Source organism: Bombyx mori, chromosome 13 (genome assembly GCF_030269925.1).
Source record: "Bombyx mori chromosome 13, ASM3026992v2".
Classification (NCBI taxonomy): Eukaryota; Metazoa; Arthropoda; class Insecta; order Lepidoptera; family Bombycidae; genus Bombyx; species Bombyx mori.
Genome location: NC_085119.1, coordinates 11895348 through 12017243, shown reverse-complemented (window position 1 = coordinate 12017243; position 121896 = coordinate 11895348). Strand labels below are relative to the sequence as shown.

At 37.9% G+C, this 121896-nt stretch overlaps 6 protein-coding genes and 1 non-coding gene across 13 annotated transcripts; 3 read left to right on the top strand and 4 right to left on the bottom strand.

The window, feature by feature from the left end:
- The first annotated feature begins 630 nt into the window (after nt 1-630).
- LOC134200037 (uncharacterized) lies at nt 631-6249 on the top strand. Its single transcript, XM_062671957.1, has 2 exons — nt 631-981; nt 6172-6249. Exons 1-2 carry the CDS (start codon nt 631-633, stop codon nt 6247-6249), a joined length of 429 nt encoding a protein of 142 aa, XP_062527941.1.
- A 2367-nt stretch (nt 6250-8616) lies between these two features.
- On the top strand, nt 8617-55767 carry LOC101745137 (monocarboxylate transporter 7). Its single transcript, XM_004927750.5, has 9 exons — nt 8617-9309; nt 37169-37292; nt 45687-45830; nt 47468-47737; nt 50434-50581; nt 51123-51270; nt 51525-51669; nt 52862-53050; nt 55556-55767. Exons 1-9 carry the CDS (start codon nt 9193-9195, stop codon nt 55681-55683), a joined length of 1413 nt encoding a protein of 470 aa, XP_004927807.1. The 5' UTR covers nt 8617-9192; the 3' UTR covers nt 55684-55767.
- A 9791-nt stretch (nt 55768-65558) lies between these two features.
- On the bottom strand, nt 65559-74771 carry LOC100127115 (cytochrome P450). Of its 2 annotated transcripts, none has more exons than XM_038014717.2 (11): nt 74600-74771; nt 73984-74195; nt 73553-73750; nt 72631-72813; nt 71680-71749; nt 70987-71113; nt 69706-69886; nt 69399-69511; nt 68436-68673; nt 66450-66635; nt 65559-65990 (listed from the first exon to the last, which is right to left on the bottom strand). In XM_038014717.2, exons 2-11 carry the CDS (start codon nt 74189-74191, stop codon nt 65806-65808), a joined length of 1689 nt encoding a protein of 562 aa, XP_037870645.1. In that variant the 5' UTR covers nt 74192-74195; nt 74600-74771; the 3' UTR covers nt 65559-65805.
- Nucleotides 74772-80441: 5670 nt separating this feature from the next.
- On the bottom strand, nt 80442-90733 carry LOC119628325 (cytochrome P450 4g15). Of its 2 annotated transcripts, XM_062671892.1 has the most exons (12): nt 90470-90689; nt 89843-90054; nt 88646-88843; nt 87742-87924; nt 87136-87205; nt 86427-86553; nt 85555-85735; nt 85239-85351; nt 84268-84505; nt 82897-83082; nt 82107-82335; nt 80442-80646 (listed from the first exon to the last, which is right to left on the bottom strand). In XM_062671892.1, exons 2-11 carry the CDS (start codon nt 90048-90050, stop codon nt 82151-82153), a joined length of 1689 nt encoding a protein of 562 aa, XP_062527876.1. In that variant the 5' UTR covers nt 90051-90054; nt 90470-90689; the 3' UTR covers nt 80442-80646; nt 82107-82150. The 2 variants fall into 2 exon arrangements, with proteins under 2 accessions (XP_062527876.1, XP_037870730.1); XM_038014802.2 differs by lacking the exon at nt 80442-80646 and having other exon boundaries at nt 81904-82335; nt 90470-90733.
- An 8594-nt stretch (nt 90734-99327) lies between these two features.
- LOC101745427 (cytochrome P450 4g15-like) lies at nt 99328-114268 on the bottom strand. Of its 2 annotated transcripts, none has more exons than XM_038014732.2 (11): nt 113833-114268; nt 106864-107069; nt 106182-106379; nt 104343-104525; nt 103874-103943; nt 102665-102791; nt 102071-102260; nt 101547-101659; nt 101098-101335; nt 100562-100747; nt 99328-99546 (listed from the first exon to the last, which is right to left on the bottom strand). In XM_038014732.2, the coding sequence occupies exons 1-11, from the start codon at nt 113886-113888 to the stop codon at nt 99365-99367; spliced, it is 1749 nt and encodes a 582-aa protein (XP_037870660.1). In that variant the 5' UTR covers nt 113889-114268; the 3' UTR covers nt 99328-99364. The 2 variants fall into 2 exon arrangements, with proteins under 2 accessions (XP_037870660.1, NP_001296467.1); NM_001309538.1 differs by lacking the exon at nt 113833-114268 and adding an exon at nt 107637-107745.
- Mir2809 (microRNA mir-2809) lies at nt 104848-104937 on the bottom strand. Its single transcript, NR_107395.1, has one exon. It is a non-coding gene; the product is annotated as a microRNA mir-2809 (primary transcript).
- LOC101742546 (facilitated trehalose transporter Tret1-like) lies at nt 112246-119822 on the top strand. 4 transcript variants are annotated; one of them, XM_004927971.5, is made up of 4 exons: nt 112246-112353; nt 112481-112941; nt 116714-116849; nt 117935-119822. In XM_004927971.5, exons 2-4 carry the CDS (start codon nt 112822-112824, stop codon nt 119188-119190), a joined length of 1512 nt encoding a protein of 503 aa, XP_004928028.2. In that variant the 5' UTR covers nt 112246-112353; nt 112481-112821; the 3' UTR covers nt 119191-119822. The 4 variants fall into 4 exon arrangements, with proteins under 4 accessions (XP_004928028.2, XP_062527878.1, XP_021204694.1 ...); XM_062671894.1 differs by lacking the exon at nt 112246-112353 and having other exon boundaries at nt 112578-112941; nt 116714-116845; XM_021349019.3 differs by lacking the exons at nt 112246-112353; nt 112481-112941 and adding an exon at nt 113256-113559.
- The last annotated feature ends 2074 nt before the right edge of the window (nt 119823-121896 follow it).

Genomic DNA, 121896 nt, shown 5'->3' with positions numbered 1-121896 from the left:
CTCTCCAAGGAAGGCCTCGCCCGCTTGTACGTAGTTGAAGAACTGCTGTACCTGCCGGGGGTGTCAATTGAGGGATGGCGACCAAACCGGGGGCCGGCGCAATGTCATCGCTGCCAGGCTTTTGGTCATGCCTCCACCAATTGCCACCGAGCGGTCCGCTGCGTTCGATGTGCGGGTGAACACATCGTGGCGGACTACCCGAGGCCTCGGGACGGGCCCTTCACCTGCGCCAACTGCGGGAAGGATCATGCCACCGTTGACAAACGGTGTGCGGTCTACCGCAGAAAGGCGCGGATGTTGGGAGTTACCGTTCCTCCCCCTGTGCCACCGGCACCGCGTGCCCAGGGACCCCAAGCTCCCGCAGTACCATCACTACGGCCAGTGCCATCATCGGCAGCCGTTAATCAAGTTCCAGCCCCGCTGGCTGTCTCAATCAAGGGTAAGGGTAAAGGGAAATCGACCCAAGCCTCAATTCTCTCCCTACCAGTTCAACGTCCAAACGTAGTAGAATCAACGCCCTAAAAACAAAAAACAAAAATAAAAAGAAAAAACAAAAAAAATAAGGAAAAAAAGCGGGCACTAATACTAGCCGCCAATCCCCCAATAGTACACCAGGAGAGAACGGCCCCTATGGTTATCCTCCTGGACGAGACCAAGCTCAAACCTCGACTGCCCAACTACTTCGTGTGGCACCCGTTCAGGGGCACTGCGGCGCTCGTCAGGAGGGACGTGGTGCACGAGGAGCTTGAGCTACTGACCTTCGCCTCTACCAGAACGGTCGGAGTGAGGGTCCACGTACCGGGGGCTGAACTGCGAATTTATGTCGCGTATCGACCCCCGGGTCCTGATTTTGTCGAGGACGATATTAGACGGGCCTTGAACCATGATCGCCATCCGGCCTTGGTGGTCGGGGACTTCAATGCAAAACATGTCGCTTGGGGCTCCCGAATCATCACGGCGCCCGGAAGGCGATTGTACGAGGTTGCCGAAAGGGGGGACTACTGCGTGGTCGGCCCCAACGAACCCACCCACGTTCCAATGTTGGCCCGGTACCAACCGGACGTCTTGGACGTGTGTGTTCACAAGGCGCTACGGTGCCTTCTAGCGATAGAGGCTCTGTACGACCTGAGTACCCCTCACCTACCGACCTTGGTCACGGTGGGTTTGGGGCTCACTTGGGTCGCGACATCCCTTTTCAGGCCTAGGGTCGACTAGCAGTCCTTTACGGGACTGCTGGCCGACCAATCCTTGTTTCAAGACCCGTCTGACCCTGATGAGGTCGACACGGCGGCTTCCCGTCTCGTCGACACCATCAGGGGAGCCCTGGACCAAGCGACGGCTCTGGTACCCAGCGGGGGGCCCAGAGCGGAACTCCCGGTGCACCTCAAGACGTTAATTCGTTGGAAGAGGGCACTGAGGAGGCTCTGGGCGACATCTAGGTGTCCCAGGATTAAGCGCGAGCTAAACCGACTTGAGGATGAGCTGGCGACTAAGATGCGGACTTACCGGGGTGACTCCTGGGAGGGGGGACGAGTTCAGGACCACGGTCCGGTATCTCGGATGCGACATCGACCGCTCCGTGAGCATGGTCGCGCACGTCAACCGAGTCATCGATCAGACTCACGCGGCCAGGTTCTTGTTGCGGCCGGTACTTGCGTCCGGGCTTCCGACCAGGACCAAACTCGCCATTTACAAGACATACGGCCGTTCCCGCCTTACATACGCTGCTGAGGCCTGGTATCACCTGTTGTCGCCGTCCCAGCGATCTAGGTTGCAGGCCCAGCAGAGTCTTTCCCTCCGTATTATCGTGGGGGCCGGGCAGTACGTCAGAAATGAAGTTATCGCCCGGGACCTAGGTGTGGAGTCGCTCGTGGAGTTTGTGACTAGGCTCGCCCGTAATATGTACAAGCGAGCCGAAAACGGACCCCATGAGCATCTCCACGGCATGGCCCCGCTGCACGCCAGACCACCGGATAGCACGGCGTTACGCGGGAGCTATTGGTACCCCCGACGATCATTCGGAGTTAAAGCTTCTCGCCGGCTGTGAGGCCGGGGAGGACCTATGAGCGCCCCTCTCGGAGCTAAGTTTCATCAGCCTCTAGTCCCACGCCTCTTGCCCGTTTGGCGGGTCCCCCGTATGGGGACCGCGGCTGCACCCCGTAGGTGCAGCCTCAGTTTCATTAGGGGCTTTGACCCCACCCCCACCCCCTTTTGGGATGGGGTATCAAAATTGTAACAATGGGGAGAGCTTGCTCTCTCCCTCATGTTAGGTTAGATTAGGTTATGTTAGGTTAAGTTAGATTAGGCTTAGGTTTAGGTGTGACGGCGCGCGCTACCCCGGCACTCCATGGAGTGCAGGAGCGGCGCGCTACCGTCACTTAGTTCTAAGTTAGACTAAGCTAGGTTTACTTTAGGTTGAGTTAGGTTAAGATGAATTCTAAAAAAGGAAAAAAAAATTGAGGAGAGCAGCAGCCGCCTCCCGAAGAAGTGAAGAAAGAAGAAAGACGAAAGGAAGATGAAGAGAAGAGGGAAGAGAAGAAAGAAGTCGTCCCACCATCACACTCCTCGAGCCTGCTACACACCATTCCGCAGTGCATCACCCCTGTCTCAATAGGTAGGGAGATCAAGTCCGGGCAGAGGGGTTTCCCCGAGGCCCGCTCCGGTCCCCCGCAAGGGGACGCGACGACCCCACGACGCTTTTATCATAACAAAAATCCGAATAGGGAGTCGTCTAATCAGTGTCATATGGAGACGAAATTAAACAGTTATTAATGGCAAAATGTATCAACAAGCGAGTGTTATTTAAATGTTGCAATATTGGCATTAGACGATTAAAACTTTTTATTCCCTGTTTTGTCTAGATACGCTTATTAATACATTTTAAAATCTACACCCGCGGTATGTCGAGCGTCGTTATTTAACAAAATCTAAAATCACAAAATTCACAGACTAATCACAGAAAAACATAATAAAATATTCTTATTTAACAACGCGAATATTCTAAATGAAACCACTAGTATTGAGTATGGACATATGTATGTGTGCTTTTTTGCCAGTCAGACAATTAAGTCGTCGTGACCTAATGGATAAGACGCTTTTTTGAATGATGTATTTTTTCAGTTTCAACAGGACAGGTGGGCGAGCAAAGGCTCAGCCAGGGGGGGTGGGATTTGCTAACATCTGCCCGAGCGTCTCCAAAGGGGACCTAGAAACTCAAGAGCAACTGCTTCGCGAATGAATCTACTACCGAATCGGAACCGCGACCCGCTGAGTAGATCCGCCGAGAAATTCAGCGGGCTGATGCATGTATTAGGTTGCAGCCTTTCAGGTTAAGTCTCAGTAACGGCTGTCCCACTATACAAACCGAAATGCATTACTGCTTCACGCTAGAAATAGGTATAGTGGTGGTCTCACTTACCTGTGAGAGCTCACAAGACGTTCCATCCACCACCAGTACCATGGTAAATGCTTCACAGCACTTATGCTAACAAAAACGACGAGTACTAATAATTATTATTTAAGTAAATGAATATAATTTATTAGCGTAGTAGTATTATCGGCATCAACATTACGTTTGGGTGAATACTTTCAGGATCTTCAGAAAATCAGAGCTATTTCTGTGGTAATTTAATAATTAACAGCAGTGTTTAATGGATACCATACCTTAGTTCACATATACATAACAAAAAAAATACAAAGTCATTCTCGTTAAAAGTATCACTAATAGTGCTAGGATATTTATGGGCATAGGTACAAATATATTTTGTACTTAACGGGGGTAATAAAAAAAAAACGTGTAATAAAAATCAAACCAGTAAAGTGTATAAATTTGCGTAATCACTCGACATGCGGCGTATTACGGTAATCCGGCATGCGTAGGATCCACCATTATGCTTTGTTTTTGTTGGATAACATTCGTGAGTCCTGTCTTAAGCAGCGGGGCAGCCATTATACAATACTATTGAGGCTTTGAGTGTCTCAAGTTGCATGATGGCTTTCGCGTTGCTATGTCTAGGTATGTGCCCTGCTAAACATTTTATAACGCGTATGCCGAGAGCGCGTTCACCAATCAAATCAATGAAAAAGCCATTAATTATTTTTTACATCACAATATTTAAAATGCGTGAATGTCTAAAATGAGACTTCCTTATTTATTATTATGAACCATAATTGAACATTATCCACCTACCTTTTCGCTGGTAACCAAAGGGGCTATTCCAGATTCGCGCGGACGGGTAGGTGAGCACACGGGTTTCATCTGACAGAATTTGATAACACTAACCCTAGCAAGAGTAGCGCTTCGCAGAATCTACCGCCGCATCGCAATCGCGAACAACTGACTAGATCCGGCGAGAACTCAGTGGGCTGTGTCTAAGGGTTAGTTCGCTCGTCGAACTCTTCATAATCGACGAGTTCGACAAGAACGGTGACGCGTGCTTGAGGGGCCTAGAAGCACTGGGAGAGGATCATGTTTTGGGCGACGGCGGCTTTGTGTTGCCCCGTCACCTGGTCGGATAACATCATCCTGGTACTAAGTAACTCATATCATCATATTTGATTAAGATATAATATAATATCTAGAAATTTAAAACAAATAATTTTGTTATTTCTGTATTTAGGGAATTTAAGCATTAGTTCAATTAATTATTGTAAATAGAGAAACTCTTTAATTGATTGAGAATTTGCTTTTCCCGTTGCTACAATTCTAATTTAAACGATGAACCTTGATTGTCAATATTTAGTTGTAGGACAGTTATCAACTAAACGGAACTGTAGGCCTTCGATGCTAATAAAAAACCATAGCAACTCGTATATTTTCACAAGTCCACGGTGCTGTGATATATGGCTATTAAATCGATTTTTATGATACCTGTTATATAATACAAGTGGGTTGTGTCACATTGTTAAAGATCCCATAACAACTAATAAATCTACATATACGTAGTAGCATACGTATAGCATCTATACGTTTTTTGGAACGAAGTTCTTTATGGGACGATGCGGAGGGGTACCCTAACCGGGAAAAAACGTCCGTAACGTAAGATTTTAATTATTTATGTATAGTCTTAGTATGATGGTTATATAGTGTCTAATGTATAGTCTACGTGATGACGTTTATAATATATATTTTTTATAAATCATTGTGAATAAAATAAAGTTGATAACTTTGTAAAGCAGTTTGTTTTTTTTTATCAATAAAAAGTCATAATAAAAAATGTATACCCGAATGATTATTTTCTTTATACCTCGAATAGAACTTATAATTAATACTTTTATAATAAGAAACTTCGTTCCTATCCGGTGTCCCACGACACCACATATCTTTTTTTATTGCTTAGATGGTTGAACAAGTTCCAGACCTATCTGGTGCTAAGTGGTTACGGAGCCCATATGTAAATATCAACAACGTAAATGCCACCACCCACCTTGAGACATGAGTTATAAGTCTCTGTTTTTACAGTACAACGGCTACCTCAACTTCTCCACCGAAAAGCTTTTTTAAAAGCTGCCTTACGGTAGAAATAGGCAGAGTGGTGGTACTTACTCTTTTTTTGTATAAAAGAAGGACTACTGGTGACCCGGAGGCCTTTCCAGTTTCACCAGGACATGTGGGCGAGCACGGGCTCCCCGATGGGATACCCGAGCGCCTTTGAAGAAGACCTAACGGCTCAAAGGCAGCTAGCTGCTTTGCAAATGCATCTACTGCGCATCTATTGTGCATCTACTACTACGGTACTACTCGCAACCCGCTGGGAAGATCCGGCGAGAAACTCAGCGGGCTGATGCATGGGTTAGGTTGCACGTCGAACTCTTTGATGAGTGCGGTCCCTAAGCCTGCTTCTAGTGCTAACGCTGTAGACGTTATGGGTTGGTTATAAGAAAAGTGCAGGAGCACCTATGCCTCTGCCGTTCTACTATACAATTGAAACTTCATGTCTTCAAGCGGGTAGCTCTATCCACGTATCTATCTATGGGTTCCCGTAATCACTCAACAGCAGATACGTCGTGATTACGTTAACAAGCTTATGCAAGAGATAACAATAGTAATGAATATCAATTAGATATTATTATTAACGTGTGATGTCCGATTTTTTATTTATTTTGGTGAAGTTTTTAGTGTTCTTTGGTTTTTGGTAAACTTAGGTTACGTTCTAAAATAATATTTTCCAGATCGATCTAGTCATGAGTAATGCAACTAAAAATGCAACAGCAACAGGAACTAATTCGCTGTGTTTTTGTGTACTCTAATCTTTGAACTGGTATTAATTAGGAACTGGTACAGCAATGAGATCGAGCTGCGAACTTAACGTTCGGTTAATTGTTTGTGAAATCTCCTTTAGAACACGAACACTGGATAGTCCGCGGTATTTTAATTGATTGACTTTTATTTGTCGTTACACAATAGTATTTTGTTATGACGTAAAATTCTTCGTGCATTAAGATTTTTGTAGAGATTTGCATACGGACATAAATTTAAATACATTGAAAAATAACGTGACATTAAATTATAATATCTGCTAAGTCATCGTGCTAGATCTAGTTTCTGAAAGCTCTTTTTTTGTTGGGCTTCGGTTATAAGGCCGTATGGGTAGGTAACCTTCCAGCCTGTTTCTGTACTGAACCTGTCATGCTCTTCTATTATTAAGGTTTAACATTATACAATACATTTGATTCCTGCGAACTTCACCCTTCTCAAGTATTAGAAAGAAATTTCCAATTAAATTTTGAATTTATACCAATTTTGTTAATTAATTACTCAATCATGCTAAAATGGTTGACAGCTGAAATACGATAGCATTACGACTTTGTTTGCGGATCTACAAAATCCACTAGTAATTTATGGACAAGTTTTTTTATGTATATAAATAACTTTTTATTCCGTGAAAATGTAACGTGGATCATTATTATTAAAAAATTATAATGAGGTTGGACCGTAAGGCCCAGTTAGTAATTTAAGTGTCACTGAATTTGTGGATACTCCAGAAATTGTTCAATAATTAATTATAAAACCGAAAACTACCGATACCTACCTACATACAACCGATAACTACATACGTTTTAAATAAAAGTACCAAAAAGTTCCCCGTGTCTGATTTTATGTTCTCGTGATGCCTTAAAAGTTAAAATAATTGGAAATTTATAAATAACATAAAATAAGGTTTAAAGAAACGACCTGAGTATCGAATCCGCAATTATTGATCTTGTTAAGAATCTCAGTGATAATTGCTTAATCTTAAAGACCGTTGATCATATTCAAAACATGTTTCGATTTAATTAGTCATCGACGATCGCGTCGACGACCCGTCGGGCGTTCTCGGAGTGGCCTCGCGAGTCTTGTTGTAATGTTGATGGCAGGTGCCCCCCTACTTTGACTGGGTTATGACCCCGGGTGGAGATCGAACGTAGGGTGACAGAGTGCAAGGTGGAGTCATTTGGTGCGGAAGGACCTTAAACATATCCTTGGGCCCGTGGCCTGCTCCCAACATCTGCAGATCGTCAAGTCCCACATACCCCGAGTGCCCTTAGGTGCGGACACTCCAAAGGAGGTTTGGTCAAGGCACGAAAAAAAAATTTTTTTTTACTTCTTGACTAATTTTTTTTTTCTTTGAAGCTGGCCCACGACTAACTTGATCACAACTACACATCATTATTCGCGGTTAACGGAACTTGTAGCCTCAACTATTTTTTTAAACACCTATCCTTTAAATATTATGATACCTATGTAAAAGAAAACAATTTGATGAAGTTTCCTTGACGTAAAACATTAAACGTCAAATAAATTTGTAGAATCAATAAAAAACAGAGTTTATGTATCATTGCTGTAACTAAAAATGCATTTTCTTAGCTTGTCGAACCAATAGCTTTATATACATAAATGCCATCAAAGATACTATGCCAAGCACGATTGCGGGAATTGTCGTCATAGTGATTTATTATTGAGTAACTTTTGTTGTTTCTTTCTAATTACTATTATTAGTATGTCTAATGACATACAATTTAAACCCGCTTAAAGTATTTAAGTAGTGATGTATTTCACAACATTTTTATTATCACGTTCATAGGTTGCCTCAAATTTCCTCAAAAACCTTAAATTCCAGGCTTAACAAATATGCAATAACTTGAATTAGATCCTTTTTTTGGAAAGAGACTTTCACTCCTATCTTATCCATCTTGCGTAGATGGCTGAACGAGCTCACGGCCCATCTGGTGCTAAGCGGTGGGTGGAGCTCATAGATATCACAAAGTCAATGCCTCTATTCATCTTGAAACCTAATAAAAGGTCTATACCACAACGGCATAGTAATTACGCAACATTTTTCGTGTTTCATTTTAAAGTCATCTGTGAGTATAAGTTAAGTTCCTGTTTCACAACAAATTTGGTTGGTTTGCTTACGGGATTCGAGGACCGGTATAGTTGTATCGTTTGATGGTGATCATTTAACAACAGACGGGCTGTGAGCTCGTTCGTCCATTTCCGCAATAACAGTAAAACAAGCGGTTGCCAGAGCCTATAGTGAGGGCTTATTTTTATTTATTATTAAATTTTTATGACTCGGTGACTAAAAATGATAAAGGTGATGGTATAAGGACGGATGATGATATTAGTCAGTGTCTATAACACGACGTACTCCGGGAGTTCAAAGTAGGAATTAGGTTCAAGAGTAGAAGGAATTAGATGATAAAATCAGGTGAGGGTAGACCAGACGGAGCACGAGTGAAGAACGGGTTAAGTCCAATTGGCGCAAATCGCATACCTATTTACGAGTATTCTAATTTACTCCCAAATAGATGAACGGGGTTATATAATTGACGACACACAACTATGAAATATCGAAAATTGATGAGTGTTATATTAACTAGTGATTGAAAGGGCAGGACTTGAGTGACAACTGATTCCATAATTCTCCATAGTGTTAATAAGAATGTATTCATTGAACAAGAGCTCTTATTGTCATTACGAAAACACTTCGGTGAGGACGTGCGCGGACCGTATCTGAATCACACGATAAAATGCTAACTGAGTGACGACGAAAACGTTTTATTTTCACTTCGATAAATTAAAAAAAATATATAAAAACTATATATAATACGATACAATATGATCAAAATATATGAGTAAAAAAATTAAAAAAAAAAAAAAAAAACATTTTTTATTATTATTTGAATTTCGTGTGAAAGAACTTTGTGAAAATGGATGAGGCTTTCGCGCACATAGAGAGTAGTGGAAATAAGAAAAACAAAGCTGGATGGGTTGCACCCGACGGCGGCTGGGGCTACGTCGTCAGTCTGGGAGTCGGCTTTACTTTTGTAAGTATTCTTTAAACTTGGTTGGCTTGAATCACGATTTACGAAATGAAAAGAGATTATAACGGTGCGTTATATTCGTTGTTATATGATAATATTTTAGATAGCGCTGAAACCGATCAGCCTAAATCTTCACGTGCTAATTAATTATTGATGTAATAAATTAATATACGTTCCATTATTGTTACCGCTAGCTGCGGACTGCGGTATAATTTTGTAAAACTACATTTAGTTTACCGTTTTATGACCATCAGCCTGACTTTTCTTGGGAATGCTGGGAAATAGTGGTGGTTATGGGTAAGTCAGTGACATACTACGTCGGATATATCTTTGCATTTGAAGATGATATAATCAGTAGCTGGAGGTTATTAGTTTGCTTATCTTTTTTTTTTTATTGCTTAGATGGGTAGACGAGCTCACAGCCCACCTGGTGTTAAGTGGTTACTGGAACCCAAAGACATCGACAACGTAAATGCGCCACCCACCTTGAGATATAAATTCTAAGGTCTCAGTATAGCTACAACGGCTGCCCCACCTTTCAAACCGAAACGCATTACTGCTTCACGGCAGAAATAGGCGGGATGGTGGTACCTACCCGTGCGGACTCACAAGAGGTCTTACCACCAGTAAAATATCTATTCGGATGATAGCCTGATAGACTGTTGTGCAAGATACTAAATTTTTTTGCTACCTGTAATAAATATTGGATCGTTAAATATCGTTACTTCAGATTGCGCAATAGTATTATTTTTCCAAACATGTTTACGACTGGCTCTTTGAAGTATTGTAAGCTATAGTTATGATTACATTCTTAATGTAATAATATAAGTTTCTATTATATCGGTAAATCTATGATGTATAAAGATGAATGTTTGTTATCTTGTTCGCAATATAAAAGTTCGCAATTATTAAAAAGGTTGTGTTCATTTTTGAAACATTTATTGTCAGTTTAGCAAATTTTTTTGTCGTAGTACATTAAAAGTTCAGCAGAAAGTTCTAACAATAAATCTTGTCCCAGCAGACAGCGATAGTCACAGCGGAACATAGCCCGGTTTCGCTACTAAGCTTTGAACAGACGTGCATAAGCCAAGGCCATTAACTTCAAATATTGACAAACTAGTTTTCCTTAGTGCATTTTTGCAAATTCAATTAGAACTTGTTTCCGGCCTTATGTCTCTTCGAATACATTGATCTTAGACAAGCAAGGAGCACACGTGATTCTGAAACTAATAATATTCATTTTTGTATCATAGGAGAAATCTAAGCGAAGCTATCGGGGCTAAAAAACGCATGAGACTGAGGACGAAGCATCCGACGAAAATAAGGCACGCCTAATACCTAGTCATACGTAATAATTAGGTGTTCGGAACCGCTCGCGTTGTAGCATGCATTCGTTTTCGCTTTTTTATGCAGTCCCATTTCAAACGGGCAATTTATTGGACGCAAAAAAGACAACGTAACGTAGCTCATGGATAAATATAATGAAACAATAGACGCTAGTGCAAGAACTAATCCGTGTGCATCTAGAAAGCACTTTCTAAGAAATGTCGAAAATTGTCGATAGTTTCGGCCGTTTTCCTACATACAAGGCTTGCTGGTGATAGGGCGTATTTTGAGTCCACACGGGTATGTATCTCTAACCTGCCTAATACTGCGGACGGAGCAGTAATGCGTTCCGGTTTGAAACCGGTTAGGTGGGGAAACCGTTTGTAGACGCAGGAACGTAGGATATCCAAAAGAGAATTCGTTTTACTGTATAATTTCGTATATTTTCGATTTTACAAAAAAGGTGTATAATTTCGTATACCCTCGATTTTACAAAAAGAGGCTGTTAGTTCGTTACGTTCGAAAGTTATGAATAATATGAAGTGACACGAATGACATAGAATGACGTTTTTGCTGTCAATGTGGTTTGACGTATGACGTTTATTGAATTTGTAGATGGCGCTTTCGTCGATGGCAACCATCATTAGGTAAAGGTGTTTTATCCAGAACCACAATATGTATTGTTTCTGAATATACCGCCGGCCTTGGAAGAACCAGCTTCTTCCAAAGTGTGGTCTTCGCTTTACTCGCCCTCTGTATCCTCCGGTTGCAGTGGAAGCGGACAAATCTTCGCAAACGAACGTCTTAAGATGCCAGTAGCAGTCCGAACATCAGCAACCCGAGACACGCCATCGTTGCCTGGGAACACCTTAATCACACGGCCGAGCTTCCATTTGAGTGGAGGTAGATTGTCGTCCTTTATCAAGACAAGCGTATCCAGAGCAATATCGCTTTGATTGGTCTTCCACTTCGTTCTCGTTTGCAATTCTACCACGAATTCCTTAGACCAGCGCTTCCAGAAATGTTGTCGCAGCTGTTCGATTCTGTGATAGCGTGTTAGCTGGGAATCCGTAGCCGCCGTCAAGTCTTCGCATGCAGGAGCTGCCAGAGACCGACCGATCAGGAAGTGAGCTGGGGTCAGTGGAGAAAAGTCGTGTGGATCTGTGGACATAGGGGATAGAGGACGGGAATTCAGGACGGCCTCGATTTGTGTTAAAACCGTGCTGAACTCCTCGTAAGTCAACCGAGCATTACCAACTATGTGTCGAAGATGGAATTTACATGAGCGCACCCCCCTCCCCCATAAGCCGCCACAATGAGGAGAATAGGGAGGAATGAATTTTAATTTAATTCCATCGTTTGAAAACGACTCGACAATAACATTCGAATTTTCAGAAAAAAATGAGAGAAGTTCCTTTTCGGCACCTACGAAATTCTTCCCATTATCGGAAAGAATAATATCAGGCTTGCCTCGTCTACTCATAAAACGTTTTAAAGCCAGTAAATAATCTTTAGTAGTGAGACTAGTTACAATTTCTAAATGAATTGCACGTGTAAGTAAACAAACGAATAAAACAATGTAACATTTACTAAGTCTAGCACCTCGTCCTCTCCGATCTAGTACATAAACTGGGCCTATATAGTCAATTCCCGTCCGGATAAAAGGGAAACCAGGATCCAAACGCTCATTCGGTAAGTTACCCATTATAGGAGACAAAGTATTACCTTTATGAAGAGTACACCTTACGCATTCGCGAACTACCTTTTTTGCCAAGTTTCTTGCACCTAATGGCCACCAACACTCACGTATGTTAGCCAGGAGAAGCAAAGGGCTAGCATGAAGTAGTCTCATATGTTCGAATCTAAACAATAGCAAAGTAAATCGATGTTTACCGCATAATAAAATGGGATGTTTTTTCTCGTATTGAAAACTAGACGAATTACCAAGCCTACCACCGACTCTAATTACATTATGTTCATCTAAAAACACATTTAAGCCTAATACACGTTTAGTGTTTTTATTTTTCAACGGTAACTTGTTTTGTAAACAATAATGCACGTCCGAAAAAGAATGCATTTGAGCGAGTTTAATTAATAAACGCTGCGACTCGTTCAGTTCGTCGACAGATAGCAAACCGGTTTTGCATTGTGAGCGCTCTCGCTTCATACGCATATTGTAAACAAAACGAAGTACATAGGCACAAACTCGTTTTATTTTAAGAAATGATGAATATCTTTCGAAGTCGAATAAACAGTCGATTAATGTCGTAGTATTTGTTTGTATAGTTTTTCGTAAATCCGGTTAATTATTGTTATTTAAATTAATATGATCGCAATTCATATTTTTATTTACAAAATTATGATCATGTTAATAAGAGGGTCTTGTCCACCATAATTGACAGTGAATCAGTGAATCAAGGTTTAAACCTCGAGATAGCAGGTCAGCAGGATTATTCTTGCTATTTACATGTAACCATACTGAGTCACCTGTCAATTCGTTTAATTCAGTTACACGATTTTGAACAAAGGTTTTTAATAAATGAGGTGACATGCGTATCCAGCCCATTACGATAGTCGAATCCGTCCAAAAACAAGTGTTAGTAAATGATAACTTTAGCGAATTAATTATTTTCTTATAAAGCCTAGCTCCCAGTAGGGCACCACATAATTCAAGTCGTGGAATGTCGTTTTGAAGAGCAGGACCTGGCAATTGAATGTCATTTAATGATTTTTGTGACGTAGTCTTCGCACTGCCGTCAAAAACCACGCGAAGTTTAGTAGTAGTACTACTCTCTTTATAAACTCCATGATGAGGTAAGAAAAAATTTGGAGTATCATATTTTTCTACGCGAGTCATATGACCGAGAACTTCGTATTCTTTCATAAATTTATTATACATATCTCTAAAAAATGCCAAACGTTCAAGTTTCCTTTCAAGTGCTAAAAACGTTTATTAGCTACTGAATAGGAGTCCCCTAGAAAATCAGCTGCTTCCCGTAGCGGTATGCGAACTGAAAATCTACCATTTTTTTCGCGTTTTGTCGTATTAATAAATAATTCTTCGCATTTATTTTCGTCTTGTGTCAAAATATTCTTTGACACAGATAAATCTTCTATTTCATAGAACTTACGAAGTTGTAAATCTAACGAATGACTAAAATTACATTGAACTTCGTTTATATTCGAATGGTTAGAGAAGATAGGACCAGAAACCACCCAACCTAATTTCGTATTTAATAAAAATGGACCTGAAGGTAAACGGATCCTATCCTGTTCCAAAAGATCCCAAAATATATCAGCACCGAGTAATAAATCTATGTCTGATGATACATCGAAAGTGGGATCTGCTAGTTGTATATTATCGGGGATATTTAAATGTTCGAGTGAAATGTTTGTCATAGGCAAACTTGAGGTTATTTGAGGTAAAACTAAACAAGATCTTCGTTTATTAAAATTGCTTGTTTTAGAACGCATAGAAATAACACATGATTTATTCGTATGTGTGAGATGTTGACCCACACCTGCTATTCGAACAGTGGACTGTGTAAAATTCGTATTTAATCGTTCAGCTAATTTTTCCGATATTAAGCTATGCTGGCTGCCGTTGTCTAACAGAGCACGGGCGACATGATATCGATTATTTTGATCCGCTAGTTCAACCAAAGCAGTTGAAAGTAGCACTTGGTTAAAATATGAGCTCCTACCGTCCGTATTATTATTTATCGCATCGGCACGGTAAGCCGCTGAATACATAGCCGAGAATGTAGGAGGGCATGCCGTAGTGCACACATTCGTATTGCTGCTACTTTCGCTATGTTCGTCTAAATGTAATAAACTATTATGTTTTCGTTTGCACTGCTGGCAAGGGCCGAATATACAATCTTGAATTGAATGCCCTGGGCGCAAGCAATTGACACATAACTTATAATCGTTTACTAATTTTATTCTATCCGTAATTGATAAATTTAAAAACTTAATGCATGTAAACAACTTATGATTATTGTTACACATAACACAGTTGCGCTTTGTTTTATCTATGTTTTTATTTTTATTAGAGAAATATTTAGTATTGTTAGAGGTAGATACATAGCTATAAACTTGGTTATGTTTAGTTTCGTTTATATTCGATTGATTGGACCTAAACTGTGGCTTGGAATGAGTGACATTAAACATTTCTAACATATCTGCCCTATTTCTCAGAAAGGTAAGAAGATCTTCTAGCTTCAATCTATTTGGCTGAGACATAAGGGAACCTTTGTGGTTCTCCCACTCACGATCAGTAACAGAATCTAACTTCGTTACGACTAAATATATGATTAATGTGTCCCATGACTCGGTAGGTTCGTCTAATGATTTTAGAGCACGCAAATTCCTCAAAATTGTATCAATTAACTTTCTTAATTGTAATGGCGATTCTTGTTTTATACATGGAATATTGAATAACGATTTAATATGATTATGTACTAATAATCTGTGATTATAAAACCTATTCTCCAAGAGCTCCCATGCATGAGTGTAATTAGAGGCAGTGAACTCTAATGCACTTATAACCTGTAAGGCTGTGCCACTAAGTGAAGATCTCAAATAATGAAACTTATGAATAGCGTCAAGATCAGACCGTTTATGAATCATAGTTTCATAGGAATTTTTAAACTCCAACCAGCGATCATATGATCCATCGAAAATAGGAAGCTTGATTTCAGGTAGTTTAATATTTAAAGTTTTCGTATTTTCGTTTAAAATATGACTACACTTTTCATTGTTTAAACTATCACTAGTCTCAAAACTTTCGATTAAACATGAAGCTGATGCTGTTGTACTAAAATATAATGATTCCATTGATTCAAAGTATTCCAAATGACTAACAATATCTACTTCAGGGCAATTTATTTCTATTTCACTAGAAATATTATTTAATTTCGTAAAAAAATCGCTGGCGGTTTGTAATCGCAATTTCATTTCAGCTACTTGTAATTTAGATAAAGTGGCATCTTGAAAAGAGTCAACGTATTTTTTAAATTGAGTTAACCGTCCTTTTAAATGACCTCTTTGTCTTTTTAATTCTGAAAGGTTAATCTTTCGACTTTTTCCTAGGAGAAACAGGTAATAATTTAGAAGTCTCCTCAGTCATTGTGGCGTTTTATGAGAAAACGAAATGCACTTACTTGTAAAACACCACCAACCGACACAAAGAGTAGGCCGCGGCGGCCGATCACGCAACTGTAAGCACAAAACACAATTTTAACACAATTCGCGTAAAGGATGGTTAAAAGATAGGATATCCTGACCGTCGAGTGTCGTAGGTCTCGTAGTCTCGCTGTAGGTCTCGTAATCTTGTCGTCATTTTTTTTTTTTTTTTTTTTCCTACCTAAGCTGATAGCCCTAGCGGCTATTTCAGCGTAGCCTTAACTTTAGTAGGTGAGCTCACGGGGCTCAAACCTGACGATGTTGCTAACACGAACCCTAGCAAGAGTCGTGCTTCGCAGAATCTACCACCGGATCGGAAACGCGACCCACTGAGAAGATCCGGCGAGAAACTCAGTGGGCTATGTCGTCAAAAATCCAAGTCCCGTATATATGCAGATCGCAGACGAATATTCTGCCGTATAATCCGCTTCGCTGGTTGACAATTCTTCTAATCAATCCGTCTCGTAGGAACAAATGTAGACGCAGGAACGGAGGATATCCAAAAGAGAATTCGTTTTACTGTATAATTTCGTATATTTTCGATTTTACAAAAAAGGTGTATAATTTCGTATACCCTCGATTTTACAAAAAGAGGCTGTTAGTTCGTTACGTTCGAAAGTTATGAATAATATGAAGTGACACGAATGACATAGAATGACGTTTTTGCTGTCAATGTGGTTTGACGTATGACGTTTATTGAATTTGTAGATGGCGCTTTCGTCGATGGCAACCATCATTAGCTAAAGGTGTTTTATCCAGAACCACAATATGTATTGTTTCTGAATACCGTTGTATTATAAAGCAGAACCGAGACCTAGAACTAAGGTCTTAAGATGGTGAAATCTAGGTTGTCGTTGTCCGCACTCCGGTAACCCGGTGTACCACAAGGTCGTTCACCCGCTTAAGAATAAAAAAAAACCCAGCAAACGCCTTTTATGTAGCGAAATGAACGTAAAACATACAAGCACGCCAAAAGTTATTTTAAGCTATTCTCGCCCGGTTGTGCTGGAATAACCAGCTAGGTTAAATCTTGGAAGCTTTAGGTCGAAGGCATCATTATAATTTATAACAGGTACTCTTCTAATTTTTAGGCAACCACATTTCTTCTTGACCACTCAAAAGGAAACGCGAGTGCCTAGAAAATAGAAGAGTACCCGTAAGAAGATAGTTATACCTACGTCAGGATATTTGTATTTGCACGTTTGTTCTATAGTCGGCTCCCCGACTGCTAAATGGGGATTAACTCGAGCATTGAATTATTTCCTTCAAAATAAATAAATAATTGAGCCACGCTCAAGAATGTCTAAATGACGTTTTTTTTACAACTTTGTAGCCCTCCCCTTTTTTTACGTCACTCTCAAATTGTCACATAGTGAAATATACACTTTTTAGTATGTAATTAACTCACCCTACCTTAATCTGACGCGCTCGAGAATTTCTGATGATCAATTTTTTTTTACCAATCTGATACTTTATCATGGACGCCTTATTTATGAGGTTCATATTTGGTGAAGGTACTTAACCGGGTACAAGGTATCCCCCTGTATATTAATCTGCCGCGTTAGTAAATCCCTAAATCCCCGTTTGGGCTCCCCTACTACTAGAGAGCAAGTGCTGGTCACGTACCGCTGTTATTTATTTTTATTTATTCTTTTTCTTTCGTGCAGTCACTGTGTATGCTATTAGTAACTACCCGCCTATATATTTGGTCAATATAAAATGTAAATTTTAATACAGTCCACTTTCGAATTTCGTTATTAGAGTTTCGTTGCAAATAAACGTGTTGAAGAGGCACATAGTGAAATTAATTTACACCGTTAAGATGAAAAAAATGGTTCACGATAAAAAAAAATGAGTTATTGAAAAAAAAAACGAATTACCATCAATTTCTATGGGAATAAGGGCTGCTTTCGTGAACCGACACTTACTGTTTTTTAATTGTAAGCTCGCACGGTTGGATACCGCAGTCCACTTAGTTCTCTTTTGAAGTGATGTGATATAGTATAAAGCATTGATTTAACTGGTTTAAAGGGCGAGAAAAAGTTTTTATAATACAATTTGAGACTTTAACCTCAAGCCTCAAAGTGGATCATGGCATTCACGTTCCGATGTGCTGGGGGCTCCGATGAACACTGCCCCAAGCGGGCCGTGTGCTGTTCACGAATCAAAGCAATAAAAAAATCATAGTTTTGTGCCGCCGTATTCCTATTAGACTAATATTTTGTATGTTTAGGTAGGTATTGTAGGTATATTTTGTACACATAGCTGTTAGAAGAAACACGACAATAAGGATACGAAACAATATATAGGTATGTACATATATATACACATTGTATTTGGAAACCTACTTTTATATGGAAACCTACTATTGAGCTACATCAAAAATAAACATTTCATGATTGTGAAATTCGGTCAAGTTATTTTATGACTATTGCTAATTCTATGAAAAACGATTTTTTTAAACTATTCATGCGTCACCTATCTTATGTTGGTGATAATGCTGCATACAGCCTCCCTGGGGTCCCAAAAACGTACAGTGGTACAAGGTACAGTACAAGGTACAGTGGTACCAAATTTCAAGACAATCAGATAGAATAATAATAATAAGCCCATTTTATTTCCAAAAACAAAGAAAGAAAAAAAAGAACACCTTATCAAATAAAAAATTACAAAATTAAATATATACTTATGTTATTGGAACTCTATTCGGGTATCGGACTCCTGCAGCTTATTCCACTCTTCGCTATTCTTGGCTTTGTTTCTCCATTCATTTCCATTTGCTGCTATTATTTCGTCGATCCATCTGCTCCTTGGTCGTCCTCCTCTTTTGCCCACTGGTCCTTTACCTGTTGTGGTTTCTAATGTCCACCTTTTATCTGTATATCTCGCAAGATATCCTGCCCAACGCCACTTTTGTGTTAGAGCGTACCTGAGAGCATCTATCAGCTTCGTTTTTTCTCTAATGTATTCGCTTTTTATCTTTGGTATTTTTCTTACATTCAATATACTTCTTTCCATCGCATTCTGACGGGTCGCTAATTGCTAATCGCTGAAATTAGCGATCAGATAGAATAAATAAATCATATCATTCAACCAGAAAAATTCAATACCAATTAATGCAGTGGAGTTGAGGATAATTAATATATCACTTAATTTAGGGCCACTGCCAAATAAATACACTCTCTCACAGTGCCTTTGAATTTCAAAACAAAGCAGTAAAACTTTTTGCACATTTTGTCATATGAGCCACTAATTCTAATAAAAACAGTCATATGATCTGCTGTCGATCCCTGTATTAATAAAAAGAAGGTTATTAGTTATCTTATCTAAGAGATTTCTCCTCAAAATTAATTTCACACAGAGTAATCTTAAATGTAAATAATGGATGTCGTTAAAAGTTTTGTCGTAGCAAACCGTACTGGCAGGATTTTTATTTCACGTAATTCGTACTTATTAAATGGCTCCCACGAAGATTGAATAACATCGTGTTATTAAAATGAAACCGTAATGCGTAACCAATGGTGGTAGAACGTATTGTAATCCCGCAAGGATAAATGCTACCACCCTGCCCGAATGTCTGGTGCGAAATAGTCATGTATTTCGATTCAAAAGGCTGGACCGTCTACTTACTTTACAGATGAGTCTCAGATTTAGTGATTTCCATATTCAGGCGGAGTGTGAGCAGGTTCACGTACAAAAAAAAACCATTTTTATTTTATTTTATATAAACGTAAAAATTAAAAGTCGAGTCGGTCGAGGAGCCCCGCCTTGGGTTAAATGGTTACCGGGGCCTATAGATACCCAGAATGTAAATATCGCCTCCCACCTTGAGTTAATGGCTCAAGTTTGTGCTTAGATGGTTGGACGAGCTCACAGCCCACCTGATATTAAGTGGTTACAGGAGCCCATAGACATTTTTATTTATTTTTTATTTTTTATTGCTTTAATGGGTGGACGAGCTCACAGCCCACCTGGTGTTAAGTGGTTACTGGAGCCATAGACATCTACAATGTAAATGCGTCACCCACCTTGAGATATAAGTTATAAGGTCTCAGTATAGTTACAACGGCTGCCCCACCCTTCAAACCGAAACGCATTACTGCTTCACGGCAGAAATAGGCAGGGCGGTGGTACCTATCCGTGCGGACTCACAAGAGGTCCTACCACCAGTAATTACGCAAATTATAATTTTGCGGGTTTGATTTTTATTATTTATTTATTTTATTTATTTATTACACTTCATGTAAAATTTACATTGGCGGACTTAATGCCTAAGGCATTCTCTACCAGTCAACCAAAGGTAGTGCAGAGAGGATAGTGGTAGGTGCAATGAAATTTATATTAAGTTACAAAAAGTATATATATACATACATAATAATATATACATATATACATACATACATACATACACAATAACATACATACATATTATAGTTTATATAGTATTAAAAGGAATATATTAATAAATTTCCTTAACAAATAACTTCATCTTAATAAGTTCATGATGATTCCGCTAACTTTTCCAACAACTTTGAAAATTGGCCGTCTAAGCAAGCTTTTTTTTTTTTTTTTTTTTTATTTTTTTTTTTATGATTGAGAAATTACTGGTGGCCCAAAGGCCTTTCCAGTTTCACCAGGACAGGTGGGCGAGCAAAGGCTCAGCCAGGAGGGGTGGGATTTGCTAACAGCTGCCCGAGCGCCTCCGAAGGAGACCTAACAACTCAAGAGCAATTGCTTTGCGAATGAATCTACTACCGGATCGGAATCGCGACCCGCTGAGAAGATCCGGCGAGAAACTCAGCGGGCTGATGCATGGGCTAGGTTGCACGTCGACCTCTTTGTCGAGTTCGACGAGTACGGTTACTGGGGTCCCTAAGCCTGCTCCTAGTATTAGAGCTGAAGGCATCTAATGCAAAGGTTATTGGATCTGATGGATCCGTAAGGACGTGTCTAGGGCGTCGACGGTGACTGGCTCCTGCATGATCAGGATTCGGTGAGTAGTCAGCGGCGGCAACGATAAGGCGATTATCATGACGCATAGCCTTATCGAAGTACCGTTCCGACGCTGACTTCATGTATTTCTGGATTGATTCAAGGCCCAGGTCGTCGTGTAGGTCAACGTTCCTCACGAACCACGGAGCCCCGACGGCTAACCTGCAAAAGCGGGATTGTAGGGATTGGAGGGTGTCTATGTGTGTGCGGGCCGCGTGAGCGAACACCACACTCGCGTAAGTCATGACGGGCCTTATGCAAGTTTTGTAAAGTGTCACCTTATTCCGAAGGGACATTTTACTCCGCTTACAGATCATGGGATAGAGTCTGCCGAGAATGAATGCGGCACGGTCGCGGACTGTTTTTATGTGTGGGCGGAATGTCATGGATGCATCCAGGGTGACTCCCAGGTACTTAACCTTCCTGACCCAGGGTATAGGTTGGCCGAAGAGGGTGATCGGGGGAGTGATATTTCTCCTCCTAATGCGGGAGGAAATAAGCGGTGAGTTTCCCCTTTGAAATAACACTGCTGTGCTTTTCGCCGGGTTGATGTCTATGCGCCATTTTCGGAACCACTGTCCGAGGGCTAACGCTGCACTCTGGAGTTTACTCGCGATTAGGGACTTGTTTCTACTTGAGTAGTAAACGGTTGTGTCGTCAGCGAATAAGGCTAGCTGGGTCGGCGGCGACCGGGGAATATCATTAATAAATAAACTAAATAGGAGCGGTGAGAGAACGGAGCCTTGCGGCACTCCAGCCGTGAGTGGTCGCGGGGAGGAGCGGGTTCCCTCTACTCGATATCGAAAAAAGCGGTTCGACAAGAAGTCCCGTATGATGAGCACGAGACTATCCGGCACGCCCATGTTGAATAGTTTGAAAATCAAACCGTTGTGCCAGACTTTGTCGAACGCTTTTGCGACATACATTGTACTGCTCATACAGTTTGCCTAGAGACATGAGGAGGCTAATCGGGCGGTAACTCGTCGGATTATTTTTTGGTTTACCGGGTTTGTGTATGCCGATAACGTCCGCTTCTTTCCACACCGTGGGAAAGATACAGTTAGCCATAGCGGCATTGAAAATAGATGCCAACATCACGATGAGTTGACCGGGTAAAAGTTTAATAACGCGGTTAGATATACCGTCGGAACCGGGAGCCTTGCGAGGACGTAGGTCTTTGATCAGGTCTTTAACTTCCATTGAGGTGACGGGCGGTAACGCGTCCAAGGGTGGCAAGGAGGCTCTGCGTTCTACCTCACTGTCTACTAATTCTACATGAACAGGGTCCGCGGATTGAATGCTGGGCCAGCAGCTCTGCTTTTTCGTCATCATCGAACGCCGCGAGTCGGCCTGAGGGGCCTACGAGGGGGGGCATAGTTACTACCGTATCCGATTTGAGAGTACGAGCTAAGCGGTAGTAAGACCTTTGGGAGGGCGCGAGTCCTTCTAAGAAATCAGACCATCTGGCATCTCGGACTTCGGCGATGCGAGACTTTACGTCGCGTTGTAGGGCACGCATTCGAATACGATTTTCCGCGGTAGGATACCTATCGTACGCACGGATCGAGGCATTCTTAGCTCTAAGGAGTTCCCTAATATCGTCGGGCAATATGAAGCGGTGAAGGAAGTCCTCCGCTACAACTTGCTTCGATGAGCTATCTAATGTCGAGGTGATGTTATTTTTTTTTTTTTTTTTTTTTTTTTTTTTTTTTTTTTTTTTTTTTTATGATTGAAAGTTTACTGGTGGCCCGAAGGCCTTTCCAGTTTCACCAGGACAGGTGGGCGAGCAAAGGCTCAGCCAAGAGGGGTGGGATTTGCTAACAACTGCCCGAGCGCCTCCGAAGGAGACCTAACAACTCAAGAGCAATTGTTTCGCGAATGAATCTACTACCGGATCGGAATCGCGACCCGCTGAGAAGATCCGGCGAGAAACTCAGCGGGCTGATGCATGGGTTAGGTTGCACGTCGACCTCTTTGTCGAGTTCGACGAGTACGGTTACCGGGGTCCCTAAGCCTGCCCCTAGTATTAGAGCTGAAGGCATCTAATGCAAAGGTTATTGGATCTGATGGATCCGTAAGGACGTGTCTAGGGCGTCGACGGTGACTGGCTCCTGCATGATCAGGATTCGGGGAGTAGTCAGCGGCGGCAACGATAAGGCGATTATCATGACGCATAGCCTTATCGAAGTATCGTTCCGACGCTGACTTCATGTATTTCCGAATTGATTCGAGGCCCAGGTCGTCGTGTAGGTCAACGTTCCTCACGAACCACGGAGCCCCGACAGCTAACCTGCAAAAGCGGGATTGTAGGGATTGGAGGGTGTCTATGTGTGTGCGGGCCGCGTGAGCGAACACCACACTCGCGTAAGTCATGACGGGCCTTATGCAAGTTTTGTAAAGTGTCACCTTGTTCCGAAGGGACATTTTACTCCGCTTACAGATCATGGGGTAGAGTCTACCGAGAATAAACGCGGCACGGTCACGGACTGATTTTATATGCGGGCGGAATGTCATCGATGCATCCAGGGTAACGCCCAGGTACTTGACCTTCCTGGCCCAGGGTATGGGTTGTCTAAAGAGAGTAATCGGGGGTGTGAGATTCCTCCTCCTAATCCGGGAGGAAATCCGTGTGGAGCTTCCCCTCTGAAATAGCACCGCAGTACTTTTCGCTGGGTTGATGTCTATGCGCCATTTTCGGAACCACTGTCCTAGGGCTAGGGCTGCGCTCTGAAGCTTCTTCGCGATTAGGGACTTATTTCTACTAGAATAGTAAACAGTCGTGTCGTCGGCGAATAAAGCTAAATGGGTCGGCGGCGACCGGGGAATATCGTTGACGAATAAGCTAAATAGGAGGGGTGAGAGGACAGAGCCTTGCGGGACTCCAGCTGTGAGAGGTCGTGGGGAGGAGCGGGTTCCCTCGACTCGATATCGAAAAGCGAGGTGATGTGTGACGTTACGATGTCTATGGCTTCAGCGGTATCCTGAGGAGACGGGATAGAGTCCGGACTAAACGGAAGCGATGGTGGATCAGATTCAGCCAGGCTGATGCCCAGCGTGTGCCAATCCACCACAGTCCTCGTGACGGGAACGGAATCGGGAGCGCGACCGAGCTTCATAATGACGGGACGATGGTCTGAATCTAACTCTGAAACTACTTCAATCGAATGTAAGCGCAGAGTTACGTTTTTTAATAACGCTATGTCGAGTATATCCGGCCGATGCGCGATATTTAGCGGGTAGTGAGTCGGGGTCAGCGGAGCCACGATATCGAAGGCGAGATCATCGACTAACGCGTCGAGGCGCCTGCCATTAGGGGTTGAGGTGTGAGAGTTCCACCTGACGTGTTTACAATTTAGGTCACCCGCCAGAATGACAGAGCTTCCCATGCCGAGCAGCGCCTCAATATCACTACTTAGAACGATTTTATCCGGTGGAAGATAAACGGACGCGATAACGATCGGCGCGTGTCCAGTCAGTGAGATTCGGCATACTGATGCTTCGATGTTAGAAAGCGCGGGGGGGTCGAGTGGGACGCAATGCAGGGCTCTTCTATAGTAAATGACGGTACCACCACCACGAGCAGTGAGCCTGTCGTTCCTAACCATGTTGTAGTTCGCGATTTTAGGGTCGCGGCGCGCGGGCTTAAGCAGGGTCTCCTGCACCAAAAAGATGTCAATTTGATGGTCACGCAAAAAATCACAAACCTGATCACGTTGATTTGCGAGACCGTAAGCGTTAAAAAATCCTATCGTTACGGATAGGGGCTTGATTCTACCTATGTACGCCATTGATTACCGGCGGAGTGAGGGGAGGACGTACGTATTTAACGACGCGTATACGTCAGCGTATTCTTGCACAACGGCGATAAAGTGTTGTGCAGTGGAGGCGGCGCGAATGGCGTCGCCCAAAGCATTAACGCGATCAAAGTTGATCGACTGAAAAAAGTCGATCGCTAGAGCGAGATTGTCGGACGCGGTCGGAGGGCAGGTCGCGGGGGAGGGACGTATCGCGGGGGTGGGACGAGTCGCGGGGGAGAGAGTTGTAGCCGTGTTCGTGTACGGCAACGGTTTAGCCCAGGCCGAGACGCTGGGCACCGACGCCGGCACGAAAGCAGGCTTAGCCTTCGGCACAGAGGGTGCCGTGGCTTTGATGTCTGGGCTGAAAGCTCGGAGGCGGTTTTGGCGGGCGACGCGGCGATTTATTTTAGGGGCTCGGGGGCAACCACGGTAGTTCGCGGGGTGACCCTGTGTTCGGCACAGGACGCAGCTAGGCGGTTCCGTAGCGGTTTTTTGATCGCGAGTGCAAAGGCTCGTGGCGTGATCGCCCAAACACTTGACGCATCGGGAGCGCGCGTGACAATTACGGGAAGAGTGCCCGTACAACTGACAGTTATGGCACTGGCTCGGAGTGCCTTTTTTATGGGGGGCTTCGACGGTTATTCCGGAAAGCCTAATACGTGACGTTTGGTGGCCCTGGGATCTTGGACTATAAGTCCGCACAGGTGCAATGTTAGGGCCGCTTAATTTTTTCATTACTCCCCAGTTGTAGTGTAGAATGAATCAATGAATGAATGATTTATTTTATTTCAGACAACAACAAGTCCATATGTGTATATCATTAAAACATACTTAAAATTTTGAAATAATGAATTTTGTTTCATATAAAGAAAATATTTATCGATTGAGTTCGAATGAAAATTATTGAGTTGAAAAATTCCTAGCTTTAAATACAGCTGCTTTAAATAGAACAGACAGTTCTAAATAAATGGCTATTTTATAAATACATATATACACAAGGAAGTGTTTTGCTTTATTCAAATGCATTGAAAAAATATTAAAATAATTACTAAACTACATATGTATACGTCGAGCTACTTCAATAATAATTAAAAAAAAAAACTGCAAATCACGGTTGGCCAGTTTTCCTGTTCGAAAAAAATTCCTATGCATTTGTCTTTTGAAAAACAAAGTTTTATGATGTGAGATGCGATCTCCTCTCAGATCTTAAAATAAAATAATCGCGTCTATTGCATGCGGTTGTAAACAAATTTAATTGGTAAACCAAACTAAATTCATGTTCAAAGGCTGGAACGCTTCGACGTTTATGGTTTATCATTCGTTTGTCTAATGGACTAAAATAACATTTAAATTAAATAATAGACAAGAATCATCGATGATTTAAAGATACGGCTTAGGAATGCAGAGGTCAAACACAAAGATTGACTATAATAATATATAGGTATATTTAGGAATAAGAAAGTTTTCTATAACATATAAACGACTAGAATAATTGTAGTGTTTTTGTTTTTTTCTTGTCCTTTGGCCAGTAACTAGGTCTAACTATGCAATTGGCATAATGTTATATAATATAAATAATTATGTGTGTACGTTGTAAGTTGATTTGACTTTCACTTTAATGAATGACAACCCTTTTCTTGAATCGTGAGGCTTTAATCGAAAATCAGGATACGAATTAGTAGGAGTAAAATTAATTTAATGAGAATGCTACTACTGACAGACGATTGAAAAGTGGTATTAGCCAAAATTAATTCAAAATTATTGTTGAAAAATGTTGTTGTAATAATCAAGTCTAGACCTGAATAGCTGGCTTGCCAATGCATATTTAAAACATACACTATTAATACTTATTAATAATATATTTATATGTATACATATTTAAATAGCAAATGTGTAGACTACAACAGAAATTATGAATTGTTCAAGTGTCATATTTTAATGGTCTGATGATCAGAAGTAATAAACTTCTTTTTTATTTATTTTTTTATTGCTTAGTTGGGTGGACGAGCTCACAGCCCATCTGATATTAAGTGGTTACTGGAGCCCATAGACATCTACAACGTAAATGCGCCACCCACCTCGAGGTATAAGTTATAAGGTATAGTTACAACGGCGACCCCACCCTTCGAACCGAAACGCATTACTGCTTCACGGCGGAAATAGGCGGGGTGGTGGTACCTACCCGTTCAGACTCCCAAGAGGTCCTACCACCAGTGATTACGCAAATTATAATTTAACGGGTTTGATTTTTATTACACGATGTTATTTCTTCACCGTGGAAGTCAATCGTGAACAATTGTCAAGTACGTATTTCATTAGAAAAATTGGTACCCGCATGCGGGATTCAAACAACGGTGCATCGCTAGATCCGAATCCACCGGACGTCTTATCCTTTAGGCCACGACGATTTCGAAATGTTATTCTGTACTAAAGGTGGATTGAAAATACCAACGGAAGCCTGACATCACTTTAATTCTTAAACTGACTTCATTTGAGATAATTTTCATGCTGAGTTCATTCCGCCAGGAGTGTACGACTATGAAGAAGATTATCTGAAAAGCTTTAATTACAGTATAATGGGTCTTTACCTATCCCTTCATCTGAAGCTCTGTTAGAATATTTTTTTTAAATAACTTTAACTTTCTGTATACTAAACGGCAATTGCGCAAGACCCAAATACAAATAAAAAAATGACAATGTCACGGTCGAAAAGAAATCCACTGTCATGTCAAGGTTTCCACTCTCTCTAACACTTTTTGTAAAACCGGAATGTGTATATCGCGAAATGCACTGTGAAAGATTTCGTCATTGAGTAGTGCATTTATGATGAATCTACCTATATATATATATATAAAAATGAATTGCTGTTCGTTAGTCTCGCTAAAACTCGAGAACGGCTGGACCGATTTTGCTAATTTTGGTCTTGAATTATTTGTGAAGTCCAGAGAAAGTTTAAAAGGTAGATAAATATAAAAATGCTCGGAATTAAATAAAAATAACAATTTTGTTTTTCCTTTTATGTGTCCCCCGTCGGACGGATTCCTATTGTTTGTTTTAAATTTATTTTGTACAAAAGTTTAGGTCTTTTATATATCGATTGAGGCACTGCGAAGTTTGCCGGGTCAGCTGGTATGAAATAAAAATGTTTCTTAGCTTCGAATATCATGTAGCTAAAACATTTTGCGTATCCAAAAACTAATTAACACAACTTGTTCCGAACAACTTTGAAAGTTCGAAAATATGAATTTATTTTAGTATGCTAAATTAATCTAATATGATATTATATTAAAGTTTTCGTAAAAATTAGTGATACACACATCATAGAATTGCAGCATACCCATTTTTTAACAATCCATCCTTTATTTAAATGTTTAACGAATCATAGGGTATCTCTTCTTAAAAAAAAGCTCGCTGAGTTTGTTTCGCCGGTTCTTCTCAGGACTGTGGCTTTTTTTGGAACCGGTGGTAGAGTTAACATTTTCTTTTACATTTTGACATTCAACAAGTGTGTTTTTGATGACATCCAAATTGAAATAAATGATTTTGAATTTGAATTTGAATTTGAATCTTTATTAAATTTCATAAGGTATTCTAGTGCCTAGTTGCCTAGCATATGAGCGGCTTTGACCATCATCATTAAGTGGGACATAGGTAGTGAATTAAAAACAAAAAATATATATTTAAAAGCCCGTCGCAAGCTATCGAATTCGTTTCAGTAGTAATGTAAAAAATAAATTACTAATAATTCGAGAACATACTTGAAAAAAAAAGTTGGCTCATCAGACCAGAATTATCTCTGAAATTATACAATTAACGTAACGCCCACAACAGCTTACTAAATAAATTATAAGTTATGGTCGTGTTTCTATCGTCTATTTATGAGTGTTTACAGTTACTTAATTATTGCTAAGCTAAAATTGTGGTGGATCGGTGAATAACACGAGACGATTGTTCTTCTATCACGTATGTTAAAAAATTTATCTAATTATCATCGTTCCAAAAATATCATTAAAAGTATTCACCTTTTTAATATTCCAATCATAGCTTTCACCGTGGTTTAATCCTACCCATCGTATCTAAAGTTGCCAATGAAAAAGATGGAGCGGCGCAACATTATTTATATGGAACCAGAATAGTCTCTCCGTATGTAATGTCGTATTTACAAACGAACTGTGGTCGTTATACAAACTCATTAGTCATTCATAATATTCATATGTGTACACAAAAGTAAACATGTAAACATATAATAGACAACAGGTTTCCTTACTATTTTTGTAACAGTATTTTGTAAACATAAACCCGACTTATCGTGTAATCAAAAGAATATAAAATAAAATAAACAAATGTAAACTCTATCTAGGAATAAAACTTACGCTTTTGTATATTCGCAAAATAGGTTTAGTGCCAACGGCTCTCGGACCAAACAAGATTATAATGTTATTCTTAAAAATAAAATTAAGATTCATATTTTTTGCTGTCCTGACGTTAGTTATTATGTATCGGCTAATACTGAAATAGTCGATTCACATTTTTTCTGCTGTATTTGGAAGAACCTAGTTTATGTTATTGCTATTGTCAATGTACAAATTCTAATTTTATATGAGTTTGCACTGTTTGTTTCCTTTGCGTAATTAATGCATTTACATTGTGGTATCTATGAAATAAATTGATCACCGTTTTAATTTTTTTTGTTTTTTTTTTTTTTATTGCATCTATGCGTGGAGGAGCTCACAGTCCACCTGGTGTTAAGTGGTTACTGGAACCCATAGACATCTACAACGTAAATGCGCCACACACCTTGAGATATAAGTTCTAAGGTCTCCGTATAGTTACAACGGCTGCCCCACCCTTCAAACCGAAACGCTTTACTGCTTCACGGCAGAAATAGGCGGGGCGGTGGTACCTACCCGTACGGATTCACAAGAGATCCTACCACCATTATTATAGGTTACCATATTTTTTCTAAAACAGCACTTATTTTAGTCTTTTTTTTATAATTACCATGGGTGGACTCGCTGACCCCAGGCCCACCTGGTATTAAGTGGTTAAGGAAACCCATAGATATCTACAACGTAAATTCCGCCACCCACCTCTAACATATTCATTCGGTATTTTATCCATTCTTGTTACTCCACACATCCATTGCAACATTCGCATCTCTATTGCATGCAATCGCCTTTCATCCTGCTATCAAGTACTTTAATTAAAAAATTACTCTAACATCAATAGAAAAGATGGTTGGCGCTTATCTAGCATCAGCAATCATCTTATCGTGAAGATAGAATCTTAAGGCAAACAAATTACCAGACCTAAAGACTATTAGTCTTTTTTGTGTGAAATGAAACTTCAAAAGCCTATAAATATTTTTTATAGAAAAATGGGCGGTAGTTAGCACAATAATCAAATATCGACGAAGAAAGCCTTAGTCGTCAGTGGCAGTGGCCATGAAAACTGTAAAGTATTCGAAACATCGAAAACAATATAATGACGTGAGATTATGCCGTAAAAATAGCTAAAGCGTAAGAGTAGCGAAAAACGAAAAAAAAAAAAACTATATCAAGAGATATTTTAGATTCCACATAAATATCTGATGAAGTTTAGCGATAACTGTTCCTATATAGTTATGTTTGGTTATAATTTCACTTTTTGTTGGTAAATTTTGTTATTTTTACTCAATTATCTGTTAACAGATTCGGTAGTTCATTAATTTTTAGGTAGTTCTAGATAGTTCCATTCGTAAGTGGTTATTCGACGGTAATTGCTGTTGTTCCCAATATATCTCTCTCTCTCTCTCTTTCTGAATAGTCTCTTTAAATAACGAAGTAACCTTAATGTAACACGTTAAAATTCATTCCGTTGGTCGTGGCGTTATAATTTTTTTTGATCTTACTGTCTGCCTTTACATATTTGTATGTATAGTATAAATGATAAAAAATTTAAAACTAAAATATTATATAATTTAAGGTAGTGTTCATTTTTGTGTATCAGTGAATTTGGAGCCTATCTCATGCTACTTCTCGTTTGAAGTTGGTCTTGCTAAGTTACCTGCAGAAGCCGTAAAGCTTTTTGGAGAAAGAAATTTCACAGCAGCTGTCCGAAACCTGTTAACTAATTTAGAATTTTGAAAGTCAAATGAGCTGTAACCAAGCAATCTTAATGCTAATTTATTGAAATTGCATATTTTGTTTGTGATGAAAAAATATAACTTATTGTATTTATTTTTATCTCTTGGACAAGTTAACTGGGTCGGGGTAGATCGAGATCTAATATTTTAGAGCTGTCACATCTTTATTAATGCGAAATATATTTTTAATCGGAACGAAGAATTCGAATACTAGACTTTTTTGGCTGTTTTACATTAGAGTTCAAGTTTATTTTCTGTAGCTGATTATTAGATACATGCGGAAAACATTAGTTTTTTTTGCGATATGTTTTGCTGTGAGTTGTTATTTATTCCTTAGATAGGTGAACGAACTCATGAGTCACCGGGTGTTAAGTGGTTCCTGAAACCTTAATAAACAATTGCAATACACAACACGATGGTCTAAATTATTTATTACTAGATGATGACCGGTTTTTTTTTGATAACGCCATCTTGTTGTGTCTTTAAAGGGGTTAGTTGCCCTCAATTAAGAAAAATAGTATTATTATTCGCCAATAGATGTCGGGTAAAGTTGATTATTGAAAACACGAATATAACAACATTTTCTGAAAATAAATCGTAGCTAGATCGTAGCTAGATCGATTTATCGCCCCCAAAATCCCCTGTATACAAAATTTTATGAAAATCGTTCGAGCCGTTTCCGAGATTCACGTTATATATATATTAATATACAAGAATTGCTCGTTTAAAGTTTTTTTTTATTTTTTATTGCTTAGATGGGTGGATGAGCTCACAACCCACCTGGTATTAAGTGGTTACTGGAGCCCATAGACATCTACAAAGTAAAATGCGCCACCCACCTTGAGATATAAGTTCTAAGGTCTCAAGTATAGTTACAACGGCTACCCCACCCTTCAAACCGAAACGCATTACTGCTTCTCGGCAGAAATAGGCAGGGTGGTGGTACCTACCCGCGCGGACTCACAGAGGTCGTACCACCAGTATACTAGGTATAAGATGTTATGAATTTCTGAATGTTTGTTCTTATCTACGAAGGCAGGTTTACGGATTACCTAATGGTTGCCTTTACTTTATGATGGCGGTGCTATTACTGCTATTAATGTCCTTTACATTAGCAATTCCAGGGTCACAGCCTATTAATGCTAGTGCTATTACTGCTATTAATGTCCTTTACATTAGCAATTCCAGGGTCACAGCCTACTAATGCTAGTGCTATTACTGCTGTTAATGTCCTTTACATTAGCAATTCCAGGGTCACAGCCAAGTCATTGGCCACCGCGCTGAACTTTGTCAAATCTCGTTTTAAGTAAGATGGTTCACCTAAGAAATACCGCGTAGGGAACTTAATCTTAGAGCCGTGATATGATAAGTGGCAAATAATTTCTGACGAAAAGTATGGTGCATGAACGCGCCTGTGCTTAGATTGATGATTTCTCATTTTCCCATGTAATTGAGACATACCTTTTATCCTAAGGCGATTGGTGGCAGTTGTGTAGTGTTGTCTATGTAATATTTAAAAGAAGTATGAATTCTGCCCTGGCAGCGAATTTCGAGGAAAAACAAACTGATGCGCCTTCAAAATCATGAATATGCAGAAGTAAATGATCAATTCATTTAAATTATTTTATTTATTTACTGGTGGACGTCTTGTGAGTCCGCATGGGTAGGTACCACTCAGGTAAGTCTCAGTTTGAGGGGCTCATCAGCCGCTTGTATACAATAAACCCGAGATTTAGATGTCGTATCTCAAAGTGAGAAGACTTTGACATTGTGATGTTTCTAGGAGTCACTAACCCTCACGCCAGGCTGGCTAGATACTCTTTCTCTAGTCTAGGCAACAAAAAATGATAAAATGATGATGCCCTTGTAGGCAGACGAGCATACTACCCACCTTATGGTGAGTGGTTACCGTCGAACATGGACTTCCGCATTGCCGGTGTCAGAGCCAAGCCGCAGCCTGCCGCTAAGTACTCTCCGTAAGCCTCGTTTGAAGAAAAACATGTCACAGCGCTCGGGAAACTTATTGAAATTCAATTTGAAGCGGATTTCAGGTTCAGATTGAGGGGAGCTCATTCCAAACTCTCATCGAAATTATTCCCTTTTATTACCTTAACCGTGTCCATTACATGTCGTTGTAAACGTTTTGACGTTAATGGTTTATCATTTGTGTAATGGACTACAATAATATCAATTGTATACTAGACAAGAATCATTGTCGATTAAAACAAATATTGAAAACGTTTTAACTAAATCATCGACAAAAGCTTATTCCTTATGCTAATAACATAGTTTTGTAAAGATAGTTAACAAATTATTTGTTGATCAACGGGAAGTGCTGTACATTATAATGGTTATTATATTTCTCCATTAACTTTGTGAGTTAATTTAAATTAATTTATTCTTTACTTCCGCATATTCATGATTTTGAAGGCACATCACTATGTTTTTTTTCCTACCTAATCGCTGACAGCCTAATTGGCTATTTCAGTCACACGTGGATCGGTACGTAAGCCCGCGGGCTCAATTTGAGAGAATTTGCGAACATTGGGCTTAGGAAAAGCACTGTTTCGCTGAATCTACCACGGTATCGGAATCACGACCCACTGAGAAGATCAGACGAAACTTAGAAGCTCGGTGGTTTGTGTCTATGGTCTAGTTCGTATGTATGTCGATGAGGAGTTTGAGCGAATCCAGAAGATCAGATTTAAAGTCATCGTGGCCTAAAGGATGAGACGTCCGATGTAATCGTATTAAGCGATGCATTGGTATTTGAATCCCGAAGACAGGTATCAGTTTTTCTAAACGTACTTGACTATGGTTCACGATTGACTTCCACCGTGAAGGGATAACATCGTGTAATAAAAATGAAATCCGCAAAAATATAATTTGCGTAATTACTGATGGTAGGACATTTTGTGAGTCCGTACGGGTAGGTACCACCACCCTGCTTATTTCTACCGTGAAGCAGTAATCCATTTCGGTTTGAAGGGCAGGGCTGCTGTTGCACTGTAAAAACTGAGACCTAAGAACTCATATCTCGAGGTGGGTGGTGGCATTTAGATCGTAGGTGTGTATGGGCTCCGTAACCATTTAACACCAGATGGGTCGTGAGCCCGTGAACTAAGCAATAAATAAATAAAACCGACAAGACATGTTTTGGGTGACAGCGGCTTTGCATTGTCCCGTTTCCAGGGTCTGACATATTATTATAATTTAGCGGCAATCACAATAGGTGGGTTATCGTGCCGCATCTAGAGCCTGGTGCTAGCGGTCTGACCCTTTTTTTCTATTTTTACGCATCGTTTCTAAATTTAGGTCCTCGTGAAGACCAACATTCCTCATGCACAACGGTGCTTCGATGGCTATCCTGCCGAAACAGAATTGGATGAGCTGAGGAGGATTTTTTTTCCTACCCCTAAGCTGGTGGTTTAGAGAGACCGTGTCAGCTCGCCGGGCTAGTAGGTGAACTCACGGGTCTCGAACCTGACGATGTTGCTAACACGAACCTTAGCAAGAGCCGTGTATCGCAGAATCTACCACCGGATCGGAAAAGCGACCCACTGAGAAGATCCGGCGAGAAACTCAGTGGGCTGTGTCTGAGGGTTAGTTTACTCGCCGAGCCCTTCGTCGCAAAGAACGGGTTCGACAAGAACAATGACCGGCTGAAGATGATTAATGTGCATGTGGGCCACGTTAGCGAACACTACACTTGCATAGGTCGTGACGGAACGTATGCATGTTTTGTAGAGTGTCACCTTGTTACGAAGGGACAATTATTTTGCTTGCTGATCATAGGGTAGTGTCGAACGCGGCTTGGTCGCGTACTGACGTGAGGACCGAATGTCATCCCTCTGTCGAGGGTGACCCCTAAGTACTTGGTATTAGAGGCCAAGGGTATGCGTCTGTAAAAAAAAAATACGGCGGGAATGGAGTTACCGGGCCCAATTCGAGACGAGCACTGGCGTCAGAGGGGCGATTCTTTATATAGAGCATGTCAATTTGCTAACACAATTGCAATGACCACGTTACTTTTTATAAACAATTTTTTTTTTATATTACTAAAATATAAATATTTTGTTAGCTTTGTATGTCCGATGTATTTATATCAAGTAATAAGACTAAGAATTCTTAATCATATTCAGTTTTCAGAGTTTATGTGTTCCTAATAAGACTTCCTTAAATTTACTAAATGCACCCGCCCTGGTGGTGTAGGTGAGGTGATTCCGCGAAGCTGCCATCCTTAATATCTGATGTAGATTTTTTCGAATCATTTTAATTAACTCAATTAAATTTTGCATCAAATTATAGATTTGACGGGAAATTACAAAATTATGTAAACTGTTCAGAACAGTCTTTTAAATTATAATTTTAAGGATGTCAGAACAAACTTCCAATTAAAATTTATGAATTCCAACACCATTTTCATACAAATTCGTGTTTGACATGGCGTTAAATACCCAATAACTATGTTTATTACCATTGGCAACCACAATTCATTCGCGATAATAGTCCCTAAACAATTTTTGAAATGGAATATCATAAAGAACACGTTTGCTGTAGCTTACCTAAAATAAAAAAGGCTTCTAGCTAGGTTATATCTTTGCGGGCTCAAAATATATGATATGATGAACGAATTTGATGATAATAATTACATATTTGGCTGGGAGACATCGCAAGAAATAAGGGCAGTCTTTCCCTGGCAATGAAATAAAATACATAATTTATTGGGATTCTAAATTTTGTAGTGATAAGCCGAAGTGGTACTTCTTGCTATATTGCTGCTATCAGCGTAAATGGGCATCAGAGCTTTTGGCTCACATAGCGGTAAACCGTTCCCATATATATATATATATATATCGCAACTTAAATACGGCTGCGAAGTTTCAATAACAACGGGTGTCCCTTGAAAAAGGTATGATTTAATGCCACTTGACAGATAAGTATCGATTCTCAATATGTCTAGCTATTAGTTGATTCCAATGATATGCAATACCTATGGCATAAATTTCAAACTAGGATGCATGAGTTGCTATGCAGTATAAATGGGCAGGACCATGCTTCCGTCACATGCCAGGTCGTAACGCGCTCGTTAAATCCGGAATTGACATTACGAAATTAGTGTCATGCCTGTTGAACTCAGTTTCACGAAAGTAGTTTCGATATAATAATATGCGAAAGTAATTTCGTAAAAAAATTAGTGTCGTGAAATCCACAGTATCGCAGAAACCATGGCGCCAACAGCATCAAAGCTATATTTTGCTATATTAATAGTAACTAAAGAAATGCTTATATACCTAAAAACTTAAAAAAATACTATCAAGAAAAAAGGACGTTGGTAGATTCGAGGATGGTTAACAAGAAGGCATTTAGGTGCAATGAAGTTGGTCTCTGAATTAGCAGATGAAGATCCTGAGAACTATAAAGCTATTTTCGAATGAGTGAAAATAATTTTGATTCTTTACTGTAGGTGTAGGGTCCCAGAGACACTCTTGTTGCTGATATTCATTAATGAATTTTATATTTTTATCTGTACTCCATCGTTGGTTAGCCATTTTCAACGCTTGAAGCGCGCGCGAGCTAACAATACACACGTCCGCACAGCGCAGGCCCCTTCGCAACATTAGTTTCTTTTTTTTTTATGATTGAAGGATTACTTGTGGCCCGGAGGCCTTTCCAGTTTCACCAGGACAGGTGGGTGAGCAAAGACTCAGCCAGGAGGGGTGGGATTTGCTAACAGCTACTCGAGCGCCTCCGAAGGAGACCTAACAACTTAAGAGCAGCTGCTTCGCGAATGATTCTACTACCGGATCGGAATCGCGACCCGCTGAGAAGATCCGGCGAGAAACTCAGCGAGCTGATTCATGGGTTAGGTGGCACGGCGAACTCTTTGTCGAGTTCGACGAATACGGTTACCGAAGTCCCTAAGCCTGCTCCTAGTGTTAGAGCTGAAGGCGTCTAATGCAAAGGTTATTGGATCTGATGGATCCGTAAGGACGTGTTTAGGGCGTCGACGGTGACTGGCTCCTGCGTGATCAGGATTTGGGGAGAAGTCAGCGGCCTAGTCATCTACCTAGTCAGCGGGGTAGTCATAGCCTTATCGAAGTAGCATTAGTTTCACGTCGCGTCTACACTATGAAATTAGTTGCATGACGCTAATTTCACCAAAAAATCGCGCAGGGCACGAAACTTATTTGCATTCATGAAATTAATGCATACATTACGAAAATATTAAATTGCACGTGAAACTGTTGGTAAAACTAATGTCACGAAATTAATTTCATGCCACTAATTTCGTAATGTAAATTCGCCCTTACGCAATAGCCTCAAATGATTTATGGAGCATTGAAAGCTGCCATTGGACCTCGTCCTCTTTATGTATAAATATACTTTAATTAGAATGGTAAATTAATTTTATCAGTTTCTTCATCTCTTTTAGATGCTGGGATTTGGATCTTCGAATGCATTCGGAATACTCTTTCACAATTTCTTTTTGGAGCAGGAGAGTGGCAGTGGACTACCTCTGGTTATAGGTGTTTACAACGGAGCTTTATCAATATCGGGTAAGCAGCTTAATAGTGACTATCAAATCTATACACTTCGTATTCTGAAATGACATGAGATCATATATTACTTCTTGATAGTTAGGAGTTTAGGAACTACTTTTTACAAATATATTATAGCTTTTGGGTTAATTAGCACACACTTTTACGATTTTTAAAGTTTTATGATTAAAAATATCTTTATTCTCGTTAAGTTATAATCGTCGTTAAGTCGTTAAGATATAATTTTTTAAATAATTATTTACCTATGCAAACAGTTACAAAATAGGGGATAATAAAATAACAAGGAACAATAAAATTTGGCTGAATCGACAAAAATTAAAAAAAAAAGAATTATCTTAAAACTATTGAACTAGCAGTGCACGACCCCGGGATGCTCGATGTATGTATGTACATATTACGACTCATTAATAATATTTAGTTCGAAAACAGGTCTAACCATCAAACATTCAAGACACGAACATCATTTAAAATCATAAATTATATTAATAATTATTATAAATAAATATATTAAAATTCTTAAAAAAAAGTAACATGTCATATTTATTATTGCCCAAAATAGATAGAAGAGCTCGACCCACCCGGTGTGAAGTGATTACCGGTAGTCATAGATAATAATATCACAACGTGAATTCCGCCATCTACTGCGATACAAGGTCGATTTCAAATGAATTGCTTGACTACTGCGCCTTCAAATCATTCAGACCACACAAACACAGAAGCGATGCGCTTAATAAATTTATTGGATAGAAAGTTGCTATTGTGTGTGTGTGCCCCATTCACACCGTGGTTGTGAGCGGCGATAAGTAGGTGATACTTTGTGCCGGATCATCCGATTATTGACTTTGGACGTCAAACAATACTAACCTAATAAAATTTGATTACGTGTGAAAACATTAAGTTATGTAAAAAAAAAAAACATAATCTAAGTTACAGATTTTGTAAATATATTATTATTATTATTATTTTTGCTTAGATGGATGGACGAGCTCACAGCCCACCTGATGTATAATGTTAATATAAATAATTATGTGTGTACGTTGTAAGTTGATTTGACTTTCACTTTAATGAATGATAACCCTTTTCTTGAATGGTGAGGCTTTAATCGAAAAGCAGGATACGAATTAGTGACAGTAAAGTTAATCTAATGAGAATTTTATTCCTGACAGACGATTGAAAAGTGGTATTAGCCAAAATTAATTCAAAATTATTGTTGAAAAATGTTGTTATAATAATCAAGTCTAGACCTGAATAGCTGGCTTGCCAATGCATATTTAAAACATACACTATTAATACTTATTAATAATATATTTATATGTATACATATTTAAATAGCAAATGTGTAGACTACAACAGAAAAAATTAAGAATTGTTCAAGTGTCATATTTTAATGGTCTGATGATCAGAAGTAATAAACTTTTTTTTTATTTTATTTTTTATTGCTTAGTTGGGTGGACGAGCTCACAGCCCATCTGATATTAAGTGGTTACTGGAGCCCATAGACATCTACAACGTAAATGCGCCACCCACCTCGAGGTATAAGTTATAAGGTATAGTTACAACGGCTACCCCACCCTTCGAACCGAAACGCATTACTGCTTCACGGCGGAAATAGGCGGGGTGGTGGTACCTACCCGTTCAGACTCCCAAGAGGTCCTACCACCAGTGATTACGCAAATTATAATTTAACGGGTTTGATTTTTATTACACGATGTTATTCCTTCACCGTGGAAGTCAATCGTGAACATTTGTTGAGTACGTATATTATTAGAAAAATTGGTACCCGCCTGCGGGATTCGAACACCGGTGCATCGCTACATACGAATACACCGGACGTTTTATCCTTTAGGCCACGACGTCTTCAAAATATTTATTTTGCAATCCCGATATATCTTTTATGAAGCCGTCATAGTACTGTGTTACTTGTATCAGAGTACCTAATTGAAACTAAAAGATTTGATATTTTTATACTGAAAACTTTTTAGCGCGTTAAGATGCGCGATTAAGAAGCGCAAGGCGTCCGGTGAGGGCGGTATTCCCCTAAGCCTTTTTCCACCTTCCTGGAGTGATCGTGTTTGGTATCACACGACTGTTTAAGTTCATTCTATCCACAGGCCATTTCCCGGGAAATTGGGCAAGGTTAGGCGAAGGCTCTCTAGTTATCTTCCGATCACTCTGCTGTCGCACATAGGCAGGTTATTAAAGCGGCTGCTGCTGAGAAATATGTGGGTGCACATCATTCTTGGACCAGAACAATTCGGGTTTCGTAGCGGTCACTCGACAACGCTGCATTTCGTCCGTGTCCTGCTTTACTTGGCGGACCGGTATAACTCTAAATCGAGAAACCCTTCGACCGTGTCTGACACGCGGGACTGGTCTACAAGTTGTTGCAGGAAACGGACCTTCAGCACGCCTAAGTGTGACTGCTGGCGTAGTACCTGGAGAGCAGAACCTACCTCGTCGCGGTCTCTAAATCGTCAGTGCGCTCAGTCAAGGCCGGCGTTCCGAAGGGAATGGTCCTGTCACAGATCCTCTACGCTTTCCATAGCAAAGTTATTCCCACGTTCGAGGGAAACTTTCACGCGTAAGAAGACTGTGCTTTCTTCTACCTCTATATCATTCCATACTCGGCGAGGTGTACCCCCAATAGTAATATATTTAAAAAAATATATTAAATTAAAATTAAACAATAATTAGCACAATGTTCAAATATCGCTGAACAGAAATCTCCAAATAACAATTATTCGTAATCACAAAAACGTATTCAAAACATCGGAAAATTTGAAATTTCAAATAATAAACGCAAGTTTAAATTCAGTCTAAAAACAAAATGTAGGTATAGGTAGGTAGGTATTTGGATTCATAATTATTATTATTTCGTAATTCTAATTCCCCGTTATGACATACCTATATTGTAGTATTTCTTTGTGAATTTATGACCTAAATAACACCTCTAGCTTAATATAAAAATCTTTTTATAGTTTATTTTTTATTGCTTAGATGGGTGGACGAGCTCACAGCCCACCCGGTGCTAAGTGGTTACTGGAGCCCATAGACATCCACAACGCAAATGCGCCACTCACCCTGAGATACAAGTTCTAAGGTCTCACGTATAGTTTTTTGTTTCAAATTGTTTGAAACTACGTGACACAATTTCTTAGGACTATTTTAATTATATAGGTACCCATATTCATATTTCATTAAATTTTGAAAATCCTTAATGTCATGCGTAATAAAATGAACGCGTAAAAAATAATATTAAATTTTAAATGAATTTTAAATAAAATTTATGATTCCTTCTCAGATTTTTTTAAAGTTGAAACTAGTAATTCTAATCTTGTAGCACAATAACATGAAAAAACTATTTTGTGACCAGTTTAAAACTAGACTACTTCTACAAGTTGAAAGATAAAATAGATATTATTCCAATAATGAGCTCCGTTTAATTCAATATAAAAGTTGAGGAAAACCACGGAGAAAATAAAATTAATTGAATACATAAAATATGATATTGGATTTAAAATGATTTAAACCAATCGTTTAGATTTTAGAATATCAGTGACTAAATCAATGAAAAATGAAAATGTTAGCTTTCAAAAACGGAATTTAAAAGATCTTTCAAAACGATTGAAGTGTTTGTTAACTATATCTATATATTAATACGTGAAGCAAAAAATTTGTATCCCTTTTTACGAAAATTGTGCGGACGGAGGAGTATGAAATTTTCCACACTTATAGAGAATATAGAGAAGAAGTGCACAATGCTAATATTTTTTTTAAATAACGCATAAAAGATACATTAAATTAATAAAGAAAACATTACACACACTACATACCATGTATTTGACGCACACACGCATGCGTACTATTTATTGTCAAACTTTTGTTCTTCACGTCTGTGGTCAAATTGAGAATAGATTAAATATTGTTTGTCTTTATTAATATTTTTTTCTAGTGCAGCCTTGGCGAAATGTGTGATTATAGAAGTATAAAATACAATCATAATAGTTTACAAACTTATGAAACAATTCCAATTAATTATAGTCGAATTTCGACTACTGCGGAACCTCTAGTATTTGTAATTTCGTGTTTAACTGACGATTGAAAAAGTGACGCACATTGTACTGTACCTATTAATATTTTTATTTGTTTGGACGCTAAAAATGATGATTGATTCAATTGACCGCACGTATGTCAGTTTTGTTGGGCCGATGACGCATGTGTAGTACTCGAATTTCACCTATACAGCAATATTGATCGGCTTCCGAGTTACTGCCCTTAATTAATGAGAAACTATGTCAGTTTGTACTGTTGCCTAGATAAAGGTTTTAGAAGAAGTTTACAGATATTTTTTTTGCGTAAACACGAAGATGGCGTTTATAATGCGAATCGGTTACTACTTTTTTATTTTTTTTATTACTTAGATGGGTGGATGAGCTCACAGCCCACCTGGTGTTAAGTGGTTACTGGAGCCCATAGACATCCACAACGCAAATGCGCCACCCACCTTGAGTTACAACGGCTGCCCCGCCCTTCAAATCGAAACGCATTACTGCTTCACGGCAGAAATAGGCAGGGTGGCGGAACCTACCCGCGCGGACTCACAAGAGGTCCTACCACCAGTAATTACGCAAATTATAATTTTGCAGGTATGATTTTTATTACACGATGTTATTCTTTCACCGTGGAATTAAATCGTGAATATTTGTTGAGTACGTATTTCATTAGAAAAATTGGTACCCGCCTGAGATTCGAACACCGGTGCATCGCTCAACACGAATGTACCGGACGTCATGTCACCCACTTCAATATTTCATAGCGTGAGAATAATAGTGATCCTTCAAAGTTCTTCCAGTTTTTTTTTTTTTTTTTTTTTTTTATTGCCTTTGTAGGCAGACGGGCATACGGCCCACCTGATGGTGAGTGGTTACCGTTGCCCATGGACTTCAGCAATGCCAGGGGCAGAGCCAAGCCGCTGCCTACCGCTTAATACTCTCCATAAGCCTCGTTTGAAGAAGGACATGTCATAGCGCTCAGGAAACACCGTGGAGGGGAGCTCATTCCATAGCCGGATGGTACGTGGCAAAAAAGATCTCTGGAAACGCACTGTGGATGCGTGGCTGTGGATGCAGCCAGGCTTTCAATTCAGGTCAATTAATCAATTCATATGGATTGCCAATTTTGGTCTTCTGAAATTATTTCACAGGCGGTTGACGGGTGCATCGATGTGGATATAAATATGAGTTAGAAGAAATGAGACGTTGTCTTTAATTGTATTATTATCAGTAGACAATATAAATATGTCTCATAAATTTATAATACTTAGTGCTAAGTAGTTAAGTGTGTCCAGGCGGCTGGCCGATCCTTCGGCTGGTCGTAGGACCGTCGAGGCGATTCGCCCGATTCTTGTGGATTGGGTGAATCGTGATAGAGGACGCTTCACTTTCCGGCTCACGCAGGTGCTCATTGGCCATGGTTGCTTCGGTGAGTTCCTACATCGGATCGGAGCCGAGCCGACGGCAGAGAGCTTCCATTGTGGTTGCGGCTTGGACACGGCGGAGCACACGCTCGTTGCCTGCCCCGAATGGGAGGGGTGGCGCCGCGTTCTCGTCACAAAAATAGGAAACGATTTGTCGTTGCCGAGTGTTGTGGCATCGATGCTCGGCGACGACGAGTCGTGGAAGGCGATGCTCGACTTCTGCGAGTGCACCATCTCGCAGAAGGAGGCGGCGGGGCGCGTGAGAGACGCACAAGCCCGCCACCGTCGAGCGGGGGCCAGGGAGGCGGAACTCGCCTAAGCCTTGGTCCTTCCTGGTGTTTCGGCTCCCCCTCATATGTCGGTCTGGGGCCCGGCGAAGGGGGCCTAAGAAGACGACGTGCAAGCTGCTCTGCACGCGTTTTACGCAAGAGCATCCGGGTGATGGAAGGCCGGCTATCCTCGACCCACGCTGGTTCTGACCCAGCGGGGTATTTCGTAGGATAACCCATTGAAACCGGCGCCATCTAGGCGGGCTACGGACAGCCTGCCGACTGAGAGGGCTGGTGGTCGTGACGCCGACGATCGCTGGCCCGGCGTCCCGAGGGGGAGGGTGATGGGAGAGATGTGCTCCGCACTAAACGCTTCACTTTACCCCTTTGCCTTTTCATGAGTTCTGTCTCATGTGAGGCTCGGACGTGGGTTGTTGAGCGACAGGAGGTTTTAGTCGATTCTACTCCGACATACCCCGCCCTCATCCCCAGTGGAGGGTGGGAGTTCGGCGATTTCTTCCTGACCAAAAAAAAAATAATAGTTAAGTGTAGTTAAAAGAGCGCTTGGGAATAACAATGTCAATCAGGTTTGAGTTTCAACAGTTCAGTAATAAACTTGTGTAATGAGCATTTTTTATTGCTTACCTATGTACCTATCTGACCTACGGTTCACAGTTACCACGTATTTACCAGGCTAGTCAGTAGTATCCTTAGTCGATCGATTCTACTATATTCTATATAATAACTAAGAGGAAAAAGTCTTGCCCTGAGAGCTCCAAGTACCAGATAAGATAGTTGACTACATACACTTGGCTACATAATAATTGCTTAATTGAGATAAACTCAAAGGCAAATCACACAAAAAAAAATGAGCAATTAAATCATTTATAATTATATTATTACATCCTTGAGTCATATGAGACTATTTCCTGTAATAGAAAAAAAACTATGTATGTATGTATGTATAAAAATGTATTTTATTGACATCGGAGAAATTATGAAATTGTTTTATTTAGAATAAATATTACGATTATGTGGGATTTGGGCATTTTCTTCTTTTATTTTAAAAATATCTTTGATTATGTTAAAAAATATCTCCCCTACATGTTTTATATAATTAGCATCATAAGTGTTGGGAGTGAAAAAATATTTTTTGATTGTGTTAACTGAGAATCCTGAGGTTAATACGATTTCCTTCCACCGTTGTATTTCGTACTAATTTCAATGGAATACAAAAAAAAAAGATTCTGAGGAAAACCGAATCTCAAGTCTCTAATAGGCAGAGCGACAGTACGGTTATTATAGTACTATATTCAAACTCAAAGAATCAAGAACCCTAAAAATTTAACGACAGATGTGCTTAAACACAGATACCTATCTGTGAGAGCTAGCTAATAGCACTAAGCTTGACAATGAAGCTCTCTTACAAAAATGCACCTTTTATAAATTTGAACTAGTTCAGTTTATCGTTTCAAAGAGAAACGCACGTATTAAGTTTCCTTCAAATTATGTAGGTTGGAATCAACCTATATCTGAAGTTATTAATCATATGACTAACGGACATTGAAATTGTAAATTGCTTTCTTGTCTATTAGTTTTCAAAAATATACTCATAGTTTCACATTGCCTTTAAGAACTGTCGCAATTCCCAAAATTCGCGTTCTGTATCCGACGATCCGCTGCAATAGAACAAAAACAAAATATGAATTATACAAAGAAGCCGACTATAATTCACTCTCAGGCAATCAGTAACATGATCTACATACGAGAAAATTGTTCCGTATAGAAATACTGTATCGGAAGCCGCGTTACATCAGTAGATTTTATAACATGAGTATTGTGTTTCGTTTGGATAATATTATTATTATAGAATTACATTATTTGTGTGGTATTATTATGAAATGGTATATAACGTGAAACGGAATTGAAATAATGTGCGTTAAGGCGTCTTTTCTGAAGTATTTTAGTGTAAGTATTATAAATGTCGAGTGCATCTGCATCATTAAAAACAATGTTTGTAAATAAAGGAAAAATAAAAATTTTCGAGACATATCTTTATTTGTTTACTTAATTATATAAGGTTATTAATTAATTTGAAAACCTCAGAGAAGCACGATAAAGGAATTTGATGGTTTCTTGGTAATTTATATGTATTTTTTTAAGTCTAATCTAATTCTGTTTCCAATTTAAATATTATGCTAAGAATCTTGCAAATAAAACACCATCTAATCAGGTAATTCTTTATTGATAAGAAGAAGCTTCTTAATTATTCAGAATAATTATAATTTTAATGAATTTAAAAGTATATTCAGGTATTTAAGTCATATATTAAATTGATTACCAGGTGAGTATGTAAATTCTAGATCAAATAAATTCTAGATTCAATATGAGAACGGCTAACGGCGACCAAAATCATTTGCCTATACTCGGTGTAGTAATTGTCATTATTAAATAATTTGAAGTCTAAATTGCATTAGAATCTAAACTAAAAACAGATAAATTCAATATTTCGGCCACCGTTTTCTTAATATCACATATATTATTAGCGTTTAGTGAAAATTTAATGAATTTGTTAATTACATGTGTGCGTAATATAAAGTCATGATTTTTAAATATATAACAAGATCACACTTTTATTATTCTTAGGATTTCTAGGAGGTATCGCTTTAAAAAAGTACTCATTTCGTCAAGTGGGTTTGGTCGGAGCTGGCCTATTCATCCTTGGAGACATACTCACAATATTCGTGACGAGAACTTATCAATTGGTTTTCACTTTTGGAGTAATTAGAGGTTAGTATTGTTTACACTTGATATGTAAATATGTATGTATGTTTTGAAGTCGTCGTGGCCTAAAGGATAAGACGTCCGGTGCATTCGTGTTGAGCGATGCACCGGTGTTCGAATCCCGCAGGCAGGTACCAATTTTTCTAATGAAATACGTACTCAACTCACGTTCACGATTGACTTTCACGATGAAGGAATAGCATCGTGTAATAAAAATGAAACCCGCAAAATTATAATTTGCGTAATTACTGGTGGTAGGACCTCTTGTGAGTCCGCGCGGGTAGGTACCACCACCCTGCCTATTTCTGCCATAAAGCAGTAATGCGTTTCGGTTTGAAGGGTGGGACAGCCGTTGTAACTATATCAAGTATACCTATTAGACCTTAGAACTTATATCTCAAGATGGGGGCGCATTTACGTTGTGGATGTCTATGGGCTCCAGTAACCACTTAACACCAGGTGGGCTGTGAGCTCGTCCACCCATCTAAGCAATAAAAAAAATGCTCATACAATGCTCATGCAATACATTAAATGGAGGTTGCAAATTCTAGAGAGTAAAACACTTATACTGATGCACAATTGTATTCCCAAACACTTAAACTGTTGGGTGAAAAAAAACTGGCCTATAGGAGACTAAGCAGAATAAGAGAGTAAATAAAAAATGTGTGGGCTGAAGAGATATGGGCTACATATCCCGAAAAAAATTAAGTCGTAATTTATTCTTTTGCAAAACATTGATCACAACGTTCACACTGATAAAACCCCAGAGCATGTACAGTAATTTCATTGTCTTCTCAAGTATTAAAATTAAGTGTTACTATATATTTTTTCTCCTACCTACGCCGAAATTTCGGTTTTCCTCCCGCTGTACAGGGAAGAAAGTGTGACTTTTCGTCCTTGGGTACAGACAAGTGCGCATGAGCGTTACTGTCTACGTCTGCTCTCACGCATCTAAAATTCTCCGCCATTGTTGTGCTCGGGTAATTTGCAATATTGTGTTTAGTGTAAAAGTTAAATAAACAAAAGGCAATAAAATTTAATAGTGAAATATTAAATAAAGATGAGTTCATCAGACAGTTCTTATTTAATTAGTAGTAGTACCTATATTTAAAAATTAAATAACAGTTAAATTGTTTTTTTATGAGTATGGGGGGGCTTCACCCCCCCTACCCCCGCCAGACCTGGACCCCACTGAGGCTTCGCCCCTTGACCCCGACTCGATACTCCACGAACTTTCGGCCTGGTAGGAGAAAAAATAGTATGTGCACCGCGGGAAAAAAGTTGGACATTTCCTCCCTTGGTGCAAAATGTACTATTATCATACAGAGCCATATCAATATTGGGGTGTGAGTTTGTTGCATAATTCATTACGGAAAAACGAAATTGTCCGTTAAAAAAACCGTGTCTTTCAATCTTTTTATTAATAACGATACGTAATATTGTAAAAAATCAGTGATCAAGAATTGTATTTACGACTTTTGTTTCAAATTTTTTTATGAAAATTTTGATTCATTATACCTAATTCGATTTGTAAAAAAATATTTAAAATAGACTTTTAGAGAATTCGGTAGTACGAGTAGTAGTAGTAGATAGTGTGGGACGTTAAAAATAAATCTATAAAAATATTTTTTATCGCATTTCAGGAGCCGGCTTTGGCGTGATGATCCCAGTTAGTTTTACAGCGTTCAACTCTTATTTTACGAAGAAACGCACAACAATGATGAGCGCCAATCAGACAATGAGCAGTTTAGCTTCAATAACATTTCCCATGCTTGTAACTTATCTGCTCTCTGAATACGGATTGAGATGGACCTTAGCTCTAATAATGGCTATAGATTTACATTTACTATTTGCTATGATTGTGATGCATCCAGTTGAATGGCATTTAGTTAAGACAAACGAAAATAATACGGGTAAGTAGCTGTTCTATATTACATTGATATTTTATGTTCGTGTCAAGTTAATGTTGTAACAGCAATTGAAGATTGGGACTATTTCTCCGGATTTTAGATTATTCAATAACTCCTTGGCTGCGGCAAGTAAAATAATAAACCTTCGTTCGGTGCGGCAGCGGGTCGAAATGCACTCCAAGTGAAATTTCCGCTAGTGCGTGTCAGGTCTTTCTGGACCCACCAGCACTAGGGTAGATTAAAATGCTATAACTTTGTGATAAAATATTGTTTACAATTATTTTTGGTACAGTTAAAATAACTCTGAATCCAACTTCCTCGATTCGCCCGTTGTTCTGTTAAAAATGAAATGAGGAACAAGCAAGCAGCGGACCGATAGCGACCTGACCGGTATTAGAAAGTATTTTTAGTATGATGGAACAGAGAAAAATAAGAGGAGTTAAATATATTTTGTTTATTTATATTCGGGTTGATGCTCGTCTTTGAAACATGTCACGGAAAGGTTTTAATTGCATTTCCTGAAATATGTTTTTTTACTACTTGGGCACTATTCAAGTTTCTCCGCAGTCTGTCGTATCACTATCAATAACTGCAGGGCGAATTACTCTATTTTCCATAGTTTGTATTTTTCTTTTGTTAATTGCCATCGTCATCGCCATTGATTATATCGTTGAACGAACGCTACGTCCGATCAGCTAGACAGCACAACAATGATTGTCGAGGCGCGCATTCTGTGTGGCATCGGGTCGACGGTTAGCGTGGTATGGACATTTGTGATGCGTAGAGAGAAGATGCATGTGACTAGGAGAGGTATGGAAATGGTAGTGCAAGGTAGAAGGGGAAGAGGTCGACCGAAAAAGACATGGATGGAGTGTGTGAATGACGATATGAGAAAGAGAGAAGTGAGTGTTGAGATGACCACTGATAGAAGAGACTGGAAGAGAAAAAATAGCTGTGCCGACCCCACCTAGTGGGATAAGGTGGAGAAAAAGAAGAAGATCGGGTTGTCGGCCTGTTGAGACGGCGGCCCGAAATAGGTCCACTGCCGCACTGAGCAGGTGGTTTACAGTAGTCATTGCGTGGTAGGCCGAAAAGTGCCTATCATGATATTTCTAAGGACCTACAATTTTGATCACAAGCTGAAATATGTAATTGCCTCTATCGAACGCGTACAAACACTTGAAATAATCGGTCCACACCATCAAGACGAACATAGATTTCTTCGTCCGCACCAGCTGAAGGTACGGCGATGGGTCGATATGGGCGTTATCCGTAGTGAAGCTGTTAAGATCTAATACCAATTTTTCCAAATCGTAATTTGTTCTGATATACTAAAGATTATATTATCTTAGATAATCTTTAGTATATCAGAACCAGCCTCGTCTTTTTATCAGAACCCAGCCTCGTCTTTTTGTCGTTATTAACAATATTTCCTTATTTGAATTTTAGTTTTTTTTCTCGTAATTAAAATGACCCTTAGTTAGTTATTCTCTATTGCATCAGTCATTTCAAGGTGCTATTTTGACAATACAAACCGACACTTGAATTTAATTTATTTGTGTATGGCTTGAGAGCTATTTCTATGGTTACATACGTTTCTGGCAATAATTGATCTAAAATGATAGTCTAAAAGAACTACATGCGAATCCGTTTTGAAGCGATACTTAGATCTGTTTGTTCTTTTAATTATTTGGTCGAGATCTAATGAAGTCGAACATTCAATTCACCTTTATGTACGTGCTTTAAAACTGTCGCTCAACGATCCAATAAAACCGAATTGTAATTTACAACCGTGGTTTAATAAAAGTTATGGAATAATTTAATTCAATAACAAACAATCCGGAGTACTGTACGTGGAATATTCTTAAAGTAAAAACACATGTAAATTTGGTTAGTTCGCACGTCACAATAAATGACGTTTTAATGGCTTATTCTCATGTTTTATTCATTTTAAAATATTAAAAACCTAATAATAATAGTAGTACTTAGTAATAAGCATTGACAGCTTTTTATTATTTCATTTTGGATGAAAATTTATTCACATATACATATAGATTATTTCTTGAATGATTCGAACTTCAAAACCGACTTTGATGGACAGTTTACTTTTATATGATTCGATTACGCAGATATCAGCTTTATTTTTGGCATAAATTATAATGTTAAATACATCCGTACTTAATGAGATGTGTTTTCGTGGTTGTTATTCTTAAGTGCTCGCAATTTTACGATTGGCAATTGAATTCTGAAATTTAATTTAAATAACAGATTCCGAAAAACTTGTCTTCATTTAGTTAATTTATAATTTTGACGTGATAGAAATTTTAATGACTATCTCTGGGATATAAAAAAAAACATCGGTTTTATTAGCATATGTCGGTAGATAGCAGAAGCGTATGAACTTTTGGGTATTCATTTTTTTTACGTAATTTTCACAAATTTGAACGATCCATACGTTGTTATTAATGGGCTGTGAACGGCGGGGCCATAGCATGTTTATACGGAAATACATTTTCATAAAACCAAGGAACTAGGAGTATATGCGGTATATAATATCTCGCAGTAATGACCGATTTGACTAGAAGCACACCTAAAATCTTGTCCATGACGTGTCAACCCATTACACGCTATTTTACTTCTAATGTATATGTTTGATATTATGTAAATTCCAGTATACATCCAATCAATAACGCTTTCAGAATTAACATCAAAATGTGAAGTAATAAATGTTAAAAAAGTTGAGGCTTTCGATGAAGCTGTAGTCAAGATGTTACCAGGTGACGATAAAGAATGCGAAGAGAGGGAAACAAGAGTAAAGAAACGTGAATCTATACAGAAGCATATAATGTAAGTACGAAATTACAGCATAATAAAATTGTTCTCTCCGCTTGTTCGCGACAATGACCCATCTTTTAATAATAATAATAATATAATTCGTTATTTAACACCACATGTACAGAGTAAGCATATAAAGCAAATAATAGACGGTGACATAAATTGGCGGCCTTATCAGGAAGGGAAGGAAGAGGAATAAGCAAGCTAGCATGGACGGTGCTATATCTTAATAAACTCACATAAAAATATATACTTATATACCCATGTGAAAAATAAATACAATATAAGATAGACTTACATGCGATACTTTTAACCTATCTTTTAATATCTTTTTCACCCATCTTTTAATATTTACTAACATATATTTTTTGTCAACACCCAATTCAATAGGTTTAAAAAAAATGCGTATTCGCAACACACATCATATTATGTAATATTAAGTAATCTTTGCAAATATTATTTAACCCAATATGATTGATTTTTAATCGATGTTAATTTTAGGACACGCGATATATTTGAATTTATTTAATAATTATTGTAATATTGTTTTCAGAAAGACGATATATGAGAATATCGATTTAGATCTTCTAAAGGATCCCAGGTTTGTCAGTACATTAGTCGGCGTGGGTTTCGCTTTCGTTTCTGATGTCACATATTTGGCTATGGAACCAACGTTACTGTTCTCGTATAAATTTACTAAGGTAAGAAATTTTAATAAAAATGTATACATAAGCCCACCGAAAACTGCCAATAAGGAGATAGTGTATAAATTCAGATCCATGAAGACTTTTGTCAAAAATTAATACAATTTCATTTGAAAACAGCAGTAGTTTACAAACCATGATTGGCTTAAAAGCTTTAGATTAGCCAGTAGCCGTATTATGATATTTCTTATTCAATTAGATGACCAATTAAATATCGGTGTGAGGGTTTAAAAACAATTTTTGTTTTTTAGATTGAAGTAGCATCATGTGTAATGGTGGGAGCGGTTTCCGATCTCTTAGCTAGATTCGGACTGGCAATATTTACATACTTCTACGCGGTCGACAGTAGACTCTTATTCTTTATTGGGACATGTGTCACAGTATTCCTGCGCATTGGTGAGTTGTTAAAAAACTTTTTTTTGTTGCTTAGATGGTTGGTCGAGCTCACACCCCACGGTGTTAAGTGGTTACTGGAGCCCATAGATATCTACCACATAAATGCGCCACCTACCTTGAGATATAACTTCTAAGGTCTCAGTTACAACGGCTGCCCTACCCTTCAAACCGAAACACATTACTGCTTCACGGCAGAAATAGGCAGGGCGGTGGTACCTATCCGTGCGGACTCACAAGAGGTCCTACCAAGAATTGTTGCATGTTCAAGACATTATGACAGATTGACATGACATGATACGCAAAGGCTTTGTGATGGTGATGGTGCTCACGCTGGCTGTGCGATTATAACATTATTTCAAATTATAACCAATACAATTTTTAAAATTATTTGAATTACATATTGTGTTTCTATGAAATTCCAATTAAATGGGTTTTTTTCGTATATATAACTATTCAGTTCATTAATTTTGAGGCACTTCTCTTACAAAAAAAAAAACAAGTATGGCGAGTAATCAAACCGTTTTAATTATATGCATTAAGATAGCTTGGATCTTAAATAAAAAAAAAAAAGATTAATTTAACGATTTTTGTATTCGCATTATACGAAGTGATCTGGCGATTTATATTACTATGAATTTGCAATAAAATAATTATCTAATTTTCTATATGCTTCTTTTAGATTATCAGACAAGTTATTGTCTATATATTTTTTCATTAAGAATGTTTTTTTTTGTTGTAACCAAATGAAATACAACAAAAATCGAAAACATCAACCTTTTTTTCTACTTAAGCTGATAGTCTAGAGAGACTATATCAGCGTCACCGGGCTAGTAGCTCATAGTGAGCTCATGTGGCTCAAGCCTGATGATGTTGCTAACACGAATCTTAGCAAGAGCCGTGCTTCGCAGAATCTACCACCGGATCGAAAACGCGACCCACTGAGAATGTCCGGCGAGAAACTCAGTGGGCTGTGTCTGTGGGTTAAGAGATATCAACATGTACCAAGCATAGTATGTCTATTTTTTTCGCGTAATAGTTCAAGGGAGGCACGGGCGAAAATTTATAACTTTAAAACAAAATCAGAAAATTTACTGTATTAACGCATCGTAATACCATACTGCCACCGTTAAGGTCCAAAGACTTGACACTTTTTTAGGCTTTTAATTTAATGATTTTTTCGTATCTTTTCCAGCGTTAGTGACTTCATCCGAGTTATGGTTCGTGTTTGCCGTAACAGCTATATCAGGGCTCGTCAGATGTTCAGTACAAGTTCTTTTCCCGCTAGTACTTATTATGGCAGCCCCTGATAGATTCCCGGCCGCATTAGCTCTACACATATTGTTCTCTGGAGTTTTAATGTTAATAGCTGACCCTTTGATTGGTAAGTTATTTACGTTTTATTATACCTATTATAATCTTACTTTATGTAATTTATGTTTGGCTGCCAATTCATTATTAATTCGAATTAATTTTATTTTAAATATATAGAGTTTTATTTTCAAATTCTGTCATTTTTTTGATTAGTGTTTTGTGTTCACTATGCTTGATACTTTTAATCAAATTAAACACGATAAAAATACTAGTGATTATGGAATAAGAGGTCCGTCGCGCCAGTTATGCGACATATGTAAACGGCTCACAACGTTATTGAGGTGTACGAAGTGAACACTATAAACAAACACACGACTCGTTATTGGTTTCAACGCTACCGCCATGGAGGTTTAATTTTAAAAAATAAACCCTGCAGACGTCCTAAACACTAATGTCAATGACGACGAACTAAATACGATAATGGTAGTCGACGATATTCAGTCTACCGTTCAGTTAGAAGTAGCTTTTTTCAACATAATAATATTGATCCATTCGCTTCAAATTGGAATAGTAACAAAATATATTATTACGTGAGTGGGTTGCATGCAGTGACGAACGCATTAAGGCTTGTCATGTTGTTTAACAGATACAGAGAAATTGCGAACTTACAATCGCTTACGGCATACATAGCCCCGTTTTAAAAAGTTTATCCGCCCAACTAATAATCATATTGGTCCCCATTTAAATGCCGCTTATATTGTTATTATTAAATGCCAATGAACTGCATCTTTCCCGTGGTGTGAAAAGAAGTGGACCTTATTGGCATACACAAACTCGGAAACCTAAAGCGAACTCGCGAGATAACCCCCCGATCAGCCTCCTTTCAGTCTTAGGCGAATTATACGAACGGCTATTACGCTAACGCCTCTGGGACTTGATCACCTGAAAAGGCATCCTGATTGACCGTCGCACGCTTGTCCGCTTAAAAGGACAATAAAACAGGCAGTACAAAATGCCTTTGAAGAGTATTTTGGCCTTTACACCTTTACACCTGACTTCTTCAAGAAGAGGATTGAAACATTATCGATACACTGACGGAGATGCATCGATACCATTGGTACATTTTGATTGGTAGAAAAAAAATAAGAATAAAAAATAACTTTATTTTTCTGTACACTAAAAGGCAATTTCGTAGGTAAACACCTAACATTCGTTGCAATTAGGCATTGAACACATTTTTTCGTAATCTTTTTTAAATTCGAATGTGCATAATCTCGAACAAAAATAATGGACAGAAGATGCTTATTTTCAATTCAAATAGGAAAGGTTGAATGATCCCGCAGCTAATTCGTTATTTAGTCCAATACGAAATTTTAGTCTTAAACTTTACAACATGCAAATTTAATGTTCAATACAATCAGTTTTCCTCGTAAACTTAGCGTTTCTTTAGACAGAAATAAAATATTGCCGTAGACGTTTTAATGCGTGTATATATTTGCATACTTTACTAGTTGATCTACGCAATGATTTAATGATTTTTACAAATCTATTGAATAATAAAAACACCGACTATTTTAATTAGCCGTCCATATTTATTACGGGGATAAACAGAAAAATAAATAACAAAAACTTTTCTGCGATCATGCCTCTTAATTCTGGTATCACAAAAAATGAAGCCGAACGATTAATCTACGAGTAAAATGGCGCTAAAGTTGGAAGTAAATAATAGTTACGAGTGAAAAAGAAAAGAGCGGTGCAGTAATGAGATTGAAGAATACGTCATAGAGAATAGTCGGAAACGATAATTATCGCTTATTTATCGTGATTATAATCAATGGACGGAATTAAATACCAAGATGGTGGAAGAAAAATGAAAATAAAAAATACAGATAAAGCAAAAGAGTAAACGGCGAGACGAGCATATAAAAGTCAGAAAAAAGGCAAGGGAAGTTATTAAAACAGCCAAGTGAGAGAACACGATAGTAGTAGTTTATTTAAAAATTAAAACAGTTAAATTGTTTTTTTTTATGAGTGGGGGGGCTCCGCCCTCCAACAACCCGCCAGGGCTTCGCCCCTGGACCTCGGCTCGGTACTCCACGGGTGCTAAGTTTTTGCGAACTTTCAGCCTGGTAGGAGAAAAAATAGTATGTGCACCAAGAGAAAAAAGTAGGACATCTCATCGCATCTCGTGCCGCGGGAGGAAATGCTTTTTTTTTTTTGTTGCCCTTGTAGGCAGACAAGCATACGGCCCACCTGATGGTGAGTGGTTACCGTCGCCCATGGGCCTCAGCAATGCCAGGGGCAGAGCCAGCGTGCCTACCGCTACAACTTTCAACTGTCCAACTTTTCTCCTTGGTGCAAAATTTACTATTAAAATATGAAATCATTTGATTTTCTAAAGACTAGTACGCTAACGACGAAGTTTTTAGTTCAACCACGACTTTGGAAAACGATTTACAAACAATTTACAACATAATAATTTAACGACTCCATTAGGGAAATTACCATCAAAAAATCAACAAAAATATATTATAAATTTTGAATATAGTTTTGAAAATAATTTTCCTTTTTTCAGGGGTCCTCTACGAAGAAACAGGCAGCTACGTGTATTGTTTCTTGGCAATGAGTTTTTGTTGTTTATTATGTGTTGTTTTATGGACTACTGAGTATTTTGTCTATCGTACAAATCGTAATTCTAATTAATTTAGTTACAGTGATTTATTTAAATACCAATATAAAACCAATAAGTGTTTTGGTAATAATATTAAATAAATAATTAGAAATTAATGATCGTTTTCGTTTGTATTGTACTTAAGTGACGTTTAAAATTTATCTCTATGTAAGTTAAAATACGTATATATTTACAATAATTTGCTGTAGATATTGAAGATGTGTACAGCAGTAGATACACAGAAGAGAAGGCAAAAAAACAAACTTTATTAAAATTACCGACCTTAATACATAATTGATTGAATTTTGTTTGCATAAAAGTACAAGATCCATAATCTATTTCATTGCTACGATAATAAATTATAATATTATAACATTTTTCATTAAAAATACTGTAATTAAATTCATGTTAGAAATTACTAATGTTTTATAATTTCAAATATTGTAATTAAGTCGACTGTTTTCTTGGGCGCCATGTTATTCTATAATAAAAGTTTACATATACCATTTCAGATAATTAACTAAACACCACTATATTATAATATTTATTAGTTAAACACCGTTGAACATACTGAGGTATACAATGCTTAAAATCATTGGATAACCTTTGCTTCTGAGTGTAGTCCAAAACAGTAATGAATTATTCCGAATAAGTGTGAACGCACATAGGACGCGGCCGATAAATTATTCTATTATGCCGATTCTATTATTTAAAATTCCGACTATCAGTTTTATGTTTAATTCTTTTTTATTCATTACTAGCTGACCCGGCAGACTTCGTAGTGCTTCAACGGATAAATAAAATACCTAAACTTTTGTATAAAATAAACTTAAAACAAACAAAAGGAATCCGTCCGACAGGGGGACACATCACAGGAAAAACAAAATTGTTATTTTTATTTAATTCCGAGCATTTTCATATTTATTTACTTTTTAAACCTTTTCTGGACTTCCACAAATAATTCAAGACCAAAATTAGCCAAATCGGTCCAGCCGTTCTCGAGTTTTAGCGAGACTAACGAACAGCAATTCATTTTTATATATACCTACTAGTGGTCCCGCAGTAGTCGAAATTCGACTATAGTTAGTTGAAATTATAAATTTGAACATTATTAATATGATTCTAATGCCAAATTATATAATTACAGATTTCGCCAAGATACACTTTAGGCTACACTTTAATAAAGACAAACAATATTTAATCAATTCTCAATTTGACCACAGACTATAAGCAATATGAAAAGTTTGACAATAAACAAACAGTATGGATGCGTGTCAAATACATGGTAGTGTGTGTAATGTTTTTTTATGGATTTATTGTATTTTTTATGCATAATTTTAAAAAAATATGAGCATTCTGCACTTCTTCTCTATATTCTCTATAAGTGTGGGAAATTTCATACCCCTCCGTCCGCGCAATTTTCGTAAAAAGGGATACAAAGTTTTTGCTTCACGTATTAATATATAGATAGATGATAAATAAGTTCTTAGTGTGGTCTGTAAGTATTTAGTCAACGTGGTCAGTACTGCCAGCCACTTAGGACAGTGTTTATGATTATCACCATTCCTACAAAACCAAATATCCTTTAAGCAATAGATTAAGGTAGCTCAATCATGTACTAAAATAAATGATTTATTTTTCTTTAGTTTTGTTTTAATTCATTGTTTTATTTTGAGTTTCCTTGACGTAACTTTTTTTTTTGTGACAGTGCTTTTGTTTGTTACAAGCAATTATTACATACTAGGAATTCGTTATGCAACATTGTGTAAGTACTTAATAAGCTCATAGTATTTTTTTTGTTAATTACAATATAAAGTTCGTGATTGTTGTTGATTATTTCCTTATACTACAAAACTAATAGTATGTTACATAATCGTTTAAATCGTTTTTTAACTATGAGGATTTGGTTTCCGCTCGAGACATCTTTTTAAAACAATGTAAACTGGTTTTCAATATTATTGAGAGAACGGCCTTGCATCTTTGCTTATCGAACGGTTGATCTGATATTGTTGCTACCTGAAATTCTTTAAGATTTTTGGGATCAGCACTTGAGTTCGTAGATATATTTTTTATTTTTTTATTGCTAGATGGGTGGACGAGCTCACAGCCCACCTGGTGTTAGACATATACAACGTAAATGCGCCACCCACCTTGAGATATAAGTTCTAAGGTCCCAGTACAGTTAAAAAGGCTGCCCCGTCCTTCAAACCGAAACGCATTACTGCTTCACGGCAGAAATAGACAGGGTGGTGGTACCTACACACGCGGCTCCCAAGAGGTCCTACCTTCAGTAAATTTTATGAGGTCAGAATAGGGCACTGACTGTGCTTCTTGTATTATTCCACGAGAGATATGTTCGATAACACTTTTTTTCAGCTTTAAAATAGTTTGACCGGCAAGTTCATGGCCTATCTGACTTTTATCCATTACCGAAGTATATAGGCACCACAATTTCCATTCTGCGGCCATGTAGAGATGGTCGAAGTCTTGGTTACACCATTGGTATCGGGTTAAAATGTATATAGTAGAATAACTTCATTCACTGTATGAGACAAGGTTTGTATATTAAAAAAATGATGAATGAACAATCAACAATTTAAATTAAGATCATGCTCGTCCTTCACCGTAAATCCGGTTCCGATTTAACATTATACTGGCTGCACGTAAATAACCAGCGCTTGTTTTCAACGGGAACGATAGCGATGACACAAACAAACTGCACAGTGTACGAAAATAATAGATGCCATTAGCAAAATCTAACAAGAATATCATTAAATAGCACAATAGTAAAATTAGCGGTAGGCAGCGGCCTGGCTCTGCCCCTGGTATTGCTGAAGTCCACGGGCGACGGTAACCACTCACCATCAGGTGGGCCGTGTGCTCGTCTGCCTGTAAGGGCAATAAAAAAAAGCCGCTAAGATTCTGTATCATTACAAAAAAAATATATAATTTTTTTCAGCAAAGGAACCTAGTACATAAGACTTATGTAACGCAACGTTTAGTTTTCTAATAATTTGATGTTTCGTGTATGATGTTTATTAAGCTACTCAAGTCTCAATGCATATCTTTTTCGGTTCGGTTTGTGTTAGTGAAATTATTGACATTAGTCATTTACTGATGATTTACCAACGATTCTATGATGATGAATATAAGCAAATTCACCAGGTTAGAGCTCCGTGCGCACACCTAATCGCCCGATTACGCTGGCATAACCCGTCGAGGTTACCAACGTAGGTAGGAAAAAAAAGATGGATCAATGAAAGACATAGCGCAAGACCACAGAGAAATGATTGATAGATGAAGTCAAGGTCTCTATTCTATGGTATGATAGGGGTTGTATCGCTCAAGGGGAATCATATACCTACCTCCTCTGTGGGTTACAAAGAGCTGAGCTGACTGGATATATATTGCGCCTTAGAAAAACCATGCAGAGAATCTATAAAATAATATGTTTTATACTCAGTATTTTGGTCATTAATAATATATTAGTTTGAGATAGAATTTTGATATTTATTAAGCATATCGTCACATTTTATTTACGAAGCGGATGCATTTTATGCATTTTTGACACAACAAGCAAAACAAACCTGACTTTTTGATAAAAATAAAAACATAGGAAAAGCATTATCATAAATATTGCGTATTTAAATAATACTTTGATGTAAACCAGTTATTGGAAGTAGAAATTTATTAGACCGTTGAGCTTATATTGTCTACGACAGAAAAGGAAGTTTGCGATTTATTGAACTATTAATGTCAAATGTATGTCTATTAAATATGCGAGTTGAAAACGTAATATAAAGCAAAAACTAAATTTAATTTAATCGAAGATTTGGCAGCTACCTTGGACAAAGAATTAGTCTAGCTATTCAAAGGGGGAACGCTGCCAGTATCTTCGGAACCTTGCCTAAAGGGACTCCTTTTAATAATATATTTTAGTTATTAAATTATTATTCTTTATATTTATATTTAATATTATTAATATTATTAATTTAGTATTTAATTACTACATAAACATTATAATAATATCAAATCAAATCCGCAAAACGCAAAAGATCTCAAAATTAAGTGGTAAATATAAACAACGATAGCAAAATGCTTGAAATTACAATAACCGATGAATTCCTTAGGGTGCCTGCAAAAGCTGTACCAAGTCTCAAGATCAGCGGATAAGCGATAGCCAACAATGTTTTTTTATTTATTTTTATTGCTTAGATGGGTAGACGAGCTCACAGCCCACCTGTTGTTAAGTGGTTACTGGAGCCCATAGACATCTACAACGTAAATGCGTCACCCACCTTGGGATAAAAGTTCTAAGATCTCAGTATAGTTACAACGGCTCCTCCACCCTTCTAACCGAAACGCATTACTGCTTCACGGCAGAAATAGGCGGGGTGGTGGTACCTACCCGTGCGGACTCACAAGAGGTCCTACCACCTGTAGAAATCTTTAGATTATTATACCTTAGATATTAGAATACCAAAAATATATTTTGTCGACTGACACAGATACAAATAACCTTACGGAAGCACCTAAAGTGACTAAACAAGTTTGAGTATGGCAAGTCCATTCTTATAAAATGACAATTAAAACCACTAATAGCCAGTCAATTAGTGTCTTCTAAACTTGATCGATTACATATGTAGATAAATCAATTAATTAGTCTAATCACACTCAATTAATCACACCACCGGTTCGTACACTACTGGAGAAAAGTCAATCCTATTTATTTTGCCTAATTGCTCGCAGCCTCGCGGCTAGTTGACGAACTACGGGTCTTCGCCTGTAGTTGTTAATATCCGCCCTAGCAAGAGCGTGGCTCGTTGAATGTACCGCCAGATCGGAATCGCGACCTACTGTGCAGATACGGTGAAAAAATTAGTGAGTTAACAATAACAAAACATACAACTGTTGGTTAAGCTGTCTGTAGAACTTTTCGTCGCATTTGACGAGAACGGTGACCGGTGCTTGAAAAACTTAACCAACATGACATATTTTGGGTAAGAGCGGCTGGGCGTTACCCCGTTGTCTCGATCGGATATGTAGTTCGAGGCGGCTACGATAATAGGACTATTGCGTCTCACCCTCTTTTCAAAGTATTGTTCTGATGCTCACTTACGTATCGGGTCTAAATTTAGGTCGTCGTGAAGATGTACCTTTCTCACATGCCAGAATGTTTCGACCGCTCTCCTGCAGAAACCGGATTGAATAACTTGGAAAGTGCATATAAAACTTGCATAAGTCGAGACCGTAAAGTCAATCAATTTTTTTTCTTATTTTTTTTTTCTTCGGGCCTGGTGTCGATCCTCCTACGAGGTCCCCGCGCCTAGCGGGCATGCGGGGTATGTGGGACTTGACGATCTGCAGATGTTGGGAGCAGACCGCAGGCCCAAGGGATTTTAAGGCTCTATACTTTTGGCCCTATACATTGAGATATAAGTTCTAAAGTCTCAGTATAGCTACAACGGCTGCCCCGCCGGAATGACGGAAATACCCGACCTTAGCTTTTAGCTTAAAGTCTGTTTGTTGTGCCGTATGAGGCCGAATGTTGTAGTGTAGGAACAGCGAGGGTGAGTGATTAACCAAAGCTGGCAGGAGATTCGCGAGCTTCTCCATCACTGTTATCAGTACCTCACATCGGCATGCTGGTACCATTTCGTAAGCAGCAGTGGTGAATTATACCGGCACTAGACTATGAAACAGAGACCATGACTTTTTAGGGGTAAGTTTTCGTTTGGGCCATTGCCTAGGTAAGTAGGTACCAGGGTCTAATCAACATGATGACCACATACGATTATCATAAGATGTTCATTTTTTTATCGCAAGTGACAATGCTGTTTAAAATCCTTTCGTTTCTGGATCTATTAAGTCAAGTAAGGTATACCATAATGCGATAATGCGTTCATCGCGCTGGCTGAACGTAACTTCTCGGGATCTTCCAAAAAGTTCACCGAAAAAGTCTCAGTAAATGATTTTACTGAGATTATACTTCATCCCATTCATCCCATTCCATCTCATTTCATCTCATTTCGTTTTCATTTCACTTCATGCCATGTTTCATAATAATCAACTTCATTTCATTTTATAATATAACTTTCATATAAAAAAGTTACGTATCATTAAAATTAAAATAAGACTTGATCTAAAGGTCTTAGTTACCAGACCAGTAAAGTCCCTTAAAAAAAGATCAAGGACTTGCACTCCTTGATCTGTCTGCTTTTTTTTTTTTACCACTGGAGAAAATGGCTGGATCCCCACCCGCACGGCAGGTGGGGTATGTGGGAGTCGAACCTCACTAAAAAAAAAAACTCCTGCCGCTCACAGCCGGCGCCCTACCCCGGACCGGGCGGGAACCCAGTCGGAGCTATTGAGACGGCGGGACAGGGTTTACGCAGAGCACATTACATCCATCCCGCCGTCCCCCAGACGCCGGACCGGCGGCCGCCAGCAACATGATCTGTCTGCTAATTAAGTTTTTCAAAGTTCGTCTTCAATAATATAATACATTTGAAGTCGTCGTGGCCTAAGGGATAAGACGTCCGGTGCATTCGTGTTGAGCGATGCACCGGTGTTCGAATACCAGGCGGGTACCAATTTTTCTAATGAAATACGTACTCAACAAATGTTCACGATTGACTTCCACGGTGAAGGAATAACATCGTGTAATAAAAAGTGAAACCCGCAAAACTATAATTTGCGTAATTAGTGGTGGTAGGACCTCTTGTGAGTCCGCGCGGGTAGGTACCACCGCCCTGCCTATTTCTGCCGTAAAGCAGTAATGCGTTTCGGTTTGAAGGGTGGGGCAGCCGTTGTAACTATACTTGAGACCTTAGAACTTATATCTCAAGGTGGGTGGCGCATTTACGTCGTAGATGTCTATGGGCTCCAGTAACCACTTAACACCAGGTGGGCTGTGAGCTCGTCCACCCATCTAGCAATAATAAAAAAAAAATACAGACGACAGTGTACGTTCAACTATTTAAAGAATCATTTATTTATTATTAGAGGTCGGTTAAAAATTAAAATATCTTTCCTCAAAGCTTAGGTTTTTTCTTAATAGCCACAACTTTTTAATCTAATATTTTATCATCGTTTCTGGTTATCGATCTAGTCGAGACGAAGTAAAAGCGGAGCTTAGTGGGGCGACTAAACTAATAATAGACACAGACGAAAGATTATGTTAATGTTGTGGCGTGGAAATAGCTACACCACGCGGACACAGGCGGTAAGGATATTTTGGCGGCGCGGTGAAGTTACAAAAACACAGCCTGAATCAAAGAATACTAAACTCTTGACTCACATGATATTTTCCAAGTCCACATTCTCTCTAACAGTTGGATTCCTTAATGGTTTTTCAACGGCGAACAGGAGGCGAGCACTTCACACAGTTAATTAAAAATTCAGATTTGAGGCAATAGTGGTAGAAAAAAACTGATTTAAAATAGATTTCAATATTTTGTTCTATTTTGAACGTTGCGCGGAAAGAAGCGGGAAAACGAATGGTCCGTCTGTGGTTTCCAAATTTAAAATTATGTTCTTTAGTAATCCATATTTTTAAATTCCTACGTCTTTAAGGAGGATTCATTTAATCCCAAAGAGGCGGTGTCACAAACGTGTAAATTTTAAATGTATAATTTAACTGATTTGAAGATAAAAAGCCGCTAATCGAGTTAATATTTAATTAGTGACAGTAATGTTGAAAACTGTTTGTTACTTAATTATGTAATACTAGTGGTCCCGCAATAGTCGAAATTCGACTATAATGAATTGAAATTATAAGTTTGAACATTATTATGGTTCTATTGTCAAAGACTATTATACTTCTATAATAATAATAATATTAGTGTAGAGAGTTTTAAAAATTGCTGTAGCAAACCTACATTAATGTCATTCATTTCATTCACTAGGTCTGAAACCAGTCATAATTGTCATTCACAAAATTCGCTTCCATCGCTGTGCCTGTACAAAAACCGTTGTACTTTGTATAAATATTAATAAACACCCAGCGATAGTGATAAAGTGTTTATAATTTACAAGAACCACAAAATCTACAGTCCACTCAGTGAATTCAACATCAAACAATTGCATTTGGCTCCATACCCACTTCGTGTAATGCAATCACAGCGATTCGGTTCTCTTTATCACCCCACTCCATTTTAATATCGCAAAATATTGTACAATGTATTGGCGCTAAAATAAGAAATCTCAATGAGCAATCATATAAAAATGACAGATTCCAAATTCAAATGTAATGTTTTGTTTATTTTTAATTGTAACAGTATTTATGGCCAGACTAAGTAGGTATATGGGCTCTAATACCTACTTACTTACTTACGGCCCTTGGTGGACCGTTTACTGGTATCTAATCTAAACAATAAAAAATAAGGTAGTTGTGACGATCCACTTTCCTATGATGCACTGAGGTTTTCCTGCTGAGGCGTGATTGAATATTTGGACGAGAGTTTATTTGTTTGAGAGCTGTGTGACAGAGCACCACACTCGCGTAGATCATTATTGCCCGTATGCAAGTTTTGGAAAGTATCACCCTATTACGAGCGATATAGAGGTAGGCAGCGGCTCGGTTCTGCCCCTGGTATTGCTGACGTCTATGAGCGACGGTAACCGCTTACAATTAAGGGGGCCGTATGCTTGTTTGCTTGCAAAGGCAATAAAAAATTGTACCGTAAAGTGTTTTTAAATACACTTCCCGATGAATTTGGGAAGCTTTTTTAGCATTGAGAATACGGTGGAATTCAGATATTAAAAATTTTTTTTCATAAATTTTAGTTGCACCACAAGCCTCTTTCATTTCGTACTGTTTTCTTTCCTTCCGCCTTTGCGAATACTTTCAGCTAAAGTCGAACAAAGCGCCTATAAAAACTTTAAAGGCAATATGGGTTCTCGTTCTAATTGTTTCAAAAAGTAAGCACTTGTATTTTTTTAAAATACAGTTTTAAGTATTGGTATATTGTTATGTGCTGGTGCTCGAATATGATAGCTTTCATTGAAATACATATTAAGAGCCAATTTGTATTTTTAACCACTTAAGGTAGACTTCAATTATTGAAGTATTGCTTTCATTGAAATACATATTAAAAGTCAATTTGTATTTTTATCCACTTATTAACTTCAATTATTGCATTTCACTTTTTTCGCTTCAATTCAGGTGATCCCTTTGTTGTTTCGCTTCGTATACCTAGTACTTAATTTATTTCGAAAAAGCGGCGCGAAACGATAGCCCTGTCTTCGTGGTTTCAGATAGTTACATAACCAGGCGACGGGGCGACGCAATGCTGCCGTCGCCAGAAATAGGTCTCGTCCGATCCCTCGGATCCACTATTGGTGTTTAAAAGCTCTTTGAGCACCGGTCTCCGTCCGCAAACTAATCCATAGATAAAAACCACTGAGCTTCTCACCAGATCTTCTCAGTTGGTCGCGATTCCGATCGGGTGGTCGATTCTGCGAACTGCTCTTTCTTGGGTCCGTGTTGGTACATTCTCTTGGGTTGAGCTCATGAGCTCACTACCAGTTACAGCGTAGTTAGAATAGCCCCTTAGGCTAGCAGAGAATAGGTAGAGAAATAAAAAAGAACTGATTACTAATTGCCTTTTTGTCGTCTAGGCAACGCTTTTATAGTTGACATAATTATATCTGTAACTATATTGAGATCTTAGAACTTATATCTCAAGGTGTCAGGCGCATTTACGTTGTAGATGTCTATGGGCTCCAGTAACCACTTAACACCAGGTGGGCTGTGAGCTCGTCCACTCATATAAGCAATAAAAAAAAATGGTTGCATAACTAACTTTATCTGATAGTCAGCCCTTAGTATATAAAAATAAAGTTTATAGATAATCATTAAAATCATGATGTATTGATAATGAATTTTCATTAATAAAACACAATGTTCAAAATTATATAACGGTTTTCATTTGTCCCACACCATTAGGAAAGTCGAAGTAGAGTTTACATATACTTTAGTATTAATTAGTCACTATTAATTTATAGAGACTGGACTTGTAATTATAATTCATGTACTAAAACAAAATAATCAACATAAATATAATAATAAATAATCGGTGTATTTAAATAAATAATTGAACAAGTCACTATTACTCTGACTAAAGTATTGTTTGCTTTTGCAATTCACAGATTTAACGGGCGACGTTAGTTGGGACTCGTTTTCTAGGTTCAACCTTCATTTGGAAGCCTTCCGCTCTTTTCAAAATGATGTCGCCTTGAAGTTTGAACTCCTTTTCAGGTATCTCAGAAATAGTTCTGAAATTTCTCAGTATCGTAGATAGTAAGATTTTTAACTTCAATAAAGCGTATTTACGACCTGTAAAAAACATATATTTACAATTATTTGAAGATGTCTATTAAAGAACACTGAGTGATGACCGAGCTTTGCTCGCCATCTTGTTGTGTCTTTAAAGCGGTTAGTTGCCCTCGATTAAGAAAAATAGTATTATTATTCGCCAATAGATGTCGGGAAGAGTTGATTATTGAAAACATGAATTAAACAACATTTTTTGAAAATAAATCGTAGCTAGATCGATTTATCGCCCCCGAAATCCCCTGTATACTAAATTTTATGAAAATCGTTGGAGCCATTTCCGAGATTCAGATTATATATATACAAGAATTGCTCGTTTAAAGGTATACGATTATTGGGAATTACTGTGGATGTCCTTTGCCCCGCATGACACTCGATTTATGATCTATGGGCTATGTAGACCCGGTCTCTGTCTATGTAGAGAATTTTTACAAGACTATATTATCGCTTGCAGATACTCACCAACACAACTCCTAGGTCCAGCACTGAATGGTATATAGCTGTAATAATGTCTGTTCTGAGTGTTTTCCGGTAGGAAATTATCGGGGTTGAAAACTTCAGGGTCTTTATAATATTTCGGTTGACGATGCAACTTGAACGTTCCAATGACAACAGTTGTACCCGCTGGGATTACGTAGTTCTTGGTAGCTAAAACAAATTTCCCTCTAAATTTCAGAAAGTATTAAAGCAAGATAATTGTTGCTTCCTAAGGCAACTTATAATATCATTTATCTGGTCAGTTTCGAGCTCGAATCATAGAAGATAGTAAAAAAATCGAAATATGAAAGCATAGTTTACAGACAGAAATACTAGTAAGATGTAATTTTTATTTTGAACCAGTTTGTTCATTTAATAGACAGACAGCTAAAAGATAATCGATAATTAATGATTTGATATATTACTATAACATTTCTTTCTGATTTTAACGGCGAGTTTTTATTTTCTTAGACGTTTCTCATACGACTGTTACCAAATACTAGCTTTAAATGTTTTGTTCCAAAGCATTTACTTCAAATTATGTTATATCCGTAGCATTTACCCCATATAGAGAAGACATTTATGTAAATTTTATTATTTATTATTATTATTACTTTTTATTGCCGTATAGACAGACGAGCATACGGCTCTCCTGATGGTGAATGGTTACGGTCGCTCATGGACGTCAGCAATGCCAGGGACTGAGTCAAGCCGTTGCCTACCGTTTAATACTCTCTACAAGCCTCGTTTGAAGAAGGACATGTTATAACGCTCCGGAAACATCGTGGAGGGAGCTCATTCCAAAGCCCGATGGTACGTGGCAAAAAAGATCTCTGGAAACGCTCTGTGGATGAACGCAGTGGCACCAGGTAGTATGGATGTAGTCTGCTCCGATGACGGGCGGTGCGATCTTCGATCAATATTGATCGAAGGGTGCAATGGTAAAAACGAGATGATGGTATCATCTCAAGCAATTCCTCAGAGCACTCCCCGTGGAACATACATACAAAATACAGAGGAAACCGAAGTCCTTCCTTGACCCAGAGGTTCCAAGCGATCCGTGAGAACGGGATTATCAACAATCCGAACGTCTCTCTTCTGTATGGAATCAAATAGAAATAGCTGGTATTTGAGAGCGCCGGCCCAGTGGTGGGAGCAGTACTAGCGTGTACTGCTAAGTACCGCTTTGCTCTGTTTAGGACTCCTTGCGTTTTTAGCTACAGCTTGGCTTTGCAATCCAAATGACTCCGAAATTGGACATCGCTCGAAATTAGACCGAAAATATCCCAATAATGTTGGAAGGTTGCTGGAATACTTGGAATTGCGGTACCATGAAAAAGGGGTCCTTCTTCGCAGTAAACGCGCAAACTTGTGTCTTCAACGGGTTGAATTGAACCCCAGAGAGTTCTCTACTTCAGACACATGTTTTGATCGTCTCTCTTGCACCACGCTCCGAGAGAGATTCTGATGGCCGATATATTCGAGAACATCGAGCTCATCCATATAGCTAGCGATCCACTTGCAGAATATCTCGGGGACTCCGTAAGATGGTAACTTAAACAGAAGTGCCCTATGCCAGACCCTGTCGATGGCCTTAGCTAAATAAAGGCTTACAGCCCACCTGTGAGTAAGGTATACAAGAAGATTACCAGCTGAGCGACCGTAACGGAAACCTTGCTGTCGGTCACTGATCAACTGGCGATCCTCAAGATACTTCAAGAGGTGCGTATTTATTATTCGCTCCATCACTTTGGACAGCAAGGAAGTTATCGCGATAGGGCTATTACTCAATTTGGCCGGCCGGTCACCCTTCTTAAGGAAGGACATGGGCAGTCTTCCATGAAGACAGAACTCTGTTAGCACTATACGAGAGGCGATACAAACGCGTTAGCGTAGGGGTCTACTCAGGGGCTATTAGTCCGTTTCGGTGCATGTGTTTAATAAAGCTACAATAAAGGTTTAATTACTCACAGATAGTAACATCACGATTTAATTTCCTTGCAATGACAGGCACTGGTGGATACAGCCTCAAAGATTCAAGAATCACTCTTTCCAAATATTTCATTTCTAAGGTGTCGGCGAATGTTGCAGGTCTATCGGAATCTCCAAAAATCTGGTAAAGCTCGTCATAAACTCTTGCTTGAACGTCTTGATGGATGCCCAAAAGACATAAAACGAAACTGGAACCTGCTGCCGTCGTATCGTGACCCTGAGAAATGATTTTATTAGCGACACCCTTTTCTCTAGTTAAACTCTTGTTAGTTCTCAAAAATAATAAATGATCATACACAATAATGAACTCATTACGCTAACTGCTATGAACAAAAATAATGATTCATCTTAGTTTGACAAACAAAATGTTTTGCACGTTTCTAAATTTCTCACAGAGCTTGTATTTTGATAAAGTATAGTCCACTGAGTTTCTTGCCGGATCTTCTCAGTGGGTCACGTTTCCGATCCGGTGGTAGATTGCTAGGGCCAGTATTAGCAACACTCTGGTTTGAGCCTACACGTCAAGGAGAAGCTGAAATAGCTTCTCAAGGTTATCAGCATAGGTAGGAAAACAAGAAAAAAAAGATAATATTAAAAAGTGTGGATTTTGTTAAATAGTTATAGAGAATATTTTTGACTACAATTGTAATATAATTAACAGATATGTGATACAAGTGCCACTTTAAATGTTCCTTCACGAAACCAGTAGCTGCATGGGGAAATACTGTAATTGATAATGCCTACTGGGGCAGTCATTATCCGGTATCAATTTTGTTCAAATGCAATTAAGCTTTTAATTTTATGTCTCGAGGCAAATAGCAGTTTCAACCTCAGCTTATAAAAATTGCTTGTTGTCTGTCATAGTTAAGAATATAAAGACGTTTCCTAATATATTTATGTTAAATAGCTTTCGTTAAATGTTGCTTTAAAATGTGAATTTACCTCAAACATAATTGTATCTACTTCTTCCTTAATTTCATGATCAGATATCTTGTTTGTTCCATTTTGTGAAGATTCGATCATCAGGTCCAAAAATGCCAGTCGTTTCTTTTCACCTGTTGAATTATTTATATCAAATTATTCATAATAAAAAATGTACTTTTTCTTATGTGATATCATTACTAATTGCGTAGGCTTTAAATTTGAAATTATCCATAATTTTTTGGAAAACTTTGTTTGGTTGTAAATTATTTAATCAGTAAATAGAAAACAATAAAGTTGTTACTTTTAATTATTATAAAATTCTTACCAACATCGTTTTCGTCATTGAAATCAAGATCATCGCGATATCCTTTGAAAACGGTATCAGAAAGTGTTTTGGCATTATTTGCTAGAATTTCACCAGAATGATGAGTCAATTCTTCAAGTGTAGGCGGTATGATACCTTTAGCTTTATTTTCAAGGTACGTTTCTTTCTTGTTCTTGATGACCTTAAGGAGGAAATTAGGTTTATAAATCTTGATAATTATCGTAACTATTGGGAAATTATTATTATTATTATTAAATTATTATAAACTTATATCACTCGAAGGTACTGGACGCGTAACGTGAAAGATAACTATACAGATAGATAATGATGATTAATACATAATAGGAATTTATAATAATTGGCTACAAACAGTACAATTTTTAAGTTCAGTAAGCTATTTCTTAATATTGATAGATTTTAGATTAGCTATATTTTTTTTTAAAGCATTTGGCCCGCTGATTCACCTTCGTGGAGTACTTTATATCAACTGGTCAGAAACCCGTGCTTAGCAGGTGGATGAAAAAAACTTTCGCAAGTTTCAAACCATTTTCGTACCCAAATTTCGTATAATTTGAATTATTTGGGCGTAAAAACATAACAGACAGATTGATTAGCATTCGTATTAGCTAATAATGTTTATTATTTGCCATGTATCATCTAACAATAACACCTAACAATTTTACGAATAACATAAATAAATCTTTCGAAGGTTTTATTTTTGAAAAACTGTATTTATATTTAAAAAACCCATATCTTGCTAATATAATCATCTAATAATATAAATAACCATATAAGATTGCCTTAAATGAATACGTGTGTATTTGTGAAAACTGAATAAAAATCCGAGATATACACGATAACACAAATAAATGCTGCTTTAGATCGATTTCATTATTGCTTGAAGAACATGCAATACTTTAGACAAAGTAATTCTATAAAAAAAAATGTGAGCCGTCACGGGACGCCTGGCAGATGTGAAATATCGACATTATTTTGTAAAAGTAATATGCAGAAAAGAATAGATTATAACAGAAACTAAATATGTCATAATGATAAAATAAAATATTACGAAAAAATAATTTGTTTTCAAGTAAAACACAGGTTATGTGTACTGTAGTAAACCACACTGTATACACTACGGAGTATACACGCGTCGCCACGTCATGCGTCGCCACGCCAGAAATCGGTTTTACGTGCGGCTATAGATGTTTCACATCAAAAGTTAAAATTTTGAAAGAAATGAAGTGTTTTATACGAGTAGTATTGATTAGACAAACGCACTTTGTTAGTGAGTCCGTGAATAATGCCCAAAAGTTTTGTTTGTTGTTTAAAGAACGAAGTCAACTTGAAAACAATCTCGGATCGCATCCAAAATTTGTAGTGCCTCTGGTGGATGATATCGCACATTCTGAAATAAATATAACACTCGTAACCGATTTTATTTAAATTAATGATGCATGATTTTTACATTTCTATTATTGTGTGTTAATTTTTTTTTAATTGTTTTCATTGTGACTGATTATTGAATATTCTCGAACTAATTAATTATGAAAATCCAGAAATTGAGACAAACAAGCATTGGGGTCAGTTACTAATTTAAATTGGGTAATTATTTCTACAAAAATTAGTGTTTAATTGGTTTAAACTTTTATTTCGTCTTATACTATTGTTTCGTAATTTTCATATCGTATTTCGTACGTTTCGTATGATACTCTCTTCTTATGGTTAAAGGAATTCTGACCGACCCTACTAAATAAATGGTCATCGGAGCCCACGGACACAATTGTGTGGATGGTGGCGTCTAATTTGTTGCGACACGATGTCATAGTTTTGATTGCTCCTTGCTTTGCGGCAGAATCAGCCCTAGTTTAAATTTATATTTTTCCGATCATCACGATTCTTGAATCTTAAAAGTTCAGCATTCAAATTTGGTTTATTGATAAATTTAAAATACTTTCTTCACAGCGTACTTACTTCATCACAGCCATTGCATAATCAAAGCCTGATTCATCCTGAGTCTTTCTTGAAATTCCCATTGCCGTTTCTGTAACCAATGTTAAACATTAAATGTTTAGATGTAGCGCCAGAGGATATTTATAGGCTTGGCGACCACGAGTCAGTTCGAAACTATATATTTGCTTATCATCTGTCCGTAGTTGTAGTGGATCAACTATGGCAATTAAATTGATACTGCACCCTCATGTATCAAGGTAGACATCTTCATACACGTTGTGATGTCTATAGGCGTCAATTTTAGTTTAATACCAAAATTATCCTGAGCTCCATAATTTTTTTTGTTGCCTTTGTATGCAGACGAGCATATGGCCCACCTAATGGTAGAGTTACCGACGCTCATGGACGTCAACAATGCCATGGGCAGAGCAAAGCTGCTGCCTTCCTAATTGGTATTTAACAGTTGAAAAAATTATGATTGAACAAATATAATAGATGTTTTATTGTCTAATTGGGCGAAAGAACTCATGGTAGTCGCTAATCATGTGCGGTATAACAATATGCTTTACCGCTAATTATTTTTGCCAATCTTGTCTAATACCTTAAAAAAAAAAAACCTAGTACGCCATATTGGAACGGCGTCCATCTTGAATTTTAAATTATGATATAATCATCGTGTTTTACTAGTGTAGCCCTTTCATTTGATACCCATATTGAGGGGGTTTAAGGACAAATATGTAATCCGCCATTTTTTATCGGCGGCCATCTCAGATTTATAATGTTATTGATTTTATTATATTGTATTGTCATCTAAATTAAATGTGTGTACCAAATTTCAGATCAATCTGACAACGGGAAGGTGCTTAAATTTCAATTTCTAATTTTGATCCAAATAAATAAACAAATAAATTCCGTACGGGTTGAGCTAAAATAAAACCGTTTAAAAACCTCAGAATATACGTTTTGACTTACCTAATAAAATATCAACTGTGGTACCACTCATGTAATCATGTACGTCAAATGTTTTTCCGACTTCAGATTTCAACTTCTCTACCACGTTGTTACTATTTTGGTTGAAGATTCCAACAAATGACTTAAGAATGTTTATATGAAATGTGGGAGCGATCATTTTTCTGTGTGAACGCCATTTTGGACCTAAAATAATGTTTCGTTGTGCATGTAATGTTGCTTCCAAAATAATATTTCGTAGATTTATTGCAGAATTTTTATTAATTATTAAGAATAAAAACTGATCGAAAAATTTTATAGCTTCGATACATAAATTTCTAAAATACTTTGCGGCAATTCTCGGCCTTACACATTTAACAGAGAAGAAATCTCGTACCAATTTTTAGGTGATAGTCATAAACTGGCGCACTTTATAATTGTATTATTAAGGTAGTGATCATCAGTAGTCGACTGACCAACTGACACAGATTTTATGAAACCTGTGGTTTATGAAAGGGACTTTTTAAAATAAAGTAACATAATGATATAGTACCCGTATCACGTTACCTCCTTCAATTATTCAAAACTATTCCTGTAGTAATGAAATGCATTCTGTTTCCCACGGTCAGGCGATGACTATTCATTGTATTGTTTTTTTTTTTTTTGCTTAGGTGGGTGGACAAGCTCACAGCCCACCTGGTGTTAAGTGGTTACTGGAGCCCATAGACATCTACGACGTAAATGCGGCACCCACCTTGAGATATAAGTTCTAAGGTCTCAAGTATAGTTACAACGGCTGCCCCGCCATTCAAGCCGAAACACATTACTGCTTCACGGCAGAAATAGGCGGACTCACAAGAGGTCCTACCACCAGTAATAAAAATAAAAATAAAAATCTAAAAATAAATAAAATTCTAACTACATACTAAATACCACTCTTACATACCTGAGCTGATAAGAAGTCCTTCACCAAGCCATGGCTTAAAGAACTTGTACTCGGTAGCTTTATCAATATGGACATGGCTGTTAAGGATTATTTCAATATCATCAGCGTCAGCTAGAAAAACGATCAACTTGGAGCCCAACCAAACGCGGACGACGTTGCCAAATGTTTGCGCATAGCCCAGAGCGAGGTTGACTAATTCTAGAACAAACGAGAAACTTCAAATTATTTGGAAAAGACTTCTAAATATATAGTTGGTTATATTTATGAAACCCGTAATTAGGTAGACAATATGTATGCACGAATACTCCATACCTACATTATTTCAGGATGTATTTGAGAAAGCAGTTGGAGAGGTGTATGATGTAGATTAAAAATAAAGTTTTACTAAACTTGTTAATGGCCTCACATATAATAATAACGTCTGTACCTACCGTGGGGACTTTTCCTCATGAGAGTCAAAGCATTTCCGAAAATCGGAATTGGTGCCGGTCCAGGTAACAATTCAGCAAGTTTGTGCATATGTGAGTTCTGTTGCCATCTGTATAGAATCCATATTGCTGTGGTAAGTCCAAGTAGAGGATAAAATATCACGCGAGAATTAACGTGATATCCCTCGGTCTCATCCACCAAGCTCGTCATTTCACTAAAAGGGGATAAAATTATGATTTTAGTTTAATATTAAGGCTTTAGTGTGTCTACGTATTAATAGATTTATTAAGGTTTTAATGGAAAAAAAAACTAATATTATCAGCTTGCTTAGGCAATTGTGTAGATTGGCATTAGTGCATGCCACAGAACAGATAAAACCGAAAATATTTTTAAGAGTATGTTAATGTAATAAATACGTCAAGGTATAAGCACACGAAAAAGCACACGAATTACACAAATGCTTAAATTTATGTCTTCACATGCTCTTTCTTCTTTTTCTTAGGTCGGTTATAGCTTCATGTCAATAAATGAATTAACTTAAATTTTTTTAAAAATAAAATTAGGTCCATTATTTTTACGATAAAAAAAAAAAATACGTACCTATTTTAAAATACGTACCTATCAGTTACAGGGGCACTTGTCTGATGCCCTCATAAAAGAATTATAAACAATTTTCACCAGCAACTCAAGTTTATATTGATCTTTGACATTTTATATCGTTAGCTCCTTATTAATAGTCAATTATTTTTAATTATGCACGTTAATTTGCTTATAGACTTTAATTTTAATTCATATAATTGAAGTATAGGGTGTTTTTAAAGGCGAAATTTTAAAATATCGTTGCGACATCTGTCTGTGTCCTAATAGGGGTTGGATCTATATGAATAGAAGTGAAAACTGTATCTGGTCTCAAAGCACAATCCTCGTTGTTTTATGGTTCCCAGCTATAATTTAGTACCTTTTTTTTATTGCTTAGATGGGTGGACGAGCTCACAGCCCACCTGGTGTTAAGTGCGTAATTTGCGTAATTACTGGTGGTAGGACGTCTTGTGAGTCCGCACGGGTAGGTACCACCACCCTGCCTATTTCTGCCGTGAAGCAGTAATGAGTTTCGGTTTGAAGGGCGGGGCAGCCGTTGTACTGTTAAAAATGAGACCTTACAACTTCTGAAGGTAGGTAGCGTATTTACGTTGTAGATATCTATGGGCTCCGGCAACCACTTAACACCAGGCGGGCCGTGAGCTCGTGAGCTCCACCCATCTATGCAATAAAAAAACATATGAAAAACCATCGGTACTGTTGCTGACATCCCATAGTTTCTCTCAAAAATAATAATATTAATTAATAATAATTTAACACCCGAATTGATCTTAAAGACAATATCCTAAATCAAAAAATTGCCACTCTAACACGGAAAAGCATTTCAACTGATATATGTTTTTTGTTTCAACTACACAAAACAAAATAGGGCCCATTTATATAAATAGAAATTTATAAGGTTTTTACGTGCCTAGCATAACTGGCTGCAGTGACAGTCCCTTCGACACAACACAGTTAGACAAAGTGTGTTCCAAGTATTGCGCTTAAAGCAAATCTAAATGACTAAGAATTTCAGGAATGGGTAATTTTAAGAGCTTCGCTTTTTTTGTATACCCACTTGAGATAAACAAAAAAACAGAAAATAAAATAAAAACAACACATCATTATGGACTCGTAAGCATTGGCACTAGAAGCGCCGGTGCTTCATTTGGCTGATGATTAGTATACGAGTTATTTATAAGCACGTTTATAGACAAAGTTGTTGTGGGCCCTATTTTGTTTTGAGTAATGCTGATAGCTTCAGGGGCTACTCCAGCTACGTGTCAATTAATAGGTGAGCTAACGCACTCAACTTGAAAGAGTTTTCTAACACTAGCTATAGGAAGAACAGTTTTTTTCCTACCTAAGCTGATAGCCTTGAGAGGCTATTTCAGCGTAACCTTAACTAGTAGGTGAGCTCACGGAGCTCAAGCCGGAGTGATGTTAACACTGACCCTACAAAAATACCTACAAAATACCTACAAAACTCTAGCCAAATAATACATGAATATTACAAATAATTAACACAAACATTTATAGGAGCTTTGACAACGTCAGGGGGAATTTCTAAAAAAGCCCTTCGTCGCAAGCGACGGGTTCGGCGAGGACGGTGACCGGTGCCTAAAAGCACCGTTAGTGGATCGGCAGGATCCGTAATGACGTGCTGTGGGTGACGTCGACTGTTTACCATTCGGTCTACAGGATCGGGTATGTAGTTTCCAGCGGCTACGACAAGCGGGTTATCATGTGGTGCCGTCTTCTCAAAGTGGCGCAATGATGACGTCTGTAGATACTTACTGACTGAGTCATGTTTCAGGTCATCATTGAGATCCACGTTCCTGAAGAACCATGGTGCTCCGACGGCTGTCCTGAAAAATCGGAATTGAATAACCTGAAGGGTTTTCAAGCTAGTGCGGGCCGCGTGTGCGAACACTACGCTTGCATACGTCATGAGAAGAGCAGTGCTTGGTAGAATCTACTACCGGGTCAGAATCGCGATCCACTGAGAAGATCCGGCGAGAAACTCAGTGGGTTGTGTGTATGAATTAATTTGCTCGTCGAAATATGTAAGTGGGTTATCGTGTCGTGTGGCTTTGTCGAACTACCTCTATGTTACAAACTAGACAGTGCTTGATATACCATTTTTTTAAATACCCAAATAGGTACTATGTATACTGGAATCGTATTAAATGCCAAAAAACATTTTATAAGTTGTTACTATGGTGGCCCATTCAATGCCTGGAACTTTCTTTCGTATCGTAATGTACTATTTGCCGATTTTTACTGGAGCTTTTAAAAGTTGAAGGAAGAAGTATTTCAGTTGCAATTTAAAAGTTTTGATCGATATAATGAATTAATAATGTGAAGTCATTTTTCACAATAAACATATCAGCATTCATGAGCATCATATACGACTAATATCAAAACAACTGTAGTTAAAGTATTTGATACGTCAAAAATTCTAAAATGAAAATAATAAACGCAATGATCAAGGCCTAAAAGGAGTAGATTAATTCATGCTTATTTAAGGTAGCGGCTCCGTTTTTTTTTTCTTAATAGAACTTATTACGAACTTCTTAATAGAAGTTCGTAATAAGTTGTTGCTCACAATTGGGAGCTGCGTCCGACATTGAATTATAATATACGGGTGTGTTGTGACCATCGCTAATAACCATCAACTTGTTTTCAAAATTATGACATGAAACGCTGAGGGTTCTTATAAGTGTCGTTTGGAGAAAGACGTATCATAACGCTCAAGAAAGGCTCCGTCTGTACCTTGTACCTGTAGTTGTGCATGAACTTTATGAACTTGAATAACTGAACATGAATGAATTCGTAATGAATAAACTTAAATAGTTATCAAAGGTATATCAAATAATTTATTTGATTTTTGATTAACCTATTCATTAATGTTGAATTATCAAGTATGGAAATCCACCAAGAATGCTTGAACCAAAGGTACAAAAACAAATTTGTCGACACAATGAAGTATTTTATTTATTTATTGGTTAGATGGGTGGACGAGCTCACAGGCCACCAGATGTTAGGTGGTCACTGGAGCTCATAAACATCTACAACGTAAATACGTCACCCACCTTGAGATATAAGTTCTATAGTAGAATTACAACGGCTAACCCACCTTTTAAATCAAAACACATTGCTGCTTCACGGCAGAAATAGGCGGAGTGGTTGTTGTACCTATCCGTGCGGACTCACAAGAGGTCCTACCACCAATGAATAGGTAATTTTAATGTATGTTTTTGTTTTTAAGGGGCTAAGTTATTGTTGGATACGTGATATAAGTAATATCGTTTGTGGGGAACAAAGTCAATAAAACGTTAAAGAAGTGTTAACCACTTCAACAGAGTGAGATCTTTTGTTTCCTTTTGCACGGAGAATGCTCCGAGAAAGTTTGAGAGGATTCAGTGGACGCTATTATTTCATCGTAATAGCTGACTCAATCAATAAATTCCGTAACGGAAATAAAACCTAACACCCCCTACTCCTACCATGTAGCTCGCGTTCAACACATTCACACGTTGCGCTTGTGTAGTGTTTGTGAATAAGCGCGCGGCGTGACGTCACACTGTATGCGAATCATGAAAAGTCTGCCCATCTCTCTCTCGCGTGGTCTATCTTATGAGTATGAAGGGGACAGTTAATGTTTTGGTTTTGTTAATGTTTATAAATATAGCGTGGTCTTATTTTATTATTGTTTTAATATTAAATTATTACTGTCCAAGTTGATAAAAAATGCTATGCAATAGCTTTACCGCGGCAGTTCCCGTGTGCCACACGTGTTTTTTTAATTTAGATTTAGTTAAATCTTCATTAATCAAAACTTTTCTAAATAGTTTAAATGTGTGTACAATTGAGACAGTTACAGTTAGTTCAGTAGTAGTTAATTTCTATTGGCTTCGGCAACCACTTGAAACCAGTTGCAGCTAGCTTGAGGGTTTAAATAATGTACTGGACTATTATTATTTGTACATTATTTGTTCAGTTTGCACGCATCGTTGACTTAATTAGAAAAAAAATATGGCGTAAGGTCATATTTTTATTTTCATTTAATTATTTACTTTAATGTAGTAGAATTTTATATTATTTTAATTAATAATATGCGCGACGTGGTCTATGTATTAATCCGGGCATGGTCATGTTCAACGATCATATTATTCCTGGACCGTTAATAGTCGAATCCGCGGCATTCAAAGCTGTTTTAATACGCCTATCTAGGCCAAGTTGTTCAGCTAGGCAGGGCTGAGTAGGAAGCTGATAGGCGCAAATAGTTGGGCAGGGCTGCATATAGAAAATCCCATCATCTCTTTTCCTCGGCAATCGCGCAAGTGTTAAAGACAAAGTGTCTTCAACGCTTGCGATCTATCGGTCATTGCATATGGCGCTGAAATGTGGAAATTTATCTTAGGTTGGTCCGTAAGTTCAAAGTACCACGGAAAGAGGTATTTTGGGAGTTTCTTTGATGGATGGAATCAGAAATGAGGAAGTATGTCGAAGAAATAAAGTAAGCGACAAAGTTCTTCAAAGTAGTCGTGGCCTAAAGGATAAGACGTCCGGTGCATTCGTTTAAATGCGATGCACCAGTGTTCGAATCCCGCAGGCGGGTACCAATTTTTCTATCGAAATACGTATCTAACAATTGTTCATGATTAACTTCCACGGTGAAGGAATAACATCGTGTAATAAAAATCAAACCCGCAAAATTATAATTTGCGTAATTACTGGTGGTAGGACCTCTTGTGAGTCCGTACGGGTAGGCACCTTCACCACCCTGCCCATTTCTACCATGAAGCAGTAATGCGTTTCGGTTTGAAGGGTGGGGAAGCCGTTGAAACTATACTGAGACCTTAGAATTCCTATCTCAAGGTGGGTGGCGGCATTTACGTTGTAAATATCTATGGGCTCCAGTGAACACTTAACACCAGATGTTAGTAGTGTTGTAGTGGCAATGGGCTGGACATACGTGTCGCAGAACTGATAGCTGCGTGGATCAGCTGCGTTCTGGACTGGAGACCATATAGCGGTAAGCACAGCGTAGGACGTCCTATTGCCCGGTGGACCGATAACTTGCTGCGATATGTGGGTAGATATTGGATAAGGAAGGCGCAGGACCGTTCATTGTGGCGGACTATGGATGAGCCTACATCCAGCAGTGGAGAGATACAGGCTGATGATAATAAACGACTGTTCTCCGTAGTACTATGTCGTATGTATTTTTAACCATACCTTATATAGTTTTAGATAACTTTCTAACATATCATAATATCTCTCATAATAATATGTAAGGAAAAGTCTAACTAAAATTTCAACAATTTTTTTAATTCAGGTGTTCAGAACGCTTGCTTTCAACTAACTTACGTATGTATAATAATAGTCCCTGCGTAAAAACTACTTGCACAAAATATTATGTATACAGATGATTACCAGAGTGTAGTTTATGTAAATTAAATAGTTAAAATGTCAGTCACTCTGTAAAAATCTGATTCATATCACTCAAGAAAGTCTTTTGAGAGTTTTTCTACGGTTGAACTTTTAATTTGAAATATATGAATAATGTTTTCAGGGCAAGCGGTAAGTACATAATTCGACGCTTGAAAGGCAAACATGACTAAGCGACAATAACTGCTTTGTACATAAATGATGGGCAATAACCATATTCGATGCGCAAAAAAATGATATTTCTAGGTCTATTAAAATCATTTCAATCCTACAGCTACTAGCTAGATTCTGCTACAGCTAGATTCGTTAAAATAATTTTTGTTTTCAGGTATTTCAACTTTAAATTAGTCTACTATAAAGTTCATGCATTGTCGCTTAGTCACGATTGCCTTTCAAGCGTCGAATTATGAATTTCACAATCATCTTTGTTTAAATCAATCACAATCAACTTTATTTAATTCTTTATTTAAACAGCATTTGAATATATATTTTTTCCTTGGTTCAATTCGAATTTCGAAGCCGTCGTATCTCTTCAAAATGATGTCTGCCTGAAGTACAAATTGATCTTCAGATATTTCGGATGTAATTTTGTAATTACGAAGAATTGTCGAGAGAGCGCTTAGGTCGAGCTCCCTCGGCGCGACCCTTCGGCGTCGGTTTTAGATTTCTGCCGACGTCGGTCGAGGAGTACAGGGCGGTCCAGGCCTACCTGTCGGAGGCCTCTGCCAGGGATGGTACCATTAAATGGTACTGTTATGCCCTGGCGGAGGAGATGCCTTCTAAGGTGGCGGTCCGGGGCCTCCCTGCCGACACCGACGAGGCAGAAGTAGTCAATGCCCTCAAGGAGCTGGGATTCCCGGCTCGATATGCCAGGTGCATCAGGTCCCAGAGAGGGCGTCCGGGCTGCGTGTTTCACGTAGCCCTGGACCACCTCTCGAAGGACGACCTCGCCCGCTTGTACGCAGTCAACGAACTGTTGTACCTGCCGGGGGTGACGATTGAAGGATGGCGTCCAACCCGAGGGCCTGCGCAGTGTCATCGCTGCCAGGCCTTCGGACACGCATCCTACAACTGCCATCGTGCGGTCCGCTGCGTAAGGTGTGCCGGAGAGCACATCGTAGCGTACTGTACAGATGTTATACAAGTAATCTCACACGAGCATACAATATAAATGAGATTTCGTAGCAAAAAGGACGTAGGGCTTAGTGAAGATTTTTCTATTGCCTTTGTAGGCATTGGCATACGGTCCACCAGATGCCGAGTGATTACAGCTGCTCGTGGATGTCAGCAGTTCTAGGCGCATGGCCAAGCTGCTGACTATGAATTCCGCTGACTATAAAATACAATATTAAAAAAGATGTGTAGTGTCGTAGGATCCCGGATAGGAACGAAGTTCCTTATTATAAAAATATTAATTTTAAGTTCTATTCGAGGTATAAAGAAAATAAAAGTGGAGGTTCCGCAACAACCCACGGTCATTCGGTAACGTGTGAACTTATTGTGGTACACTTCATTCACGGTTGTTTGCTTAAGAGTTAGTGTATTGCGCAAAAAATTAATGATAAAAAAATATGTTATTTTTTGTACGTTATTACAAAGTTAAGTCGTACACTGTGTGCATTACTAATAAAAATCTTACGTTACGGAAGTTTTTTCTCGGTTAAAGTACCCCTCCGCATCGTCCCATAAGGAATATCGTTCCAAAAAAAGTTGTACGAATGAAATTATTGAATTGAATTACGTTTACATTTATTCACCTGATTTTTATCCATCAAGATAAGTAACTTTATCTGATAGTCAGCCATTAGTGTTTAAAAATAAAGTTTATAGCTAATCATTCAAATCATGATGTATTGATAATGAATTTTCATTAATAAAACACAATGTTCAAAATTATATAACGGTTTTCATTTGTCCAACACCATTAGGAAAGTCGAAGGAGATTTTACATAAACTTTAGTATTAATTATTCACTAATAATTTATAAAGACTGGACATGTAACTATAATTCATGTACTAAAACAAAATAATCAACATAAATATAATAATAAATAATTAGTGTATTTAAATAAATAATTGAACAAGTCACTATTACTCTGACTAAAGTATTGTTTGTTTTTGGAATTCACAGATTTAACGGGCGACGTTAGTTGGGACTCGTTTTCTAGGTTCAACCTTCATTTGGAAGCCTTCCGCTCTTTTCAAAATGATGTCGCCTTGAAGCTTGAACTCCTTTTCAGGTATTTCAGAAATAGTTCTGAAATTTCTCAGTATCGTAGATAGTAAGATTTTTAACTTCAGTAAAGCGTATTTACGACCTGTAACAAACATAATATTTACAATTATTTGAAAACGATGTCTATTAAAGGACATTATTGGGAATTACTGTGCGCATTACACTCGATGTATGATCTATGGACTGTGTTTTTTTTTTGTTACTTGGATGGACTAGCTCACAGCCCACCTAGTGCTGAGTGGTTACTGGAGCCCATAGACATCTACAACGTAAATGCGTCACCCACCTTGAGATATAAGTTCTAAGGTCTCAGTATAGTTACAATGACTGCTCCGCCCTTTAAACCGAAACGTATTACTGCTACACGGCAGAAATAGACAGGGTGGTGGTACCTACCGCGCGGACTCACAAGAGGTCCTACCACCAGTGATTACGCAAAGTATAATTTTGCGGGTTTGATTTTTATTACACTTTGGTATTCCTTCACCGTGGAAGTCAATCGTGAACATCTGTTGAGTACGTATTTCATTAGAAAAATTGGTACCCGCCTGAGATTCGAACACCGGTGCATCGTGTGTCGAGCCGTGTCTCTGTCTATGTAGAGTATTTTTACCAGACTATATAATCGCTAGCAGATACTCACCAACACAACTCCTAGGTCCAGCGCTGAATGGTATATAGCTGTAATAATGTCTATTCTGAGTGTTTTCCGGTAGGAAATTATCGGGGTTGAAAACTTCGGGATCTTTGTAATATTTCGGTTGACGATGCAACATGAACGTTCCAATGACAACAGTTGTACCCGCTGGGATCACGTAGTTCTTGGTAGCTAAAACAATTTTCCCTCTGAATCTCAAAAATTATTAAAGCAAGATAATTGTTGCTTCCTAAGGCAACTTATAATATCATTTATCTGGTCAGTTTCGAGCTCAAATCATAGATGATAGTTAAAAAAAATCTAAATATGAAAGTATAATTTACAGACAGAAATACTAGTAAAATGTAATTTTTTATTTAGAACCAGTTTGTATATTTACTAGACAGACAATTAAAAGGATAACAATAATTAATGATTTGATATATCATTATAACATTTCTTTCTAATTTTAACGGCGAGTTTTTTTTTCTTAAACCTTTCTCATACGACTAAGACCAAATACTAGCTTTAAATGTTTTGTCCATGCGTGAAGTACCGCTTCGCTCTGTTGAGGACTCCTTGCATTTTTGACGCCAGTTTGGCTTTGCCCTCTAAATGACTCCGAAACCGTATATCGCTCGAAATTCGACCCCAAGTATCCCAATACTGTTGGAAGGTTGCTGGGATACTACTTGGAATTGTGGCACCATAAAATAGGGGTCCTTCTTCGCAGTAAACACGCAATCTTGTGTCTTCAACGGGTTAAATTGAACCGAATTCAATTTACCCTAGAGAATTCTCCACTTCAGACACAAGTTTTGATCGTCTCTCTTGCACCACGCTCCGAGAGAAATTCTGATAGCCGATATATCCGAGAGCATTGAGCTCATCCAAACAGCTAGCGATCCATTTGCAGAGTTTCTCGGGGACTCTGTAAGATGGTAACTTAAATAGAAGTGCCCTATGCCAGACCCTGTCGAAGGCTATCGCTATATAAAGGCTTACAGCCCACCTGTCAGTAAGGTATACAAGAAGATCGCCAGCTGAGCGACGGTAACGGAAACCTTACTGTCGGTTACTGATCAACTGGCGATCCTCAAGATATTTCAGGAGCTGGGTATTTATTATTCGCTCCAACATTTTTGAAAGCAAGGAAGTTATCGCGATAGGGCTATTACTCGATGGGTCCGACCGGTCACCATTCTTAAGGAAGGACATGGACAGTCTTCCATGAAGACAGAACTCTGTTAGTACTATACAAGAGGCGATACAAACGCGTTAGCGTAGGGGTCAGCTCAGGGGCTACTAGTAGGTTATATTGAAATACGTTTCGGTGCATGTGTTTAATAAAGCTACAATAAAGGTTTAATTACTCACAGATAGTAACATCACGATTTAATTTCCTTGCAATGACAGGCACTGGTGGATACAGCCTCAAAGATTCAAGAATCACTCTTTCCAAATATTTCATTTCTAAGGTGTCAGCGAATGTTGCAGGTCTATCGGAATCTCCAAAAATCTGGTAAAGCTCGTCATAAACTCTTGCTTGAACGTCTTGATGGATACCCAAAAGACATAAAACGAAACTGGAACCAGCTGCCGTCGTATCGTGACCCTGAGAAATGATATCATGAGCGACAACTTTTTCTCCAGTCAAACTCTTGTTTTGTTGTCAAAAATAATAAATACACAATAATGAACTCATTACGCTAACTGCTATGAACAAAAATAATGGTTCATTTTAGTTTGACAAACAAAATGTTTTGCACTTTTTTAAATTTCTCACAGAGATTGTATTTCGATAAAGTATAGCCCACTGAGTTTCTCGCCGGATCTTCTCAGTGGGTCGCGTTTCCGATCCGGTGGTAGATTGCTAGGGCCAGTGTTAGCAACACTCCGGTTTGAGCCCCGTGAGTTCACCTACACGTCAAGGAGAAGCTGAAATAGCTTCTCAAGGCTATCAGCATAGGTAGGAAAACAAGAAAAAAATATATAGTATTAAAAAGTGTGGGTTTTGTTAAATAATTATAGAGAATATTTTTGACTACAATTGTAATATAATTAACAGATACGTGATACAAGTGCCACTTTAAATGTTCCTTCACGAAACCAGTAGCTACATGGGAATTACTGTAATTGACAATGCCCATTGGGGCGGTCATTATCCGGTATCAATTTTGTTCAAATGCAATTAAGCTTTTAATTTTATGTCTCAAGGCAAATAGCAGTTTCAACTTCAGCTTATAAAAATCGCTTATTGTCTGTCATAGTTAAGAATATAAAGACGTTTCCCAATATATTTATGTTCAATAGTTTTCGTTAAATGTTGCTTTAAAATGTGAATTTACCTCAAACATAATTGTATCTACTTCTTCCTTAATTTCATGATCAGATATCTTGTTTGTTCCATTTTGTGAAGATTCGATCATCAGGTCCAAAAATGCCAGTCGTTTCTTTTCACCTGTTGAATTATTTATATCAAATGATTCATAATAAAAATTTACTTTTTCTTAAGTGATATCATTACTAATTGCGTAGGCATTAAATTTTAAGCTATCCATAATTTTTTTGGAAATGTTTGTTTGGTTGTAAATTATTTAATCAGTAAATAGAAAGCAATAAAGTTGTTACTTTCATGGCATCAAATTACTATAAAATTCTTACCAACATCGTTTTCGTCATTGAAATCAAGATCATCGCGATATCCTTTGAAAACGGTATCAGAAAGTGTTTTGGCATTATTTGCTAGAATTTCACCAGAATGATGAGTAAATTCTTCGAGTGTAGGCGGTATGATACCTTTAGCTTTATTTTCAAGATACGTTTCTTTCTTGTTCTTGATGACCTTAATTTGAGGAGGAAATTTTAGATTAGCTAATTTTTTTTAAAAGCATTTGGCCAGCTGCTTCACCTGCGTGGAGTACTTTATATCAACTGGTCAGAAACCCGTGCTTAGCAGGTGGATGAAAAAAACTTTCCCAAGTTCAAACCATTTTCGTACCCAAATTTCGTAGAATTTGAGTTATTTGGGCGTAAAAACATAACAGACAGATTGATTAGCATTCGTATTAGCTAATAATCTTTATTATTTGCCATGTTTTATCTAACAACAACACCTAATAGTTTTACGAATAATATAAATAAATCTTTCGAAAGTTTTATTTTTGAAAAACTGTATTTTATTTCAAAACCTTGCTAATATATAAACCATATAAGATTGTTTTAAATGAATACGTGTGTATTTGTGAATAAACATCCGAGATAGGCAGCGGCTTGGCTCTGCCCCTGGCATTGCTGAAGTCCATGGGCGACGGTAACCACTCACCATCAGGTGGATCGTATGCTCGTCTGCCTACAAGGGCAATAAAAAAAATAAAAAAGATATATACGATAAAACAAATAAATGCTGCTTTAGATCGATTTCATTATTGTTTGAAGAACATGTAATATTTTAGACAAAGTAGTTCTATAAAAAGTTATTAATTTTGAAAGAAATGAAGTGTTTTATACGAGTAGTATTAATTAGACAAACGCACTTTGTTAGTAAGTCCGTGAATAATGCCCAAAAGTTTTGTTTGTTGTTTAAAGAACGAAGTCAACTTGAAAACAATCTCGGATCGCATCCAAAATTTGTAGTGTCTCTGGTGGATGATATCGCACATTCTGAAATAAATTTATAACACTCGTAACTGATTTCATTTAAATTAATTATGCATGATTTTTACATTTCTATTATTGTGTGTTAATTTTTTTTTTTTTTTCATTGTCACTGATTATTGAATATTCTCGAACTAATTAATTATGAAAATCCAGAAATTGAGACAAACAAGCATTGGGGTCGGTTACTAATTTAAATTAGGTAGTTATTTCTACAAAAATTGGTGTTTAATCGGTTTAACCTTTTATTTCGTCTTATACCATTGTTTATGTTATAAGATGGTTAATGTTATGGTACTTTCTTCTTATGGTTAAAGGAATTCTGATCGACCCTACTAAATGGTCATCGGAGCCCACGGACACAATTATGTGGATGGTGGCGTCTAATTTATTGCGATACGATAGTAAAGTCTTAATTGCATTAAAGTTCATCCTACTCCATAAACCGCAATACCTTGCTTTGCGGCAGAATCAGCCCTAGTTTGAATTTATATTTTTCCGATCATCACGATGCTTGAATCGTAAAAGTTCAGCATTCAAATTTGGTTTACTGATAAATTTAAAATCCTTTCTTCACAGCGTACTTACTTCATCACAGCCATTGCATAATCAAAGCCTGATTCATCCTGGGTCTTTCTTGAAATTCCCATTGCCGTTTCTGTAACCAATGTCATACATTAAATGTGTAGATGTAGCGCCAGAGGATATTTATGGGCTCGGCGACCACGAGTCAGTTCGAAACTATATATTTGCTTATCATCTGTCCGTAGTTGTAGTTGAACAACTATGGCAATTAAATTGATACTGCACCCTCATGTATCAAGGTAGACATCGTCATACACGTTGTGATGTCTATAGGCTTCAATTTTAGTTTCATACCAAAATTATCCTGAGTTCCGTAATTTTTTCTGTCGCCTTTGTATGCAGACAAGCATATGGCCCACCTAATGGTAAGTTACCGACGCTCATGGACGTCAACAATGCCATGGGCAGAGCAAAGCTGCTGCCTTGCTAATTGGCATTTAACAGTTGAAAAAATTATGATTGAACAAATATAATTGATGTTTTAATGTCTAATTGGGCGAACGAACTCATGGTGGTCGCTAAACGTGTGCGGTATAACAATATGCTTTACCGCTAATTATTTTTGCCAATCTTGTCTAATACCTTCAAAAACCTCAGAATTTGACTTACCTAATAAAATATCAACTGTGGTACCACTCATGTAATCATGTACGTCAAATGTTTTTCCGACTTCAGATTTCAACTTCTCTACCACGTTGTTACTATTTTGGTTGAAGATTCCAACAAATGACTTAAGAATGTTTATATGAAATGTCGGAGCGATCATTTTTCTGTGTGAACGCCATTTTGGACCTAAAATAATGTTTTATTATGAATGTAATGTTGCTTCCAAAATAATATTTCGTAGATTTATTGCAGAATTTTTATTAATTACCTCTATATATATAAATGAATTGCTGTTCGTTAGTCTCGCTAAAACTCGAGAACGGCTGAACCGATTTGGCTAATTTTGGTCTTGAATTATTTGTGGAAGTCCAGAGAAGGCTTAAAAGGTAGATACATATGAAAATGCTCGGAATGAAATAAAAATCCGTCGCACGGATTCCTTTTGTTTGTTTTATGTTTATTTTATACAAAAGTTTAGGTCTTTTATATATCGATTGAGGTACTACAAAGTCTGCCGGTTCAGCTAGTTAAGAATAAAAACTGATCGAAAAATTTTATAGCTTCGATACATAAATTTCTAAATTACTTTGCGACAATTTTCGGCCTTACACATTTAACAGAGAACAAATTTTTAAATGATAGTCATAAATTGGCGCACTTTATAATTGTATTATTAAGGTAGTGATCATCAGTAGTCAACTGACGCAGATTTTATGAAACCTGTGGTTTTTGAAAGGGACTTTTTTTTTAAAAGTTACGTAATGAGATAGTACTCGTATCACGTTTAATAAACTATTCCTGTAGTAACGAAATGCATTCAGTTCCCCACGGTCAGGCGATGGTTATTCATTGTATTGTCTGAGCTAAATAAAATTCTAACTACATACTAAATACCACTCTTACATACCTGAACTGATAAGAAGTCCTTCACCAAGCCATGGCTTAAAGAATCTGTACTCGGTAGCTTTATCAATATGGACATGGCTGTTAAGGATTATTTCAATATCATCAGCGTCAACTAGAAAAACGATCAACTTGGAGCCCAACCAAACGCGGATGACGTTGCCAAATGTTTGCGCATAGCCCAGAGCGAGGTTGACTAATTCTAGAACAAACGAGAAACTTGAAATTATTTGGAAAAGACTTCTAAATATATAGTTGGTTATATTTATGAAACCCTTAATTAGGTAGCACATATGTATGCACGAATTACTCCATAGCTACAGAATTTCAGGATGTAAATCAAATCAAATGAAATCAAAAAAAAATTTATTCAACATAAATGAAACTACATGACATACTTGTTGAACGTCAAAAGAATTACCGCCAATTTACAAGAACTAGCCTCCGTTCTGAGAAGAATTGGCAAGAAACTCAGCGGGCATGTCTTTTACTTTTTTTTTAAATATGATTTTTTTTCTTTTTTTAATGTTGGTATTTTTTTAAATATGAAATTTTTACAATGAGTATTATAACGTAACAATTACCACAATATTGAAATGCCCGGAGCGAGCAACTCATTCCCACTTTGTGCAATCTTCTAGATAATCATTGACTTTATAGTAAGCTTTATTGCACAGATGTTCTTTAATAGTTTTCTTAAACTTATGTATATGTAGGTTCTGAACATCTTGTGGGATTTTGTTGTACAGGCGCACAGACAAACACCCGAATGAATTTCGTATCTTATGTAACCTACTCATCGGCACAACAAGCTTGTGTTTGTTCCTAGTATTTCTATTATGTATGTCCGACTTTTTAGGAAACTCCTCAATATGTTTACGAACATATATCAAATTTTCAAAAATGTACTGGGATGGCATAGTGAGAACTTTAATTTCTTTAAATTTCTCCCTCAGGGATTCCCTTGAGTGCATGTTATAAATAGCACGTATAGCTCTTTTCTGCAGAATAAATATCATTTATACATCGGCCGCATTGCCCCATAGCAAAATGCCATAGGACCATGACACTGTGGAAGTAACTAAAGTAAACTAAACTGTATTTGTGAAAGCAGTTGAAGAGGTGTATGATGTAGATTAAAAATAAAGTTTTGCTAAACTTGTTAATGGCCTCACATATAATAATAACGTACTGTACCTACCGTGGGGATTTTTCCTCATGAGAGTCAAAGCATTTCCGAAAATCGGAATTGATGCCGGTCCAGGTAACAATTCAGCAAGTTTGTGCATATGTGAGTTCTGTTGCCATCTGTATAGAATCCATATTGCTGTGGTAAGTCCAAGTAGAGGATAAAATATCACGCGAGAATTAACGTGATATCCCTCGGTCTCATCCACCAAGCTCGTCATTTCACTAAAAGGGGATAAAATTATGATTTTAGTTTAATATTAAGGCTTTAGTGTGTCTACGTATTAATAGATTTATTAAGGTTTTAATGGAAAAAAAAAAAACTAATATCATCAGCTTGCTTAGGCAATTGTGTAGATTGGCATTAGGGCATGCCACAGAAGAGATAAAACCGAAAATATTTTTAAAATTATGTTAATGTAATAAATACGTCAAGGTATAGAAAGCACACCAAGTACACAAATGCTTAAATTAATGTCTTCACATGCTTTTTCTTCTTTTCCTTAGGTCGGCTATAAAGCTTCAAGTCAATTAATGAATTAACTTCAATTATCGAAAAATTAAAATGAAGTCCATTATTTTTATGATAAAAAAAATAAAAAATAAATGTTAAAATACGTAACTATTTCAAAATACGTACCTATTAATTACAGGGGCACTTGTCTGATGCCCTAATAAATAAATAAATAAACATTTACTAACAATCACGCCACGTTAACTGGTCCCGTGATAAGTTCGTAAAGAACTTGTGTTACAGGTACTAATAAATGAGTAATAAACAATTTTCACCAGCAACTTAAGTTTATATTGATCTTTGACATTTTATATCGTTAGCTCCTTATTAATAGTCAACTATTTTTAATTACGCAAGTTAATTTGCTTAAAAACTTTAATTTTAATTCATATAATTGAAGTATAGGGTGGTTTTAAAGTCGAAATTTTAAAATATCGTTGCGACATCTGTCTTTGTCCCAATAGGGGTTGGATCTAAATGAATGGAACTGAAAATTGTATCTAGTCTCAAAGCACAATCTTCTTTGTTTTATGGTTTCCAGCTATAATTTAGTACCTACCTTGGGTGCAATCTAGCAACCCAATATTAGAAATGGAACTGCTTGTAAGAAACCTAAATAGTCCTAACAATTAATATAATTACGATAATTTCGCATTTAACCTCAATTTCACAGGTGGACTGAACGGCTAATTTCTCAAAAACACTTACTTTGTGTGAGATTTTCCTCCTGCACATGGATATTTAGCGTCATTTTTGTCTAAATTGGTGACCAGGGATAATACAAACAAAGCCTTCAAGCTATCTATTTATAATAGGTAATGATTATCGTTATCACTATTTAGAAAATGAGGTAAGAAATAAAAAGTAAATTACTAATCATAATTTAACTATTTTGTTGGCCTGGGAAGAAATGAATTTTCACGGTTATGTTAGGGGGACGGCCTAATATGTGGGGTTTTGGGTACCTAAAAGTCGTCGTGGCCTAAAGGATAAGACTGCATTCTTGTGTAGCGATGCATCGGTGTTCGAATTCCGCCGGCAGGTACTAATTTTCCCCATGAAGTCAATCGTGAACATTTGTTAATAAGTTTTTTTTTTTTTTTTTTATGATTGAAAGATTACTGGTGGCCCGGAGGCCTTTCCAGCTTCACCAGGACAGGTGGGCGAGCAAAGGCTCAGCCAGGAGGGGGGGGATTTGCTAACAACTGCCCGAGTGCCTCCGAAGGAGACCTAACAACTCAAGAGCAATTGCTTCGCGAATGAATCTACTACCGGATCGGAATCGCGACCCACTGAGAAGATCCGGCGAGAAACTCAGCGGGCTGATGCATGGGTTAGGTTGCACGTCGACCTCTTTGTCGAGTTCGACGAGTATGGTTACCGGGGTTCCTCAGCCTGCTCCTAGTGTTAGAGCTGAAGGTATCTAATGCAAGAGTTATTGAATCTGATGGATCCGTAAGGACGTGTCTAGGGCGACGACGGTGACTTGCTCCTGCGTGATCAGGATTCGGGGAGTAATCAGCGGCGGCAACGATAAGGCGATTATCATGACGCATAGCCTTATCGAAGTAACGTTCCGACACTAACTTCATGTGTTTGCGGATCGATTCGAGGCCCAGGTCGTCGTGAAGGTCGACGTTCCTCACGGAGGGTGATCGGGGGTGTGATATTTCTCCTCCTAATGCGGGAGGAAATAAGCGGAGAGTTTCCCCTTTGAAATAACACTGCTGTGCTTTTCGCTGGGTTGATGTCTATGCGCCATTTTCGGAACCACTGTCCGAGGGTTAACGCTGCACTCTGGAGCTTACTCGCGATTAGGGACTTGTTTCTACTTGAGTAGTAAACGGTTGTGTCGTCAGCGAATAAGGCTAGCTGGGTCGGCGGCGACCGGGGAATATCATTGACAAATAAACTAAATAGGAGCGGAGAAAGAACGGAGCCTTGCGGGACTCCAGCCGTGAGTGGTCGCGGGGAGGAGCGGGTTACCTCTACTCGATATCGAAAAGAGCGGTTAGACAAGAAGTCCCGTATGATGAGCACGAGACTATCCGGTACGCCCATGTTGAAAAGTTTGAAAATCAAACCGTTGTGCCAGACTTTGTCGAACGCTTTTGCGACGTCGAAGAAGAGGGCTCCCGTGTAGATCGGTTTTGGTCGGTTAAGTCCCACGAGAATGTGCTCCGTGAGGCGGTGCACCTGTTGTACGCATGAGTGATTTGCACGGAATCCGAATTGTTCATCGATGAGAATGCCCTTTGATGAGACGAAGTCTCTGAGGCGTTTGTAGAGCAGACGCTCATACAGTTTGCCTAGAGACATGAGGAGGCTAATCGGGCGGTAGCTCGTCGGATGATTTTTTGGTTTACCGGGTTTATGTATGCCGATAACGTCCGCTTCTTTCCACACCGCGGGAAAGATACAGTTAGCCATAGCGGCATTAAAAATAGATGCCAACATCACGATGAGTTGGACGGGTAAAAGTTTAATAACACGGTTAGATATACCGTCGGAACCGGGAGCTTTGCGAGGACGTAGGTCTTTGATCAAGTCTTTAACTTCCATCGGGGTGACGGGTGGTAACGCATCCAAGGGTGGCAAGGAGGCTCTGCGTTCTACCTCACTGTCTACTAATTCTACATGAACAGGGTCCACAGATTGAGTGCTGGGCGTGCACTGGGTTTGCAATGTATCGGCCAGCAGCTCTGCTTTTTCGTCATCATCGAACGCCGCGAGTCGGCCCGAGGGGCCTACGAGGGGGGGCATAGCTACTACCGTATCCGATTTGAGAGTACGAGCTAAGCGGTAGTAAGACCTTTGAGAGGGCGCGAGTCCTTCTAAGAAATCAGACCATCTGGCATCTCAGACTTCGGCGATGAGAGACTTTACGTCGCGTACGATTCGCCGCATTCGAGTACGATTTTCCACGGTAGGATACCTATCGTAGGCGCGGATCGAGGCGTTCTTAGCTCTAAGGAGCTCCCTAATATCGTCGGGCAATTTGAAGCGGTGAAGGAAGTCCTCCGCTACAACTTGCTTCGATGACCTATCTAATGTCGAGGTGATGTGTGACGTTAAGATGTCTATGGCTTCAGCGGTATCCTGAGGCGACGGGGTAGAGTCCGGGCTAAACGGGAGCGATGGTGGATCAGATTCAGCCAGGCTAATGCCCAGCGTGTGCCAATCCACCACTGTCCTCGTGACGGGAACGGAATCGGGAGCGCGACCGAGTTTCAAAATGACGGGACGGTGGTCTGAATCTAACTCTGAAACTACTTCGATCGAGTGTAAGCGCAGAGTAACGTTTTTTAATAACGCTATGTTGAGTATATCCGGGCGATGCGCGATATTTAGCGGGTAGTGAGTCGGGGTTAGCGGAGCGATGACATCGAAGGCGAGATAATCGACTAACGCGTCGAGCCGCCTGCCATTAGGGGTTGTGGTATGTGAGTTCCACCTGATGTGTTTACAATTTAGGTCGCCCGCCAGAATGACAGAGCTTCCCATGCCAAGTAGCGCCTCGATATCACTGCTTAGAACGATCTTATCCGGAGGAAGATAAACGGACGCGATAACGATCGGCGCGTGACCCGTCAGTGAGATTCGGCACACTGATGCTTCGATGTTAGCGAGCGCGGGAGGATCGAGCGGGACGCAATGCAGGGCTCTTCTATAGTAAATGACGGTACCACCACCACGAGCAGTGAGCCTGTCGTTCCTAACCATGTTATAGTTCGCGATTTTAGGGTCGCGACGCGCGGGCTTGAGTAGGGTCTCCTGCACTAAAAAAATGTCAATTTGATGGTCACGCAAAAAATCACAAACCTGATCACGTTGATTTGCGAGACCGTAAGCGTTAAAAAATCCTATCGTTACGGATAAGGGCTTTATTCTACTAATGTACGCCATTGATTACCGGCGGAGTGAGCGGAGGACGTACGTATTTAACGACGCGTATACGTCAGCGTATTCCTGCACAACAGCGATGAAGTGTTGTGCAGTGGAGGCGGCGCGAATGGCGTCACCCAAAGCGTTAACACGCTCAAAGTTGATCGACTGAAAAAAGTCGATCGCTAGAGCGAGATTATCGGACGCGGTCGGAGTGCTGATCGCGGGGGAGGGACGAATCGCGGGGGCGGGACGAATCGCGGAGGGAGGAGCTGCAGCCGTGTTCGTGTACGGCAACGGTTTAGCCCAGGCCGAGCCGCTGGGCACCGGCGCCGGCACGAAGGCAGGCTTAGCCTTCGGCACAGAGGGTACTGAGACTTTGATGTCTGGGCGGGAAGCTCGGAGGCGGTTTTGGCGGGCGACGCGGCGATTTATTTTTGGAGCTCGGGGGCATCCACGGTAGTTCGCGGGGTGACCCTGTGTTCGGCACAGGACGCAGCTAGGTGGTTCGGTGGCGGTTTTCTGGTCGCGAGTACAGAGGGCCGTGGCGTGATCGCCCAAACACTTAACACATCGGGGGCGCGCGTGGCAGTTACGGGAAGAGTGCCCGTACAGTTGGCAGTTATGGCACTGACTAGGAGTGCCTTTTTTATGGGGGACTTCGACGGCGATACCGGAGAGCTTACAGACGGTCCGTATGTTAAAAATGTGCTTACCCTCGGGGGTAGGCTGGAGGGCGACTAGAACCATATTGTATGGCTCCCTACCGCGGCCGGTGTGCATGCGGTGCACGGAATTTACTGGTAGGCCTTGTTCTATCCGATCAGCCTTGACGAGATCAGCATCTAGCTCCTTCGGGATTCCACGTATGACAACGCGGAGTTCGCGCTCCTCCTGGAGCGTATAAGTGTGGAAGCTTATACGCTCCTTTCGGAGGTAACTTGAGAGGGCCCTATGGTCGTCAGGTGACGTTACTTTTATTTGAATCCCGTTAGCGAGATTACGGGCGCTGACAAAATTAATATTTTTGGCCTTAAGGGCCAGGGAAACTCGGTCCCAAGCTGCCTTCTCTTGAAGGATTACCGGGGGAGGGGTCTGAGTTTTAGATTGTGCCACTGGACGCGGCGACGGTGTTGCACGGACAGCGGGAGCGACGGGGGTTGGTGGGCGGGGACGCGACGCGTTCGCGGCTTTGCTTACTTTAGCGGCCGCGGAAGCTCGGGCCTCCGCATCGCGCTTTTTACCTTTTTGGACTACTGTGAATCCATCAGTCGTGGCGGCGGGGGAAGGGTCGACCTCCATGTCCGACTCTGAATCGGATGAGGAGGGCGCGGGCGACCTGCGGGTGGGTGTTTTAGCGGGCGCAGTGGACGACGCAGGCACGACGGAGGCCGTGGACGAACGCACGGAAGCAACGTAGGTCGCCGACGAACGCACGGTTGAGGCGGAAGCTGCAACGGTCGACGCAGAAGTTTTGGGCGCGAGTATCGGGGACACGGGATCGGCGGGCGTGATGGAGGCCGCGATGGACGACGCAGGAGCGACGGGAGCGACAGAGACCGCCGGCGAGTTCGCTGCGTGATGGGTCTTGAATTCTAAAAATTCTGCCGATAGCGTTGGGTACCTAAGGCGAAGAAATTCTGCAAACAGATCGACCATGGACTCCATTATAATCGACGAGTGCCCAGGGGGGGCTGCCCCGGGACTTTAAAAACACACTCGCCTTACGGCGAGGCCCCAAAAATTGTAATAATCGCAATTAATTACGGCACACAGCCGTCCGCTTGCAAACGGTCCACTAAGTTACCGAACGAATTCCTGGAATTTAGGGGTCCGCCCGCTCACAGATGGCGATGCGACGCAATTAGCACAGGTAGTCACTTCCGAGAAAAACACTTGGACGCCAGATGTGCCCCGAACCGAGGTCGGGCAATCGAACGGTCGATGAGCACGTCAGCACGCGACGGGTGCCTGAATCGGAATGATTGTTAATAACTTAATAAGTACTTAACGGTGCATTCCACGGTGAAGGAATAACATCGTGTAATAAAAATCAAATACGCAAAATTATAATTTGCGTAGTTACTGGTGGTAGGACGTCTTGTGAGTCCGCACGGGTAGGTACCACCACCTTGCCTATTTCTGCCGTGAAGCAGTAATGCGTTTCGGTTTGAAGGGCGGGGCAGCCGTTGTACTGTTAAAAATGAGACCTTACAACTTCTCAAGGTAGGTGGCGCATTTACGTTGAAGTTGTCTATGGGCTCCAGTAACCACTTAACACCAGGTGAGCTGTGAGCTCGTCCACCCATATAAGCAATAAAAAAAAAGATATCTATGGGCTCCGGCAACCACTTAACACCAGGCGGGCCGTGAGTTCGTGAGCTTCACCCATCTATGCAGTAAAAAAAAAACTATGAAAAACCATCGGAACTGTTGCTGACATCCCATAGTTTCTCTCAAAAATAATAATATTAATTAATAATAATTTAACACCCGAATTGATCTTAAGGACAATATCCTAAATCTAAAAATTGCCACTCTAACACGGAAAAGCATTTCAACTAATATATGTTTTGTGTTTCAACTACACAAAACAAAATAGGTTCCCTCGACTCGATATCGAAAAGAGCGGTTCGACAAGAAGTCCTGTATGATGAGCACGAGACTATCCGGCACGCCCATGTTGAATAGTTTGAAAATCAAACCGTTGTGCCAGACTTTGTCGAACGCTTTGCGACGTCGAAGAAGAGAGCTCCCGTGTATAATGGTTTTGGTCGATTAAGCCCCACAAGGATGTGCTCCGTGAGGCGGTGCACCTGTTGAACGCATGAGTGATTTGTACGGAATCCGAATTGTTCATCGATGAGAATGCCCTTGGATGAGACGAAGTCTCTGAGGCGTTTGTAGAGCAGACGCTCATACAGTTTGCCTAGAGACATGAGGAGGCTAATCGGGCGGTAGCTCGTCGGATGATTTTTTGGTTTAGCGGGTTTATGTATGCCGGTAACGTCCGCTTCTTTCCACACCGCGGGAAAGATACAGTTCGCCATAGCGGCATTTTAACATTAAATTATTACAGTCTAATTACAATTGCATAAGTTGATAAAAAAATGCTATGCAATAAATAGCTTTACCGCGGCAGTCCCCGAGTGCCACACGTATTTTTTTAATTTAGATTTAGTGAAATCTTCATTAATCAAAACTTTTCTAAATAGTTTAAATGTGTGTACAATTGAGACATAGAGCTCACGTAACAAGGTGGATGATGATTGGCGTAGTAGTTAATTTCTGTTGGCTTCGGCAACCACTTGAAACCAGGTAGGTGACTGTCGATCCAGTTGCAGTTAGCTTGACGGTTTAAATAATGTACTGGACTATTATTATTTGTACATTATTTGTTCAGTTTTCACGCATCGTCGACTTAATTAGAAAAAAATTATGGCGTAATGTCATATTTTTATTTTCATATACTTATTTACTTTAATGTAGTAGAATTTTATATTATTTTCATTGATAATATGCGCGACGTGGTCTATGTATTAATTCGGGCAATGGTCATGTTCAACGATCATATTATTCCTGGACCGTTAATAGTCGAATCCGCGGCATTCAAAGCTGTCTTAATACGCCTATCTAGGCCAAGTTGTTCAGCTAGGCAGGTCTGAGAAGGAAGCTGATAGGCGCAAATAGTTGGGCAGGGCTGCATATAGAAAAGCCCATCATCTCTTTTCCTCGGCAATCGCGTAAGTGTTAAAGACAAAGTGTTTTCAAGGCTTGCGATCTATCGGTCATTGCATATGGCGCTGAAACATGGAAATTGATCTTAGGTTGGTCCGTAAGTTCAAAGTGCCACGGAAAGAGGTATTTTGGGAGTTTCTTTCAAATCAAATCAAATCAAATCAAATCAAAAAAATTTATTCAACATAAATGAAAGTACATACTTGTTGAACGTCAAAAAAACTACCGCCAATTCACAATTGATGGATGGAATCAGAAATGAGGAAGTATGTCGAAGAAATAAAGTAAGCGACATAGTTCTTCAAAGTAGTCGTGGCCTAAAGGATAAGACGTCCGGTGCATTCGTGTAAAGCGATGCACCAGTGTTCGAACCCCGCAGGCGGGTACCAATTTTTCTAATGAAATACGTACTCAATAAAATATGTTCACGATTGACTTCCACGGTGAAGGAATAACATCGTGTAATAAAAATCAAACCCGCAAAATTATAATTTGCGTAATTACTGGTGGTAGGACCTCTTGTGAGTCCGTACCAGTAGGCACCACCACCCTGCCCATTTCTACCGTGAAGCAGTAATGCGTTTCGGTTTGAAGGGTGGGGCAGCCGTTGTAACTATACTGAGACCTTAGAACTCATATTTCAAGGTGGGTGGCGGCATTTACGTTGTAAGTGTCTATTGGCTCCAGGGACCACTTAACACCAGGTATTAGTAGTGCTGTAGTGGCAATGGGCTGGACATACGTGTCGCAGAACTGGTAGCTGCGTGGATCAGCTGCGTTCTGGACTGGAGACCATATAGCGGTAAGCACAGCGTAGGACGTCCCATTGCCCGGTGAACCGATAACTTACTGCGATATGTGGGAAGATATTGAATAAGGAAGGCGGAGGACTGTTCATTTTGGCGGACTACGGACGAGCCTACATCCAGCAGTGGAGAGATACAGGCTGATGATAATAAACGACTGTTCTCCGTAGGACTATGTCGTATGTATTTTTAATCATACCTTATATAGTTTTAGATAACTTTCCAACATATTATAATATTTCTCATAATAATATGTAATGAAAAGTCGAACTAAAATCTCAACTATTTTTTTAATTCAGGTGTTCTGAACGTTTGCTTTCAACAAACTTACGTATGTATAATGATAGTCTCTGCCTAAAAACTACTTGTACAGATGATTTACAGAGTATAGTTTATGTAAATTAAAGAGTTAAAATCTCACTTTGTAAAAATCTGATTCATCTCACCCAAGAAAGTCTTTAGAGAGTTTTTTTACGGTTGAACTTTTAATTTGAACTATATGAATAATGTTTTCAGGGCAAGCGGTTAGTACATATTATGAATTTAACAATCATCTTTGTTTAAATCAATCACCTTTATTTAATTCTTAAATTTAAACAGTATTTGAATGATTTTTATTCCTTGGTTCAATTCGAATTTTGAAGCCATCGTATCTCTTCAAAATGATGTCTGCCTGAAGTACAAATTGATCTTCAGATATTTCGGATGTGGTTTTGTAATTACGAAGAATTGTCGAGAGCAGCACTTTCAGTTTAAGTAAAGCATATTTGCGACCTGAAAATAAAACGTAATTTTATTTAGTTTATATACTGTGATTTGTATTAGGTCATTAATTTTGTTCAGAGTTTTTATATCTTAACTTTTAAATATAGCGATTTACTGCCCTTAGTATATTTTATTTAAATTTATAAATGTTTAATATCAAATGCACTTTAAAGTTTTTATGAGTAATCAAATTTATTTAAACCTAATGTGGTTGAAATCGTGGAACACGCCTGGCATTGTAATAAATGTATAGATTCAGATTGTCGTACTCTTGTATCAAATTGAAGATCCACTGTGTACGAGAGGGTTCTATCGAATTAAGTATACCCTCGAACACTTTTTTGCTTTCAATAAACAGTTTTCTATGTATAATTTTCAAATTAAATGATCAAAGCTTTAGTCGTGAAAATCATTATTCACATTATGCACATTAAGTCGATCAATAATTAAATATGTAGATTAATAAGGGTCCAAAGGTGTTTATGTTGATGACTTTTGTTTTCGAGTTAGAATAACAACTGAGTAGGAATTGCGTCATTTGCTATTTATAATGTTATACGTTGGGTCATTTTTTACATCGCATTAGTGGTGGTGGCGCATTGCGAACTTACACAGGAAGACAACAGTATTTTCGATGATTTCTGACTCACAGATTGTCACAACAAGTGGTCACAGCGACTATAATTTAGTATCAGTGGGTTTTCGTATAGGGAGGATAGTCATAAATAAGCTTATACGTTCATAAACAGCAACAGAAAAATAAAATTTGGATAACAGGTAGTACTTCAATTCTAGTATTGTACATAGTATTGTCTATAGAAAAATCGCGTAACAATTCAAAAACTTTAATATACGTAGGTAGTGTAGGCTATCGTTAGGTTGGGGTTATTACATATTAAAACCAAAAAACCTGTATCGATTTTAACCATAGTATTTTTGTATGTTTAGCTAAGATGGACAAACGTATTCATGGCTCACTGGCTACTAGATTTTATATACTATAAATATTAATAGATCTACCCACCGACACAGCTTCTTGGCCCAGCGCTGAACGGTATGTAGCTGTAGTAGTGCCTATTTTGTGTGTTTTCTGGCAGGAAGTTGTCTGGATTGAAAACATTCGGGTTCTTATGATATTTAGGATCACGATGAATTTTGAACGTTCCAATAACGACGGTACTTCCCGCTGGTATAATGTAGTTGTTTGTAACTGAAATAAATATACCTATCAGAGCTATTTCGTAGCATTTCTCCGGTTTGTTATTTCTTTTTCAATAAATTATTCAAAAACAATTGTGATGGCAACTGTGCTGATGTTAAATTCAATTTAAAATATTTCTATGAATGCTTCAGATCTTTAACTGAATCAGTTGAAGAAATCTCAGATAAGACTTCAATTGAAAATTTATAGTTGTTGTAAAGGTATTGGAAGTAAATGAACAATCATAGATTTTATCTGTTTCGCTTGGTGTTTTAGGCACAGCTCTGATACACTGAGCATGCAGATTCTACAAAACTAATATGTATGGACACCATATTTTGTAAACATTTGAAGCTTACCGATCTGGACATCTCGCGTCAGCTTCCTTGCTATAGCCGGCACTGGTGGATACAATCTGAGAGACTCCAGAATTACCCTCTCTAAGTACTTCATTTGAAGCGTGTCAGCAAATGTCACCAGTCTGTCAGAATCTCCGAAGATTTCAAATAATTCATCATATACTTTACTCTGAATTTCTTGATGAATACCCAACAAACAGAGGACAAAGCTTGATCCAGCTGCTGTGGTGTCATGTCCCTTTATAACAGAATAGAGTACATACATTGCATTATTAATAATGATATTGTTAAGTTCAACTTTAAGGTCAGCTTACACTATACAATTAAATTAATAAAGTTTTTAATTCACTAAGCTAAATAAGGCAGACAAAAATCTCATGTATAAGACGATTATAGTTCCATAGTTTACTCCATATTCTGAAAAGATATTTTATTACATATTCCTTTACCTCAAACATAATAGTGTCAACTTCCTCTTTGATTTCGTGGTCGCTGATATTACATGTGTGGTTTTGTGCAGATTCAATCATCAAGTCTAAGAAAGCGAGACGCTTCTTTTCGCCTTTGAATATAAAGATAATTATATATTCATTAAATCAATAACTGCTAAGGTAGAGAAGTTAAATCATTAAAATAGACATAAATATAAAACAAATGGTTATCCTTTTACTAATTTCCATGTTCTATGAACCGGCAATAAATGCGTACAAAACTTGGAGGACAAAATTTGAACTCAAATGTGCACGGCCAATCGCAATTGTCTCTGTATTGCATATAATAATATGCTTGGATTCAAAGAAAGTACTATCATGAAAATGGATTTCGGTAGCCTAACTGACATTACGTAAAATATGATTCTAGTATCTAGTGAAGAAACAACAGGGCTATTGTATTTAGTATTCAGTGTATTCAGAGATTTCAAATGGCTCCAATATTGATTTTTACTAGAAGTTATTTCTATCTAATAGCTTACCAACATCTTGTTCATCATTAAAATCCAAATCATCACGATAGCCCTTAAAAACTGTATCGGAAAGTGTTTTTGCAGAATCTTCCATTATGCTGTCATTTGTATCTTTTATTTTAGTCAGTTCTTCTATTGTTGGTGGAATTATGCCTTTTTCTTTGTTTTGTAGGTACATGAATTTCTTTTTTTTTATAACCTGGATATATAAAAACGCGAACATTTAAAATTTTGTTTCAGTTTAATTAACTTCATGTGATAATCTAATGTAAACAGAGACTTTTTTAGGTCGCCGCCGTCACCTCTTTCTAAATGCGATAGGGCGGGAGTCAATCAATGACAATAAAATTTACAATTTTAATTACAATGGTGCGATACATCCAAATATTAACTAACTAACATACACTAACTAACCATTTCACTATTAGTGGACCTGCGGAGTCAGAGCTCTTGATATAATTCTATTGTCTTGTAACTCACTAATGAATTCTATTCCATCATTAAATGTTTTTTAGCACCTTATTAGCAGCAAGCTCATTGAAATAGAATATCAGAATAAAATACATTAAATTCATAATTTTGTTAGAAATTGTTAAACATTACCTTATTTGTTAAACCATGAATTGTTTTCAAAAGCTCCCTCTGTTTTTTGAAAAGTGAAGTCAATTTGAATATGGCATCAAAATGTAACCAAACTTTGTAGTGCCTCTGATGAATTATATTGCACATTCTAAAAAAAGCAAAGGAACATAATAAAATAGAACAAGATTTGTAAATTATGCAATTTCTGATTCAGCATCTAGTATCTCTTCGTAAAGTTCTAAGATGGAGACTGCGTTTTTTAAGATGCAGCATGCGTAGGCCAAGCGTGAACCAACAACCTGCTATATGAATCAGTCAGCGCAAAAGTGGCCTAACCCATAATTCATATTCGTGCTTATGTATTGCAATTTATTTAAAACATAATAAATTTTGATGCAAAATCGGCCTATCGCTAGTTTCGTCCGTCAATAACAGATCCCTTTGTAAGCATCATTTTAGCGCATATTTTTTGCCTACGAAGCAGTGTAAAAGTAAATTCGAACATCATTATATCCATACTAACTTGGTAAGCTTATGAAACTTTTGCGCTGACGGCCTCTTATATAGGTCATGGGAACCCGTTTTTGCGGGCTGCGCAGAAGCGGTCATTGTGGGAAAACTTATGTCCAACAGTGGGACGTCAGTGGAATGATAATGACGATTATTTAGGATATTGTTTTTCAAATCATGGGTAACCGATTAACGTTAGGTAGGCTACGTGTTATCTAAATTAACTATATGCATATACCTAAAACCGTTAAAAAACTTCTAAAATTTAATCTTACTGCATTTTAAAAAATAAGATATTAATCTTTTTTTTATTTTTTTTTATTGCCCTTGTAGCCAGACGAGCATACGGCCCACCTGATGGTGAGTGGTTACCGTCGCCCATGGACTTCAGCAATGCCAGGGGCAGAGCCAAGCCGCTGCCTACCGAAATCAAATGTTTAATGTAATCATCAAATGTTTAATGTAATCAAATCAAATGTTTAATGTAATCAAATGTTTCTTTAACTATAGTTAAATTGCATATACAACTTCACGCTATATGAAGTGTATTCAAATATCAATGAATAACACTAGCTGTCCGTGAGCACTAAAAGCGTAAAACGTCAGTAATAATAATCCCAGATTAAGTCGTAAAGGTAATTTTAATTATGCATACGACTCGCAAAGTACGAAGAAAATATCATTATTCATTTATTGAATTCAAAGATTTGTTATAATTACTTCATTACGGCCATAGCATAGTCAAAACTCGCAGCATCTTGCGTCGTTTTTGTTATTCCCATTGCTGTCTCTGAAAGAAAAATATATTTTAAAAGTTACTTTTGCAGATCCGTTTAGTTGAAATACAAAACAATTTATTAGACCGATTTGGAAGGAAATATCTATGGGAACAATTGGGAAATAAACTTTCCTTAAATACAAAATAATTTTCCTAGTCGGTTTATAAAATTTAACAGATTTTTGAGTTCTTTTGAACAAGGTTAAGAAGTAAACTAGCCATATATTATCGGAATAATTAATCGGATTTAATAAGACGTATACCAGCATTCAAAACGATTAATATTAACCTTTATGTGAGCTATCGCTTGGCAATGAATGACCTTGACAAAACAGATGTCAGCAGCGTGTGAAATATTTTAGTTAAAAATAATGAAAACATGTATAATTAAGTAAGTAGTATAAATTGTACCTAGTAGGATATCGACTGTCACGCAGCTCATGTAATCGTGAACGTCAAATGTTTTTCCAACTTCAGAACGTAATTTTTTAACAACGCTCTTGCTGTTCTCATTGAAAACTCCCATGAACGATTTCAAAATATTTATATGGAATGTCGGAGCGATCATTTTTCGATGTGAACGCCATTTTTCACCTGGAATGATATAAAAGTGAATTCATAGAACGATATCCGGTATACAGGTTTTGTTTTTGCGTCTCAAATTGAAGTTTTGACCAATAAGTAACAGGGGATTTACTTTATCACGCCTGTTTGAGGCTTTAATTATTATTTAGGTGAAAATATTGAAAGATCAATAAGTTGCCTGGTATATTCAGACCGAGAGATTCAATGATTCCAGGGCTTAAATACCGCATGCAGATACCAATTTTAGAAGGAAATATTGTTACGCGCTGGGGTTCAGGATAAATAAAAATTCTACCGAATTACAAATTAACGTTGTAACCAACACTTAGAATGCTTAAAACACTCAACAAACACTTTAAAACTCTCAATTCGCTTCTTCCGGTTCGCATCAGGTGATCCGTTCGCTGTTTCGCTTCGAGTAGTTCCGATTGCAAACTAGTTAGTTTGCGCAACGCAGTTGCGTGGCATCTCTGCAACACTCTTATAATCGAGACGAAATCGCTAGAATCGTCGAGAATATTCCACAAAAGTCTAGTATTGTGTGTTTCCGCTATCTGACAATATGGCGTTGTACCCCTCGAGCGTTCTAGATGATACTAGATTCTGCGTTATTTGTTCGACTATACGGTGATAGATGGCGTTACTTTTACCGGCGTAACTATATGTATCAAACACATGCCCGCAAATGAGCTCCACAATTAAACAGTAAAATCATGTAATAAAATAAAATACGCAAATTACTATGACATCTTGTGGGGCTTGCTGTGACCAATACCACCATAGAAGTAGTTGTTTCAGTTTGAGATATAGGACAGCTGTTGTAAAACGAATGTGGAGCTCGATATACAAGGAGCTACAAGGAACCACTATTAGAATCAAAATTCCCTCAGGTAAATTAGTGCATTAAATTTAAAAAAATACTGCCAAGATTGCCAAATAAATAGATTATCTATTCTATTTCTTCATACGATTGAAGGTTATTACTGTGTATGTATGCAATAAGGTATTGTTTTTAGGTATTTGAAACGGGGCAATAAAATTGTTCATCTACTGTAGTTATAGTACATTGTGCACCAAGAGAGAAAAGCGGGACATTTCCTTCCACGTGTAAAATTGGCAAACACGCGGGATGAGATGTCCTACTATTCCCGCGGAGCACATTCTATTTATTCTCCTACCAGGCCGTAAGTTCGTGGAGTACCGAGCCGGGGTCCAGGGGCGAAGTCCTGTCAGGGGGTAGGGGGGGCGGAACCCCCCCCATACTCATAAAAAAACAATTTAACTGTTTTTTAATTTTTAAATAGACTACTACTAATTGAATAAGAACTCTCTGATGAACTTATCTTTGTTTAATACTTCAGTATTAAATTTTATTGCATTTTGTTTATTTCACTTTTTCACTAAACACAATATTGCAAATTACCCGAGCACAACAATGGCGGAGAATTTTAGGTGCGTGAGAGAAGACGTAGACACTAACGCGCATGCGCACTTGTACCCAGGGAGGAAAAGTTACACTTTATTCCCTCTACAGCGGGAGGAAAAGTTAGACTTTCTTACCTGTGCAGCGGGAGGAAACCGAACTTTCAGCGTAGGTAGGAGAAAAAACAACTTTGTGTTTTATTTAAATTATAGCAATTTAAACTTAAGTGTAATAAAATAGACCTGAACTGATAAGTAATCCTTCTCCAAGCCACGGTTTGAAAAATCTATATTCGGGAGACTTGTCGATGTGAATTTGACTGTTAAGAATTACTTCGACATCGTTAGCGTCTGTTAGAAACACGACGAGCTTTGGGCCAGCCCAGGCACGCACAACAGTTCCATATTTTTCAGAGTAATCCAGAGCATATTTTACTAAATCTGTAAAAATAAAACTTATTCACAGTTATATATGTACACTTGCAACACTTGTTCGGCTGTTACTGGTGGTAGGACCTCTTGTGAGTCCGCACGGGAAGGTACCTACCCACCCTGCCTATTTCTGTTGTGAAGCAGTAATGCGTTTCGGTTTGAAGGGTAGGGCAGCCGTTGTAACTATACTTGAGACCTTACAACTTATATCACAAGGTGGGTGGCGCACTTACATTGTAGATGTCTAGGGGCTCCAATAAACACTTAATACCAGGTGGGCTGTGAGCTCGTCCACCCATAAGCAATATATATATGTATATATAGTTATAGGAAGGAGTACAAAATTACGTTCTCCCGTTATACCAAGTAAAAAGAAGTTGAATAATGAAAGTAAATAATTGGTACAAAATATTTTTCTTTTATTCCAACTTTAATAAGTAACTATGATTAAAAAATAGCTTAATCGCTAAAAAATAATGGAAAAATTGCCAACCTTCAGCTTTTTTCCCTAAAATCAGTAGCGAATTACCCACTAAAGGTAAAGCCATTGGTCCAGGGAGTTTATTTCCCAATCGAAACAGCCTAGAAGATTGTTGCCACCGGTGTAACATCCACATTATCATGATTGCAAGCAGCAAGGTGTGGAATATTGGTGGAACATCAAACTCAAAATTGTAATTAAGCAGTGAAGACATGTTGCTGAAACCAATGAATTAAGAACATAGCCTTAAAACAGTACTAATCTTGATTATGTCTTCGAGTAGACGGTCATGAGTGCTTGTTGAGCTTATTATTGCACAGTCAGCAAAAACAGAAGGCAGTCTGCTTGTACTTTTGGCATTGCTGATATTTATAGATGTTCTTTTCTTACCATAAAATGAACCAACTTTTCCATTATATCTGACATTCATCACACACTAAGGGAACATTATTATCTAAGCCGCGGATCAATATTAATATTTTAATGAATTATAATCCTAGTGACCTAATCATATGACTATGTATTTAGTCAAAGTATTTGATCTATTTTGTCAGGTTAACGTGATAAAAAAGGAATTAAGTTAAAAATATAAAGGTTAAGTTTTTTTTTTTATATTTATAATTATCTATTTTTGTATGATCTAAATATGATGGAGGAATATTTCTCAAGTCAGACTTTTTGATGAAGTCGAGAAAAACAAAAGGGAATCTTCTGTTCTTCCCCTTTAAGAATTCCTTTATTCGTTTCAGTGTTACTGAGGTAATTATTATAAATATTCTACTTACATTTAAATCTTTAGACGCTAGTTATTCAGAACAATCGCAGATAATATTTAATCAGATATTTAGTTCTGGGTTCGAAACATTCACCTTCATTGTTTTACAGACAATCGCCAAAAGATTTTACGGTTCTGCTATTTATGCTTAAAATTAACCTGAAATTCTGACCTGTGTACCTAATAAGTAAGGTTCTCGTGCATAAGATATTTTTTTACAATTGATTTTATTGTAGCTTTTAGTTGAATTGTAAACAGTTTTTTCATCATAGTTACAAATAAGTTTGAATTTGCATTGCATTGAGAAATGACCCAATTCAAATTTAAAATAAGCGTTTAGATGTGAAAAATTATTCTCATTTTCATTTTCGATTCAACCTTTGTCTTTAAAACTCTGTTTTACTTTTTAATTATGTACAAAATTAAGAATAGACACAATGATTTGTTTAAACGAAGAATGTGCTAGTATTTTTTAACTATTTCATTTAATAAGGTCATAATTAATTAGTATCACGTGGATACCCAATTTTTTTATTCATCAACGGATTGTGTACCACCGCGGCGGTTACAAGGTGGGTAGTGCGAAGCAGGGACGTCTTAAACTAGGCTGGGGCCCTTGGGCACACAAGAATTTGAGGCCCTTTTGGAAAGTAAAAAAAGGGAATTATAATAACATTTTTTTACTGAGTATGACCATTTATTATAGGTAATCAAATACAGTATGATATAATAATAATTATTATATTAGAATGCTGCTGGTTTTTTGGTTACGATTACAATAATGGTTTCTTTCGGGATTTCTGTTGAGCAAAATATTCCATTACATCTTTAAAGTAAATTTTTGAAGGATATCACTTTCTATGCCCATAATTGACAAATTACTCAGCCGTTCTTGTAACATTGTTGTTCGCAATTCATTTTTTATTCTCTTAAGCTGCGAAAATGACCGCTCTCGACTACAATTGGTAACCAAATTGTCGGTTCTTCGGGGCCCCCTGAGAATGGGGGCCCTGGGCACGGGCCCCGTGTGCCCTTATGGTAAAGACGGTATTGGTGCGAAGTATGTAGTCATGTGTTTCGGTTTCGCTATAATTTATTTTACATCACGTCTAATAATCGTGAGCGACGGAATTCAAGTTGAGACGACTAATTATAAGATCCTGTAGCAACTTAAAAGTGGATCGGGAGTTACTTAGTCTGTCCACAACAAAATTACACACCTTATGGGTCTTGTTAGTGAGATCAGTGTTAATTGCATTCAAAGCTTTCTTCAGGGAGTGTAAGTTAATTAAAAAAATGCAAGACTTTGTTAACGTTAAAGAGACTCTCTAGTTAAATTTGTACGGAACAGAAAGTGATAGGAACAGGACAAAATTATAAATTGCTTCAACTTAAAAATATATCAGATAAAATTGTATTTGTATTTTCTGGATATTTTTTAAGTTTAACAATCGGTGATTACCTGTGAAGTTGCATTTACATAAACATTAAAAAATGAAAAATCATTTCCGACAGCACACATATAAAATTGGGTTAAGTCATTGTTTGTTAATTAGCCGATAGCTTTTTGCGTTTGTGTGTGTTTGTTTATTGAGGTCGAATTGTATAAGATCTTTATTAAAATATTAAACATCTGGCTAGTAGAACGTGTTTTTTTTCTTCTCCCTACTTATTTGCTGGTAGCCTAGAGGGCTATTTTAGCTGCGCTCTAACGGGAGAATGTGTGTATCAAAGTGTTTATTTGTTTCAGTAAGAACCGAGTAGCGTTATTAAATTGGTTATGCATAGCGGAATCTTAATGCCTAGATTTCCGAGTTAAGTGCCGATAAACACTACAACGTGAATTTCGTCTTCTACCATGAGACATAAATTCAATTTTTCTTTGTTATTGCCTTTATAGGCTGACAAGCACACGGTCCGTCAATGTTAGAGGCAGAGCCAAGTCACTGCCTACTACTAGCAAGCAAGGAAGCCTCTCTCCGCAAGCCTCGTTTGAAGAGGGACATGTCACAGCGCTTGGAATGACGCGATGTAATCAGTATGACTTGGGAAGCTTTTGCTGTCCGTCTGGTCAAGGACCTGATATAGAAGGCAATCATTCTTGACAGGGCGCGTATCAGGAAACATCTCTTTCTGGAACTAGTGCTCGCTTGTGTTATAGACATCTATCTAGCTATGAGTTATTTGTAGTAATTGATGTTATATACCACAGACTTTTTTAGAATCAAAACAATCTTCTATTCTTTATTCGATCATGTTAAGACTTAGCAACTGTGGGGTATTTATGTATTGCTATTCAACTTCGTAGGCGTTTCTGGAATGGAGTGATTAAAAATTTTTTTACCATCGGGAAATATTACTTATTTACAAGTTTTTACTACCTATTGCTGATTTTGTTCCCAGAGAGATAATGATATGATGGTGGTCTTCTTCCCACCTATGGGAAAATAGATAATAAGATATTATACCGCCATCATTCTCACTGCGGCTCTAATTTGAATTCTGAATTCATTTTTTGTTTTTATTTACAACTTGTACAGATAAAAGCGTCGATTCACACTAACAAAAGAGTGTATTGAACGCACATATTTTAGTGGGCATCAAAGGATTCATTAAAATATAAAATATGTTTATAAAATACTAGCTGATCCGGCAAACATTGTTTTGCCTTAAATAAGATTTCTAGGGTATTTCTAGTGTAGAAAAAAAAACTAACTTATTGTAAGTGTGTAAGGATGTAGTAAATGAGTAAAAGAGGTATGTAGTGCCGTGAACGATGAGGGAATATATAATAAAAATAACAAAACCTCATTCAACCACATAATACCTCATTATAACAAAAAAAAAAAGTCCAAATAAAAAAAAATATGTTAGAGGTGGACAACCCTAATCACTTCATCATCATCAGCCTGCGGCAGTCCACTGCTGGACATAGGCCTCCCCCAAAGCTCGCCACTGAACCCGATCTTCGGTTCTACGCATCCAGTTACTGCCAGCTGCCTTGCGCAGGTCGTCGCTCCATCTAGCAGGAGGGCGTCCCACACTACGTTTGCCGGTTCGCGGTCTCCACTCCAGAACACGTCTACCCCAACGGTTATCGGTTCTGCGACATATGTGACCAGCCCACTGCCACTTCAGCTTACTAACTCTGCGAGCTATATCGATCACTTTGGTTTTTGCCCGAATGACCTCATTGCGTATTCGGTCTCGCAATGACAAACCGAGCATAGCTCGCTCCATAGCTCGCTGAGTAACTTTTAATTGGTGGACTAGTCGCACAGTCAGTGTCCACGTTTCGGCTCCGTAGGTAAGCACGGGTAGGACGCACTGATTATAGACCTTTGTCTTCAGACATTGTGGTATGGGCGACGAAAAGACCTGACGAAGCTTCCCGAACGCTGCCCAGCCCAACTGAATCCTTCTGGTCACTTCCTTCTCAAAGTTGTTTCTACCTAGTTGTAGGGTCTGTCCCAGGTAGACATACTCTTGAACAACTTCGAGAGGTGTACCGCCAACATCGATTGGTCTCGGAATGACGTTTCCGTTAAACATTACCTTGGTTTTATCCAAGTTCATTCCGAGGCCGACCCGTTGGGATGCAGCATTAAGGCTGTGCACCATCTCTTGTAAGTCCTGCAGCGATTCCGCCATGATGACGATATCATCGGCAAAGCGAAGATGTGAGATGTACTCGCCGTTTATGTTAATGCCGCGTCCGTTCCAGTCCAGAGTGTTGAAAACGTTCTCCAGTGCGTTTGTAAACAGTTTCGGGGATATAATATCCCCCTGTCTTACACCTCTGCGCAACTGGATTGGTCTCGTCTGGTCTTTCTGTACTTGGACGGTCATTGTAGCGGCATCGTACAGGCATCTTAGTGCATCGATGTATCGCCAGTCAGCTTGACACCGCTGCAAAGATTCCAGAACAGCCCAGGTCTCGATCGAGTCAAAGGCTTTCTCGTAGTCCACAAACGCCAGACATAGTGGCAGATTATACTCTCCTAATCACTTAGGGGTATGAAAAATAGATAGTAGCCGATTCTCAGGCTTACTGAATATGCATAAAAAATTTCATGAGAATCGGTCAAGCGGTTTCGGAGGAGTATGGGAACGAACATTGTGACACGAGAATTTTATATATTAGATGAACCTTATTACAGTTATCTATCAAGGCATAGTTAGAAAAACTAATTTAATGACGTACTTACCTAATTGCGTATTAAGCTGTCCAGTGTCATAAATTAAGACTTACGGAAAATAGCTTGTCGTTTTTATTGCATAAGAATAATAGATAACACGATAAAGTTTAGATAAATAAATTGAGACGTTTTAGTAATCTTCAGCATCACATCATTATTTATAAATACGTTTATTGTATTTCTTTTTACAAAACTTCTGCCCTTTTAAAATTAAAATGTCATAATCATTGTATTTAATCGTAAGTAAGTCTATGTTATATTGTTTTTATTTTTCACATGTGTATATAAGTATATATTTTTATGTAAGTTTATTAAGATATTGCACCATCCAGTTTACTTATTCCTCTCCCTGTCAGGTTGCCTAGAAGAGATCGCTTTCAGCGATAAGGCCGCCGATTTATGTCATCATCTATTATTTGTTTTATTAGCTTACTCTGTACATGTGGTGTTAAATAAGGAGTTATATTATTAATATTAATATGCGCATTAGCGGCAACGAAAAAAATATTTTATATTGTAATAATTTAGGTATGATTTCAAAACTTTAAAAATCTAAATTTGTATTTGTTTTCTTTCGTTTACAATAATATAATTATTATATTTGTAAAATATTTCAATTTCATAGGAGTTTAAATAGAATATAATTTTTTTTTAGGTTTTTTAAGGACGACTGCTTCTTGTGGATTCATTTGCGTCTAATTAAAACAGGTTTTACTCGTTAAATATAAAATAAAAATGGAATTGTCCAGACTAACGCCACGGTCGATCACGCAGCACGTTATTTATTAGATTTTAGTAGGCTTAAAATTCACAGAACCGGTCTGAGTGTTGTCGGTAACAAAATCATGCCGTTGTTTACGATATTGAAAAGACTTTGTCGAAACGTCGTCGGCAGTAGGCGTGTGCGATGATAAGATAAACTATAATACTATATCACGATTGAGTTCATAACTTCATCTTCGGACTAGAAGCCAGGCAGTCTTATTTAATCGGTCAATGATGGACGACAGTGTTGTGGCAGAGTTGGAGAAAATCCAAAAGAACGGAAGCGAACAGCCTGTTCTTTTCGACAAAGACGATTACTACAAGACAGAACGGTCACCATTTAAAAGACAGGTTTGTGGTAATTTGTGTAAAATATAACAACTTTTGTTGGGAAATTGTTGGTATCAATATATTATTTTAATCGAATTTATTAAATAATTCACAAGGTGAAATAATTATGTTGATTCATGCAAGAATAGTACGGCTCTTTTTGCAAACTGCTGTTTAAATTTACGAAAACAAATGAAATTTTTCATGTATTTAATACAGTAGTTTTCAAATTTACGGTTATTAAATTTTACTATATAGCTAGTTGTCGCAATGAATAGGTTGTAAAAAAATGTTCAAAACAGTATTAGTGCAACGTTAAAGATAATATCCAGCTTGGATTGTTTTACTCAAGTATGACGGCATAAATGGAAAACTATTTAACATTTTGTAAATATGGTCGAAATTAATTTTTCAGAAAATCGACAGTCGTTGAATACCTATGTTTATTTTTAACCTGTACCATCACCTGTAAGATCACTGAAACAATTGATGAGTGTTAAAAAAACAGAGTGAAAAATTACATAAGTGTAGGGAATCAGGAAATAATTCAAGTGATTTAGAATATGCTGTCATGCATAAATCGCTCGAGATAAAAGATACAAGTGTTTGTAAGAGGAACTCAATTTCAATGTTATTTTAGTAAGTAATGCTTTATTAATATAAAACCTAAAAACACTTGAAGCGACATTCACTAAAACGAAAATCGTAAACAGGTTTAAAAAAAACCTTGTATTTATTTTCAAGAATTGATTCACTTTTGCCACTTACCTGAAGTTCATCGAACCTTTTTTTAGGGCTATTGAAACCCAATTCACGGGCCAAGTTCACATTAAAGTATCAGCTTATAGTAGTTATCGCTTACCATCAGTGAGACTGTAAGCTCTGTAGTACATATATCTAATAGAAACTAACCTTTTGTCGTAACGTTTCGTTCGATAAAAATTCACTTTCGAATTTTTGGTCGACATCAAAATGATTAAATTTGTGGCTTTGTTTATTTCTTTATTCGTGTTTTGTGTTCGTGTGTCTTTTAGCTGATCAAGTTAACACAATTGATGCGGTTTATAAGCAGATAGTTTGTGGTATGTTGCTATCAGTAAACGACAGTTGGCGCACGAATACATATTGTTCTATTTCAACTATACTGGCCCACCCGATGACGGTATGTTGTTGCGGTTGTCGACATTAAAAATCGGGCCTGCCATAAGCCAGCCTTTTTTCCAAAAACATTTAGAGCATAATGAAGAGACAGAATATCAGTTCGCTAGCTCGTCAAGAAATTACAGTGATAGCTCTAGCTATAAGCGTAGTTCACAGATATCGGAACTTCATAGCGGTATCCACCTTCAAACACGCGGTTAAAGTGATTGTATTGGTTCAGCGGCTATTCTATTCCTTTCAAATATATAATTTCTTCGTCACAGAATTAGCCACAATGGTGGTTTCTTCTCGTGCGGGCTCACAGTGCATCCAAATTCATGGTTTTATTTTACAGAACTTTTATCATTATCATTATTATCATCGCGGAAGTCACATTCAGCAAACACTAACCTAAGCCATATATAATTCTTGTAACTACAAGAATTACTATTTCGAATTTTTTACTGCAGCAGAACTTCTACGCTATAATCGCTTAAGTGTTAACACCGGACATCGACTTATTAGGTCATAGATCGCGGAAATATAATATAATTTTAAAATTATTTTAATGTCTTTACTATACGTGTTTCAAAAGCCAACAAAAACAGTAGTTGTGTTAAAGCTTATGTCGAATCGGATTCTGCAACATCTAACGTTTCACGTTGTGTTCAATGCAAATAAATTTAGAATAACTTAGCTCTTATTAGATCTTATTAGAGCAACTGGTGGTAGGACCTCTTGTGAGTCCGCACGAGTAGGTACCACTACCCTGCCTATTTCTGCCGTGAAGCAGTAACGCGTTTCGGTTTAAAGGGTGAGGCAGCCGTTGTAACTATACTGAGACCTTAGAACTGATATCTCAAGCTGGGTGGCGCATTTATGTTGAAGATGTTTATGGGCTCCAGTAACCACTTAACACCAGGTGGGCTGTGAGCTCGTCCACACATCTAAGCAATAAAAAAAAAATAAAAAAAAACCAGGTCCTTGGCCAGATGTACAGCAAAAGCTTCCCAAGTCATACTTGAATCAATATACCACACAGCGTATTATTTTTTCATTCAAATACTTTTTCTTTTTTTAATTCAACTTTATTACCTATTGTCATGCAGATAAAAACCAAGATAGCTTAGCATATAAAGATAAAGAAAATAGCATGACTACGTGAAAAAATACGACTGTGAATGAAATCGGTCATCAAACTGAACTTCGCGAGAGAATTTTAGAAACACTTATAAGACGTTGTTGTTGTTTTTCTTTTTTTATTGCTTATATGCGTGGACGAGCTCAGAACCCACCTGGTATTAAGTGGTTACTGGAGCCCACAGACATCTACAACGCAAATGCGCCACCTATCTTGAGATATAAGTTCTAAGGTCTCAGTATAGTTACAACGGCCGCCCCACCCTTCAAACCATTAACGCATTACTGCTTCACGGCAGAAATAGACAGGGTGGTGGTACCTACCCATGCGGACTAACAAGAGGTCCTACCACCAGTAATTAATTCAGCGTATTAATTAATTCAGCGTTCCTTTATTTTATATTGGGATTAGTCAAGATCTATATTTTACAAGAAAACAATCGTAATAAGTATACCTACTTTTGTATAGCTATTTATCGGAATAATGGAAGTCAAACCAATGTTTCAATGGCCTAGAATAGCAGTAGCTCATCTCTTCCCATGGGTGTTATACTCGTACGGGCGACAGAGAGATTTATCGGAGAGCTTGCAGTTTCACTCTCAGAGTATTGATATTGGTATACGCTGGTAATAAGACACCGCCAGCTGATATTTCATTATAGTAGTGAATATTATAAATGTACAGGGTATAGATACCACGATCCTGACTATTTCAGGACATCTGTCGTACAACTGAATTGAGATTTCGACCTCAGGCCTCAAGGTGGGTAACGGCATTTACGCCGTTCTACGCATTTAGTCACGAGTGTGCTTAGTGCGAGTTTTTTAACGTTCTCGATAGCCTAAAAGTTAACTCAAATTTTTATGCAGTTGAAATAGCGCCCCCAGCGTCAAACGTTCCAACTTCTTACAAAATTGAGTTAACTTTTACACTTAACGATATCGATAATCGAGAACATTAAAAAAAACTCGCACTAAGCAGATAGGAGGGCTGTTAACACGTTCACATATTTTTGCAACATATACAAAAAAAAAAAAAAATTCTGTACAAATGTGCCGACCCCACCTAAACAGGCTAGAATATTTGACATTTAAAAAATATGTCTATTAATTCAGAATTTAATACTTTATTATAGAATTAATTAAAATCGTTGATTTGTATTGTCTGTTAATCTAAACGAACCGGCTTGACTGATGAAAAACGTTGTTCATACGAATATTGATAAAGACAAGAGGTAAAAGGAAACAATGACCGTGAGTTCGGCCACGGTTGGATGTGAACAATAAAATAAAAATCATCTAATTTATATAGCTACTTTTGTAGATTTTTATTTAACAAAAACTTAAATGTTAAAATTTGTTGTTGTTGTTAATGTCGAATGTTGAAATCTAATCATTTAAAACGAATTCCATTCACCAAACAAATTGATATTTAGGACGTTGATCCCAACCCAAAAGTTTAAATACAAGGTGACTCTGATTACTCACGAAGATTTTAACATTCTTTTTGCAGGCGTTGATCTGTTTGGGCGTGTTCATGTTGAATCTTGCAGCCGGGTCTACGGCTGGGATAGCCGCCGTCCTTATACCACAACTGACTAATGATTTAGGAAGGAACAAATTCACTACCGAATTGGAGTCATGGGTAGGTACGTGTATAATTTTGAGTGTACAAAGGTTTGAAATTTGAACGGATATTTTTAATACGAACTAGCTGACCCGGCAGGCTTAAAAGATCTAAGCTTTTGTATAAAATAAACTTAAAACAAACAAAAGGAATCCGTCCGACGGGGGACACAACAAAGGAAAAACCAAATTGTTATTTTTATTTAATTCCGAGCATTTTCATATTTAACTAACTTTTATACCTTCTCTGGACTTCCACAAATGATTTAAGACCAAAATTAGCCAAATCGGTCCAGCCGTCCTCGAGTTTTAGCGAGAATAACGAACAGCTTCAGATTCATTTTCATATATACCTATATAGATTACATATTTTGAAAATTATTTAATGTTATATTTTATTAAATCGTTATAAAATTTGAAAGCAAATGCTATTATTTTCTCGAAACAAATTATTATAATGGTATTTAATGAGGTTACAGTAGGTATAGTAAACGAATTTTCAAGGTTAATAACATATTTTCGATGACCAGATAATTGATCAATTATTTTATTGCGTTTTATTTTTATTTCATTGCTATTTATTTTATTGCTATAAATAAATATTGAATTATTAATTAATGACCTATCAAGAATTAAATAGCTATCGCGATCCATACTGGTCACTAATCGGATTCTTATCTTCAGACCTGTCATATTATGTATCGAGTAGTTTTTGTAAATTTTTGTCTTGCGTAAATTTATGATATTTTGAAAAGTGCTAGTGCAAAATTCTTCTTAGCGGTGAAACTGCGTTCAAAGTCGGTGGTAAAGTCAAGGCAACTTAAAAGTGCTTGTGAAGGCCTGCTTTAATAAAAAAAACATTCTTATTTTGAAATAGAGACATGAGATCAAAATTCTGAATTTTAATTTGCAGCAGCAGCAGCAGCAGTAAAGCAAATTGATAGTAATGATGATTAACTAGTTAATTGTTTTTTAATAAGTTTCAAAACTAATAATTTTATATTTTCCTTAGTTCCTGTTCCTATGTGCTTTTTTATTAAATAATTGTTAGTATTAGTAAGATTCCATGCACTTACAAAATTATCAATACATTTCTCATTGTTTTCAGCGGCTATCTCTTGTTTGGCCTTGTTCTTCGGTAACCTGATGTCAGGATATTTAATGGAAAGATTTGGACGACGGATTTCCCTCCTCTTTGTATCACTCTTCTTCCTATTAGGGTGGTGTATAATTGGATTTGCGAACAATATCCTACATTTAGTTCTTTTTGGAAGATTTATAACCGGCATATGTCAAGGCTGGCTTGGTCCCCTCGGGCCAGTTTATGTTGGGGAAATTACTACACCGATTTATAGAGGCTTTTTCTTAGCATCACTATCTTTGGGAATCGCAGTTGGTGTTTTTTTATCACACTTATTTGGAACTTTCCTACATTGGAGTTACGCCTGTCAGCTTTGTGGTCTATTCCCACTCACGGCTGGAATCATTCTTTTCTTCGCGCCGGAATCACCCGCATGGCTTGCCTCAATCAACAGGATTGACGACTGCATATCATCTTTCCAATGGTTCAGGGGTGCAAGCCCGGCCATGAAGCTAGAACTTGAGAAAATGCTAGCAGAACAATCAAGAAGAGACAAATCGAAAAGCAAATTTGAGACCCTAAAAGAAAATATCAAGAAACCTGAATTCTGGAAACCCTTGTGCATCATGGTTACGTTCTTCGCAATCACTCAGCTTTCAGGAGTAAACGTAATATGTGCTTATAGCACTGATATGATGAAAAAGCTTATGGGTAAACGCGCGAAAGATTCTCACGCTTACGCTGCGATGTTAAGTATAGACGTTTTAAGATGTGTGTCATTAATTATTGCATGCATCTTACTTAGAAGGTCAGGTCGTCGACCTATGTCATTATTTAGTGGTGTGTTCACGTCTTTGTCACTACTTGGCTTAGCCATTTATTTATATCTTGTTGAAAAGAATATAATTCATCATATATCACCGTTCATATCGCTTAGCTTAATAGCATTTTATATTGTAGTCTCCAATATGGGTATATCGCTTTTGCCCTGGAATATGGTTGGAGAAGTATTTGCCGCAGAAACAAAGGGAATAGGGTCTGGTATTAGTGTAATGATGACTTCAATATCTTTCTTTGCTACAGTAAAGACTGCGCCGGCTATGTTCGAAAGTATAGGGCATCATGGGACATATATGTTTTATGGGTTATCGACAACATTCGGTACCTTATTCTTATATTTCTGTTTACCGGAAACGAAAGATAAAACTTTACTGCAAATAGAAGAGTACTTCAGATATGGCAAGAAACGAAATACGACCGAAAAGGATGTCATTGATATTTGAATGTTGAGATTTAAAGAAAATTCTCGGTAATTGTTTTTAACAAAATGGTCTCATTTTACAAGTACTCGTCTAAAAGGTGATGACCTTTTGCAGTGTCCATATTTAACTTGAAGCATTTGTTATGCTCAAAACAAATTAATAATTAGTTTACGTAACCCAGATAGATATGCGTGTGCTGATTAATTTCGTTTGTAATAATTGACCAGTATTGTGACATTGCTATTACTCTATTATATTATTTACGTTTAGATTTTTTGTCATCTATATTAAAACTTTATATTTAGATAGAAAAAAGTAGATCTCTGAAAACTATAATAATAGTTATGGACGTTCCACTAATTTATTTACGTAAAACTATGTAAAGAAGAGTAGTAAGGTAACAAAATACCAACGATTTTCTTAAATGGAACTGTAATTTTACTTAAAATATGGGTTTAAATTCGAAATAATTATTTTCGTAGATTTTTTTTCGTAACTTTGTTCGCGCACTTATCATTCAAATAGTCATTACTGGTATTTTATTGAATATACATAAAAAAATCATGTTTTAAATATAAGTAACTAATGTATACAATATAGCACTATCATTTACTAGTCAAGTTCACTCAAATAGATGAATTTTTATAACAATACCTACTGTGTTTATTTTCTGATAAACCACTTGAAATATGTTTTCAGTACGATTAGATTAAATTACATGATAGTCATGCTTTTAGAATTTATATACAACATGTAACATAATTAACGCACACCCTGAAAGTAATTTGTTCAGAATCGGAATCTGGATCGATTTTGATTGTTTTTTATGTACCAATTTTTTTTTCTAAAATTTAGTTAAAACTAAGTAAATTACAGTCACCCTACACAGCTAGCTAAACAGTTCATAGAAACGAAAATGGAACGTAAGTCAGGGTATTAAGACTTTTTAAAATGAAATATCTAATTAGTAAAAAAAAATATTATTTAATTAAAGAAATCTGATACTTATTTCAAGGCTAATAGTCTATTACAAAATAAAATACCTACGCACACAGTACCAACCGCCGGCACACAGCAACACTACAATACATAAAAGAAAACCACGTAATACAAAAATAATTACTATCCCTTTCTTTCGTCGGCATAATATTCTTACAATAAACGGCAGGCTAATCCCGATGTTCGCGGCGACGCAGTTGCGTCGGCGGTGATCAAAGAAAAATCTAAACAACGAAGTCAACAAAATATTTTTGACAAGTCAGTCACGCCGCGTCCACCTTATCGATAAGAGGTCAAGTGATAGTGCAAATAAAATATCTCCCGTATTTCGCTATGTCTTTTCGGTCAGTGACCTCCTAGATCAGCTGATTTGACGCCTCTCGACTTTTTTTTGTGGGGGCGAATTAAATCGCTAGTTTATAACACAAAGACAATAAGTGCCGAAGAACTAAAGAATAAGATAATAACCGCCTTTGATAAAGTGAAAAGTGACATTGCAGTATTATCTAAAATAAAACAACAAATACGAAAACGGTCATTAAAGTGCATTGAACAAGGGGCCGGGCGCGGCGAGTAGGTGTCTGTGTGTGCGTGCGCAGCGGAGTGTGAATCGGTGACCATTTTATTTCCACGAAATGGGAATAACTAATTTCACAAATAATCAATGTTAACGCACATATAAATAATATTTGGTGTATGCATAGCGTTTATACTATTAAAGTCTAATTGGGGTGTTTGAGGGTGTGCGTTAAATATGTTACATGTTGTAGGTACTCTATCTGTTCTATCGTGACAGCACTCATGTTTTAAAATTTATACTTTTTCAAGGCTGCTGTTTGTTATTCCTAGGGCAGTGTGTAGCACGCAATGTAAGATAAATAAGTAATAGTTTAAAATAACTAAAAGAATACGCTATTAAAGAAAATCCAACTAAAAATAGAAAATAAATTTTAATCAATTTGAACAAAAAATAGTGTAAGAAAATATGATTTATTATAAAAAAAAAATGCCTGGGGTGCATGGTATCAGTAGTTATAAATACTTTATGAACAGATATGAGTATAAGGGTTATTTTGATAATATCCTGAAAAGCACCTCACGCTTTTTTACAATAAAATCATTTTTTATTACACTATTTTTAATTCAAATTTATTAAAATTTATTTTCAATTTTTTAGTTGGATTTTCTATAAAAGTGTTTTTTTTTTAACTACATATTATTTATTTTTCATGTTTTAGTTGAATTTCATTTTTTTTAAATATTGTATTGTCATCGGTCCTTAATAAGTATGCCAAATTTCGAGTTAAATCGACGTTTTGAAGGGGGTCAAAATCATATTTAAAGATTGCGTTACATACTAATATACACGCCAACATACATACGTCTGAAGCTAATAAAAGCGTTTAAAAAATTGACTGATGCGCCAGGTCAATCAATGGTCTCGACAAAATACAACGGCTTGTCAATTGCCTTTATGTTATTTTGAAGTCTTAAGAAATACGATACGAGGATCTTTTATAATCACATTTCGAATATCTAGTTAATGAATATTTTTTGTTTAGTTTAGTTTGAGATAGTAATTTAAATATGTTTCGGCCACGGAATATACCGATAGAAAATCTATGTAAATTTTCCTTGTGTAAGAAGTAATAATTTACACACGAATAAAAAATGATCATAATAAAAAGGAATTTCATTTTAAATGTATTTAATAAGGTCATAAAAAAT

Coding starts and splice junctions, on each gene's coding strand:
- LOC134200037 (XM_062671957.1), top strand. CDS start 631: ATGGTTATCCTCCTGGACGAGACCAAGCTCAAACCTCGACTGCCCAAC. Junction 982..6,171: donor CCGGAAGGCGATTGTACGAG/GTTGCCGAAAGG, acceptor AATATTTTCCAG/ATCGATCTAGTCATGAGTAA.
- LOC101745137 (XM_004927750.5), top strand. CDS start 9,193: ATGGATGAGGCTTTCGCGCACATAGAGAGTAGTGGAAATAAGAAAAAC. Junction 47,738..50,433: donor GACAAACGAAAATAATACGG/GTAAGTAGCTGT, acceptor TAACGCTTTCAG/AATTAACATCAAAATGTGAA. Junction 50,582..51,122: donor TCTATACAGAAGCATATAAT/GTAAGTACGAAA, acceptor TATTGTTTTCAG/AAAGACGATATATGAGAATA.
- LOC100127115 (XM_038014717.2), bottom strand. CDS start 74,191: ATGACGAGCTTGGTGGATGAGACCGAGGGATATCACGTTAATTCTCGC. Junction 69,512..69,705: donor CAATGACGAAAACGATGTTG/GTAAGAATTTTA, acceptor ATAATTCAACAG/GTGAAAAGAAACGACTGGCA. Junction 68,674..69,398: donor TAGATACAATTATGTTTGAG/GTAAATTCACAT, acceptor ATCATTTCTCAG/GGTCACGATACGACGGCAGC.
- LOC119628325 (XM_038014802.2), bottom strand. CDS start 90,050: ATGACGAGCTTGGTGGATGAGACCGAGGGATATCACGTTAATTCTCGC. Junction 85,352..85,554: donor CAATGACGAAAACGATGTTG/GTAAGAATTTTA, acceptor ATAATTCAACAG/GTGAAAAGAAACGACTGGCA. Junction 82,336..82,896: donor TGGACCTAGGAGTTGTGTTG/GTGAGTATCTGC, acceptor TGTTTGTTACAG/GTCGTAAATACGCTTTACTG.
- LOC101742546 (XM_004927971.5), top strand. CDS start 112,822: ATGATGGACGACAGTGTTGTGGCAGAGTTGGAGAAAATCCAAAAGAAC. Junction 112,942..116,713: donor GGTCACCATTTAAAAGACAG/GTTTGTGGTAAT, acceptor TTCTTTTTGCAG/GCGTTGATCTGTTTGGGCGT. Junction 116,850..117,934: donor CGAATTGGAGTCATGGGTAG/GTACGTGTATAA, acceptor CATTGTTTTCAG/CGGCTATCTCTTGTTTGGCC.
- LOC101745427 (XM_038014732.2), bottom strand. CDS start 113,888: ATGTCGACCAAAAATTCGAAAGTGAATTTTTATCGAACGAAACGTTAC. Junction 104,526..106,181: donor AGGATTACTTATCAGTTCAG/GTCTATTTTATT, acceptor ATATCATTCCAG/GTGAAAAATGGCGTTCACAT. Junction 102,261..102,664: donor TTCATGGTTTAACAAATAAG/GTAATGTTTAAC, acceptor TTATATATCCAG/GTTATAAAAAAAAAGAAATT.